The sequence below is a fragment of the Ciconia boyciana genome, chromosome 1 (assembly GCF_034638445.1).
Source record: "Ciconia boyciana chromosome 1, ASM3463844v1, whole genome shotgun sequence".
In the NCBI taxonomy this organism is placed as follows: domain Eukaryota; kingdom Metazoa; phylum Chordata; class Aves; order Ciconiiformes; family Ciconiidae; genus Ciconia; species Ciconia boyciana.
Window position 1 is genome coordinate 133,436,210 of NC_132934.1, and position 144,179 is coordinate 133,580,388.

General features: G+C 40.1%; 2 protein-coding genes and 2 long non-coding RNA genes across 5 annotated transcripts; 3 read left to right on the forward strand and 1 right to left on the reverse strand.

The window, feature by feature from the left end:
* The first annotated feature begins 4,225 nt into the window (after nt 1-4,225).
* Nucleotides 4,226-6,447, forward strand: LOC140647698 (uncharacterized). The gene is made up of 3 exons (XR_012040921.1): nt 4,226-5,194; nt 5,768-5,936; nt 6,116-6,447. It is a non-coding gene; the product is annotated as an uncharacterized lncRNA (long non-coding RNA).
* Nucleotides 6,448-13,281: 6,834 nt separating this feature from the next.
* MAP7D2 (MAP7 domain containing 2) lies at nt 13,282-98,617 on the forward strand. The gene is made up of 17 exons (XM_072849033.1): nt 13,282-13,554; nt 61,964-62,041; nt 64,674-64,837; nt 72,769-72,883; nt 75,851-75,961; nt 77,272-77,394; nt 80,296-80,444; nt 81,557-81,684; nt 89,492-89,724; nt 90,111-90,237; nt 91,498-91,702; nt 91,846-91,950; nt 93,226-93,279; nt 93,934-94,012; nt 94,709-94,895; nt 96,549-96,828; nt 97,432-98,617. Exons 1-16 carry the CDS (start codon nt 13,512-13,514, stop codon nt 96,796-96,798), a joined length of 2,151 nt encoding a protein of 716 aa, XP_072705134.1. The 5' UTR covers nt 13,282-13,511; the 3' UTR covers nt 96,799-96,828; nt 97,432-98,617.
* Nucleotides 82,937-90,397, reverse strand: LOC140645567 (uncharacterized). The gene is made up of 3 exons (XR_012040027.1): nt 90,013-90,397; nt 89,511-89,592; nt 82,937-83,163 (listed from the first exon to the last, which is right to left on the reverse strand). It is a non-coding gene; the product is annotated as an uncharacterized lncRNA (long non-coding RNA).
* Nucleotides 98,618-107,788: 9,171 nt separating the features above from the next.
* Nucleotides 107,789-143,789, forward strand: BCLAF3 (BCLAF1 and THRAP3 family member 3). Of its 2 annotated transcripts, XR_012040028.1 has the most exons (13): nt 107,789-107,980; nt 116,321-116,394; nt 118,429-119,007; nt 119,351-120,016; nt 122,304-122,482; nt 123,157-123,271; nt 123,472-123,535; nt 124,371-124,489; nt 126,351-126,465; nt 132,181-132,276; nt 136,810-136,965; nt 138,711-139,599; nt 140,783-143,785. XR_012040028.1 is itself a non-coding variant. In XM_072849045.1 (12 exons), exons 2-12 carry the CDS (start codon nt 116,354-116,356, stop codon nt 138,738-138,740), a joined length of 2,160 nt encoding a protein of 719 aa, XP_072705146.1. In that variant the 5' UTR covers nt 107,789-107,980; nt 116,321-116,353; the 3' UTR covers nt 138,741-143,789. The 2 variants fall into 2 exon arrangements, 1 of the variants encoding a protein (XP_072705146.1); XM_072849045.1 differs by having other exon boundaries at nt 138,711-143,789.
* The last annotated feature ends 390 nt before the right edge of the window (nt 143,790-144,179 follow it).

The following is a 144,179-nucleotide window of genomic DNA, read 5'->3' on the forward strand; positions in this document are numbered from 1 at the left end:
CTGTGGTGGGCACCTGTTCTAGTGCCCAGCTACCCTCTTGTTGATTTTATTTTCTGATGCCCAGTCTGAACCTCCCAAGCTGTAAACTGTGGCAATTGTTCTTTGTTAGACCAGCTGGCAGTAGCAAGAAGAGTTTGGCTCTGTCACTTTTGTAATAATGCTTCAAACAGTTGTAGGCTGATGTTATGTCTCTTCTTAGCTTCCTTTTTACCAGGCTAAGTAAGTCCAGCTCCTTCAGCCTCTCCTCAATAGCCTTCATAGTAGCCCTCCCCTGAACTCTTTCCAATTTCGCCATGTCCCTCTTGATCAGAGGTTTCCAAACCTAAACACTATTTCAAGTATGGCCTCACCAGTACCAAGTAGAGATTATCTGCAAATTTCCCTTTACATTCTGGCCACACTTCTAATGTACCCCAGTATGTAGCTTCTTTCAGAAGAGCACATCACAGGTTCACATTCCACCCAGTGTGCACTGTAACCCACAGGACTATGACCTAGCCAGCCACTTCCCAGCCTGTACCTGTACATGGGGTTATTCCAGCTGCCCCAGGTGCAGAACTTCATACTTCTTATAAGGATCACGAGGTCTCTGTCCAATCCTTAAGTTTCTCATGGTCCTTCTTGGTTGAACCACCAGCCACTTCCCCTAACTTAGTGTTATCTGCAGATCTGCTGAGAATGAGCTCTGTGTTGCAGCCAGGTTGTTAATGAAGGCATTTGATATGGGTGCCAGTATTGACCCCAGGGTGCTTTGCTGATTACGAGCCAAATACTGAGTTATTGACTGCTACCCTTACAGCCAGTTTTCATTTCATCTAAACAGTCTGTTTGTCCAGTCCATGCTCCTGCGGTTTCCAGAGGGGAAGGCTGGGGAAGGTGGTGTCAAAAGCCATATTCAAATGAAGGTAAATTACACTCACAGTCTGCCCTTGCCCACAGAACCAGTCATTTTATCACAGCAGGCAATCAGGCAGGTCAAACATGGTTTGCCTTCCTGGGCTGACTACTGCTGATTATGTGTTCCTTGATCTTTCCATTGACTGAGGTGAAGATGACTGGCATATAGTTTCCCAAGTCCTCCTCCTTGCCTTTTTCAAAGATGAAGATTGATAGTGGCCTCATACTCAGGCCCACCAGGTCTTCCAGTACCTTGAGGTGATTCCCATCCAGCCCAATGGATCTGAATACATCCAGTTTCTCTGACCTGTTGCTCCTCCACTGGGGGCTGCCCCCTTCCTTCCCCAACTGTGCCCGTACAGGCAGAGGTCTGGGAGTTCGCTTTGGCTGTGAAGACAGAGGCAGAAAAAAGGCACTGAGTTCATCAGCTTTTTTATTGACACCTGTTGTCACTAGGGGCCTTGTCATGCTTTAACCCCAGCAGGCAACTAAGCCCCACACAGCCGCTTGCTCACTCGCCTCTGGTGGGATGAGGGAGAGAATTGGAAGAGTAAAAGTGAGAAAACTCATGGGTTGAGATAAAGACAGTTTAATAGCTAAAGCAAAAGCCACGCACGCAAGCAAAGCAAACCAAGGAATTCATTCACTACTTCCCGTGGGCAGGCAGGTGTTCAGCCATCTCCAGGAAAGCAGGGCTCCATCACGCGTAATGGTTACTTGGGAAGAGAAAATGCCATAACTCCTAATGTCCCCCCCTTCCTTCTTCTTCCCCCAGCTGTATGTGCTGAGCATGACGCCATATGGTATGGGATATCCCTTTGGGCAGTTGGGGTCAGCTGTCCCTGCCGTGTCCCCTCCCAGCTCCTTGTGCACCCCCAGCCTGCTCGCTGGTGGGGTGGGGGGAGCAGCAGAAAAGGCCTCGACTCTGTGTCAGCGCTTCTCAGCAGTAACAAAAACATCCCTGTGTTATCAACACTGTTTTCAGCACAAATACAAAACATAGCCCCATACTAGCTACTATGAAGAAAATTAACTCTCTCCCAGCCAAAACCAGCACATTCTCCGCCCCTTATTCCATACCATTTACATCATGCTCAGGTGCCATACGATCCAATAAAACCTCATTACCCACCCCCTTCCCATCCTTTGATATAATACACAGATATCCTTCCCTTAGTCTATGGATCACTCCTGTGAAATGTCTTTAAAATGTCCACAAATGTCCACTGAGTTAATTTAGTCCATGCCTTTGGGCTCCGTCTATTATGGGGGTCACTCAGGACAGGAGAAGTGGTGTGTTGCGTGGAGTTACTGGGCACCAAAGCCAGCTCAGGTCCGGTCACTGCTGAACTTGCACTGCTTCTTGTAAGGCTTGTTCTCCATTGGTTCAGGTGGTTCCAGCTATAGTAATTCCTGTAACATGCAACTCAAATCCTGGGTTACAAAAATTTAAAGGTATGTCCATTACAATCTCCACCCCTGGTCCCTTTGGACTGGACCATCGGGTTTAACACTGCAGTGAACTCCTCCCCTTGCCCCTGCTCCGGCTTGGACATATCAACAGACTGCAGTCCCTTAGGGGAGTACCTGCTCCAAGTGGAGCCTTATCTATGAGCCACAGTCTCTCCAGGGGTATACCTGCCGCAGCATAGGCTTATCCACAGCCACAGTCACTTTGAGGTGCACCTGTTCCAGTGTGGCCTTCTCCATGGGCCACCATGCCTTCAGAGGTATCCCTGCTCCAGCATGGCCTTACCCATGGCTGCAATGCCTCCAGGGGTGTACCTGCTCTGTCGTGGGCTTATCCATGGCCACATGCCTTGAGGTGCTCCAGCATGACCTCATGCACAGCCACTGATGCTTCAAGCTGTATCTGCTGCAGCATGGACTTATCCACAACCACAGATGCTTCGAGGTGTACCTTCTCCAGTGTGGACTTATCCTTGGGCCACAATTCCTTCAGAGGTATACCTGCTGCAGCACAGACATAACCATGGCCACACATGCTTCGAGATGTGCCTGCTCTGACATGGGCTTATCCACAGCCACAGATGCTTCGGGGTGTTCTGCTCCCACGTGGACTCATCCACAGGTCACAGTCCCTTTGACTCGAGTTCACACTGGAGTTCCAGCCTGTCCAGTACAGCAGCACAGAAACAGCAGCAATGCCATGGCTGTCTGCCAGCCCAGGCACATCACCATCACTGTTATCAAAATGTCCCCAGGCACAGCAGAGTAAGATGATAAGCAGTACACCAGGCAGCGAAAGCAAAAAGCAGCCACTAATGAGCACTAGACGCTAATATACAGTAAGGCAAGCAAGCACAGGAGCCTGCCAATTAATAGCTAAACAGCAATAACAGCTATAAATTTGATCTGGCACATTCCAATCAAATCTGTCATTATCTTGAACCCTTTGAGCCCCACATTGGGTGCCAAAAAGGACTGTCGTGGTTTAACTCCAGCCAGCAACTAAGCCCCACACAGCCACTCGCTCACTCCCCCACGGTGGGATGGGGGAGAGAATTGGAAGAGTAAAAGTGAGAAAACTCATGGGTTGAGATAAAGACAGTTTAATAGCTAAAGCAAAAGCCACGCACATAAGCAAAGCAAAACAAGGAATTCCTTCACTCCTTCCCATGGGCAGGCAGGTGTTCAGCCATCTCCAGGAAAGCAGGGCTCCATCACGCGTAATGGTTACTTGGGAAGACAAACACCATCACTCCAAACGTCCCCCCCTCCCTTCCTCTTCCCCCAGCTGTATATGCTGAGCATGACGCCATATGGTATGGGATATCCCTTTGGTCAGTTGGGGTCAGCTGTCCCTGCTGTGTCCCCTCCCAGCTCCTTGTGCACCCCCAGCCTGCTCGCTGGTGGGGTGGGGGGAGCAGCAGAAAAGGCCTCGACTCTGTGTCAGCACTGCTCAGCAGTAACGAAAACATCCCTGTATTATCAACACTGTTTTCAGTACAAATCCAAAACATAGCCCCATACTAGCTACTATGAAGAAAATTAACTATCCATCCCAGCCAAAATCAGCACAGGCCTCCATCAGCAGAAGCCCATTTTCCTTGAACTTGCTTTTCCAATGAGCATTCTCACAGCATCTGCCTTGTTCCAACCAGTGCCCCTCAGCAGTCTCAGCTCCAGCTGGGCTTTGGCCTTCCTGATTTTGACACTAAATACCTAACACAGCTTTTTTTTGGTGTTCATCAAGTCGTAGTGGTTTACTTAAGACATTAGAATAATTTTATTTAGTTTGGATAATCTAAACCACATAGGAAATGGTCCTTCTGACTCTTGCACACTTTTGCTCCAGCAGGTTAAAACTCATGAATGAACATGGAAAAATTTCTCCATCTGCAGAAGCAATTGTCTGCTAGTAGGAAGACATGGAAAAGATGTCTGAAATTACAACCCAGTTAAATGTGGTTAATACAAATATCAATAAAAATGGAATGGAATTCTTCTGGTCTTTAAAGATTTAGAGGAAAGATGCAACTAGACACTGAAGACCAACAGATCACCCTATAGAAGGTTTAGGGTTGGTCTGCCACTGGGAAACATTCTTGGAAGAGGATCATACACTGAATAGTTTGAGTTCTGGACTGGGATCAAGGCTAATTTGATTGATACGAGCTTAAATTTAAAAGTAGGGAACAAAGCTGGGAAAGGCTCACTTAATCTGCATGATGATAATGTAGTGAGAAAGAAATATCAGAGGGTCAGAAGAATGAAAGTGCCACTACTGATAAGAGCGCATGCTGGCTAATACAGAGGGGGAAGTACTGGCTAAAAATTAGCCTCTTGTGGTGGCCAGTATGAAGGTATTCCGTTGGTACAACAAAACAGAGGATCCAGAACAACTGAGTCAGAATGTGAAACCAGCTAGTACAGAGACCTGTGGAGGATTAGCAGTTGTGGCTGGAATATCAGGATGGAAGTATATGCATTATTCAGTAAAGATAGAAGAGAAACACAAAGATGGTGAAATAGCATTATGCATCAATGACTTCAGAGAAAGAAAAGGGACGGTATATATAAGATGGATCATGTTTGAGTTAAAATTGTTTAGAGAAGGGTAGAAAACATACTGTACTGAAGTATCAGAGAACCTGAAGTATCCAAGAGAGCCTGGGGGTTGGATATAGAAAGGGATGTAGATCTCTGTCATGTAATTTGGAAAAGAAAAGAAGTACCCTTACTAACTCTATAAATATGGAAAAGTTGAAGTCCTCAGATTGGAAGACCTACCTCTTCCTAGATGTGCTAACAGACCACTGCACTGCATAACAAGGTATGCAAGAGTGCTATGAAGACTTTCCATCATATGGCTAGGAAGAAATCTGAAGAATCCTTAAACATTTTTTAACTACAAATAAGTAATTTCCATTATTTTTAACTGATTTGGAATGAAAAGAAATTCTGAAATGGCAGAATTCTCATTGAATAGAAATGCTGGGTTTAGCCATCTTAATTTTTTCCAACTAGCTGGGTTAGTTGCATCAGGTTGTATCTTCAAATTGAGCTTGAAGGCAGAGTAAATAACTTCTCTCATAATGATCACAAATTAATTTAAAAACAAACTTTGAACACTCTGATATGCAGTAGAAATTGAAAAAAAAGGAAATTACAAGATACATACTAGACGTAATTAGACCTGATTTTCAAGGGGCGGGGGGGGGAAGGCTAAATTGTCAAAGAGCTAGAATTCAGAAAATACACTAAATGACTGCAAAAACAACATTATGCATTTGGTACCATCCTTTACATTATTTCCACAGAATCTGTCATGCCTATTTTTATTAACCCACTAGCAATTACCAGATCTTTTTATTTTATATTTTGTTCTCTCTTATATTGGCTACAGAGGTTCGCAAATATTTACAAACTGCAATCACTATGTTTGCTTAGTTACAACTCCTATAAAATTAAAATCTAGAGGAAGCGGCATGTTCCATGAATTACTGGATTGGCAGGGAGGCAGAAAATTGATCTTTAATTGTATGCGGGAGTGATCTTTAACCTGTGAAATTAAGGTAAGTTAATGTTTGATTAACATCTGATGTTTACTCAAGTTTTGAAATGTGTGACAACTAAGTACATCTCTGTGAGACTTCTGTATTGCTGTTATTTTATCTTTTTAGCATATATATTTAACATTTCTTTGTTGAATATTTATACATTATAAACTGAAATAACTGATTTTTCTGTTCAGAGGCAGATTGTGTAATTTGCTGCGTTGAAGTCAGTGGAGCTCAGCCTGAGGATCCATTTCATTCTTGATGAACAAGTTTTGTCAACAGACCCTCCCCTTTTGCGTTAAAATGTTCAGTATACTATTTTATACCCATTGCTTTGAGGCTCAGCTCAACCATTTTCAGACACTGCTTGCTTCAAAATTATTGATCTCATTTTAATAACCAGGAGGCCTTTAGACTGTAAGCATCTGCAGGCATAGCCTGATTTATCTTGCTTCGAAGCAACCACAGAATCACTGTGACCAGCGTTGCATTCTCTATGTTTGAGTGTGCCAAGTCACACACGTGAATAAATGTCACGGTCTGTGGAAGTTGAGGAAGAATGAAAATTGATTATGAAAGTAAATAAAATCCTCATCTTTTACAATGTTCTTTCTCTCTCTTTAAATAAAAGCAATCAGAATTCAACTTCTGTTTTCCTACGCTGGGCAGGCACTAAATACATTCTTAAGTCGCATCTGAGTCTGAGTTCCATTAAATACATTCTTAAGTCACATCTGAGTTCCTAGTAGGTAGTTATGAAAGCGGACCTAAACCACGCTGACTTCTCTCCTCCAGTTATTCTGTCTCTCCCGGAGTTATCTTATGGATAGCGCTCAGAAAGGCTGAGGCACTGGGCTTACCAGTCACGTGTGAAGGGGCGAGCACGGAGCATGCAAGTGGTCTCACTGCGCGTGTGAGGCAGAGCCCTCTGCACTCACAGATGTATGTCGTCTCAAGACCGCCTGGCTTCTTGGACCTACCTGGTCTATAAGTTCCAGAGGTTTTGTATCCCCATGGTAGCCATGACTTCCCTTCCCTTCAAGGTGACTTACTTAATTTCTTACACACAGGATGCTAGTTTAACCAAAAAAGTGAAAAACTAATTCTCTACTGACTGTCTGCCATTTGATGCAGTATAATTATTATTCAATGATAACTAAACTTAATTAGTTTAATGCTATTTTAGGCATTCAATCAGAGTAGAAATATCTTAGGATTTGATATTCCATAACCTTGAGAACAGCTCATTATCAATCTGATGTAGATATGTTCCTGTCCATGCTTCTATCATATGTGAATATAACATGATCTTCCCCTATATGAATAGATGTACCGCTGGGGAAGGAACATGCCTCTTCCTGGCAAAGTACGCTGCTGCAGTTAAACAAAAATACTACAAATAATTGCAAATCCTTCAGGCAAATATCAATCACTTCAGCAGGTGGTGAAGAGAAACGGAGAAGCGTTTCTATGGCTGCAGGGCAGACATTCTTTCCTTCCTAAGCAAGACTTATCTTCTCCTGCCTCTCCCAGCAAATGCTAAGACTGTGTCACATCCTGTTAAAGCATGAAAAGCTAACAGAGTTTTTGCCTTTTCTTTGCCTGATACTGCAGTAAAGAACCTTTAGCTTAATCCCAGAATCAAAAGCAATCCAAAACTCATCAAAATCTAACTTGTTCATATCCCCCAATAATACCTGGCCACAAATCTGCAAAGCAATTAATAACACAGCTCTTAAGATTCACGGTTCACAAGGTTTTGAATCTGAAAGAGAAAAGCAGGTATTTGGTGGTAAATAAGGAAGGCCTTATTTACAGGAGAACTGGAGAAATAATATATATCATCCTTTCAATGAAACATTGATGAAAAAAGGTTCAGTTTAAATCAGGTGTGAAATAGGTTTGTGCTGCATTCCACTACTTTTTATCCCATTACTGTGCTCAGTAAAGCAGGGTGTGTAGGCAGGGCTATGTTTGTACATGACTTTAAATGCCCGTGCAGTCAATAAATAATGAAGGACAAGGTGATGAGAGAGTTCCTCTCTTTCTCTGTTTTCCCTTATTTTTGTGAAGATTGACCTCATTAGTGTCAACCTGTTCCAAGTCAAATAGCTCCAGCTGAACTTCAAAAGATAACATAAATGTGTGAGGCAAGTGAGAATATGCCCCTAGTTCAAGGCATTCAGGGAGTATAAAAAATTATATATGGCATAGGATATTGGGGTAGAAGATGTGTGATTTAACAATGTAGGGTTTTTTAAATATATTTTTTGCACGTGGAAGAGAACTAATATGCTTTTCGCATGCCAAATGACAAATACAAAAGCAATCCATTATGATTCATCCTAAAAATTATTTTAACGTTAAGCTGATATTATTCATTGAATGACACTTCTTAGCTATGTAAGTACACAAAAATAAAGCAGACAGATGTAGTTCAAGCTTTGCCAGACTGAGCTGCACATTGGTCCTGGTCTTCAGTCACGGGAACTTAAAAAGATAGTTTAATTCCTGTGGATATTCTGCCCATGGCTTCTTAGACAATGAGAGACAAACAAATTGAAGCCATGTCACTAGGGCAAATTCAGCTATATTTTATAAAAACATTCATGACTAAAAGGTAGAAGTCCTTTAGAAATACAACATGACTTTTGATTTCAGAATTGTGGTTTTGAAACAGAGCACCATTTTGCTGTTATCTAGCTTCAAGATTGACACCACCAACACATTTTATAGAAAGGTTTCAAGCGACTGGGGAAAAATAATTTTCTCCGTTATCATACTGTGTCTCAGTTTATTGACTCAGTGCCCATGAATTTTTTTGTGTAAGACTGATCCCTCATGAGGAAGATTTCTTATCAGTCAACTAGTCCATGAGCAAACCTTCTGTCATTTGCAAACCTAATTTCTTGATAACTCTCTAAGTACAATCATGATTTATAATGTTTCAGGGGAACGCTTAAGGTGGTGAGTTAATACTTCAACAATAAGGAAGAACTATAATTAGTTATACCCACCACCTTTCTTCAGCTTCTGACATATGTTTTAAAACACCCTTTTTAACTTCTGAGTCATGTTCTGTTTTTCTCGGAGGACATGAACTTACCTGATGAAGAGGAGTACTTCTCTTCAGATGAATTTGTATTGTCCGTAAAAATACTCTGGCGCAAGCACTCCATTTCATTCAGAAGTCATGAGGCACTGGACTTCCAGGAGTTTCAGAAAAGGACGGATGATTTTGAAGTTAAAGCAGACAAATACTGCCTGGGAGGACTGGATTTCCCATCTTTGACACGCAGCGTTTGCGTGACGCTGGGCCAATTGCTCTAACTGAAATACCACGGGCAGCCATTCTGTTTGCAGCACTTTTTTGGGTTCTTGACTTGTCGGCTATTGATTCAAAACAGCGAAATAGAGCAGGAACTGTGGACCATCGTACATTTGGCCAGTTGGCTCAGGGCTCACCATTCTGTTTCCCCTCGGAAGCATTCCTACGGATAGATGGCTTTGGTCACATAGATACAACCACAAGATATAAAAAACACTGAAAAAAGAAGCCAAGCTTTTCAAAGTTAGTTTACACTTTTGACAATTTTTATTGTAATGTCTGTTAAGGTGGCAAAATTAGCAGTCCCTCCAGCTTCTTTCTGCCTGCATCCTGAACTTTACCTCTCTGCAGATTTACCTCTGAGATTTTCCCAGGCTTAGGTTGACCAACACCTACTGTAGCTCTTGTATGAGTATTTGCACACACCTGTTTAAATACAGCACCTGCTGAAAATGTGTGGTAAGAGGGCAAAAATGTTTTCCACAGAAGAAACCCAAAGTGGCGTTGACTTTAACAGAGCACAACACACCATAAAAGAAAGAAAAATGCTTTAAACTACAACAATCTGGAACAAGTATTACCAGAGTTTCATTCACAGAAGGACAAACTGGGCATCAGATAAAGAAAGCAGAATAACCAAAGTGTCTGCAATAAAACACCTTCCCAGTCAGAGGGCTCAATGCGACGTGCCTCACAGAGGTGAAGCTGTGCTTGGGAGAATTTCTGCATTGCCTTGTAATTCACGCCAGAGAGATGATGATAAGAGGCTGGCCACAGCCCAGCACACACACAGCTTCTCCCTGCCCATCTCCCTGCCCTCACTGGTAGCGCTGTGGTAACTCACGCCCCTGGTCCTGGGGGCGAGGAGAAAATTCCCGGTCCCTTCCCTCAGCTCCCAAGGCTGTAGGGCTGTCAGGTTATGTATTCCTTCCCCTGTTACTCAGAAGTGGAGCCTCACATTGCTCCTGGTGACGTGCTGCCTTTAGGATGGCTTCCTTTAGTGTGATATGAAGGGACAGTAGAGCAAGGCGGGGGGTGGAGAGTTAGAGAGGGACATGGTGACATCTCCAACTCTGAGCATGCAGGCACTGGCCGTAGTCCTATCACAGCTGGAAAAGCCCCTTTAGCTGCTACGGTCAGGAAAATCATCTTGTTCTGTGAAGTATGGGCAAAATTAAAGAGTCCACAACTTCCTTCTTAAAAGTTGAAGATTAAAAAATTCCCCAGAGTTCCTCTATCTGTCATAAAGAAGGATACGCAGATATGTCTGAAACTAGCTCCTGACTCCCTGCTGTAAGTGCATACCAAAGCTTTGTAGATTGTAAGTAACCCACTACATCTGGTGCTTAAAGATCCATAAAGTATTCAAAGTCAAACCTGAGCAAGAACGGTTCTGGTCTTGTTTCTTAGGTGCTGGTAGATGCACACTGTATTAAACCCACTATTCCCTGCTTTAAAACAACCTACCAACCTCTACAACATAAAAGAATTAACAACCAACTACAGACAACTCTAGATACATTACCTTCTGTTAGTCCTTCCCTGTGTGTAAAATATGATAATAGTACTACTTCAACTTAGAAGGCTGTTAAAAGTTAAATTTATTAATGCTTGAAGGAGTTATGAGAGTACCACAGGAAAGCCATCATGGAAATTAATTAACCTGCCTTCAAGGCAAGGTTTGAAAAATGTACAGTGAATATGACATTAAAGATTCCACTTTACATGATGAAAATGAAGAGAAACATTGAAGAACTATACATTAATTAAACACATCCTTTGCATTGAAGGCAGGAGTCTTGCGGAAAAAACACTTTGCAAAGGTAATTTAAAAACTGACTCATATCACATACTACATACAATACTATAGGGGCGGGTTTTGTCTTTGGAGCTTTAATGTTTTCCATATAGTTTCCTTAAGTTTTCTTTAAAATCTTCTTTTCACTGCATGACTCCCCGTCGGAATATTGGTGAGGCCGTGAGCCAGCCATCAGACGAAATTACAGTCGTAGGAGACTACTTATTTCTCCATGTGACATGCTATGCTTACAGGCTTCACGACCGCTTGGGAGCCAGCACTAGTAGGCTCACATTGCCCAGGGCAGATTCTCCTGTGGTCCTATCCATCCCTCTGCACCCAACCACCGGCTCTTGACCAAATACCATCCCTGCAAATACCCTCATACCCCCTTCTCCAGCTTCTGGCTATGCTCCTCTATCTTCTCCTGTCCCTTCATATCCCCCCCATCCATTCCCTGCTTTCCTAATTCCCAGTCCTGGAAACTCATCCTCTCGGTTTCCTTTCCCTCAGCACTAGCCCATGTAACTTGCACTGAGACCAGCTTTCTTTCCTGTGTGTTCATCAGGCACCAATAGGCTAAAAATTAATTAAGATTACAGGAGAGTCTTCCTTCTTTTGGTTTTGTTGCCAAAGGAGCCCCTGGAAATCAGGAGGCACACCTACAGTAAGACAGGTAGGATTTTTCTTCTGTAACATGAGCAAAACAGTACAATTACATCTTTAGACAGGTAAAATAATTTTAAGTGGAGCCCCTTGACAGAAGTTTACCCTGAGAAACAGCTGGCATGAAAACGTCAATCGACACTTTTTAAATTTGGCAGTTATAAACAACGAAAATGAAGTCTTTCACTGATAAGGCAACATTAGGAATAAGTGCTACTATACGCACCAACAAAACCTGTCTAGTTAAGCTTTTTTATTGAGATGTGTGAACCCAAACACGAGGACACGACTTGAATGTATAGATGGAAGAAAATTCTTGACCAGCACCCCAACAGAATAATTTGCACTTAATAAAAAACAGTGACTTACTGGGAGACACATCAGGAATACCAAAGCAAATGCTTTAAAAAAAAAAAAGAACAGAAAATACTTTCTTCCTCCACCCCCTTATATTGACTATGGTCTGTATTTTCAGCTAGAGAAGAATATAAGAGGAACATAATTGCTAGGCAAAAAGAACAGAACAAAAGGACTAAGAAAGGAAAGTGTGAGGATTAAATGTGTCTTAAATTTCAATTTTGGTAAACTGGCATTGAAGATGAGGCAGTAACATTTTTTGGTGGCTAGTACCAGTTCTGGCAACGTTTCGAGGCAGTGGAGCAGGAGCCTCCCCAAGGCCTCGCGTGGAGCCGTGTCTGTTCCTGTAGCGCTGCAGAGCGTCCCCACGTTGTCAAGAATCAGCAAAAACGGGAAGGTGGGAGCAAAACAAATACGCAAGCTGTGTGTTAAACTTCTGGGGGTTTTTTCGACCACTAGAACGACCACATAAACGACCACTAGAATGACCACATAAATTTCGACCACATAACCGTTTAGGAGAAAAAAAGATGACATTTCTTTATTTCCCCTCTTCTAAAACTGAGTACAAAATGGTACCGCTGCCGCAGGGCCAGCCCAGCCTGAAGGGCCATCCGCAGGCCTGGAAGTGGGAACCACCTTGGGGGGAAAACCGCGAGCAGCAGCTGGACGAGGAGGACATGCTTGTGCCTTCCTCCAGCGCCATCGACTCAACCCAGGCGGCGCATGGCTGCAAACGGCGCACGCAATCTCCTGGATGGAAAAATCTGGAAAAAAATGGCAGGACCTCCCGGAAGGCCGGAGGGCACGTTGTTTGACTCTCCGAGACAAACCGATTCAACGTGCCCACTCACCAATGCACAGGCTCGGCCGCGCTGCCTCGCCGGACCGAGCGCAGACCCACGGCGCAAGGTGACAGGCGGGCGGTGCGGCGAGCCGGGTGGGCCGCACGCAGGGCGCTGGGCCGGGCCTCCCCTACCGGCGGGACCCCGCTGCCCTGCGGCCAGGCCCGGCCCTCCCCGTCCCGCCGGCCGAGGTGCCGCGCTCCCCGGCGCAGCTGCTGGGGGAGCGGCGGGGGTGCAGCGGGGGCCAGGGTGGGGCGAGGCTCTACCGAGTGACTACCGGCGGGACCCCCCACGCCCTCAGCGCTGCGGGGCGGGGCAGCGGCAGCGGCAGCACCTGGCGACGCGGGAGCCGCCCCCGCCCGGCGCAGGCGGCACCGGGCGAGGAGCCGCCGCCGAGCGGCACCAGGCTGCCGTCGGCTGCTGTGCCCGGCCCCGCTCTCGCTCCCGGCCCCGCTCCCGCTCCTCCCCGCCCGCCGCGCGGTGTCAGGTGCCGCGGGGCGGGCAGTGCGCCTGTGCGGCGGCCGCTGGGCGCCGCGGAGCGGAGCGGAGCCCCGGCGGCGGCAGCAGGACGCGGCGGTGGCCACCGGCCGAGGAAGATGGCGGAGCCGGGGGCTGCGCGGAGCTACCCGCGGGCGACAGGTAGGGGATGAGTCTGCGGCCCCGCAAGGTGCCGGAGGACGGCGGCTCGCCCGCCCGCCTCCCTCAGCTGCCCCTGGTGCTGTCCCGTGCCTTCCCGCCCCGGGCCGGGGCTGCCGGAGCCCCACAGGGCGGCAGGCGAGGGTCGCTCCCCCGCCTGCCCGGCAGGTGCTGGCCGGCGCGGCGCTGAGGGGGCGGCGGCGGGAGGGTCCGGCCGCCATCTCGGGCCGGGCCCGGGGCCGCCGTGGGGCGCGGAGGGGGGGCGGCCCCGGCCCCGCGGAGGGATGAGGCGGGTTATGCTCGGCGGGGCTGCGGGAGTGCCGGCGCCGGAGGGAGCCGGCGGTTGGCGGCTCCTGGGGGGACGCAGAGTGGGTCTCGACCGAGGCCCCCGGCGTGCCCCTTCCCCCGGCGCCCGGTGCCGCCTTTGTGGTGCGGGAGGTGTTTGCCATGAGGTGGCTTTTGTGCGGCGGGTCGGGCTCGCCAGGCAGCCGCGTGTGCCGCCGCGATTTCCCCGACCGCCGGCGGTGCTGTCGGGGAGGGCGGCAGCTTGGTTTTGCCCCGAAGTGGAGAGCGGGGAGGGAGCGATTTATGAACCTTATTTTCAGCGGTGCCTGGGCCTGCCTGTGCCGGTTGGCCAACCCGGGCAGCAAACTGGTTGAGCTGGTATCGAGCGTGAACGCCTCACTCCGAGCCCTTGCATAGGCACGGCTCCTATTAAGGTCCCTCCTCGTTGCTTGGTGAACATAACTTTTAATTTCTGAGGGCAAAGAGGGTGTGTGTGAGATGTGGTGGAGGCTGCTGCGCCATATGGAGTTGCATGTGGCATGGGATCAAGTCCCCCAGCACCAGGAGATGTTAGGGCCAAGGCTCGTTGTTGTGACCTTAGCTCTTGGCCTCACGGGTAGGTGTCAGGGCGTGTCTGGCTGCTCTTTCTTCACATGACCTCTCCCCGGTTCGATGTATGAGATGAGTGGTGATTAAGGTATTAGGCAGCTGCTCATTATACTTTTACCTTAATTATCTGATATGGGGCCTTTGCTTTGTGGATGGCAAACCATCTAAACCTGGGGCGTAAGAGGGAATTAATTTTCCTTTTGTCCTAAGCCACTGTAGTTTCTAAAAGTAGCTTTACAATTGCTTTGGGAGATAAGGAAGTAGTATTATCCCAAATTTATGGAGTGGGAAGATGAATCCAAGTCTTTGACTTCTCTGAGGTAACGCTGGGTGAGGAGCCAAGGAGGGAGCCAGGACTGCCTGTTTGCTGTTCCTCGCCCTCCTTCTGTGCTCAGCAGTCATGGCTCCTTCTGTAAGCTGTTGCAGTTGAGCAGTCAAGCGCTTCTAGGTCTTGGGTCTCCATTTTTTCATGTTTGACATGGAAGAGAAGGGGTAAAAGCAATTAATGCTCAGAATTTATATTTGTGACTTTTTTTTTTTTCCCCCTCCTCTCTGAAGTGTAAGGAAGTCTGCCCAATATTCAGTCACATTCTTCCCAGGCTTTTTTTCTTCTTATGTTTTCCTACTTTATACTTTCTAACTTCAGAGGCATATGTTGCAAAAAAGCTTTGCTTATTATGTAGACCAGGACATCATTTATTTTTCACCCTGTATGAGATTGGGAGTCCACAGAAAAGGCAGCATGTGGTGTAATTAAAGATGGTATCAAATGGGTCATGTGTTGTAGAGCATGGACAAGCACAGACAGATGTAATCACTTGTGGTCAAGCATCAACATTTGAACACTAATGCCCAAGCATGGCAGTATAGAGTGGGCTCGGCCAAATCTGTTATTTTATTTGATTTGGCTGCTAGAAGAGAATATACAATGTGGTGTAAAAGATTGTCTGTACATTTGTGGTGTGTTTTCAAGACAGCAGTGTGGATAGGATTTGGATCTGTTGCAGCAGAGAATGAGGCTTTTTTTTCTGGGACCCAACTTACTAATTTTGCAGCAATTGCAACAGCTACCAACACAAATCATTAACAGGGGTGTGGAACTGATGCTCTCTTAATTCAGGTGTTTGTATGTACATCTTGGTCCTGGAGCCCTCATCTTGTTCATAGCGATAGGAAGAATCTTACCTCTGTGTCCCAAAGTAAAGTGCTCCTTCCCACTGTGTTGCCCCAGGAAGGGGTGCTGCCCCAGCGGGCTGCTGCCACTGTCCGCCTTCCCAAATGTAGTAGTCCTCTGGCAGCATCCGAGTTTTGATCTCTAGGGTCCTCCAATGCTGAGGGTATTGCTAGGATGGCAGTGAAAGTGAGGCACCAGATTTAGCATGCCCATCACTTTGGACTGTCTGCCCAGATCAAGCTGTAACAAATGAGCCTGCAATAAGGGAAGGTATTTGCATCTCCTGACTACTAGGGAAGAGACTATCGCTCAATGGTTTATAAGTCTGCAAAAAGGAGCAAAATTCTGTGGCACAAGCAAATAATATTTGCAGAGCTCAAGTGTTTCCCTTTGCCAAAAATCAAAGGCATGTGGCAATATTGTGAGATGCTACAGCCTGAGAAGACATCGCAGGAATCTTTTTGTCAGGGAGAGCATTAGGTGACCAAAATGTAGGTGTTCTTGCTGCTGCCATATGTAGTAACAGTAATGACTAAAAGCATTTGAAGGACAAGCTGCTCAGTATTGAATCTCTCATCTTCCCTTTTGCTGCCCGGTGAAATTTGCTTAACATATGTTCTGAGAGATTGAAATACTGAACACTTTGGTTTTCAGAGCAAAATATGTTTTTTTTCTTTTTCTAGAAAAGTTGGTCAGCCCTAAAAGGATTTAAGAAAAAATTGTGTTGTGCCAACTTAGACTGTATATCACAAAAACAGTTTGTGTGAAAGGAATTCATGTGTGTATTTCTTTAAAAATACTGTGTGGGTTTTTCTTCTTGATAGCAGTGCTTTTCCAACTGATCTGTTACCAGCCAAAATGATTTAAAGAAAGTATACTTATACGGTTTTTGTACTATATTGTTTTCTCTCATATATGGACATTCAAGGTTGTTTATCCCCAAGGTTAATTAATGTGCTGCCTTTCATGTGATGTTAACATTTGCAAGTATTGGTTTTAGTTCAGCGCAGTTTAATACACTGCACCCTCTCAAGGTTATTTTTTTACTATTTAAAATATTGTAACACTGACAGACTTTGCCTCTGTCCTTTCAAAAAAAAAAAGTCAGATCCCTTTCCAACTAAGTTTCATTAAATTGCAGTGCAGGAAAATATCTTGCCTTTGAATTCCAAGACTGCAGAAATAAAAGGAAAGTATATTGCTTGAAATGCTCATGTTAGGGAAATGAAGCATCTGAAAACTTCAGTGTTTGTAAGACATTGTTGTGTAGTGTCACATACCTCCATTTGCTTTGGTGGCTGGCATATCCATAGCAGTTGGAAAGGCATCAAGGATGCTTTTCTTTTTTCTATATTAAGTAATTATTTCTAGACATGCTAATTGAAGGAGCATGTACATATTTAATGTAAATGAAACTATATATCCTGCATGTTGGTATGGTATGAAGATTTATGTAGTAAGGCTTTTTTAATCTCATGAATAAATAAAATACAATTATAACTTTCTTAGTTGTCATTCTTTTAATGTGTGCAGAGCAAAACCGACAGGGGAAATGCTTTTAAAATCTTATTCATATCTGTCACTTACAAATGCATTTTAAGACTATAGAAAAGTAAGAGCAAGGCTTTTAATTCTGTTTAATTCTGTTTAATTCTGGACTGTTCATGTGATTACAAAAAAAAAAATCTTATTTCCTTCTTGTGTGTTGTTTCACCTCTGCCAGAAGGTCCCAGTGTCCATATTGCTGAGTAGCTTGTTTGCCTTTTCTCTGTTACACTTATCTTGACCACTCCTCTTGAAATCTGGTTTTTGCCCCAACTCTCTGACAAGGCATTGCAGTTTTCAGCCCCTCATTTACAACTGGCTCAAGTTGTTGAGCGGATCCTAGAAGCAGTTAATTCTCAGTTTAAGTTCTGTATCCACTTCTGTGCTGTTTGTTTTTTAAAGTGGTGTTTGTATAGAATTTTTATAAATAACTGGACTGTTCAAGTTGGGGGGAAATAGAGCTGATCAGGAAACTAATGCAAATTATGGGAACGCTAACTGCATTGAGTAACAACCAACTCAAGTTGTCTCCTCCCTGTTTCCATCTTCCTCTTTTAATTGGCTCTCACAGATGTTCTCAGCCTGACAACTTCGGGTTTTGTGAGGTCTGTGTATCTTCTAGGTCCTGTTTGATATAGTTACCTTTCAGGTGAGGTATGTGTGACAGGTTATATACTCAGCTCTTGGTGCACTGTGGTACAGTGACTCGGGTCAGTAAGTATGTTAAATACACTTGCGTTACACACCCAAATTTGACTTTCCTGGGAATCTTTCCTACTGGCTGAGATGGAAAACCTGGATAATATGCCTAAATAATGGAAGGAGTAGTAATGCTGTAACTTAGCCAAGGTAATTGCAGTAATCAAAAGCAAAGTTCTTTCAGTACTGCAACAGGGTTTTTTTGAGCTGCATGGTTTGTGACATTTAGATAATTTCAGAATTCTTTTGTTGTGATTGCCTTGTGTTTGGTATTTCCATCACAACTTGGTGTATTTCTGTGGTTGGAAGTAGTGCATGTAAGAACGTGGTATGTGTTAGTTTTCCCATTATACTTGTTTTCAAGCAGCTCGCCCAGTGAACTAGTGCCACTTAAGTCATATAGTGGTCTGCCTATCAAATGGACAAAAAAAGTGACTTGAAATCTTGGCTAATCACAGAGGTATTTTACAACATAGTATTACCCTGGACTGACTTTAGGTAGGATATTTAGAAATACCTTTCACTGTGTTTTATCTCCACAATGATGATGTGTGGGTGTGTAAAGATAAGAGGTAAGTGGGTTTCACACAGTGGAAATATATCTAACCGTTAAAATGAAAAAAAAAAAAAAAATTGAAAGAAACTCAAGATTATTGTTACGTTGTTTAAAATACTGTAACACATCTGCCAGACTTTGTGTCTGTCATTCAAATAATTCACTTTTTTTTTTCCACTTTTCCTCACTCCTATCATGAAACTGTCAAGATCCTAAAACCCTACCACCCAGCACGCTCTCCGCAGGTCTGAATGTTGTAAGGATCTTAGTAAAGTACTTTTTGTTGCAGTTAAATAGTAATCAAAAAGTTTCATATAGAATTACTTTTGCTTTTGAATTGTCTTGTGTGTCATGTGTATATATGTGTATATAATGCATATACATTTCAGGCTTTCTGCAAATGTAATTAATATATTAAAATGTCTGTTGGTCACATCTTAGTTTTCTTCTTCATTTTCTTTCTGTTAACTCTTAAGTGAATTATCCACAGTAGTTAAACTCTTCCTTAGCTATTTAATATCTATCTCCTCTGCGATACGAAGTTTTGTAAAGTATGTGCTTGTCTTCATTTACTGTATTATTTGTCTATATCATTTCTGCCTACTGAATGCCAGATCAAACTGTGGAAATGTTTTGCCCTAAATTCTGGGACATCAGTGTCTCTCTTGCACTTGAATGTCTGGAGGTTTTTGCTACTGCTTTCATGTGTTTGTGTCTGTTTTCCTTTGATCAAGAGGAAGCTGATCATTCTTGTGGTATTAAGATGCTGCAGACAAACATCTACTTTGCCGAGATTTCTGTGATCTTGGCATAAACTTCAGTTATGTAGCAGGTAGGCACCTCTTAGCTTTTTAGCCACGTTTCAGTGAGAATGCCCAAAGCAGTGATGACTAGAAGTATTCCTCATGTTGTGCAGGGTTTGCACAGTTGCATTGTGGTAGCTGTTTGCTTAGAAGTTACTTTGCTTTAAACTGTGTGTTTCTCAGTGTGCCAAAGTTTGTTCTTTCACTGTGGTTTCATGTTATTTTTCTTGGCATAAATAAAGGTGCCAGTAGCAAACTTCTCTTATTAATGTTTCACTTTTGTTAAGTTAATTCCTTTACAATATGGAAAGTGCAACTTTTTGTGTTCCAGCGTTATGCATATGTGCTTTTATTGATTGGGATAATTTGAGAAACATAGTGTTGAGCTGAATTTCTTGTAGCAATTTAACAGAAGAGATTGTTTCCTGTGCATCTTATAATATTTAACTTTTTTGAACTTTCTGTTTTCCATTACAAGAGTAAATGCATGTTTGGTGCAGTCTTGGGCATTCATGTCCTTTTTCTGGTGTGCAAAAAATCTGGAAACTCTCCTTTTACTGTACTTTGATTACAGAAATAGATTAAATTGTTCAAGCTTTTGAAGTCAACCCCTTCACTAATAATTATATCTGATGTTCTGTAAAGTCATTCCTGTGTGCTTGCATTTTCCTTCCAAGAGGACCAGTCCACTGAATATGTTTTAACTTGGGTGGATATGGTGGGCATTTTAGTCTGGGATGCCTTCTGAGCTGGTCCTTCATGCCAGAGCTGGCTGCCTTTTGGTCCCATGTGCACATTGATGCATCTGCTTGCACAAAAAGAGAAATGGATTTTATGCCCTATAACGTTAAACAACCATTTTAGAAGAAGAAAGTATATAAAGCTTCGTAAGTCTACTTTCCTTTGTTAAGTAATTTCTTTTAGATACTCGTTTTTCCTAGTAGTGATTTTAATAAATAACATGAGGCTCTGGAATTTATCACTTCTACCCAAGGCTTTGGTAGGATGGAAAAGGATAAAAATACATGATACCATGTATCAGTTTGTGGATGCCACTGTAAAAGCGTCTCAAAAAATCTTCAAGAAAATAGTAGTAACACTAGTATATCTGATTGTTTTGTCTGTTTTAGCACCAGATGCTGGAGGACATATTGTGGTTTTGTTTCAATTAGGTAGGATCTGGAAGTATGCCTTACTTGGTTTAATCCATATGAATTACCAAATTACTTGTCTCATGCCAAGCAGAAGCTAGCAGAGCTCTTCTTTATTTCAGCAAAACATGCATGCAAATACTGCTAGTTTGCAATTAATTTTGGTTGTAGGCGTGGTGGAATACTGAAATTCTTAATGTGGCTTTCATAAAAAAAGAAAGATCCAAATTTTCCTAAGGCGGTGCGGCATGCCTGGGTTTGTTAACTACAGGAACAGTGCTGAAGGGGTCTTACCCTGCTCAGCGAGGGAGAGCACCGCTGCTTTTTCACCTAAGTAGTAAATCAGTGACAGTTTGAAGAATACCCCAGTCTGAATAAACTAGCCTTGATTATTTAGTTAGAATAAACTTCAAATATGTAATTATACTGTAAGTAAAATAAACCTCACTTTGAAAAAACTCCAGTCATATGAAACAAAAATATTTTCTCATGCTGCTAAGGTGGCCATGTGGCAAATTGCACAAGAAAGGCCTTTCCTTTTGTCCCAGAAGGGAAAATAAGACAATACTGCAGTGTTTACCCACACATTGTTACTGTGATTTTACATATTTTAAGTAAGGGTTTCTAATTTCCCTTCCCTCAGGAGGGTGGTATCAACTAATCTGGTTCAGCTGGACAGACAAGAGACTTGCTGGGGTGAGGTGGGAGGAGATCCTCATGATGGGATAGCCTGATAGAGTGTGCTTGTTGCCAGCTGATGAGAAACTTTTGCCATTGACATTGGATCTGCTTTGGGAAGTGCTTTCATTCTCCTGTCACTGGCAACTCACCTGCTCTCGCCAGTAGTTTTCATTCCCTCATTTGTGTTGAACGTGGCATCTGTGTGTGTGTTTGTATAGACCTACTCTGCATCAGGGGAAAGAGAGCATCAGGGGAGAGGACTGGAAACATGCTGTTGAGGCTCTTAAAATGCTGATAAAAAATAAGTCAATTATGGCTTCCAAAATAAATGATGGATGGACTGGTGGTTCTTTCCCTGTCCTAAAGGGAAGAAGGAGTAGGACTTCTATCCTTAGTTTCTTGACTTTTAGTACTGTGCTTCAGCCACAGGGCATCTTTTCCCCATACGCTTAATGGTCTATTAATAGATGTAAGTATTTCCATTATGTTTCCTGTGTTTAGTAGTGCTAAGTGCTGTGGTTGTAAGTAAACATGGCAATTTTAAACAGTCAAAGGAAGTGGTTTAATGGTGCAGTGAAATAAATGGGTGACCTTCCTTTGGCATAAATGGGTTTTTGATGAGGTTCTGGATGAGGATACTGGATTGCAGGGTTGTGGTCCAGGATGTGTTTCATGGCTCTTTGAGGCTGGGTGATGGCACTGAATGAAAATGTTTGAGTGATGCATAGGGGAGAGATTGTTTAGAGAAAGTGTTCTGCAGAAAGGTTGGATTTTTGTAGCATTATCAAGTTATGGAACTGAAAGAAAACCTGAAACAGAAATAACTGCACAGATTATTTGAGACATTTACAGATAACAGGAAGAGTTTGGGTTTTGAGGCATTGACAGATAACAGGAAGAGTTTGTTTTTCTTATAATCTTATAATACTTCTTATAATCTAAGGGTAGTTTTGCGCATTCCCCCCCTTGCTGTATGTTTTTCCTGGTTTGGGTTGGGTTTTTTTCCCCTCTGAAGTTTTGTAATCTCAGTTCTTATACCTTAGTCACTACCTGTATCCAGTCTTCCTTTAAGTCTCATATTGCCAAAGGGTGTCTTAAAAAGAAGAGGTAGCCTGTCCTTGAATCTTAATATATTTAATCTGTGATGAAGTTGCTGAAATGATGCGTGAACGGAACTGAAAGTCATGTTACACAGTACAAGCACATCCACTTTCAAATCCAGTTTTTGTCATGTCTGGTCTGTTTGTAATGCTGAAGACAAACTGAAGACTGTAAAGGAAGTCTTCATGCAACCAAGGTTCCTGGTGATGAATGCTCTCTAAAGCACAGTGACAAGCTTACAGGCCATGTAGCAACTCAAAAGGTGTTTAAAATAGCACAGTAATGCTCCTGGAAGACCACTGAATTCTCTGTTGATGTAAAACCCCTGCAATACATAGATCTTCTGTTGCCTGCTTGCTGATAATGGTGCTATCGATAAACCGACATCCTTTGTCATAACTAGGTTAACGCTTGAATTTTTATAAGATGGCTTTTTATTTTTCTCTCTAATGGTGTTTTCTTCCTTCTCTATTATCTACTCACCCCTGCCAACGAGGCCTTAAGGATGACCACTTTAGTCAGAGCAACAGTATCTCCTTCACTGCTCTGTCTTCCCTGGTGGCTAGAAGAAGGCATTGAGGGTAGGGTGTAAGATCACAGCAAGCATACAGTATGCTTCCTAGTGTCCCACAAATTACAGTTCCAGGAGCTAGAGACGTATCCAGAAGACTTGGATACATCTTCCATCATACATATACATATTGCCATGCTCTGGCCTGCTCCTCGCTCCAGCTTTGTAATTGCACTCAGTGCAGTAATTAATTCTTGTGCTCCAGCAGAGCTCACCCCATTCCATCCAGCCTTGGGAGCAGAGGGAGAGAAAAGCATGATGCCAAGGAGGAGGCTGGGCCCATCAAATGGGCTCTGGCAGGAATCTGGCAGGAATCTCACCAGCCCACCTGCCTTCTGCAGTGGGAGCCCAGAGGGCTAAAGTAGCTTTTAAATTTTTCTTGTGTTAGCTGCAGGGGAGGCAAGGAGACCGGGAAGAGGAAAAAGGTGGAAAGGAAAAGAAAATGCATTCCATGCTATTTAACCTCTGCTTCAGGCATTACTGTTCAGAAATGGAGAATCACCATATCAAAGAGCTCTTTGAAAATCAAAGGTAACAAAAAAAACAAATAGGCTGAGGAGTGTTTTCCTAGTCTTCACAGCAGCTATCTGTTAACACGTGTTGCAGTATGATATACTTCCTTAAGTTATAGACTTGGAGAAGTAGAGGGGCAGAAGTCCTCAAGATGGTTTTCTAATGGGTATTTTACACTGAAAAGAATCCAGATATCTCCTGGTGATGCATGCATCTTGAGAAACTCTTATCAAAACTTCTATGGTATAAGGCAGCACTTGGAAGATGTTATTTTTGTATTCTGACTTTCAGTCCCGATGGCCGAGAACTGCTGGAGCTGATTCTGAGAAGCAGCATTTCAGGCTGATTATTTTGTACAGTCCTTCATAAAATTGGACAGCTGAAAAGTCCCAAGAAAGAAAACTGTTAAAAGAATATGGAATAACTGTTCAGCAGCTAAAAGCTAGCTTTAAATCCAACTAGATTTGAATGCATTCAGCCCCCCCTTTTTGTTTCCAACTATATAACCTAGTCCATTACTTCATGCCTTGCCAGAATAAAGCCAATTTGTTCTTCTTAAGTGTCATTTGGTAAAAAGGTGGTTTCAGCGTTGTCTGGCAGATGCTATGTACTCTCTTTAGGGAACAGTGAAATAAAAAGATATATTTATTTGTAGGTAGAGCTTGAGTGACAACCATTGAGTATACAGTTTGGGGTCTTTGGGAATTGAATTTTATGTAGTTTACACAAACTTGTAAGGGATGATGGTATCAGGTTTGTAGAGAGAAAACCTCTTCCAGTGTGCATCAGCTAGCACTGCTTTGATAAGGTGGTGCGGGATTTGGCTCCTAGTTCTGGATTTACCCAAGCACATTATACAGAAGTAATTTGCCCCTGAGTTTTCAAATGTTTCATCAAGCACAAGAATCTCTTCAGCTTCTGGTGGTAGCTGACTTTCTCCTTTTGGTTCAGAAATGTTCAGTGCATCAGTAAAAAGGTACTAAAAGCAAAGACAAATATTTCTCTCTTACAGTTAGGTATTCCTTGCCTATGGACAGAAACAATACCAAAATGTTTGCTTGCTTGTTTGGGAGAGCTTCATTTCAAATACCATTTGTGTTCTCATGTAAGAAGTTTGGATGCTGAATTTTCTACTGTTTTTTGGGGGTTTTTTTTGGTAGCATTAATCCTTCTCAGTGAGGTAGAGAAGGTGGGTATAGATGGCTGTTTGTGTCAGTGTACCTGTAATTTTCTTTGTCCCACTGCCTGCTACCCCAGGTGAATCCATTCCCCTTGCTGCTGTCAGTTCAGGCATAGAGGAAGGCCACCCTTCTTGTGTGTGCATAGACCTGCTCTTCCTTTTTCCAAGCTTTCCTCTTACATGCACAGGAGGGGATATGACTTTTGCTGCAACTCTGACTCTTCCTCTTCCCTTCCAAAATATTTACTGGCTTCTGTTACTTAAGCCAACTCAAGCTACTCATCCCTCTCCTCTTTTCACTTGCTGTGGGTAGGCAGGTTTTTCAAGCCCTGACTATCTTTTGATTTGTGTCTACGTGTGAAACAATTCTGGAAGAGTGCGGGATTCCTGTGCAAGTGCTGACTTTCAGCCTGGATGCATGGTGATATGGGGTTCTGCATACAGCAGAACTACTTTCTGTTGCCTATCAAACAAAAGCCTTTTCTTGTACAGGTGTGTCCTGAACTTTGATCTGACCACAGTTAGTCTGTGTCTAATCAGTCCTGGCAAAAGGAGCTCCATAGTCAGCTGCCTTCTGCTAAGAACGCTACATCTGATGAGCATATCTTTCCAGTGAGGCAAGGTTTGTGGACAGATAACCTCTTTTTATTAGACCAACCAATTATAGTCCAAACAAGCAATCTTGCTTGCCAGTCAATCTGGAGAAGGAGCAACTGCATCCTGGTTCATGACACATGGAAGTGGAGAGGAGAAAAGAACAGGAGAAGTGGATGCAGGAGCCTTAAGGCTCCCTTGGCAGCAGTGAATTCCTGCTCTTACAGAGGCATGGGATGTTGTGACCCAGCCTTTTATATTGGGACACAGCACCTGTGATCTTCTACTTTGCTATAGGTGTGCTGCAGTATGGCAGCTGCCGCTCAGAGTGGTTCTGTTCAACTTGGTGCAGGTTCTAGATAAGTGCTAGTCAAGAGGGAGGGAATAAAAGTTCAGATGTCTAATTTAGTTTGAAAAAAATTCCAGCATGGTTTCTGGATTTGCATGGTGAATGTTGCTATTACATTTCAAGAAGTATTGACTAGATGAGGTTAGACAAATCTCTTGGGATATAGAACAAAGTGTGGAATAAAAAACTGCTGCTGTTCTAGTATTACCGTTGATGGATTTTGTTTTTTTGTGCTTATGTCCGAAACTACTGCAGTTCTTGTTCACTCTTCCCTAATGTAGCAACCCTGATTAGTAGGTTTATTAACTAAAGTTGTGATGGTGGAATTCCAGATTAGCAAAGGAAAGTAAAACTGGTATAAAAAAAAATAAAAAAAACTTTTTGACATATCTTTCTTGTCAGTATGTTTTGGTCCAGTATACATACTTCCATGATTTTTAAAAGTAACTAAACCAAGAGAGAATCACTGACAAGTAGCATCCTTGTATGCAGTTTTCAGATTTCTTGTTGTAAATGCTGCAGCTAGCATATTTTTGAATGCACTCTCTCCAAATAATTGCTAAATATTTATCAATTTCTACATCCAGTAAGTACATTTAAGTAGGCAAGACTCTTGTTTTATATACTGCAATTGATTTGTTACCTAGGTTTTTCACCTGTTTGCACTGTATAGTGAATGAAGAGATAAATGACACTACTAGTTAGCATCCATGAAAAATGTGATAAGGTCTCCACTTTCCTTGCTTTGAGAGCTTCCTTTGTTAAGGAAAAATGTCAGATGCAAGCTTGCTGACTTCCTGGAAAAAGTAAAAATGTCAGCCATAACGCTGTTAGCGAGTGTTGGATTTTCATTCTGAATGTGGTGGGATTGATGGCACCAGACTGCAGGCACATCTGGAGCTAAACTGCAGCAGCCAAGCATGTTGCTGTGGCTCTTTTTGCATGGACTCTGCTGGTATAGTCATCTACCATTTCTGTAGTAGAAAGGAATTTAACAGTGTCGAGTGTATTGTATCACTAAAGCAGTAGCAGCTTTGCTGTTTTTCTGTAAGATTTTTATGGAGGATTTTAGGGTTAGGAGAGCATAGAAGAGAGATCCTGCTGCCACCTACAGCATCACCAAATATCGGATCTATTCCTAGCACATACATGTTGTCCTTCAGTGTTTCAGGATTTAAGTTACTAAGATCGTTAGGAATATGTAATAGTTATCTGAAAAAACACCTTTTCTCTTAGCTGAGCTGAGCTGTGCTTCTTGTTGGGACCCATAACTGGAACCCACTGTCAGAGCCTTATATGCCAGAGGGCAAATTTTTTCAGCACATTTGAAGGGAAGGGAATATATGAGGCCCTGTGCAACTGTTTAGTTCAGATAGAGCTTTCAGAATAATTATAAAACTGTTCTTGATATTTAGCCTTGTTTTATTCCGCTTGATGAAAAGTTCAGGGCAGTGTAAATAAAGGGGGGAAAATTAAGGTCCTGTTTTGAGTGTTGTATAAAATATCCTTGAAGTTTTTTGCCTTTGAAAATAGTATATATTTTCATCTCCTATACAGATTGCCTGCTAAGTATAGAGAAGTAGCAGCTCTTTTAACACTTTGCTTGTAGCGTGAGGGCACGTGCTTTATTAAAATGGTTGGCAGAACAGCAAATTGCAGACAGGAGTGAGGTTTTTTGTGTACAGCACAGACACGTGTAGGAGATGGAAAGTTAACCCGAGCAGATACAGTAAGCTATTGAGAGAGGTGGAGATTTTCCTTACTACTTTCATGTCTCATCTTTTAAAATATAGCTAGCTGAAAGGTGTGTAGTAGTTTCAGTAGACTGACAGGGTGAGAGTAGTAGACAAATGCGTGTGGGGAGGGGAGGTCTGCAAAAGCATTTTAAATTGTGTCCTCGTACATGTGTGGAGGCAGGGGGTAGACTACAGAGAGGTATATGTTGGCAGGGATAGTGCAAACAGTCCACTTTATTTTAGAAGAGTTGGAAGTAATGGGTATGAAACTGTACCTTTTTTTTTTTGAGAAGCTCTAGAAGGAACATAAAGCTGAAGGTGATTGCCTCCCTCGGGGTCCTGATTGCTTAGGGAAGGTGATAAGGGAAGAAACTTTAACCACAGCAAAGGCGCATCTTGGGCTTGATTTCAGGGAGGTGAGGAGGTGGGGTGTCTACAGTTAAAAGCTGGGATACTGAGCATTCACGTCTTGCGGGTGGGCCTTATGTTGGGGAGACAGTATAAACAGCTGTGAGGCAGCATGGGGTTAACCTCAACTTGTTGCAATCATGGAAAGCTTTCAGTTTCAAAAAATATTAGTGTTCTTTTTATGCCTGTGTTAACACTACTCTACCTTAAGTCTTAAATGATGACCAACGCAAACCACTGTTGAGGTAGCGCGCACAGCGTTGGCAGCTTTGATGTCAGTAGTGAGGAAGGAATCCATTCACTCTTCATTTTTCTGTAGGAGCTTTTAGGTTCTTCTGAAAACAGACAAACACGATCTCTGCTTCAGATATACATGGGCAAGTTCTGGCAAATTGTTCAGTGATTTTTCTGTGCAGCTGCCTGTTCTCTGAAGAACAGTGTCAGTGAGGGGAAAATGGAGGGAAGCTCACCCTGATATTTTGTTGTGGGGGAACTACAGAAATGGGAATGCTTATTTACAGGTAGCATGTTCTTTTGTGTAGCTGATGCTACCAAGACATGACTGTAGTTACATATATGTAACCAATAATGAGCAATTGGTATTGTCTTCCCTAAGCCTTCTCATGATGCATTGATTTTTTTTCTCCCAGCTTGAGTACTCTACTGTAAAAAATTGTTATTAGTTGAAGTCACTAACTTGTGACATTTGCTCTGATATTTCCCTTTCTACTTAGCTTAGTGAGGTTTGAGTTTTGCAAGGAAGATACATTTGCTAATCAGTGACTGTGACTTGATCCCCTAGAAGGATATACAGCTTTTCAAATAGCTTGAATTAAAAAAAAAAAAAGGCAGGGGGGGAGGAGAGGAGAAGACATTGGAAAGCAGGTGGGTGTGTTGTGTTGTTTTGTTTTTAGAGATGTTGACTTAAAAGCAAGAATGGAGTTAATCATTTTAGTGTCAAAGCTCTGAAAAATCATGGAGGAATAAACAAGCAGTGAATCTGTTAACATTTTGTAGTGCATTATCTAGCATGCTTCTTGCAACAAGATTAAGAATATATGTGTGCATGTGTAATTACTTTTTTAAGATAATGTGATACCAGGGGTGAAGCATGGAACTATAACCTGAATTACTCAAATCTTAATCTCACCTCTGTGCCATTTCTCCATCTATCCTCTCTCCTTTCCCCAACTGTTGCAAAAACAGCTTTTGCTGTTGTTATTAACATTTTTATAATGCCTTTAAAAGGCTGATACAATGTATTGACTAAGACAGGTATAGGTTGTTCATTTGGACAGATTAATACAATTTTTTCTTGCCTCAGAAGTTTGTCTCTGGTCAGGAGGATGGAATTTCTTTTATGAACAGCTATAGTTTGCATGGGAGAAATCTTGAGGAAGCTATTTTTGAGCAATACATCTTAATCTACTTATGTCAAGTGTAAAATGAAGGCCAAAGAGAAGATGGTGAGAAGAGGGCATTCCTGTTCCCTGTTTTTAACATCTGTGAGTGACAAAAGACTCGGTGTAACATCCACTCTCAACTACAGTTTTTGCAAATTCTTTCATTTTTAACAGATCTTGCATCTTACTGTTTAGTTTAATATGAAGACAGTGTGCATGTGTCTAGAGTAGAGAAAATAATCCTAGAACCACCTGGGCATGGACATATTTAACTCTGAATAGTGCAGAATGTGGGAATTCTCTTCCTCTAATGAAATAGCTTTTTTCTCCAGCTGTTTCTGCCATTCCTAATTACTTACTCATCAAAAGGTATCACTGCTGATATTTCTCTTACAGAAGGGGATTTTGCATCCCAGGCACTTGGCTAAAATTGAGCAAACCCATGCTTAATAAAGAATGACATACATTAATTAAAGAATAAACAGGGTCCATATATATTCTTATTCTGTGAAGAAACGTCATTATATTAGAGACCAACTCATTGATTTTCCTTATGGTCCTGTTACATATTTATTTATAAATGTGGAAACATAAGGGGTTTGCGTATTGATTTTTATCTTTACTCAGATCTCTGCTTTTATGAAAGAATTTTTTAAAAGGAGCATCCTGCTCCTGTTAAGATGATCCTGGAAAAAAAATCAATGTATGAGGTTGCATACTGGAATGTCTACTAGATGTGTGGACTTAAAAATCTTTCATCCTGCATGTAAACAGAAAGAAAAATGCAGTTCAGTAAGGTTATTTCTTTATTCTCACTGTTCGTTATTCTTCATCCTCTGGTAACAGATTCAATTTTTGCAGGTTTTGTGCATATATATATCTAAAAGAGTTATTTGGAAGTGTCCTGTATTTACTTATACTTCTACATAGAATTCGTTTACACCTAGTCACAGGAAGAAAATAGCATGCATCCCTTTGGTTCAGTGGGATTTATTGTTGTGATGGGAAAAAGAATAATGGGATTAAGATTAAATTAAGGTTGAGCATTTTGTTAGCATTACTGCACTGCTCTTGTTTCCTAGTGACCTTTTTCAAGCATCGCTCTTGCTGTGCTTTCATTAAACTATGAAAACTCCAAGCTCTCCTCGGGTTTATTTCTTATCTTTGAGGTTAACAGAGCGCAAGTGCTGTCTATTTCACGCTGCTCTGAGCATTCAGCTTTAGCAAGTGCTGAACCTGAAAGTATATATTGGAAAGCTGGTACTATTACTGTGTTAATTTGCTGAAAATGGACTCTTTCCTGGGAAATGGTACCTGCTAATGAGCGTTTACACAGGTTTGTCACAGGCAAAGAAAATGTCGTCAAGTGCAGATTTGTCAGTGTTGTATCAAGAGCTACGTTCTCTTAATCTATTTTAGGCATTCTGCTTCTTAAACGTTTCAGTTTTGATGAAATAGGTTTTGAGGCTATGTTTCATCTCTTTAGCAGTCCAAGAAGGTAATTATGAAAATAAGTGCCTAATGTTTTGTCTCCTTTGCTAAGATACTTTAGCTGGTGTTTTTTCCATTCTTCTCAAAGCCTTGCTATTCTGTCGTCTCTTTCCCTCGAGGCCTGTTCCTTTGACAGTGAAGGAGTGCTGCCTTCGTTCAGGAACCCAAAGGCTGATGATGCAGGATATAGTTATATATAATGGAACTGAAACATATGATAGTCTAATCTGTTAGAAACCCTGATTTCAGTGTGTTCTTTTAGAAGCCTTTGATCCTTAGCTGGAAATTCATCATTAAATGTCCCTTCCCCGAAGGGATCTATGTTCTGCTGCCTAATGTTCTTCCTTTGTCATCAATAAAAATGTAGAGTTTTGAGATAATTTTTTCCCCAAGTGTTTAAATAAAAACTGCCTGCATTGCCATTACATCTGCAATGTCATTTTCCAGCTGTTAGTAAGCAAATGAAGACAGGTGGTATTTTGAAAATACCTGTAGAAAATCCTCCCATCCCCTGTACACAGCGTAGTGCCTCTGTGGCAGGAGAGTTCACAAATCGCATTACTGTGCACAATTAGGTGCTCTGCAGGAATTCGTCTGACATCTGTCTGTGCTATTGTCTTAGGCTCCTTGTAAGTAGAGTGCAATAGGCACTTCTAAATTCCTCCCTCAGGAGGAGGTGACAGGTCCTAGAAGTACCCCCTGCTTGCCAGAAAGTGAGTGAGAGGGAAGCTGAGAGCTACTACTTCAGAGGTGAGTGGGTGTCTGTTTACTTGGGCAACTGAAGTTAGGATGAATCTCACCCTCGCTGGTACCTTGGAGATGCTGTAGCTGTCCTAGTGGAGTGCTCTATCTGAGAAAACAATTTGTGAGCCACCATCCACTCTTCATGAGATGCTGACAGCTGTGGCAGTCACTTTAATCCTTGCTGGTCAGGCTTTCAGGCGTGTTGGAGAGGTGCCGGAGGGCTGGTTACGGCCCCTCCCATACACTGGGTTGAACCTGCTGCCAGTGTGCCTGTGGGCAAGAAGCCAGGTGCTGTTTACAAAATGGGTTTGTCAGCCATGTTGCAAAGGTTAAGTGCCAGTCTGCTCTGACGTTTTCCCGTCTGCAGGACTGTGTTGCTACTAGCTAGCAATTCATGGAGCCTCTGCTCAGCCATGGCCTTTCTCAGAAACCTTTCACTAACTTACAAAGATGTAGTCAACAAGACTTTTCCAGTGGCAGCAGTTTGCATCAAGCTGCTGTCTTCCTCAGTACGCCCATGGCTTTCCCTGGTGTTTGACTTGAGATGCCCTATGTAGGCAAGGGAAAGCTGCTCGTGATCTGTGTGACTTGTGTGACAGGCAGCATACGGCCAGGAGGCTGCTGGTTCAGCACCAGTGAGGTGATTGCTGGCAATCACTTCATTTAAATCACTTCTTCATTTAAGAAGGCAGGCAAATTTCATAGGACAGTTTTAATAGATGCATTGATATGTCCTGAAAAAATTTACGGCATGCAGTTGCTTCTCTGGTTCTGAAATAGAAGCTTGTTTTAATCATAAATAGTATTACTGCTCCATATATACTGTACGTCACTATAACCTTTGACCACTGTGGTTACAACACGTGCTACTTGAGCAAATAGTGTTTGTGGTGGTTTAGCTTTTGGCAATATAGTAATTGGAAATGTGGGATGGACGTTATCATTAGAGTTGCCTGTCCCTGTTTTAGAAAGGTCTGTGTAAGGTAAACATATGTATGCATTCCTCTGAAGCCTGTCATTCAGCAAAGCATTTGGGATGAGGTTTGGGGGGAAAAAAAAAATATAAACTTCTAAAAATCATTACGCTTCAGGGTTTTGATTTGAGTTTTGTTTTGATTATACAACTTGTTGATCCATGTAGGGTAATTTTATTGCTAAACTGCAGGTAGTCATGGGAAGAGTTTGGAGAAAAGAATAATAAATTGCTGGATTAGTAGATGGTATAGGTATATTTAATGAGGACTAAAACTTAACCTACTATATTCTACTTATTGGACTTGGATATCAGGTACATGTTTCCATTGCTTATTATGTGTTTACTGGTGACTGTAAGCTTATTTTCCAGTTATAACTGGAGGGCCACGTACTTAGCAGGCTGTGGAGCCCCCTGCTTTGGTGATGAAGCCATAACTGAATAAGTAGAGAGTGGATTTCTCATTTTGCAAAAGAATTAAGATGAAGGAGGACACTGGGTAGGGTCCCAGATTGGAAGGAGCAGTGGGTAAAGGCTTTCAGATAACTAATTATTTTTTTGGAGTTGACATCAGGTCTGTAAAACCAGACCCCTTCAGTGCTGTGCAGGAAGCTCTCTGCCTGTAAGCATTCTTTAGCCGTACAGACACTGCTTTGGCTTCTGTCAGGAATAACCATTCCTGCCTCTCATAAGACAGAGGTTTCAGCTTCAGGAAGCCTTGGCATAAGAAGAACAGTGCAGATAGTGGTTTAGATCTCATTGTACCCCTTCTCCTGCATCCTGCTTTTGTGAGGAGCTGTAGAGTTTGCCCTACTGACGCTCCAAAAGTCTGCTTGGATAAATGAAACCTCTTTTTCTGCATCATTTGCCAAATACAGGTAGTATTTAATCTTTGACCAGTTTTTCTGCTGTGGCTGCCTTCTGTCATTTTTAATGCCTTATTACTAGTATAACCATAATCACTGTGGGACAGGAACTACCTTTTCATGCTTCTGATGCACAGTGCAACTCTGAGCCCAATAGTAGAGACTTTGTGCAGTTTTTTTCTACAATAGAAAAGAACATACTTTTTTCCTTTGGGAGGAGAGAAAAAAAAAATCTATCAAAATAGTACTTTCTTTGAACCCTTAAAACATGGTTAAACAGCAGAGTAAAGGAGGATATTAGAAATAAAAGAACAAGGGGGAAATAGATCCAAATGAGAACATGGAAGAGAGTATAATCTCTGGAAAGTTAAATATTAAATAATAACAGTACAAGACAAATATTTTTGAGGAGAGAGTGATAAAGCCATAAAAAAACAGTGAACACCCCACCGCTTCATACAGACCCTGCCAGACTTTGTGGCAGGTTGCTAAACGGTTTATGTGTGAAAGGAACAGTCAAGAAACATAAGGCTGTATCATTGAAGCTTAATTACTTGCATCAGTATTCTGTATGGAGGAGCTTAAGGGGTGTTTCTTGTCCAAGTCTTTCTTACAATGGAATATAGTTTAACCTATTGCTTAAATTATATTTGATGCCAGAGGAAATTAGCCTCAGTACAAAGGCTTAAAAGACCTAGAGAACTGAAGAGTGACAAGTCAAAGTTTTCAAGCATAAAACTGAGTAGGCAAAATATGATATACTGGGAAGAGCCATATTGCTTTTTGTAAGGAAATGTATCTTGTAAACCAATTGGACTTCTTGCAAGAGGTCAGCAAATATGCAGGGTGGAGTGATCCAGAGGGAGTATGCTTGGGTTTTCTAAAAGGTATTTTTAGGAACCCTCATCAAAGACCCTAAACATCATGAAAGCTCTTTACTGTCTGGTGAACTCATAATCGATGTGGGGAAATGTGTGAATACTGAGATGGGGTTTTCTGTTGATAAAGTGTTAAGAATAGTCATGTGAAGAGTATTCACTTACTAAAGTTTATTAGAAAAATTAGTACCAAGTGACTGAGTAGTATATGGCAGATAAAATTCAGCATCCATCGGTACAAAGGTATGTAGGGAGTAATGTCTGTGTGAGACAAGTGTAAACAATGAGGTGTTTTGAATTCTCTGGTAACACTGGGGAAGGCGGTCTTGGAGGAGGGCCAGTTTGGACCTGTATGGTGTATCAAATGTGGGGGCAACAGCCTTCCCGTGCAGAAAGTCCCTAAGCTGCTTGTCAGGGTGGGCTTCGCCAGGACCCCCTGCACATGCTTCATCCCTGTGTCTTCACAGAGTTATTGCTGTTGCCTGTAGATGTGAACAGTCTTTTGTTCTGAGTGGTATTAATGATTGTTCACAGGCTGGTTATCTGTGGAGGTGTTCTATGCAATATGTGCAAGTGAGCAAAACCTTTCTTAAAGTCAATATTTAAGGGTTTGTGATAGAGTTTCTCTCTTAAAAATAAATTATATGTAATATTTAGGAAATAATTCTATTGGTTGTATTAGAATTATTGATGATAATTTAAAATAATTAAAAAAAACTTCAACTCGATCCAGAATTTGGCAGATGTGAAAAGATTTAACCGTTTATAAATGCCTTTAGCCATTATTTGCACTGTGAAGTCCCAAATCTATTTGAAAAGTAACTTTCTGCAGAATATATGCAGCAAGGAAAACTGTCAAGCCTACTGTCTCTTGTAAGATCTACAGGTCTACTGTGTATTCTTGTGCTTTTTTCCTAGTACAGATTAATCATCCCATTTCATAAACATATAACCATAGTGTAGACTTGCAGAGTTTTTCAATTCTCTGTTAAAACTAGGAATAATTTTGAGAATGAAAATTTAATTATATAGAGACCGTTCTCATTTTCCTTATTCAGTATTTTCTATTTTAATCAGATATAAATGTAATCCTCCGTAGCAAAATCATTTCTTTCTTACTGGTTTATGTTCAAAGGGACTTCTTAAGTTGTCCTTTAAAATCCTAGAGTGGTTTAATCAAGATAAGAATATAAACGACTTTCTTTTTTTCCAGGAGCTAGGAAATTGTTTGATTTTGAAGATGTTGTTGTTCTTATTAATAGTCTATCTCAAAACATCTACAGTAGTGCTGTTTGTAGAACCTATGTTGTCTGATGCTCTTGAGCAGAGAAGCATGTAATTATCAGTTAGCCTTGTTGTATATAGTCATGTAGTGGCATGGACACAACAAAACTCTGCTCCCAAAGACAAGTCAGAGTTCTTGGCACCTGTTTTTGCTTTACAAGGCTATTTATTCTTACCGCGTTGGCTTTATAAATCAAATAAGGCAAATGGTGTTTCTGATGGGATTCAAATATCATGGTTTTTACTGTAAATGGGCCAGTTCTTATGCAGTTCCAAGGTAAGTGGAGCTGGTGTATTGAAGACTTAACACCATCAAATATTTTTATTTTCCATTCCTGATTTTTTTTTCCTCCCACATCTGTTTCCTGCATGTAAATTTGCATATATGGCCTAACATGCTTTTTCTATCTCTGTCTCTAAGTTCAAGTTACCACCTTCAGGAATGCAATCACAGTATTGTATTGCTTGTTTTTCATCTTCTTCAAAATATCCACATCTTTATCTCCTCTCTATGCCATCGTAGTATGTCCTAATTGTCCAGAACTGGTCTCTACAAAGGAGAGGCCACACCTCAAATACTGTGTTCGGTTTTGGGCCCCTCATTACAAGAGACATATGGAGGTGCTGGAGCGCGTCCAAAGAAGGGCAATGAAGCTGGTGAAGGGTCTGGAGCACAAGTCTTCTGAGGAGCGGCTGAGGGAACTGGGGTTGTTTAGCCTGGAGAAAAGGAGGCTGAGGGGAGACCTTATCGCTCTCTACAGCTACCTGAAAGGAGGTTGTAGCCAGGTGGGGGTCGGTCTCTTCTCCCAAGTAACAAGCCACAGGACGAGAGGAGATGGCCTGAAGTTGCGCCAGGGGAGGTTTAGCTTGGATATTAGGAAAAACGTCTTCACCAAGAGGGTTATCAAGCATTGGAACAGGTTGGAGTGGTGGAGTCACTATCCCTGGAGGTATTTAAAAGAGGTGTAGATGTGGTGCTTAGGGAAATGGTTTAGTGGTGGAGTTGGCAGTGCTAGCTTAATGGTTGGACTTGATCTTAAAGGTCTTTTCCAACCTAAATGAATCTAAGATTCTCTTCTATGAAAGCAATCCATGCATGTCGTTTCCATGCTTGGCTCTATTGATTTCAAGTTCACATCAAGAGCGTGCTGTGCTGTAAATCTTTTTGCTCTCTTTAAATTGTGAACTGTGTTGTTTGAAGCAATTTCTTTGTGAAAACTCATTCTTACATGTCTATTAGATGGACATGTTTTTCCTTCAAATATTCCTGTGGTGTACGGAAGTTAGTTTCTAATTTTTCTGTCAGACAGGATTGGAAAACATAGTCTAAAATGCTGTCATCCCTAATTGCGTTTCTTGCTTGTTTTGTGAATGATTGTTCAGGCAAGACAGGGAGAAGGGGAGATCCCTTCCCTGCTTTGCCACATCCTGGACAATAGCACTTTGCACCCTCCTTGTGGTGTATCCCATTTGTCTCATTTCTTGCAGCCCTGAGAAAGCCTTCTGCCTAGCCCTGGTTTCTTGAGCTTGACTATTACGCCTGTTTTGACCAACCTTAGTCTAGAGCTGTACAGTTTGCTCTGTCTGTTACGTCCGGCTTATTTCATGATGCTGTAGACTATTTCTTGAGCTTTTCTTTTTTGATCTACCAAAGAATTGCTGTTAACAACACACTTAAAAGTACAGCAATATCAAAGAACTGAAATTTTGACCCTTAAGAAGGTGCACAGCACTCTGAACCCCTCTAGGGCTCTGGGATGTGCACATTAAGGGAATTTTCATTGTAATCACTAGAAGATTGACTGGCTTTGTAAAGTGTTCTGAACTAGGGCTTGAGCGATTGCAGAGAATAAAAACTAAAATTTTAAGAGCATGTAGTTAAACCTTCATAATGCCTTAACTTTGTCTTCCCACACACACTATTTGCTTCTGTTTTTCTATTTAAAAGCTTTTTTTGCCTCTGGAAACTATCAAAGTGATGCTCTTTCTACTCTAGGTTCCATATGCCAAAATATTTAGCTTGGTCTGGTTTTTTTGTGTGCAAATGACGGAGCATGCTGCTGTATGCTTTATTACTGTGGTCCTCAGTGTTCTCAAACATCACTAGCATTATCTTTACAAATAAGATAAACATGTAAAATAAAATGGATCTCAGTTGCCCCAGATAAAAGCCCTTCCTCCTTGCCTTGTAGAGCCATCTGAGCCCTTCATTTTGATTTACCCAATAATGTTCTTAAGCAAGGGTATACATTTAGATTGGTGAAATTGAAATACCACAACAGATGTTAATAGTTTGAGAGAAGTTAGTTGTCATGCTCAGGCATAGTATTGTATTTACAACATATTAAACAAAATCCTAAGTCATGCCTGTCAGGTTGTGTGGCTTAGGTGTGAAATTCCCTAATTTAGGCAGGTCAACACCTGCCTCAGCTTTAGAGAGCTATGCTGTCGCCTCCCTCCCATGTGTCAGACATAGCTGCCTGCTTCAGCTGCCATCTGCCAAACCCCGATATTGGATTTGCCGGTCGTGGCATGGGAGAGGCGATGGTGCAGAAGCGCTGTGGGGCTGGGTGTGCTGCTTGGGGTGTCCTGCCTTCAAGTGTTCCTTCGCTTTCCTTCCACTCCCACTGCATGGGGTGGCCCTCCTGCTCCTCTCTGCCGTGCCAAGCCAGTGTACAGTCACCTTTGCAGGTTAGACAGAAGATGAGTGATCCGCTGTGCCTGTGTGCAAATGTAAAATAGAAATCCCCAAATAGGATCTGCTGCTTGTAGGTTTGAGCTGTTTTGGTTAGGCGTACTCTGGAGTTCCTGGATTGCATGTACCTACGCACATGCACAATTTAGTAATTCTTTTCCCGAGGCCAAATATTTCTGCTTCAAGCTATTTTGGTACAGTGAGTAGGATGAACATTTTCTTGATAAAGCCTTACAAAGTAATTAGAAAAAAACGTAGTATTTTCAAATACCATGCTTGAGTGTGTGACAGACTTGCTGGGTGAGTAATCTACATCAGATATCTATAGAACACTCATCACCTTGGTATCAAAATGCTAAATCGTAGGGGGTTTAGATTCATGGACTTCGTCTGTAGGGACTATGATGTCTCGTTCTGTTCTTTACTTCTGGGGTGCCAAGCAGTCTTGCGGTGTAGATGCATGCTGTTGATACACTATATTGAATAGGTAGATTCTTCTAAATATATTTCCCAGGGGCAATCTTAATATAAGCATTGCTGCAGCAATGTAGAGGTATTTCTAGCTGTCACAGGCAGCAAGCCAGTCCTCATTGTGACACAGCCTGGTAGGTGGCCATTAATGGATTTCTGCACCTGCACAGACCCTTCCTGATCGCGGTAGGTGGAATCTAGCTGTATGTATCCATTGCAGGATCAAAGCATATAGCTATGTGATATATAGACCCCCTCACTCCCAGAAGCAAATCTGATAGTCTACAATGTAATGATTAATAAGCCTTTTTTGCTATAGAAGTGTAAAAGCACAGCTGTGATACTTCAGGTTGCAACTACATATAAAATCCCATAATTATGTCTTGGTATAATAATGTCTTAATTTCTTTTAAATAAATTGACTCCCCAGGAAAAGCTGTTATATTGAGAAGGAGCTTTGTTTGTCATTTACAAATAAGTGAATTTCATAACAGCTTGAATGCCTTATGTTGAGCTGCCTATTTCTGATTTAATGAATAATGGAAGAATTGGAGGACACTTCATGGTGTTTTTGTTGTTTTTTTTTTTTAAATTGCATAATTTGATGAACCTTGTAATAGATTTTAATAATTATGAAGTCTGAGGCAAGGTCCTGTTGCTCAAATCAGTATCCCACACCTTCTGAGACAAATAGGCGTGATCTGCACTTCCTCAAGCCTGTTGGCTGAGGCGTATATAGAGAACTATGAAGATCCCTTCCATTTGCAAAAAATTGGGTATTTTTGTACGGAAATTAGATTCCGAGCACCAGAAGGCAGTTATCAAAAATACCATCTTGCCTAGCTGCTGTAAGCTGGCCCGCTTCCTCTCCCCCGGCTTGGATCCTCATGAAATGAAAGCAATACAGTTACTTCTCGCCCCGGTATGGTTCTAACCAGATATGTAGCTATGCTGATTATCACTACTTAAACGTGCATGGTTTTGATTGCCTTGTCGCCATAGGGAAATAATGCCCTGAGTATGTTAGACAGTTATTTTTGTAACTGAATTCGGAGCTGCTGTAGTGTAGAAGCAGTAGCATCCAAATGATCTCTTCTGCTATGATTGTGCATAATAGATGAGAGCCTAGTACTACTCACTGCGAAAGGGAATTTCTTCAGAAATTGGCTACATAGTGCTATGAGAACATTCCTTAGCAAAGAGGTGATTTTTCTTTTTAAAGGACTGTGTACAGACTTACCCAAAATTAGCAACATTAAGGTAATCACAATATTCACCAAGTAAAAACTGTATGTTTTGCATACAGATGCTCAGGGGTGTCCTTTTGTGTCGGCATGATGGCTACAGGACTAGTAACTGTATGGACTCTCTTGTGCTTTTTTTGTTTGTTTTTCCCCCTCTTAGTTTTGGTCTGGTCTTATTTATAAAGAGGGAGCAGATCTACAAAGTTGACTGTGCTCCTTCCTATTGCTTTCAGTGAGGTGGTGCGATAATGTGAAGCTTTTAATTGGCTTGTAACTTGCGGCTCTGCTCTGTGTGTGTTAACTCCTTTTGCTCGCTGAACTGGTAATAAGCTTCCTAAATTGTTCTGCTCGCTCAGTTCTCACAGCTGACAAGAAGAGAGTGCAGCGCCCGCAGCCTGCCCGTGAGGACCCTGAGCCTTTCCCCTCTCCCGCTCCCATTTATCAGTGGGAAGGTTTTTTACATCTTTACAAAGCTTTTGTACTCAAGCAAGCCTGTCACCCTCAGTTTCTGAGCGTTGCATTGAAGTGGCTGCGGTACCCAAAGACTTACTTTGAAAAGTGGTGTATCAAACCGAAATTGTGGTTGTTTTGTCTGTGTAGCATGACAAGATGTTGTTGTTTAAAAGGTGGCAAATAAGTCTTTAAAGCTTTAAAGCAAGGAGATTTGTCTGAGGACTCGGAAATGGTAGCTTTACAGAATTAAATGTCTTTGCAGACAAGTATGTGTGGGGTGAAAAAGGGAAGAAATGTTCCTCTAAAGGGGGTTCAGAGACTGCCAAGCCAAAAAAGCTTTAGCCAAGCATGAGAAGGTGAGTTGATTTTCCAGTATTTCTTTGTTATAAACCTCCTGGTTTGTTATTGTTCAAGTATTTCTGAATGATGTCATATTTTAAAGGTCTTAAAGGTCTTTTCCAAGCTAAATTCTGTGATTTTTCCATTTATACTACAAATTGTTATCAGTGATTTTTCTATTACAAGGAATACACTGAACACTTAAAAAAAATACATATTGGAATTGCTGATTGTATAAGTAGAAACAAGCTGAGAATTCTTCTGTCAGGGGAGGCAATGAGCAAACTTGGGAGGATCCAATTGAAGATGAGGTTATAGTTCTTGCACTTCAAATAAATCTGACATCTGCACCTTTCTACCTCTCATGGAAAACAAAACCAGATGGAGTTATAACGCTGGGCAGTGGCACAAGTTAAGCCAACTTTAGTCATAACAAAAAGGATGCCCAGTACATCATCTGTGTATATCAGACATACCACTATGGAAGGACTTAATCGTGTGCTTGGATCCTTGAATCCTTTCAGATAAAAATGTACTAACATTGTTACAGTTTGGGTCAGGTCATTGCAAGGATATTTACATATGCCAAATACTTATTCAGATAACTTCTATTTCATGTTAGGGGGTGTGTGTGTTAAGTTTAAGAACTAATCAGAAGTACTTTATAAAAACTAACATTCAGACTTTGCTTTAAGGCGGTTTTGGTGTACTGACATTGCTTTCAATTTTTTAAACTTCACTTTTACACATTTCTTGAACCTTAAGCAGTGAAATATCAATGCTTATATACATCTGAAGTGTAAGGCAAGGCTTGCAGGAAACACTTCAACTTAAATTTCACTTGTTCTTCTGATTGCCACGTTTCCTTTTGCCAAACTATGTCAATTGATCTTGCAGAGATGGTATTAATATTCTCCTGTAATAGCTTTAGCTATTCTAGCTACAAGAGAACTATTTATTGAAGAGTAATCAACTTGCCATACCAACTTAATGTTGTTTCAAGTATCCTCCTATATGCATTTTTATTAAGATAGAAGATGAAAGTTTAAAAATGGAAGCATACATGTATTTTAGAATCAAACAGAACTTGATTTTATGGAAGTGTGGTATTGAAATATTGCTGTATACTTTTTGTATAGGAAATCATGTTGCCTAGAATTTTGGGGCATAAAATTCACCAGATGGTTTCTAAAAGCTCTATATGATTTAAGATCAGTTTGGGTTTTAATTTTGTAGCTCAATAATAATCACTCAGTGAAGTTTGAATGATGGGGAAGAACATGGGGTGGTAACATAGAGAAGACAAATAATGATGCGGGAGAGATGCGTAGTTTAAAAAAATCAGAGGAAAGCAAGGGGAAAGCTGGAGTAATTTTTAAACTTATGGTGAGAAGAATGGGTTGTCACTAGAGGATTTATATCCCATCTCTAAATTTAGGCTATTTTTATTGAATATTTTATTATTAAAATAGTACTGAAAGCTGTGTGTTGACATCTTGATACTGATTAAGAACTGGCGTATAATTTTTTCATTAAATATTTCTCGACTAACTTGGTTCAAAAAGAAAAATAGACCTGTTTTCCCAGTGAATTGAGTACTAAACATATTGCTGATTCTTGTCAGAGAGCACCTAGATAAAGTTCTATACAATGTAAGCTTTGAAATATTTATATTTTAATAATATAAAATTCATTTGTTTGCATTGAGTCTCTCTTTTTTTCTTTTTCTTCTATTGGAAATTGGAGGAACTCTTACTGTAACGTATCTTGGAGGAAATGATGCTTTATAACCTTGCAACTCTCTCTTAAATAAAATTGACAAAAGTACTAGTCTAGTCAGCTACTGTAAGGAAACAAGTGCTCTTTTCTACTGTGATTTTAAGTCTGTCCTGCCTTAATAGGGATTTAAAAAAGATTGAACAGTGTGTTTTTTCCATTGCATTACAACCATGCCAAAATATGAGACTTGGACTTCTTATAATTTGCAGGATTGCCTCAAATTATGTCAATGCGCTTGGCTAGGCTGCTCTCTCATGCTTAGAATACTCCAGGACCCAGCTGCAGGTCTGTGCCTGTAGCTTCAGGAGAACAGCATCCACCTCTCGTTTGTGCCTCTTCCATCCATGCTGCAGCCTGGCCCTTTGCTCGCCTCTTTCCTCTGCCCCACCGGGAAGAACCAGCCTTTTGGGTCATACAGCGGCAGCACAAGACACTGGGTTTTATTTTCCTGTTCTTTTGGAGACCAGGCATTTAACCTGGAGAAGAGAAGGCCCAGGCGGGACCTCATCACTGTATTCCAGTACTTAGAGGGTAGCTACAAAGAGGATGGAAGCTCTGTCTTCATAAGGAGCCATATGGAGAAGGCAAGGGGCAACGGGTATGAGCTGTACTGGGAGAGGTTTCATCTTGATAAAGAATTTTTTTACAGTGAGAACAATAATCACTAGAACAACCTCCCGAGGGACATGGTGGAGTCTCCATCACTAGAGTTTTTCAAGATGTGATTGGACAGGCTGCTAGATAATTTCATGTGGGTTCCCTTTCCCATGAAAGGTTGGACCAGATGATCTTTCGAGGTCCTTTCCAGCCTGGGCTGTGCTGTGGTTCTATGAACGTGCAACCCTGCCCTCATCTTCAGAGGACAAACTTCAGAAAGCAACAAGCAAATTACATATTTGCGGTACCAAAACTGAAGTTTTGGAGTAAGACCTAACGTGTGATTTTTGTAGGGCAAGCCCATATATAGTTTCTCTGTGTGGCCTAGAGCTGCTCTGGGCCAGGAGCATCTGCTTGTGTGGCTGGCAGGCTGGGGTGGGGGGTTGCTGTGGCTGGCAAAGCCCGTGGAAGTGTCCAAACCACCTTCCCCTGTGAATGGGGTGGCTGGGTGCCACGGAGAGACTTCACTTCATGGTCGTGAGGAAAGATGCCTGTTTTCTGGCTGAGGGCTTTTCAAGCTCCCCAAAACAGTGAGCGTGCGTGGGGCACGTGGGTTTGCTTGCAGGTAGTGCGCTGGAGCATGCCAGTTGCCTCTGACAGCAGGAGAGGGGCTGGTGGCACTTGCCCTGCCGAGGAAGTCAGGTGAGCCCCCGCGGTGCCTTGGGGCCTTCCTGGGGCAGTTTGCAAACCAGGGGAGAAGGTGCAGTGGTGGGATGCAGGGCAGTTGTGCTGGAAAGCCGCAGGAGCAAAGGGCATCGGACATGGCAGGAGGCTTTTTGTTTGAGGTGTAAGGTTTTGAGGGGAGGGAAGACCTCGTACAGGTTTATGCTGAGAAGTAGGAAGGTATGGGGCATGCCAGAGAAGGGGCATACGTGCACAGGCAGGGCCTGAAGGCAGGGCGCTGTTTTTGGTGAAACTTCAATTATTTCAAAAGGGGCAGGGAGAAGACTCCTTTATCCATTTCTTGTTCTCTTTTTAATAAAAAGAGTGAGGAAAACTGCATAAAATGAGGAGAAACAGCAGAGCTCAGGATACTGGTACTCTCTACAGCTAAATTCCACTAAGGTAGAAACAGGTAATGATCTTAATCACACAGAAGCGTTGTCTCAGCAGGATTGTGTATATATACCCGTATTTCTCAGGTGTATATAAATACAACTTGTTTTCTTTGCTAAATAAAATCTAAAAAAACCCACTGGCTAACACTCACCACCACTGAAGCTTAACGTATGTATTGTTCTTTACACCACAAAATTTTTAATGTGGCTAGAACACGCTCGGTGCTGCCCGTTGGGGCAAATCCCAGTCCTGTGGGGAGAGCTGCTGGGGCACTGCTGTGGTGGGGAAGGGTGTTTGGGGGTGGGCATTCCTGGTTTGCCTTGCATGTGGAGGTTGTGGCAATGGTTTTTCTGTTGTTCTTTCAGATAACCTTGTAAATTGGTGAGCATCCTGGCTTCAAAATAGTGTTAAGGGCAGGAAGGTTAAATAAGCCTGCCATGTGACCGCCAGTGAATAAACAAACACAAGAGGTGATTTAAAACATAAATGTTCACATAGTGCTGCTATTTATCACTCTGCTTGTGAAAACTGGAACATGTTTCTGTTTTGTTTTTCAATTTCTGTCCTCCCACTTCTACCATGTATATGTATGTGGAGGGAATATAGATCTATCTACACATGCATAAATAAAATCTTTTTCTAAATCTTACTCTTTACTCTTAATTCCATAAATCAATCTAAAATGTCTGAGACAAAAAAATAAATGTAAGAGCTAATCCAGTCTTTGGCTGTTCACGTAATAGACGACACTTCCAACTGAACTCTTTGCCAGCAAGAAAAGTAATCTTGAAATAATGATGTGTTCACTGTGTAGAGTATATATATTTTTGCCTAGAAAGACAATATTTACAGACCACTACTCACTGATTCTTCTGTAGAAGTTAGGGTTGTACAAATAATGGTAATCGACCTATTAATTTTTTCATAGGGTTAGAAGATGGAAAGTGCTTAGAAAAAGCCTGTGTCCACTTCCAGTGAGAGGAAGGAAGCTCAGCTGCTGATACCACTAGCTGGAGGTGTCTTTGCCAAAAGTAATTTTGAGAGTGGAACTGAATGGACTGTATACATACACTTTTTATATTCCTGAGAGGACGGAAACAGATATGATCTCTTCAAATAGTGTTTAGGAATGTTGTCTTTGAGATGATCATGATGTCTACTTAAGTAATTGTCAAAAACATACTTGAGAGCTCCCCTTCAACATGAAGGGAATCATTGTGGCTTCAGTTTGCTGCAGTGGTTGGTATGAGCAAGACTTCTTAGGAAGCTGTACTTTACTTTTTATTTAAAAAAAAAAAAAGAGAACCCTGCAGAATGTTTTCTGAAAATAACTTTTAGCACTGGCTATGGTATTACAGTTGAAAAGGAGAATGATTTTATTTCCCTGCTGTTGTTTTTCTTAGCTGCACTATGCAGGATATTGTCTCCCATCTGGCTAGATCTACATGGTATTAATAATTAGAGTTGTTTGCAAAGCAGGCTGATTTCATATTGAATACTTCCTATTTTCAAACTGAAACTTTGGAAATTTTCTCCTGGGTCTACCTTTATCAATTTCAGAACTTCCTGTAGTTGTGTTGCGTGTACGTATGGGGTTGTCTTGTTTTGGTTAGGTTTTTTTTTTAACATATGTGGACCTTCTTTAACTTTGATAGTCACATCACCCTGGATTTTTTGAGCTGCAGGTTTTAATAGGCAAGTAGCCCTGATCTTTTAGCTGAACTGCCCTGATGGATTACATAGGGTAGGAGTCTGCTCTTCAGCAAGTGTGTGTTTGAGACACCCTTCCTCCTAAGGCTTGCTTTTTAAGGTGGCAAAATAAAAATACTTCTGTTTTAGCACTCAAAACCTGGTGACTCTTGTTGACGCTCCAGACTTTAGTCTGGGGAAATGTTCATGAGCAGTACGTCCTAAAACTTGGGAAGAAGAAGAGAGGTTAATACAAGGCAGGGGGACACCCCAAAACGTTGCTGTGTAGGTATCTAATGTTTTCTTTCTGCTGAAGTTGTCTTTATCTGATCACTCCTCACTTGTTATGCAGGAGCAGCTGCTGGTTTCTTGAGGTGTGCATTATAGAGCAGAACAGCTTTTCCTTCCCTTCTGTTAGCAGCTGGTGGCCCCTGTGCAGTGAGCAAATGGATGGTTTCTTGGCTTCTGGTTACTTGTGCCCTAGCAGCCATTTCTGTGTGTTAACCAAATTGTTTATTTATGAACATCTTTTATGTATAAAGTATTTGGCCCAGCATGATCATAGGCTTGGGTAGTGGACATGTGTGGCTTATTAAGGTAGAAAAAGAGGAACGTAATAATACCAGTTTTGAACACTTTTTGACAAAGTACTTTACACTTTATAACCCTCTCTTTAAAAAAACCAAACAAACAAAAAACAAACAAAAAACACCAACCCAAAAAGTAAATGTCACTACAAAGCATGTTTCATTGTAATCTGATTCACATAAAAGTTGGGCTTGAGGAGACATCTGTGTTTAAAAATGTCTGAAACCTGGTATGCTATTTGCTATTGACATAGCTATTAGTTTATTCAGTTGTCATCTAGTGGACGGACTAGTAGGATAACACCCTATTACTAGTTGTTGTTGTTGTTTTATGTGGTGAAAAATCGTCTTGTTTGATTACAGTTAGTGATTCCTGGAAGCCAGAAGTGGGAAAGAGCATGCAGGTTTTCATCGCAGTAAAAGGGATGAGAAATCAAAAGGAGCCTGGGAGAAAGACTGCGCTTACTGGTCCTCTGTCTTTACAGGGCTGGTCAGCTATAGTGTGCAGCCTGTGCCCTCCATATACAATGGAGGGAAGTAGCTCCTGGGCTGCAGGTGACAGAGGTGTGGGGTTCAGCACTTTGATGGTTCTCCCACGTGAAACAAAGGAGTAATTCAGAGTTTTGTGTGTTGGAAATAGTGCCGTCTGTTGCTGTGCCCTCTCCCCCCAGCGCCATCCTGCAGGGCTCGGGCAGTGTGGGCACAGCAGGGTGCTGGTGGCAGGGTCCATTGATGGTCCCATGCTGGCAGGGTGATCAGCAGGGTGATCAGCGTAGGAGTTGGGCTGGAGGTGGGGCTACCTCAGATGTAGCCCAGAGTCCAGCCCAGAGGTCGGCTGCAGCCAGCCTGCAACCTCAGTTGGGATCCATTCGTATGACATCGGTCCCTTCTCTGTGCCAGAGGTGTCCTCAAGGGGGCAATGTCCTGCACAAAACCTCTAGATAAATGAGCTGACTGGTGAAGCGGAAAGGACCAGACGGGTGCAAGGTAGTTTTGGTGTTTACCCGAAACTCTTGTGCTGTCCAGTAGACCTGTTACTATGTGGGTGATCAGTGTGCTTGGAGCTTGGCTTCTGTGGGGACTACTGAGGTCTTCAAGTAGTGTGTTTTGGTTTTTGTTTTGCTTGCAATTTCCTTTGGATTAGCCCTTTCTGTTGTCCTGTGTCTGTGCAGTTTGTAAACAGGATAAATTCTTAATTAAGGGTTTTCCAAGTAATGTTTAATACCTTTAGCAATTACTTATGGCTTGTAATTTAGTTCATATTGCATAATTCATCAGAGATTATTTCAATCAGTGATATGAAACTCATCTTCTGCTACAGCCCAGTCACGTTTGAGGTAGAACATATCTTTGTCTCTGTTTCCAGTCACAGCAATAGGACATGTTTATATGTATGGTAGAACCTAAGTAACTATATTGCAAACCAAAAGAAAAGTGATGAAAAGATAGCCTAACTTGAATCTACCATTTTTTTAAAATTTTATTAAATTGGTAGATTGCTGGAAGAAAAAAAAATTAATCCATTGATAGTTGTATGGTATTTCTATAAGTGTTGTGCAATTGTGTCAAGTTTACTGAGAAGATTTTTTTTTTAAACAAAAAAACTTTAGTTTTGTAGGATCCAGAATAGAAATTATTATAAATAATTGAAGATCTTCTTGCAATGAGGAAAGTTTTGTGTCTGTCTCTATTCTGTAGCTGTAATGTAAGTTCTGGCAGCCTGTGCGAGGTGGACAGTCTGGTTGTCTCAGTAGACACCCTAGTGAGATATTAAGGGCAAAGATAAGGAATGAATTGTAAATAGATACTCAGCAATGGAATGCCTGTACAGCAAGTTTTATTGGTACAAATGTCATAATAACTGAAGTACTATATAAAACTAGATCTTTCTCTCTTACTGGTTTTGTGGCATGAAAAGAAAAATAAGTAGGAAAGAACATAGTTTGGGATTTAGTGTTGACATTGGGGTGGGGAAGGATGATGACACACAAGTTGTTATAAGAATTAAAACAGGATTATTTTGCTATCTTTTTTGGTGCAAATAGATGCTAAGTTATAAGGTTTTGTCTGTAAACACCTACATTCTGGTGCCAAATAAAGCTACATTTGTTTTATTTGCAGGATCAGTCAGGTTAAATTTCCTGCCAATAAATTGTTTTATTAAAACCACAATTGCAACACATCAGAAAAGGGGGAGAGGGAGCAACAATGAACAAGAGAAAATGAAAAAGTAAATTTTAAATAGAAAATACCACCTAACCCATGTACGGGCTAATTGTAGACTTACAAGGTCTAAACACACATTAGAAGAAATTAAGCTAACTGGCCTTCATATTCCAAAATGTACAATTACGTTGTATTATAAGTAGATCATTAATTGCAAAATCATCATTCAAGTGTTTTCAAAATCAATTAGAACAAAGTATTGCCTGCCAAGCATATGTGACCTTCAATTTCGCACGTTCACCATGCATTTATCTTTGTTGAGCTTTCTTTTTATCCCAACATACACATCCGCACCACGTGTTACTAGACTGTGCATAGCATTAAATAAATCTGCCAAAAAAAGTCTGGCTGAGTGATTAGATTTGGTGTATTCAGTGTGGCATCTCCCACAGGAGAAGATTGTGAGTGTGAATTCAGTAATCATTGTCAAACTTGGTACATTTATGCTACTGTTCACTTTGCAAATAATTATCTTTGTTTCCTTTTAGAGCTTGTTATGTTCCATGCAAATAATTTCTTCAAGCTCAACTGTTATCATCCGCTTTTTAGCTGAACAGTGCTGTTTTGATTAACTGCAAGCACTCACAGTTTCTCATTCTGTTTTTTATAAATAACCCAAAAGAAATTACCACTGAAAATTTTGGTTGGTCAGTTTATCTTGGCAGTTTAATGTCATGACACTGGATTAAGCTTCTCTTAAAGTGCTCGTTTTACATGTTGTCTCTGCCTTTCTGTAAGCCTGTCAGTTTAAATGTCAGGCAATTAATTAGATGCTCTGAAAATCAGTGCAGCGTAACATCATATGGTTGTTTCCTAAAACATTTAAACTGTGTGTTTAAATGTGTGGTTTTTGGCTAATCTGTGTCCTCTCATTTTTTAGTTGCCTTTATTCTATATGAGTTATTCAGAAAATAATGTGCAAAAGAGGTATTGATTTTTCACTGAACTATTAGGTTATTAAAAAAAAGCATGCAGCTTTCTGTATTTGTTTTTAGCAACTTCCATAATTTTTGATAGATTTTTCTTACGTTGTTGTGAGTTTTCTTTTTTCCCCCAGGTCACCCTGTTGTGAGGGGCCTTTAAGATAGAAAACCCTTAATGATGTAGGGTCATCATACACTGAATATGCTCTATTTCTCAAGGCATGTGAACGAATAAGGACTTCGATGTGGGTTTTAAGTGTCTGGCTACAATTTCAAAAATTCAGTTGTCTGTACATCTTCAAAAAGAAATGAAGCATAGAGGATCACACCTATCTGTTCATCCTTCTTTCTTCTCACCAGTAATTAGCTGTTGAAGCCATCGGTCAACTTCAACCAAATTTGACAGAAGTTACAGTCTAAAGGGTGCTGTATTCCTGCAAAGATGGTAAAAACAGGTGATACCACAGAATGCAGTAAAAGCTCACCCCATATTATATGCCATAAAATTCACCGCTCTCAGGAGGGAGTTGATTCTGAATGCCCTGATGTCCAAGAATGCTTCAATAGAAACTTGCATCTTGACACCAGATTCTCTTGTGTCTATCTAGGCATAGCCCCATAGGAGATGAGGCTTTTTAGTGCCCTGTAGAGTTTTTTTTCCAAGTCACTTGTTTGAAGAATTTGAGTTACCAGAAAAACAAGATTCTATGGGCTGGATTTCCAGCTCTGCCCTTACATACGAATGAGAACAGAAACTTGCTGTGCAAAGTGCTACAAATTCAGGTGCAAGAGCTAGCAGCATTCGTGTTGCATTCCCAGGGTTGTATACAGAAGCATAAGGTCTAAAATAATAAACAAATTTTGCCTTTGAACCAAACAAATAGTTTTTCTTGAACTGTGATGGAAGACCTGTACAAGCCTTTTAATAGCAGTCTGTAATTTTGGACAACTATAAACCATATTTTTTGTTAAAACATTTTGAATTAACTCCTGCTGGGTTTGTATAGTGTTTTAAGAGTCTGGACACTGATGTTGAACCACTAACTAGCACTTACTTACGTGCCAGTGTTGGACTTTGTTCTGAATCAAGTCAGTCTTCTCCTCCAAATGATTGAAGGATCAACAGAAATACTCCAAGAAATTTCATAATTTAAGTATTTGTATTTTTTTAAAAAATGTTTTGGACCAGTGTCTCTGGTCTCTGAAATGAATTCAGGTAACAGTCAAAAGAAAACACCAAGCCTGTAGAGTGCAGGTATGTGTGTAAGTGCCTTTGTGTGTGTCTGAAGACTATAAAACGATTGTGCCAAGGGAAATACCAGCCGAGCCCCCATAGTCCTCCCCTGGCACCTGCAGTGCCTGCTGCACGTGTTCCTGTGTAGGACTTCCCCTGAGCTAGGGCAGAGGCAGTCTTGTCACGGTGGTGAAAATTGCATGTTACTGACTTAAATACATCTCTTGGCTCCTTTCTCTTTGGGCCATGAAGGTCACAAAAAGAAGGTGGGAGATTACCTGTGCGAACTGGAGTCTCCCTTCATCCTGTGTAGCTTTGCTACACATCACTGCTGAAGTTTAGATAACCTTTGTCAGAAAATACTGAATACAGGACCTGATCTCTGTGCCAAGCAATGCTTACTGCAAAGCTTAGTGACCCACTATGTTTTAATTGGCTTTTTTCTATTGGCATAAGTGTGCCGTGAATCCTGGATTCAGTGTATGTGTTCATCTTTGCATATCACTTAAGCACTTTGCATACAGCTTAGTCACTTTGTACAGGTAGCTTTCACTTCTGTTTTATCCTTTAGTTTTACAGATTTTTGTAAATGCTTGTAAAAGCTCCAAATTCTTACCCTGAAAAAAAAAATTCCTCGTCTTGAGACTTGAAAAATCAGCGGATGCACAATCCACTCATCTCTCTCATCTAGAAAAGTGTTGGTTTGGTAAAATATCTTATTCTGCAGGTTAAGAGTTCCACATGTAATGTGATTTGTGTTCTGAATTTGCATAAACAAATAAGACAATTTATAGTGGGAACTCAGTGACTAGTTCTCTGAGAAATTACAGATTAAACAAAGATTTAGCTTTTGCAGTGGTAAAAAGGCAGACTTAATCTTTTTAACACTTTAAGTACTGAAAATCCACCGAAATACTACTTAAGAGCATAGGTTCACATAACTCTTTCAAGGGATGCAGAAATGATCAGCCTTATTTGTGTATCAGTCCATCTGCATACTGTCCCTTGCCCTTGAAAAATACTTTTCCAAGTAGTAACTTAATAGATCTAATGCCTTCTGTCTGTTTCTACAAAATGCAAACGTTGTCTTTCCATCAGAAGGGAGCAGGATTTAGGCAAGGTGGGCAAGACCCGATGTATCTCCATGTTATAGCTGTAACTATGTCTCATTGTCCCTTCGCAGTCCTGGACTCCAGCAGGCTGCACCAGCCCCATGCATAAACTAGGTTGCCTGTGTCAGTGTTAAGACAATCTCCACTTTGGGATATTTCTTAGGCATCTAGAAGCTCTAAGTAATTCAGACCCTTTAACATAGTTCAACGGTAAGAGTTGAATGAGGTCCTTGCTTTTGGAGCCTTGTCCTTTGGGAGGGTTTGTTTGGTTTTTGACAGAGACAAGTAACATTTTCTATGCACAGTAGTTAATGTTAAATAGTTGGATCAAGAAAAATCATTATAAATGATCTTACAAAGATGCATTCATTACGTACAAAAGGACGTATGCAGATACGATATTTTTGTTCTCTTGGTAGGGGCAGTGAGGTTGCCAGCGCTTGGTCAGATGGAATTGCATGCACTGAAAGCTCCATGCTTGGTGTTCCTTGAGAGTCAGAAGCTCACAGCTAAAGGACAAGTAGAAAACTAGGCAGAAGTTGCAACAAGGACATGTTAGGCTCTTGAGGGAAGACCTAGAAGGATTAGATTGTCAGACGAGATCAAATGACTGCATAAGCACCAGAGGGAAAAGTTCATGTTCTGGATTTAAATGGGCAAATATTTGGATGCCACCACTAAATGATATGATTTGTTAAGAATTATATCTAGAGGCCAAGACTGGGGCATCCAAAAGCAGGAGCTGTATGGAATGCACTTTGATAAACTGATCAGAAACACAGATAAAACTGTAAGTCTATACATACCGCTATTAATATGAAGTGTATTGGGGTAGTACACCTACTAAAATGCAAGAGAAACGGTTAAAGACAGACATCTAATTGTAAAAGCTTTTCCTCCCTATGAGGATTTACTGTGCATGGTTTTAAATTACAGCATCGGAAGTTGCTGCGAAGGTTTGAGTATATGTTCATCGTTGTCAGCAGAGAAAAAAATCACAGTAAAATGAGAGCACTGGTGCACCTCAGCTGCAGGTCATCTCCTTGCCCACGTGGGGGCTGTGCAAGACTGCAGTGGCTGTAAAGACTTCCACAAAAGCTCTTGCTACCTGGATTTGGAAACGCAGTTCTATGCTTTCCCTTCGCTTTTGCTGTCTTCATGCACTTCAGCTACCATTTGAGAGTGCAACACAGCAGTGAAAATTGTAAAACCGTCAAAGCGTAAGATCACTATTGAGTGCCATACACCAGCAAAGCCAATTAACTTGAATAGGAAGTGGGTTTTAATGTGCATCTGGGGATTACAAGCTAGCTGGAGGTGAGAGAAATGGATACTTACAGTTTCCATCTCATTTGCTGATGCTAAAAATATCAGAATCTCTCAGTGAAATGCTAGTTTTCACTGAGCTCTGGTTATCTAATACCTAATAATAAATATATAACATCAGCAGATGTTGATACATAAATGTGTATTGCAAGTCCAGAAACACTTTTAATGAGGAATTGAAGTGTGCTAGACTATGCTATGGACGCAAAGCTTTTGTTTCTAGTTTATTTTGGTGACAAAAGTTGTTGGAGAGAAATGTAATTTCTTTCATTTTGATGTGTATGTTCCTAAAATGAGGTGGTTCAGGCTGAATTCACTGAGATGGGGAAATAAACTTATATGATCCTGAAACATTTCCCTTAGCTAATATGGGCAAAATAACTATGACTCGAGGCTTACTGTCTTACTGTGAGGCTTTTTCTTGCAAAGGTCATAAGGTGAAGTGAACTAGGCAAGCAGTATTTACAGTATTTGTAGATACTCTCCTTCCAACAAATGGGGTTTCCATTTATTATGATAGTACATGAGTGATAGGATGTCTTTTCAGTCTTGGGTAGGGCATGCAAGGGCTTCCTGATCCGAACAAGGTATTCCCATCTTTTCTGTTTTAACAAAGTAGTTCTGCTGAAGTCAGTGAAACTAGTCTTGCAAGTTAGTAAATGCATAGGTCCTAAATACATGTTGGGACAATTGCTAATTCAGGAGATATGCAGTGGGCGAATGAAAGAAGAAAAAGTTTCTGTAGTGGAAAAAAAAAAATGTTTCATTTGTAATGTTTATAGCTTTGGGGTTTAGAGGTTTGCTTGTTGTTTCAGTGTATAATTTCCAGATAGTACCAGCAATTATTTCTCGGTGAACCCTACTTGCATTTAGTTTCAAAGTGTGGATTGTGATTTAGAAGCAGTATTTGTTCTTGTTTGTTCTTTTTCTTTTTATCCATTCCAGAATGCATAGTCTTTCCTTCCAGAAAGTTGCTGATTTGACACCACACACGCACACACACACCCCCCATTCATCAGGTATGCTGAAAGTAGCTTGTGATTGTGCACAGAATTTTTATTTACTTGCTCAGGAATCAGGTTTGAAAAGGATGGCTTTCCTTGGATATTGTGTGTAGGATGAATCCATTATCAAGATAGTGTCATGAATGCGTGAATTCCTTTTGGATTATGCCCTTCTCTTGTTCCACACCTCATTATAAACCTTGTGTAGTTTATCTGAAGGGGGAAAGGGCTATGTTACTATTTTTGGTTAATATGCTTGAGGGCTTTTTCTGATAATATAATTAAAGTTGTGACCGGATCAATTTTTAAAACAATAATTTTCCTACATCTTAATAAGTGCATCTTCAAATTTGATTATCTGTCTTTCACAGTGAGAATTTCTACGTTTACTAGAAAATTTTTTTTTTAAAGCAAGTTGTGGAAAAACAAAAACAAAAACCCAAAATAAAAAACCCCAGCCATCCCAAAACCCTCTCAACCCCTGCAAAAAAAATCCTCAAAGCCCCCCAAAAAGCCCTGCTTAGACTATTTTAAAGGATAAGTCTTAAAAATCATTCATAGTTGTGATTCTGATGTTGTACAGCGCCCTTTTTTTAATAGAACAGCTCTGGAAATTGTCTGTAAACTTAGATCATACTGCAAATGTGTAACTCAAATCAGTTGCAATTAGGAAAATGACTAGACATTTTGGTAACAACAACAATAAATAAATGAGAATCTTCAGGCCTCTTTTATTGCTACTTTTCTTCTTTCATCTAATGTTGCAAATTTCAGAACTTGTAGTAAACTCTCAACTTTTTTGTATGAGGGCAGGAGTGGCATGAATGTCTGGTTGGGTCCCCACCTGCCAGCTTGCTTTGGAGCCAGCGGTAGAGCTGTGCCTACTTTGATCGATGGCTGCTAGAGCAGTAGCTACTTTGAAGCTAGCGTTAGAGCACTCACAAACTGTTAGCTAAAGCTCTGGATGTAATGTTTACATGTATGAACATTTTATTTTGTATTAAAATTTCATATGAGGCTATTAACAATAGTTGCCCGTTTGTCTTTTGGCAGAGGAATAATCCCATTGGTAACTAATTGCTGGATGAAAGATGTATAGTAAGCAAAGGGAAACCCCCTTCTTTTTTGTATCCTTTCTCCCTCCCCCTTGTGAATCAAGAGTCCTGGAACGTGTTATTAGCGTAGAGAAAGGGAATATAGTATACTCCCTTGGAGCAGGATGGAGAGGCAGGTCTGTCCTTTATCCCTGTAAGTATATCTGTAAGTGTCTTTGCACAGGCTTTATTCTGCAGCATACAATATCTGACGTACATGTCCATCATTTAATGGTTAACTTGACATGTGCGTGTTTGCATGTACACTACAAAGATGAACTTTTCAGATAAGTGACACTACTTCTGAAAGTGCTTGAGAATAGCTTTTCATTTAAGCTTCATGTGAAGTTACTGAAGGGTTTTCAAGTTAGCTGCAGTCATACAATAAATACAAAAATAGTTATGAAGTGGAATTTGCGTGTCCAAGTATATCAGTATCTGCTATTAAAATTACCATTTATGAATAGTAATGTTGTGTTCTGTAATATTTTAAAATTTTTATATCTACTTGAATAAAAATTCTCTTCATGGATAATATGCATTCACATATATACAGACTTTTTGAAGACAAAATTTTTCATTTGTAGTAAGGTTGAAAGGATTAATTGGGATCTGTATTGACAAAGGTAGGAATACAGAGTTTTTAAAGAAACTGCTGAACTTAGAAATTATATATTTAAATTTCTGTCTTCATAAACATGAGTGATGCAGGGTTTATTCTGAAGAAACTGAAGTCAAAAAAACCCACCATGGTTAAGTTATGGCTGAATCTCCACTAGTCAACTCCGGTTTTCTGCAATTTTTGTAATTACCTGCAGTGAGAAGCTGGAGGGACAGGCTAGAAGGGGAGGAAGATCTTACCTATAGGTTCCAAATGGGTCTGGGGTCTGATGTAGTTTGAAAAATACAGTTATAAATGTTCATATGTGTTAACTCTGGGAGAAAGACACTGGCAAGCTCTGGTTAAGCCTCCGGACTCCTTTCCACCTGACAGATTACAGGAGCACATGAATAAAACAGCAATGTAGAACACACACTGACATAGTGCTGCTGCTTTATGTGTGTTTACCGTGTGGTGGGCTGTCTAGGAGGGACTTGTTCAGTAAACTAAATTATTAATCTAGTGTTATTAGTTATCTAGTGTTTTCATAAGTAAAAACATTCTGCTAATGTATCTTACCAGTTCCCCCAGTGATCTTGAGATGCATCTGCTGTGTCTGCCTGATACTGGAGTCTGCATGGGGCCCTGTTAGGGCTGCGCACACTGTTTATACATAAAGCACACAATCCCATGGAGCTGATTAGGTGTCGTGGGCTCATGCAGAACTGAAAAGATCTGCCTTTTATATTTGAGCAAGTTTTCCTACCCATGCAGTGATTAAGATATTTTTATTACTATACGTGATCACCAAATGGCCTATATATACTTTATGTATCATTTTAAAGTTATTTGGCTGGCATTTTGGTGTGATTTCACCTTAAACTTAAATAAACATACCAGTATGATATATTTTGCTACTGTAATCTTTGTGTGAGTATGGTGTACAGCTGAAGTTCTTGATTCAAACAAATAATTTGAAGATTAAGGGTGGGGATCAGGAACATAAGGTAGGTACCTGGTGACACTTTGTCCTAGCTGTTTAACCAGAGCATGCAGGTCCCTGACAGCTGCTGTGTCCTATCTGCCAGGCCACCTCTCAGACAATTAGCCTGGGGTGTCTGAAATGTCACTGTGTTTGGCAACTGAGTTTGCCTTTAATGACTTAATCTAGTTAACATCTTTATAACAAGAGATACCCATCCTGATATTTTAATTGGACATAATGGAAAATGTCCCTTTTTTTCTTTTCTGGTTATATTTGAAGCCCAGCCTGGCAAACATAAAATTAAGTAGATGAAGCTGGAAAAATTCTGATTCTTGTGTATTTAGATTTTTGAATGCAATACAACAAACAGCTTTTTTAATTAAAGAAAACTTTTAAAAAGACAGTTATTAAAAAGAGGACGATCCACTAAATCTTACTGAACATACTTGCAAAGCCCTTGTGGTGTTTGTGTGTTGACTACTTGAAAGCCTCTTGGCAGTATACTATAATTAAAATTTAGAAAAAGTGCCTTTTGCCAATAGAAGCTGTCATCCAGGTCAAATCATGTGCACTTTTATATCTCTTCCCCTCAGAGTATAGTCAGTCACTAAAAACTTGAAGAATATAACATTTCTTCATTCGGTAGTCCCCAGAGGGAAGCGGTGGCAGGTGGAAAAGTCTGTTCTTTATTGTCTCAAAGAACAGTCTCAGGGGAGAGAAGGCAGGTTTTTAGGGAGCAAAACCTTGATTTTATAGATTGAGATTGTATTATTTGAAACAACAGAGTTTGCTAGCAGGATGGTGGGTGTATGTGCAGTGATATCTCTGGCTGGTCTGCTCTATAGACCACCTCACCACATCCCTCACAAGGCCACCCATTGGCAGAACTGCATCGAAACTGGGAATTTCACCAATGCAGCAATGTCAGAGTAGGTGACATATACTGTGGCAAAGGTCTAAATATGTTGGACAGTGTCATGTGGAGTGCGCAAAGGTCTAAATGTATTGAACGTGGTCATGTAGGACAGCCAAAGGTCTAGGTATGTTGAGCACTCGTACGCAGAGCTGGGCTCAGATCCACAGCTGACTTTCCTTCTGTGTTGGTATGCCTACTTATCAAGGGCTTCAATATCTGCTATATATAAATACATTGTGAAACCAAATACTGTGGGATATTATAGAGGACAGAGGTGTATGTGGGTTCAACAACAAAGTAGAGAGGAAAAAAAAAAACCAAAATGAATGGAGGCCCTACCCGCTGGCAGTTACTCAGGTGCAAATTTCAGGAGAGGTGTCCAAGCAGCTAGTTGGTCCTTCTGAGGCGTACTCTCAGCTTCCAATAACCTGATTGTCCTGCTCGAGTACTTGTTTCTCAACCAGAAACAGGATACAGATGTCAAAAGACAGAGCTCACCTTGTGTCTCATTGGGACACGACAACCTTCCTCTCTGTCCCGAGTGACCACCAAGAGGCTTAGGCGAGCAGAGTGTGTGTGGACATGTTCTGGCACTGTTTCATCAGTCTGAATAGGTTTACGTTACATATCAAAATGGGTTGAAGCAGCAATTAACATGTCAGTTTTTACTTCTCTGAATATTTATTTCAAAGAAACATTAAAGTATTGAAAAAGTCCTGCAGCATTAGCTGGTATATTACTGCTGCAGGACTACTGCTGACATTTTAACTGGTTTTAAGTTGTTGTCTTTTTCTTTAGAAATGCATGTTGTAACAAAGTCCCAGAGGAGCAGCTGGCCCTCTTCATTTGAAAAATGAGGCACAATCCCAAGGAATTAGCCCAGCAGTTAGATGCATGCCTTTGAGAGCAGGGACTTTGGAAAAGGGGCTTTTGGGAAGGGCTGGGAGATGGAGTAGAAGTAGCAGCAGTTTGTGTGTGTGTGCATGCTTCCTTACAGTAAAATTTTTGGTGTTGTTACTTGGGCAGTTTCCTTATTCTTCTGCAAGTCTGAGAATAAAGGGTTATTAGAGAATTTTCCGCCAGCGTCTCTTTGTATTCATTACTCTGGGTGGCAGAAGGTACAACCAGCCTGCATTTATGTCCTGACTTAAATGTGTCGTTTGCTGCTATACGCCTTTCTAACTGAGGGATCAGAGGCTTAGCTGTAAATATGAGGAAGGCTCAGGATAAAGCTGAGTATACAGAATATTAACCTGAGGTCACTTATCACAGTGAAAGCTTTTTTGCTGTGGGGTTTTCTTTTTCATTCAAACCTTCTTCTGCCCTCTACTGGCAGTTCGTGTTATGAAACAGAGATGGCATTACGTGATTTTCATGGTAGAGTTACCTGTGCTAGCTTGCTGTTTGCAGTCTGCTTTACCAAACAGAATTTGAATTTCTGTCATTAATCAAATTTCTTGCCACAGGTAACTGCTGTGCCCATTACGTTTATAGTGTATATTATATGAAGATGTGTAGTAAATATGCTAATTTTGGCCTTAAAAAGTCATCCCAAGGTACAAGTTATTACCCAGGGAATAGTTACTCTGTCCTTCAAAGCTATATTTACTTTCTGAAGGCAAGCAAATTTCTAGTTTTTGGCAGGCATGCCGATTTGTGAAGTCAAATACTTGAGTTAAGAAATGCTACTACTGAGGACGCCTGTGCTATTTTAATGCTATCCTTGCTGCATACATATGCACTTGATGCCTGTACTTATTAGATGGCATACTATTTTCCTCCACTCGGTTTTTTGCACGTTGGTGTGTTGCACATGTAATGAGCAGCAATTCCATGTATTTGTTGTCTCACCTGTGACATAGCCAAGTCTGGAGTGCTCTTCTCCAAGACAGACTTCAGATTATAGTTCTGTCTACTTTCCCGTTTCAGAAGGAAATGAAGCAGGAAGCACTAATCACTTTGAACTTGGTTCACCTCTTGAGGAGGTTTATCCTAGGCACTGAATAAGCAAAGGGACCTAAAAGGAAAAAATACATAATATATGTGTAAAAGGAGGCAAAATAAGGATTGTGCAGACTGCTTAAATTCTGATACATTCTCATTTCTTAAGTATCTGGCATTACAGCCTTGATGATCTTCTAATATTACCTGTGTGCGGTTGAGACATCCAACCTCTTGAGAAAGCCAACCTCAAAAATTGTGCATCAACTTTGGATAGCCATGGCAGTTGTGAGCAAGGCTGGAGCTTTTAGATCCACTTCTGCCAGTTGTGTTCATGAAGCAATCAAAGTAGACATAAGTTTGCTGTAGTTTTATTGACAAGCATAATGGGACATATTTTTGCCAATGTGTTTCATAGTTGCTCAAAGCAGGAGAGTGATGAGAGGCAGTGCAAGATTTTGTGAACGTAATCCATTGGCATGGGCTGTCTTGCTGTTCCTTTCCCCATCCCTCCAGCTTATCCCCATCCTGGTTTCCATACTTAGGTTCCACCTCTCCATCTGAGTTACATCCCTTGCCACAGAAAGACCTTAGCTCCTGCCTCTGCTTGCCTCTTTCCCTTTCTCCAGCCTCCACTTGCTCCCAAGCTCCGTCTTCCCTCTCTGGGCTCTTGATCCAGTCTTGATTTCACCTCCTCTGCTGCTTCTAGCCTAAATTGTAGGTTTCAAGCTGGTTTGACTTTCAGATCGCTGAAAAACTTTCCATCGGAGCTGTAATTTAACTATGCTGACAACAAGATTCCCCTTCTTGGCTACTTATTGCAGGCCCCTTCAAAGTAGTTGCAAACCCTCGCCATGGTTCCTTTACTGAGTCGCCTCCTAGTCTCTCCTCCTTGCTTGTCAAATCTGACAATAAATGGCAGCCAAGCAAACAGATAAGTGGACTAGTATGGAAGTACGATGAGTCTTCATTAATAAATAGATATTTATTTGACCCACAGTTTCTAGTTATGATTAACCAGCTGGAAGCTATAATCGCAATTTTCCAGAGGCCTGACTGCCTTCAGGTAGTCACTGTCTGTGTGTGCAGAGGAGGATTAGAGATGGTGTTTGAAGATGCTGCTTGGGGAAAAAGCAAGCTGTTATTCTAATGGGGGACAGCTGAGACCTGTGTTTTTCACCAGTCATAAGGGACCACCGAGGCTAGTTTTCAGCCTTCCTACAGAATCGTGCATTTTGCAGAAAGGCACTTGCTATGGAAAATCTTTGCTCCCACAGACAGGATGCCCTCGGAGGGGAGCCTGCAAGTGTGACTTTTCAGGAAAGAGAGTCAGGGTTACAGTCTGAGTAACTTTTCCATTCGTATTTATCTGATAAAATTAATAACTGCAGTTCTTAGAGCAAAAGGGAAGGGGACTTAATTATAATTCAGTAACTCAGTAGGGAGCCCAAATAATGATTGCAAAGGATGTTAACTGTGCTGTGAGACACCATGCCTGTTTGCACTGCAGTCCTGCTAAGACCCCAGGAGATCCTGAAAACAGAAAGGGGGACATTGGAGGCCTGTCAGCTGTTTTAAAAGGATACCATCCTCTAGCTGGTCTGTCAAGTCACTAGCTGGTGAGCTTACCCATGGTATTGCAGAAGGTCCATCTGAGGTCTGTCTGGCTGCTCGTTCCAGGGCACGCAGGCAGGTGACCTCGAGGCACCTCGTGTGTCATGCTCTGCCTGCCTGCCAGCCTTCTTAAATTGGGCTTTTTGGTGGCTCATGCTGTACAAAGAACTGGGGTGTCTGGATCCAGGTACAAAACATCCTTAGGCAATCTCCTCCCAAACAAGTAACCTGCTTTTAGATACCAACTCGAGGAGGAAACAAGTGTTTCCTACCTGGAAAAGAGGGCAGGAGGGCTGCTGCCTCTGTAGCCTCATCCAGTGCTAATTGCTGGTTGTTGGAATGAGCTGGTGCTAGTGGTTTCCTGTGGGCAAGGAAGCTGTGGGGCTGTGTTAAGCCATAAATATGAAGGCTGGGACTCCACATAGCATTAGACTATAAGAGAGCAGCATACCGCTTTTACTGCTTTCCTGAACTACATTTTTCTTTTTTAGCCAAAAACTTTAAAATGAGGTTATTAACAAAGATGAATACATGTTAACTGCATCCTTACGGTTTTTCCCAAGAAAGCTTTAAGTTTTAAAACAAGCACTAACAGCATGCTTGTTTGCTCTGAGAAGAGAAGTCAGGCATTTACACTGAGGAACTGTGCTTGGAGTTCGGCAGTAGGTAGGAGGCTGTGCTAAAGATGTATCCAAATCCCAGCTTGTTAACCTGCCTGCATACAAGTGCAAAATCGTTTTTGTTGTTGGAGTTGTTAGATGCAGTAGATATGGTTTATTTTTGGTGGATTTTTTAGTTTGTTTGGATGCTTCTTTAGTTTTACTAACACTTTTTAAACACTTTTTTTTCCTCTCTCTCTCTGACTTTAGCCATTGATGGATTTCTAAAAACCGATGAAAGACAAAGACTGGCAAAGGAGAGAAGAGAAGAAAGGGAGAAATACCTTGGTAAGATGGCAGGAGGTGTATGTATTATTTATGTATATGTGTTAATAGGCTGAAGCTACTAAGATGACATTTTTCCTGTTCTGAATTTTAAAAGTTGTGGTTCAGTCTGTTCCTAGTCTTTATTGCTTATATTACTACTTTTAAATTTAATTACAAAAAATAAATTAATCTGTCATCTTTGATTTCCATTTGAGTATTTAATATTCTGTAGTTACAAGCTGACTTTCTTCTTTATGTACTTTTGAATATAGGTTTATGTGCGAGATATTGACTGTTAGGATTCTGATTTGTAAAAATACCAAATAAGCCTTGAATAATACTCAGGATAATGGGTAGGATGATTTGGTGAAACAGCCTCAATTTTAGGCTATTAAGTTTTAGCCATATTAAAAGATATCATGGAGTTAAGTATGGCATAAAGCAGATACTTTTCCATAAGTTTTAAAATGGTTAATCTTTCAAGAGAATGAGAAAAATTATTAATTTACTTCCTGAATAACATAAGCATTGATTTTAGAGTTTTTATAGTAGTCAGTTGTTTTTAATCTACTAATGCCTCCAGGGAAATATTGAGGAAATTGCAAAATTGTTAATGTATATGGGGGGGGTGTGTATACACAGTTAATTTCATATATATATGAATATATATGAAATATATATCATATTCTATATAATAGTAATATATATCCCATATATTCATATATATATGAATATATCATATATATATGTATACATATATGAATGAAATTAACTGTTCCACATTGGTTTGGACTGACGTGTGTATGCATATATATAGATATATAACATGTTGAACAGTTAACTTCACTTTTCCTCATTGTAATAACAAGAAAGGCCAGTAGCACTGTTCCTTAAGGTTACCTGACAATACCTATCAGAAGGAATTGTCAGTGTTTTATGACTTCGTAAAATTTAAGCTAGGCGTATATTTTTGAGGAAATATCACCTAAAACAGTATGGATACCTGTGAAAAGAATCATAGGAAAGTGTTTCACCTACTTACTCAGAAGGTAATCTTAGCACAGTCTCTGGACACCTCACTTTATTTTTGGTTTTTATCAACTCCAGCATGGTGTTTCCACCTGCTCAACCTGATGTGGCTAGTAGTCGTTAACAATTAACAACTGGCCACTTGTCTTCCGCTGTCTCTGAGGTAACTCTTCATCTGTTGACAAGTCTGATTCTTCATGCTTTCAAGTCCAGGCTCGCCTGCAGCACTGACGCCCCTCTCATACTGCCCTGTCCTGGGGGTGGGGGGGACGAATAGTGAATTCTCATAAGGCGAAAGGGGAAGACGACATCAACTGTATTTCTAACAAGAATGATGTAGAAGGTGTTCTGTAAAGCAGGCTGGATGTGAGGAAGAAGTGTTTTAGGAGGATCCAGTATTCAAGGGAAAGAAATGCAACTGTTGGAAAAGGATCTGGTGTTGGAGGGACTCTGGCTTTAAACCAAGGGCTTGAGGGTGGAGTGGGGCTAAGAGGGACTGCAGGTCATGGCTGTGGTTAAAGAGCCTGTGGGCAGGAGCTGAGGGGAAAAAGGCTGATCCGAGAAGGTTGCTGGGCAAGAGTCTAGGACTGATGGGAAGATACTGAGAGAGAGTTAGAAGGGCGAAAATTTGCTGTACAAGGAAACAAGAACTGAAAAAGCAGACTGAGGCTGAACAGGTGAGCAGGATGAAGAACTAGCTCTTGTATAAACAGTGTTAATTCTGGCTTTCCCTAACTTTCAAGTTCTTAGCCTGGCAACTGTGAGAATATTCCTTGTTTGATATCAGCTGTCTGTGTGTTGGTATGTGACATTACAGGCTTGTGTGTATATAGGCATGCTTACTGAACTCCTCTTTCCTGCCTTTTTATGGAATATGCTTGCATGAGAAGTGGATTTTTCCTCATGATTTGTCATGTCAACTTCTACTGCTTGTTCTCCTACGTAAACCTGAAGCAACAGTCCTGTATGTAATGTTGCAGTCTGAATTTCTGTAACAACAAGCTAATGTCTCAAGAAGATGATTATGACTCCAGTTGGAATAAACAACTGGGCAAACCCTCAATAACAGAAGTGACTTTTTTTCATGCAAAGAGGCAGAAGAAGATAACAATGTAGCACCAAATTATGAACAGAATGGTGTCTTTCAAAGCTTCATAGGAAATTTAGTGTATGTTGTTTTCAGGTATTTATTTTGAAGGCAGCCCCATAATGGGAAGCACAGTTTTAAAGAAATTCCAAGGGCTTTTGCTTCAACGTATATTACTGATTCACTTTAAAACCTACTGGGAACACTTGTTATGCCTGAAAAAAGAATTTGGCTTTAAGCTACAGAGGTATTTGAAACAGACAAAAAAGGATTAACTATTCTGTACAGTGTTTTTACATAAGTAAGGGGCACAAACTGTCACCTTGTGTACAAAGGGCTTCCCTGTTTGTTTATTGAGCAAATCACTTAGATTTACTAATCATTCCAGCACTTCTGTGCACTGTATTTTTTATCTTAGTGGACTAAAACCCTATGTACTTGTATTTGTTGTTTTACACTATTGTGTCATGTTATCAAATAATTTTAAAGCGGAAGAAAATTTGCATAAAGTGAAATGCACCTTTTTCTCTGCCTAAGCTGCTAGGGAACAGCAGATACTGGAGAAGGAGAGAAGAGCAAAACTTCAATATGAAAAGCAAATGGAGGAGCGATGGAGAAGACTGGAGGAACAGAGGCAGAGAGAGGAGCAGAAGAGAGCAGCTGTTGAAGAAAAACGGAGACAAAAGCTTAAAGAGGAGGAGGTAAGGTCCACTGGGAGATGTACGGCAGAGCAACTCTGTATGGTGGCGTTAAATGTAGCTGAATATTGATGTGAGTTAAACATTGATCTCTTCCCCCTCCCCCCTTTTTTTTCTTTTCTTGGCCCAGAGGCATGTGAGCATTACTTTGGGAACTGCCATCACCACAGCTATAAGTACTCTACTACTGCTTGTACATCAAAAACACTTTCCACAGCTTTTTTTGTCTCTTGATTTTTGTCTAATCTTGCAGAATAGTCACCTACTTAGGCTAACGTATCTGGGACTCTGTCAGACGATAAAGCACCAGCTTTCCAGAAGATAGTTTTTAAAGATGGGTGTTTTCCTAAAAGCAAAGATTTTTCTTACTGTTTTGTTTACTGTCCATGAAACTGAAATAACATTTATGAAAATGTGTTGTTTTGTTTTTCCTCAGTGACATAAAATCAGAAATTCTTCACTGCTTTGAGTAAGGATCTAGCTGGTTTAAAATTCTAGCACAGAACACAATTAAACATATATCTTTTGAAGCATCTTCATACCCTTCCTCTCTTCTACTCTCCCTGCTGAGATTGCTTAAGGTTCTTTTTTGCTCTAGCGAGTCCAATTTCTGATGCAGATCTCTGAATGCGGGGTGTGTGTGTGTCTCTCCACATGACATTCTGTAGAAAACGCTAGCACTGCTACTGCAACTGATAAAGAATTAATGATTTTTGGAAAAGGGGGCAGTGGTTTAAAAAAAAAAAAAGCCCAAAAGAAGATATTTCCCTAGTTCCTAGATAAAAAGGCTCTAGAAATCCACACTTATTAACCTTCCTTCCCTCCCGCCCCCCGTCTTTTGATCAAAATCTTTTTGCAAAAGAGGTAAAACACTTCTGCATGGGATCAGAATAACATACTACTGTCCATTGAAATTTTTTTGTTGTTTGATTTTTCACTTTAACCCAAAGAGAAGATTGTAGCCTGCCATTCCTCTTTCAGCTGTAACATACTGATTGTGGCTTCTGCATAATAGCTGAGAACTTACTTTAAAATATTTTGTCATGTGGTTTGTTTCAAATTTTGGTAATAAAAATGGCAAAAACCAGAAACACAGTGTAGGAGGTCTCTCTCTGTCTGTGGTAACATCATTGACCCTGACATGCTCCTTCCCCAGTATTTCCTGCTGTAATAATCTTTTGCAGCTAAGCAAAATTGATCTCCTTTATGGGGATTGTAAGGGAAAGTGGCAAGCACAAAAACTTCCAAAACCCTGTCCTCAAAATTTGCTCTGGAGGAGGGCGGGGAGGGGAAGAGGTGTAGGAAGAGTGAGCAACTGTCTGCTTTCCCTGCCTGCATGGTTTGTCTGTGCTGGAGAAATTACAGCAGGGTTGTCGGAAATAAGAGAGGCTGTGCCAGGTCAGACCTAAAGGATCTGTTCAGTGGGGACCCCATCTCCTGTAGTGGCCTCCTGCACTTGCCCAGAGATAGTCGTTAAGAGGCTGAGCACACAGTGATGTTTCTGCCAAGCATCAGCAAGCCTGTTACAGCTGCACAACACCCCGTACGTGTGATGGGAGACTTCAATGGCGGGAGAAAGGCTGCCTCTGCGTGCTTGGTCATAATATAAATGCCACTCCTAGCTCTTCTCACTGAGCTGGTCCTTCAAGCTTGAACTGTCCAAAGCCTTCTGGGAGCCAAGGCAGGCCCCGGCCTGGCTCATTTCCTTTCCCTTCCCTTTCCTTTCCTCCCTCCCCCTTCCCCCAGGGTGAGGAACCTGAGAGAAGGCTATGTGGGCAGGAGGACAGGAGAGGATGCTTGTTTGGGGATGGATTAGACCTGGTGGGAGGAGACATCTGGGAGCCTTTGAAGGAGAGGAGGGTACATAGGGGAATAATCTGTAGAACAGGGGAGGATGAGGGAAGAAGGAAACTGGGAAAAGGAGACACCACCACCTCTTGGCTTCCCTTCATGCTTATTTGTCATTCCCTCATTTCTTGAATTCCACTTGAATTCTACTAAAGGATCTGCCAAATCCCTCTGCCCCCCCCCAGCTCTTCTGATGAGCCCCTCAAACCCCTATGCGTAGTAACAGTGGAGGTCTGAGTAAGGATGGTGATGAAGTTGTAGCTCCCTGGGAATTGCAAGTTACTCACTGCTTGTGAGTCATTCTGGACATTTGAGGCCACCTTTACTGGAAGAGCTTTGAACCTGTATTTCCCACACCTGGGGGCCAGGGGCGGTGTACCCTGGCCAGCGAGCCACTATACTGCAGTGTGTCCTTGGTGTTTCTCCTTTTAACATTGGTTTACACTGGGTGGGGACTGGAGCACCCATTTTACCTGCTCATCAGCTGTCTGAAGTGCCAAGTAGAGAGATTGTCTTCCTTGCTCTCTGCCTTATAGGTTGTCCTTTATATCTTCCTTAAGTCTTTTTTCCTTGCTTTTTTAACACAGCAGAAGGCAGTGCATATTTGTGATAAGAACAGGTTATATAAATCTCTCTCTAGAAAATATTGTTGTTGCATCTGTAAGAGTTTTAGAGATGAATGGCTTTTAAACTGTGGGGACTTGGCTTCCTACATCAGAGCATCCTCTGCTTGGCTCTTTTGCTTGCAAAGGACTCCTCAAAGAGAAGGTGGCTAAAGTTCAATTTATTTTACTTGCTTTTTCCCCTCTGCAGTGCCAGATAAGAGATGGTGGTTTTGAAGTCTATGTTGATGGGAATTGAGGTGTTCTGGCAGAGTCCTCCTCTGGGGCAGCTGGAGCTTGTTGCAGAGCACAGTGGAAGTGTGTCCAATTCCTCGGACAGGAACCAAATAAATGTGTCTGAAAATTGTCCTGTCTACATTAACTGGACCTTTTTTATCTGTAGAGGTCTTCAGTAGCACTGCCCTTCCCTCCATATTACTTTTAAAGCTGCCCACTTCCTTTAGGAAAAGCAGTCCCTGAGCCTTGAGGAAAGAAGCATGTTGTTCAACAGAAGCTATTAGAGTTGCTTTTAACAGTAAGTAGCCAGTGGCTTTAGGACTGGATAAAAGCAAAGCTAGTCCTTGTTTAGTTAAAATAATTTTCTCCCTTTCCCTATCTTGAACTTCCATGTGACTTGGAAATACCTTGCAAATAAATGTCTAGCTGTACACAGGGTATTGGGAAGTATCTGTAGAAGCTGTGGTGGTGTTCTGCTGCTGTATTCCATAAGACAATATGAACATCACTTGTACGGGCCATATCAAGGATGCTAGTGCAGATAAGAGCAATAACATCCATCTAGTCAAAGATCAATTTTTAATAAAACCATCAGATTTTGTTAAAAAGGAAATTGATAAAATTAGTACTGATCCTACCAATATACTAATGTTTAAATGAACCGCTCCTGGTAGACGGCATCCAATCTAATCTAGCACTCGGACTGGAAAGATTGATTTAACAACTGCTAAATGGAAAAGAATATCCTGCAGCTCTGGAGAGATTGTTTTGGTGCACATGTACTATTAGGTACATTTGTAAAAAGTATGCACTTGAACACAAGGGAGTGAAAAACTCTCAAGATGTTATAGCGTTAATTACTTACTATATTATAATTCAAAGTTAATTACTTTTTGAATTATAATGTATGGAAATAATAACCACTTTCCAAACATCTTTTGGCAATTTACATACTGAGTGGAATTCAGTTGCACAAATAATACAAAAGTTTTGCTGCAAACTGTTTCAGATTGCTGTGCAAGCAGTCTCTCAATTTGCTGTGCGGTGGACATGAGGAGAAGAGTTTAGTCCTCATTACGACACCAACCATCCTCTACTCCCCCCTTGCCATTACTTGCTTCTGCAGCTTCCAATGTACCTTAATGCAGAGCCTTCATTTGTCCCATGTTGGTCTTTGATGCACACACCCTTAATAAATTTTCCCTTTCTACACACCCGTAATTGTAATTGGTTGAGAGTAGAAATTAATTCTATTCAGAAGGGTAGTTAAATTTAAAAATACTGTATTGCTTTTTAATGCATTCTTTAAATAGAAAATAACAGAGCTCTTTTGTTGCTATGTGGAAGAGCCACTCAAAAGATGAAGCCAACCGATAATATCAGGAAACAGTGAGCTACTTACATACAGGGCTGATGAATATATAAAGTGAGGAGGAAGAGGGGTTTGGGGCTCTTAGATGTTTGTATTGTAGGTATAAGGCAGATTGTTTTAGAATTGTTTGCACAAATTACTTGAAGTCATAATATTTGTAAAATGAATTTTTTCCTTGTTTTGACATCTCTGTCATTTTACATAGAGAAAAGGAAAGTGCTTCAGTCAAATTACTTGTATGCTCACTATTGGTTTTTTGAGTTTGTTCGGTTTTGGTTTTGTTGGGGGTTTTTTGGTTTTGGTTGGTTGTTTTTTTTAATTCAGACAGTGCAAATGTTTGTTCTTTTGCTTAGTCTGAGGAAAACCTGGATGAATAACTATGCATTTTGGAAAGTAACATGTATATTTTAGATACTAGCAGTAGATGGCTCTCTTTTTATGGTTTTACTCATTCTTAATTTAACCTATATGCAAAGCTTGTATGTCATCGTTTTTTGTGGAAGCTCACTATATCTTTAGGGCAGAGATTATTTCCTCTATCTAGAGTTCCCAAATGAGGGTCACATGGATAGCTTGGTATGTTTTTAAGAAGGTACTTCATCTATAACATCGGCAGGAAGGGTTTTGCACATTGTTCGCGGATGGAATGCTTTGTCTTGTTCAGTTTTCGTCACAGACCAAATTATTAATGTACGAGTTGTTTATGCCATGCTTCCATGTGTCTTATTGTTTTCTTTGGCTTTTTAGTTTTGTGCTAACTTAAAATGTTTTTTAAATAACTATCCTTTCTTTGTGAAAAAAGGCCTTCATACTGTTCTTTATCCAAGCTATATCTGCAGGGTTTCATGATGTTTAATAATAATGTTTTATAGTGCTTTAATGAAAGGCTCTTTGCAAATGAAAATGAATGATCCTCTCCACATCACGTAGTGGAAGATTTCAACCTCGGATTGTAGGAGCATGGGCTTTCAAATATGTATGAAAATAATTTAATTTCTTTAATCTATTTCATCATGCATTTTATTCTTAAAACAGCACTTTCATAGTAGGTGGTATAAGTGTATTCTGTGGTTTGCAAACTACAGAATATTGCTGGTCCTTGCTCCAAGCAGCTTTAAAAAATAACCAAACATAAATCACCCAGATAATTGAAACTTGACTGCTTTCATCTTATCTTTTTTGATTAATGTATAACAATATTAATTAGATATGGAAAGAAAGAAAGATTCTGTATAAGTGTATGCTTTAATGAGAAAGAAATGGGAGGGTCATTTTCCTTTGTAAAGAGTGTGGGTAGAAAGGTATATTGGGGCAAGACGCATAGTAGAAGAATGTCATGAAAAGAAGCAGCCTGCAGAGAAGAACGGGTGATGAAATAGGAGGTGAGGTTTGGCAAGAGTAAGTACAGAAAAGGGACTCAGAATTAAATTGATGTTGGGAGGTGGGAAGTTAAAAAGGCAAAAAGTGTGAACTTGAAATGCAAAGCTAGCACACACAGGTTTTAAATGTGAAAATTGCATCATCGAGTAGTAAGAGAAGAAAGACTGTAGCAAACTATATCTGAGGGGAGTGACTTTGGGTTCCACAGCCTGAAAGATTGCTTTCTTTTCATGCCCAAAATATGGACATAGAAGTGATAGGGTATTCAAAACTGGGGGGGGGGGGGGTCTGTGCAGTTGCAGAAGAGGCTGTGCTTGAGCTTTGTGACGCTTCGTGCGTTTGCTCTGTAGGGAGAAAAAGGAGGAGGAAAAGAGGCAGAGCGCACATTTGCGTGCCTGCATGGACACTGATGGCACTGACTAGACAGAATGGCGGAGAAAAGGGGGAGGGAGGGCAGGGAAGCAGCTGCCTGCTTTCAGTGGTCTTTGAATGGTGTTACCTGATAGACCGTGAGATAAGGACATAGAAGGGAGACAAAACTGAAGTAAGAGCTCAAACACATGACTGAAAGATCGTCTTCCTGGAGATGGCAGCACAAATTGTAACAGCAGGGTGGGTCACCTGGCTGAAATGTAACAGGGTCGCTCTTTTTCACTCTTTGTATGGAGGGTAGTATAATGGAATTCTTTATGGTACAAGTAATTTGTAATAAAATTAAGAGAAGAAAGCTTAAAGACAAAAGGTAGTGGCTTGCTGTTGAAATTGATGGATAATTGGCAGCAGGGTTGGATGAGGTGGAAAAAATGAGGTCAGAAATAAATTACTGGAAGTCATGGTAGTAGGAGAGATTTTTCAAAGACGTGGAAGAGACCAAAAGTATATTGCATATAACCAGATCGTGAGGGGGCATCTGGCATTGTAGAAAGCCAGTGCCCATGGACAGAGCCCCAGGAAGGTAACACGAAGTTTACAGGTATGTGCATAAAAGTTCTAGGTGTGGTAGTTACTGGAGGTGCCTGATGTTAGGGTCTGATCTGCTGAAAGAGCTCCATCAGAGACAACAGGCTGAACATCAGTGCAGAGACTGAAGGAGACACGCTTGAAGAAAGACTGAAATTATGTAGTAAAAGATCTTGGGGAAGGGGAATAGGAAACCTAGACCAAAGTCACAGATGAGTGAGAGAAAGTAATCGGTCCAAGAGATGCAGGAGAGGTTTTCCATGGAGTTGATCTGAGCTACCAAAAGATATTGGAGACAGAGCAGGGGATTGCTAGAAATCGAAGGGGATATGATGTAATCACAGAAGCCTGCAACATCAAGAGTTTGAAGTGGATAGAGTAGGAGTTTTATACTAGACCAGAAGGACATAGCAAAGGTAGTAAGCAATAGGACCAAAAATACTAATAGGGTCAAAGGGCTAAAAACCATTGGGGCAGGAGTTGGAGGCAGCAAGAGTAGACTTGTCTTTCACAGTAGGGGTTGGGTGAGGGTGAAGAAGTTGCCAGATGTGAATGAGGGTACTGGGGGGAGGAAAGGAAGAGGGTGGTAGGTGATGGAACGATGGGTGGAGAAGAACCAGGTTTTATCTGCTTGAAAGCAGGAAAAGAAAAGGTGCAAAGATCATTGCCACTACAATAAACCACTGAGAAACTAGCAGAGGGAGGAGGTGGGAACAAAACTAAGTGGGGGTCTTTGAGTGAGAGTTAGGAGGTGGCAGAGAGGGAATAAGGCGACCATATATAGCTGTGAGTTAAAGGTAGAGCAGGATTTGGGGAGGGAAAGAATCTCCTTCTTTTTCTTCCCCATCTGAAAATCCTAAGTCATCAAGCTATGGAGAAGAACATGGGGGTGGAGGGGAAAAAAATAAATCTCAGAACAGCACAATCTGGGCATGCACTAAAAAAATACACAGGGGGAAAAAATCAGAATCTCTTAAATGCCTAGACTGTAAAGAACATAGTGGAAGAAAGGAGGGAGTTTTTGTAAAAATAAATAAATAAATTGGGCATCCTGCAAAGTAACCTACTTTGGGTTTGAAGTGATCATTTATCTGCGTGGCTAGGAGGAGCCACTGGCATTGCAGCAATTTAGCTGTGCTCAGAAAGGGATGGAAAAAAATCCTGAGGTCTGCATAGACAAGAAGGAGTTAATGCTTGTCGAGCATTATTCTTATACAAATTAAGTCCAGAGCACAGCAGCAGCCTCACCAGCAGGAGCAGATGCTAGGCAGTGATGCAACCTGTGTTATTTACTTAGGCCTCTGTAGTGACCTCAGTGGCTTGCAGACAAAGGATACACATATCTGGAGGTAGGTAGCATGCTGATACCTTCTTTATTCAGTCCTTTTTCTTTTATTGCAAACAAGCTCCTGTAATCATCTTGTGTGGAGCAACAGGGGAACTGTGTATTTTTTAGCATGGTTTCACAAGGAGGAAAAAAAGCACCCAAAGAACTGATTCAGATTTGGTTTCTGGTTTTGTACCAATATAACCAGGAACGTTTAGAAGCCATGATGCGTCGGTCCCTTGAACGCAGCCAGCAGCTGGAACAGAAGCAGAAGCGATGGTCCTGGGGAGGAGCACTGGCTGCAGGCTCAGGAGGGAGAGATGGTAAGTGAAACAGGCTGCCTGCATTGCAGATCTTGAAGTGCAAAATGCATGAGGTTGTGGAGATAGTAAGGATGATGCATTTTATAGTTAGGGTGGTACTGTAGGGACTACTGCCTTGGGGCGTGAATAAATGCTTTGTAATTGCTTGCCAGGCTTCCTCTCTCTAATACCTTCTGGGGAGAAAGGTCACTCCTAACTTTAGGAATGCAGATAATTTTACTAGAGTAACCAGAATCTGTTTGGAGGATGCTCAATGCTAAAATGAAAATTTATGCTCTCTCTCCCTTATTCTCTTCCCCCGCATTGTCTTCCCACGCACACAGTTAGCAAATTTAATATTCACCAAAGGACTGAGTGCTGTCTAAGCCTTGCAGAAGATGATCTGGTTTTGTTTGGTACTTCTAAAAACTCGACGGGAATTTCTAGATGACTATGCAGCATGTGCAGTTTAAAATAGTTTGGTTTTTTTCCCCACATACTTTTTGTTGCTGTTCTTTTTGATTTGGCTTCAGAACAAATTCTTTTTATTACATAATCAGTCATGTACTGCTTTTATATTTCAAAAAGATGCATGTTTTCTGTTTTAAATCATAATTTATTTAAATTTGTCAGGTTTGAATAAACTGTTGTATGGGGAAAAATATCATGTTTGGGTGATGATGAAATATGACAGTTACTTTTTTTAAAAGTGTGTAAATATACTTAACTCTGAAAAGGCAAACTCTGTTTCACATCATAGTTTTAATGGTATGCCATCAAAAAAGCAAGGAAATTAAATATATATGATGATAATAAAAGGAGTCTTTGAGAAAGAAACCAGTTTCCTTGTGATGCAGTTTATGCTTAATTCCACCTCCCCCAACTTACTCAGTAATTTCTTTCACCTCTTTTTGCTCTGATTTCTCTGCTGTGTAGGTGAATCAGAAAATACCCCACCCCCTGTTCTAGGTTTAGCTGCCAACACCCTTCCTCCAGACCCTGTGACCTCTACTGCTCCTGCTGATTCCTTCAATGGTATTTCAGAGAATCACAGTACCATCCTGTCTCGTTTATAACTGTTCTAATCACTGTAATCCATCCACTGATCTTGTCCTTCCTAACCACTGTTTTCTTATTATTTCAGTCTGGTACTCTACAGCATTACCCTTAGCGATGTGGACCAAATGTCTTTTTGATTTCCTTTTAATTTTGCCATGGTGGAGCAGTGCATGCCTCGCATTCCACAGTAGAGGCATTTCATGGTTTTCTCACTAACTGTAGACTTCTACCGCTCAGATTCTCATCTCTGTTAATTCTGTGGGTGCTCTGTGTTTGTGTGTGTGAATATAATTACGCGTATATCTGACAGTTCTGATGGACATGCACAGGTACAGGTGGTGTTTAAAAAAAAAAAAAATTCAGTTGCACAATAAGAGAAAATGTGTTATGGAGATGGTGTTTCATCAAAACAGTCCTCTTTTTCCATCTCAAAAGCCTTTTTCTGCAATATTTTAAGAACAAGCAAATTTGGTATAAACAGCCATGCTATGTTTTCAGCCTCCTGAAGTGGATTTTGGCCTAGCTAGTATTTGTAATAAACTCAAGTAGTTGACTTTGTTTAGGCAATTGTGGTTTGTTTTCTTTTATATTGTTTAGTTATCTTCTTTCTTAAAATTATTATTCCCATAGAAGGACTGTACTATTCCCATAAAAGGACTGTGAAGTAGATGAGTCCTCCAAAATTAAGAATGGATTGCATATAGGATTTCTAATTTTGATTGCAAACGTACTTGGCATTTTGAAAATGTAATACAGCCTGTGCTTTTAAGAACTAGATTCCTTCTCTCCCCTCAAAGGCGGAGCTAGGCTTGGATATTACTCCTGCAGAATGCACAGTAAATGTTGTTCTGCCCACAATCTCACAGAACTGTTATTTCTGTGCAAACAGATTCAAATTTTTGTACTAGTTGCTCATGTACAAAGAGATTTGGATGTGCAACTGATGTTTTGCAGCATATCAGCATTATACGTGATTTTTTAAAAAAGCAAACATAGAGAATTGTATTGTTTACGGTAGTAGATGGAGGCAAATCTTGCAGACCCCACCGAGGCAATGTTTCGATGGATGTAATAGGGAATGCAGTAACTTAGGGACTGCAGAATTAGGGCCACATATATGTCTCTAGCTGAAAATATTTTTGGTTTTGAAAGAAATAAAATTCAAATTTAAGGGACAAAGCATCTATGCTTTTAGCTTCTGAGCATCATGCAGTGATCATCATATACTAGTAAGCTGTAGTAATACTTGAATAACATTTTTCTGTCATTCAGTTGAATAAATGGCAAGGTAGGAAATAGGTATTGTGCTCAAACAGACTTTGTCAAACAGTATTTCAGAAGAAAAATGAAAACTTGGGTTAGTACCAAAAAGCTGCTTTCTTTTTTCTTTTTTTTTTAATATTCTCAAGCACAAAAAGATAAAGCCAAATGGCTGGTGCCAGATCAGTTATTAAAACAGTGAGTTCTCATCATGTGAACACACAAATGTTGGTTATTTCATTTTTGTATTAGAATAATACCTGAGGTCTACCCCAGCTCTTCCAGACTGAAAGCAGAGAGGAGGGGGAATGGAGATGAGTTCAGAGTTGTCATGTGTACAGTTCGTTTTCTTTAGGTAACTTTCTGCTTGTGCTGGTATTGAATATCTTGTATCGAAATGGCTTCACTCATTCAGACCTGATATACAATTATTTGCCTGTGGCAGTATAAAAGATAGGCTGTCGTAAAACTGGAATGTTGAATTCACAAGCAGAAATGTCGCATGTCTTATAAAATACTGGTCCTCCAGCAGTCAGAAGGAGCTTATCTCATGCCTTATTCAGTGATATGATCAGTGGCAAGGGCCAGGAGTACAAATGCAAGGTTAATTTTGGGAGTTTATCAACACTGTGATGTGAATACAAATATCTTCAATGCGTCTCTCTGCAGCATGTGACAAACTTTCAGCTTCTACAATGAATCTGCCAAAGCAAATGGAATCGCCAATCAGTAAGCGCCTCTCCTCCTCCACAGCGGCAATAACACATTCCCCCGACAGAGGCAAGTGAATGTGCTGGTCTCCTACCAGCATAAACTCTCCTTCTGCTTAAAGCACTTCTTCTTGTCCATATAGCTATGTAACTGACTTATGTCTATTATTCAAAAGAACTCAAACATTTGGGGGGGTTGTAAGTTCATAAAATAAAATAGTTCTGCAGCCTGTCCCAAGTGCTGCCATGCTGGAGATCCTAGGCCAGTGACAAATGCTGTGGGGTTTTTTTAGTGATTCTTTTTCAATTTTTGATACTCCAGCAAATGGGGTTGTAAGTACATGTGACGACTGCAGCAATTTCCTATAACTGTACAGCTTGTGATCTTCCAGCCAAATAATGAAAAACAAGCAAACCAAACATGTGGCTCAACAATAGACACGGGTTGTACCGTGGGCAGAAGTCAGTCCAGTGAGCCACCGGGGAGACTTCAATCTGGTGACGAGAGTTGTAGAGCCCTTTAATTTGATTTCAAACCGTGATCCATCAGAGGCTCAGCAAAAGATGATCGTCTTGTGGGATTAGTGGTTACTAAACACTACAGAGAGGACTGAAGGGTTTACCCCACTGTGAACTCTTTTGAATTTTTCTTTGGGTTTTTTTGTGTGTCTTTTTTCCTTCCCCCCCCCCCCCCTTTAAACTCTAATGAGAAAAAAATTAACTGAAATAAGTGACAATGAAGGCCTATCTCTAGAATGAAAAGAGAAGGTAAATCTACTTTAATTTCTGACTTACTTAATGAAAACTCATCAATAGCTTTGAGGTTATTATGATAGATGGCTATATATATATGCATGTAATAGGAACATCTATAAATATCTTTCTTACATAGTTGACACTTATATTTATGGAGTAGGAAGGAATACAGGCATATTGTATAAATAAGACTTATATAATGCAGTGAGACTGCAAATTTTAAATGCAGTCCCAGTATGGTTGGCACACTAGTGAGTAGCTGCGCTGTTATACCAAATGTTTCACCTTTTCTGCTGGGGAAAAAGGCAAACCTTTTTCATGCTGAGTCATGAAAGCAACCATTTTGCAGAATAGAACATGCTTCTGTGTAAGAACAAAATGCAACATGGTCTTAACCGTACTATATTTATTGTACAGGTGGGAAAATAATTTAAAATGATGGAGAAACTAGAAACCTTTTTTCAGAGGGAATGAAAATTATCTTTAAATATTTTAAAACTCAAACACTTCAGGATTTTTTTCATTTCATTTAATCATTTCATCATTTTGTTTCAGTTATTTTAATGTAACATGGTTTTATTTCTTTGCATTTTAAATTTTATTTTATTTGCTCCCATCCTTCAGCTCACCGCATGCATCTTAGTCCAATGGAAAACTTTATTGTTTCTCGACTGCTGACTCCCACACAGTCATCTTTAGCCAGAAGCAGAAGTACACTAATGCTTTCTGAGCAGTACAATAATGCAGGTAAAAATGTGAATTACTCACTTTGAAACCGTTAAGGTATGTTTTTGGTTGCATTTGAGCAGTTGCTGAAAGAAATGGAGTACTATGAAACAAATGACAATTTACATGATAGTACAAACTCAGTGATGAACTAAGTTGTTTATGATAGCAGAGTGTATTTAAAAGCTTGAAAAAACACATTATCTTGTCTGTCTTGTTCTAAATGTCTTTTTAAAAAGAACATAGTTTAAAACAAACAAACAAAAAATTGAATTAACAAAATCACTAAAACCTAAGCCCATGGAAAACTGAATATATTCATTTAAGAAACAGTTTTTTAGACCAGTGCATGACACCTCTCAGAGGTTTTATTTGATATATTGTCATCCCCTTTCATATCCAAATAGTATGTAGAACAAAAATCCCAGTGCACCACTTGAGCCTTAATTATTTTTACTAAGGTTGCAGTTCTTTGCTGTTAATTACTTTTTGCCTTTAACTGTGTGACCATGTGTGTATACACGTATAAAATGATACTCACTTAGAGGAAAAACCAGACACACTGATAGGAAGGTGTCAGTTCCAGAAATTACTGATCTTTAAGAAACTAAAAATTAGGGATAATAGTTACTATTCCTATCTGTAAATGGCAGTCTAATAAAACCCTTATTTTGCAAACATCTGCAAAACTAATGTTTCCAGTCCTGCTAATACTTAGGCAAGTGCCTGACTTCCAGAGTAGTTCCTACTTGTAAAGCTACACCTAGTCATAGTGTTTGCTGAAACAAGGACAAAAGTTTAACACTTTTTCACTTTTATTAAAAACAACAAAAAAACCCCCTACCCCCAAATGCCTGTCTGCAAAAGGAAGCATTTTTTTCAAGGTAAAACTGGTTAGACAGTGTAAGTCTGAACGTCTTTATGATCAGTATTTTCATATGGCATCATTGAAATAGGCTCAGGTCCTGCATCTGTGCTTTTAATACAAAGCTATATAAAAATTAATTACAAAGTAAGCCTACTTTCCTTTGTGCATTACTTCTTTGTTGCAGTGCATAGGGACATTGGTATTGAATGACTCCAAAATTACTTCCCTTGTTTCTACATTAAAAGCAGCATCTGTTGGAAGCAGAAATGCTGTCATACAGTACTTGGCCAAAGAGAAAATTCCCGGCTTGCTTACTGCTCAGGGATCAACTACTGCTAAGACTGAACAAAAGCCAACTTGAAATTAGATCAGTATATTCTGCTTAAAATTTTGAGGGGAATTGCTGGGGCCACCTACAGAAGTTGTTTTTTGTGTTGTATTTGATATTGAAGAAATCAATAGGGATTTTCTTTGTCTCTCTCTTCATCACAGGATCTTTAAAGTAGCACTTTGGCGTGTCTGACAAGGATACAATTTGGTCTGCAGATTGCTTTTTCCCCCCCAGCTGAACCAGGAGTGCTGATTCTGGGAACAGCTCTCTGAACCAGCATCCTCTTGTCATTTTCTCGCAAGGCAATCAGGCTGTAGCACAGGTTGCAAACAGCATCAATATTCAGAGTGGCCATTGATGGTTTTGCCAGTAATTGCCAGCAAAAGGGTTGAGGGAGATCTCCCATTTGTGGTATACTTCTCTCCGTGGAAGTAGTTTCCTGAACTGGGAAGAGGATTCTTCCTTTTCAAGAGCTCATACTGTGCATCGTGTCATTGTGTTGGGGTCAAAATTGCTCTGCTCCTGCATTTTCTGTAAGCTTAGAAATGAGGAGTCTCAATTTAAGACTCTTTCTCTAGGGCAATGCATTATTAATGCCACTCTGACAAACAGTTGTTTAGGCAAACAGTTGTTATTGGACAGATATAATCAATTTTTTTTTACAGTTGAAGTAAAAATACTTATCTTAAGCAGCATTTAAGTTTCTGAACATTTTTCTTAATATTCAGTGAACTTTTGCCAGCTTGCTGGAAAGTCAGTCAAAGAATACACAGGTCCAGTTAAACTTAAAAGCATACAAAAAGGCTTCATAAAAGATTTTACAGGACTGCCCCCAATTAAAAAAAAAAATTGGAAGTGTGAATTCCTTTACATTTGAGCGTAATTACTGCTTTTCCAAAGTCAATATCCTTTTTGACTTCAGTTGAATAAGATTGGAAACACACTGTCACATGGTTGCGATTAATATCTGTCTCTTATTAATAAAGTATATACTGTGTTGATAGTTCTATATGTACGTGAAAGTTTCATCTTAGAAGGCAATATGAACAAAAACAGGAGTAAAGTACCCCATTTTAAAAACTCCTGTTCATATGGCAAATAAAAAAATACCCACAAAGAGTTGCCCTGAAAGCTGTAATGCATGTGTCACATTCAAACTGATGTCTACCACAGATAATAACTGAAATACCTACAGCAGCATTTAGTTTAGGTTTGGGTTTGTTTGGGTTTTTTAAAATGAAGTATTAATTTGAAAAGCAATTAGGGTATTTAGGAACCTTTGCCATGTTTAGGCTTTAAAAAAAAAAAAAAAAATCCCTACTCTTCTGTCACCTATCCTGTTTTGCAGTATTTGTTCAAAAGTCACCCAACTAGAATTGTTTGATTACTCTTTTTATCATATGCAAAGGAAGCTGGACTTTTTAGAAGATAAAAGAATCGCAGTCATAGTCAGGTGATTCAAAAGGTATATGGGTAAGAGAGATATTTCAGAGATACTTTAAAAAAAATTTTAAATCCTATAAAATGTTACTTTCAGTTGAGGTGTTTTTAGTAAACATGGGACCATGTTGAATGTGTTATATAATGTCATCTTTTGAAACGCTTTTAAAAAAACCTTGAAAACTACCTTTGAACATTATAACATAAAAGTATGCTGTTTTCTCCTCTCCTTTACTTCCTCTGTGCTCCCTTTTGCTCTTGCTATTGTACTATAACTCTTTAGTATTCCATATCTGTCCTCGTGTAGCACCAGCTAGTCCTCTTAAATCTCCCTACAAGCCTTCCCCCACCCGAAGCACAGACAGAAAGAAGGCAACTTCACCCTCCACTTCTGATGCCATGAAAGGGGCGGCTGCAGCTGAAGTTACTCAGGTGGGTTTGCAATGGTTTTGATTTCACTCCTGGGTAAACTGATGCGGCTTCTGGTTGTTATCTTTCCCTTTACATTCATAAAAATAAAGTGCTACCCCTGTTGTAAGAAACAGCAGTAAGAAAGTAAGCCTTCTGTGCATCTGCATGCTTTCGTGCTCCTGTTTAGCAGCATTTTAATATCTTCCTCCTCCTGTGAATCAGTGTCGAGCACTGGTATTTGGAACAGCAACACCTTTATTTTCAGGGAACTGAGATTTCTGGCACTGGTGTGTGTTTCTGGACTTGCCTGTAACTTCTGAGAATGGGGATGACAAATAGGATCTCTCTACTGAATATGACTATCCAGTCTTGCTGGTTAATTAGCAAGCTTCACATATTTCGGAAACTTGCCAAGTGTATTGACAATGCCTCTGTTTCATACCAATTGCTTAACTCTTTCTGTGGACATTTTTAATGCTGTTTGCATAAAAGATGCATTATTGATCCACTGTAGTTTCCAGAAAAACAGGCAAGTCATTCACCTTCACTGAGTCTACACGATGTGAGGCGTGTTTTAAAAAAATTATGCTAGGGCTGTAAAATTCACATAAGGTCCTTTGTCGTGTAATAGTTAATAGTGGGGGATTCATGCCATCTAAATTAGATGCAAGTGAGAGTGGGCTCTAAATTAGATGCAAGACCAAAGTGGGAGCTAAAGATTTGTGTAGTATCTTTTTTAGGTGTGATTCACAACATTACATCCAGCAGCATTGCTGCAAGATGCCTGGGTGCACTACCTACCACGTCTTGAGGTGTTGCAGGAGCATATAGATGATTTTGAAAACTCCACCCAGTGCCACTGCACCTCCCAAGAACTCTTGGAGAGGCTCTGATGTGGTGTTATTTATCTGCAATTTGTATACTGTGTCAATGCAAGACATGGTTGGGTTTTTTTATGTCTATGTAAGATAAAAAAACTATGCATCTCAGTTGTGAGCTGGTGTCTAAAACGCTTTTATCTTAAACAGATTTGTGTAACATACATTTATATACCATCTTGTTCATAACGCTATTAAATATATTTTTGATGTCTTGGTCCTAGTTATGGAAACTAAAATGAACTGTGTTTCTAGACTGAGAAGATAAAGAAAGAGAAGCGACCCGCAACACCTGGTTCATCATCTGGTATGGGATCTCCTTTAAGAAGATCTGATTCTCCTGCTGCCATGTCCAGAAGATCTGCATCACCTGCGACGCCTAAGTATGCCTTTCTTATTAGTGGTCTAATATGCTGTGACCTTCTTGTTACCTATAAAGGAGACATAGATTCTTGAGGAACTTCCTTTGAAGTGTTGTGTAAAATCTAGTTAGAGTTATACGTCCTCCCATATGTGTATGTGTGTGGGGGAGAGAGAGAGATGTAGATGAACAGATATAATATATGTAAAATTGTGTTAGTGGTCACTAGAGACACTTCTCTGCCTTTTCTCAGTCTTTTGAAACTATCGCGGTACATTTCACAATTCATGTGAAATTTTATTTAACATTTCTTTTTAAACATGCTTTTGTTTTATTTGGTTTTGAAGAAACTGCCTAATGTGAAGAAATGCACAGAACATGAATACTAACTAGAAATTACAGCATTTAAAATATGCATTTCCTGTTGCTGGCATGACTATCTGGTTCCATAAATATACTTAACTATGTGTCATCTAAACCATTGGTTTTAATTTTTGCTTATTTGCAGACCTCTGTGGGTTTGTTGCTTTTTGTTGTGGGTTTTTTTTTCATGCAGAGTTGTGGACCTATAGCATATCTGAGCTTACTAGCAATTGAGTTGCTTTTTTAAGTTGTCTTTTGCAGACACTCAAAACTGTAGCCCATGTACCACAGCTTGCAATTCACAAGTCTAAGCAAAAGTATCTTCAGCTTTCTTAGAACAGGGTATTAAGTCTGGCTCAAATGCCAAAGTATGCTAAAGTAGTCATGGTCTACAGTAGTTGTCTGATTTTGTTTTGGTTTTTTTCCCTAGACTCTGTTCATAGGTCCTGCTTCTGTCTTGAAAACTATCTCCTTTTGCCTGAATTTCTTTTTTTTTTTTTTAATCTGAACCTGGCCATATTCTGAACCAGTCTTGATGATGCCCTTTCTGATAAATGTCTTCTTCAAAAACTAGCTGGTGTTCCTTTTCTGTTTCAGCTCTGAGTGCATAGCCCTTTAATGGAGGATGATTTCGTGTGTGAATCTAGCATTAGACAAAATACAGGAAACAATCTGACTCTGGGCATTCTTTCTGTTTTAGAAGAATGCAACTTGCATGCAACTGGGAAATTGGAATTCTTGGTTCATGTTATAGGGCTACAAATTCTCAGACTTTCAATATTATATATATATATAATGTCGTCAGATGCTGAACTACGTAAATTTTGTGAAGAAAGGAATGATATGAAATGTTAATGACAATCAGCTTTTTTATTACAATTTTGAGCAGATCATTGTCTAGTGGCACTACAAAATATACAGAGGAAAGTTTGAGCTATAAAAATGTATATTATTCTGTAAGTACTGATATTCCCCCTTCAGAATGCATCTTTCAGTTCACTCAGCCAGTATGAAAGACATCATATCAGGAGACACATTTAGTTAAGCAAAATGATTGGTGGGAAATGGATTGCTGAGAGTGAAGCAATTCTTGATGGGCAGGCATTGAAAAGGTTGGTGTAGCTTATCATAGACACATCTGGGGAAAAAAGAAAAAGATTTTGTGAAACAAACAGATGTTTAGTGTTTCATGAAAAAAGTATGCCCTGTCGTAATTTGTAGCACTAATTTCCATAAAAGGTTAGGCAAAGATGGAGACTTTTTTCCCAGAGGTGCAAATTACAAGAACCTTTTTATAGTAAAAAGTTTTCGTGCCTATAAGGAATATAAACTACTGTTTTTAGAGGAAGAAGCAGATGTCGTAGGGAGGAATTAAGAAGCCTACTGGTGGGTTTCTGAGCCACAGTAGTTATTCTTTTTTTTTTTTCCTTTTTTTCCTCCCTCTCTTCCTCAAGAGAATCTGATTCTGACCACTGCTAGAAATGTATTACTTGAGCGTTTAATCTTAACATGGCCCAATTAGAACACCCTCCTTGACCTTATGAGAGATACAGTAAATAGAGTTTAAATCCATGTTTATTGCTGATTGCAGAAGACAGTTCTGCTTCAGCACTCTCGAAACTTCCCCTCAGAAATTTAAAATAAAATAAAAGAAGGTGTCCTGATCACCATATTATATTATTATATAAAGATATGCATTTCTTCATACAACTCAAATGCCAGATAATGATATGGCTGGTCAGTGGATTTAAATACAGGCAGTCAGGCTTTTGCAGCCTTCCTTTAGATTGTATAATCTTACCTTTTAATTTAAAATTAACTGTGGAACTTAAGTATAATTTTAATATGACTAAATATGTATACAAATATTCATTCTCCTTGCAGACCTGACAATCTTTTACAAGTTTAATCTTTCTCCTTCCAGCACACCATATGGCCAAAAAAATACTCTGGAAGAAATAAGAATATGTATTGTACAGCATTAGTAGTTAGTGATCCTGCATAGCACCTTAATGTCAAAAGCTGTTGAGGAAAGAATCAAGTATGGCCAGTGATTTAGATTATAATTAGCTGTATGCATTTTTCTTCTTAAAAGTATGTGACTTGACATTCAAGTTTTCTTGGTATTGTTCTAGTTGGTAGTTCTTCACAGTCTTCATTTTGTTTTGTGAGTGGTAGTTGCTTGTCTTCTTTATATGTTATTTCATTATTTATTAATTAAAACGCTCTTTTTATCATGGTAAAGTAACTGAAACAGGCTCAAAAAAGACAATAAAACTTCAACCTAAAGAGAGACAGTGATTGATGGCAGAATAGATTCGGAGTAATTACGTAAATAAAATACAAATGTTTGAAGATGCAAATTTTTACTGAGAAAGCAAAAAAAATCAGCCCAAAACATAATGTCCAAGGCAAAATGAGTGAACAAATGTGGACCTAAAAAGGAGAAAAGAGGGGAAAAAAATAAAAATATGTTGAGCAATAATTAAAAGCAAGGAAGGAATTCAAAGCTTGAAGATATTTGAAGAAGTAAATATATCAAGAAATGTCTCACAAAAAAGAAACCCAAAACTATTGCTTTGAATCCAGTGTGGATCAGTTGACAAAAATGAAAGTTAATGGATTAGAGAGCTGGGATAATTGAGAAATTATATTTTATTTTTACAATTGTTATTGGATACTGATTGTGTAAAGTGTTCGTGTTCTTCAGATCTTTCACAAGATCAATAATACCAGGTTTTTTGGTAAAATTTTTTGATACTTTGTCTTCCAAGATCTATACAGTAATCGGTTTATTTTTGCAGTATCCCTCAGAGAATAGTTAAGTGTCCAATCTTATAGATTGGCAAAGCAATAAAGCCTGTGTCCTTCACATGTCTTTGGGTAAATAGTCCCTTTGAAATCAATGGGACCTGACTGAATCAAGAAAGTAGGATATAGTTTTAAGTGTCTTCAGATAAGCCATAGTATAAGCCAGTGAATAAAAATGGAAAGCTCTGACAAGCCTCTATGTTACATTATTTTGCCAAAGCATTACCTTGTGTGAGAAGGAGAGAGGGGCAGGGGGGAAGGGAAAAGGGAATGCAGCACTGCTGGTGGGCAGTGATTCTTGGTTCATTTCCAGTTCCCAGTCTGCGTCGCTGTCCTTTGCTCACAGTTTCACTAACTGAACCCGTAACTTGGTGGTTCTTTTGGGCGACATCCCACTGCAGCCATTGGGACACACTTTGACATCAGAAATGCACGTGCTCAATCAAATTACAGAATACCAATGAAATATGAACCTAGAGTAGTACAAAAAAGCCCAAACTTTTAAAAGTTTTTAAAACGACCTATTAGAAAGGTGTCTGCATGTGATGAATTCCTCACAGAAGTAGCTTCTATGTACTGCAGTGACCTAGTTTTAGATTTCATTTGATATGCGCTACATTTACAACTCTTGATCTTTGGTTTGCCTTGGAAAGATAAAAACAATGGGTAGAATGTTGGATCAAGACTATTTTGAGAGTTGTTTTTTCAGCAGCTAGCTAGAGAATGGGCCAACTCAAGATTTTTGAAAACATCTGTAATAATGCAGCTATCATAATAACTATTCTATAGGCCTATGCTGAGTTTGTGCCCTTTTAAGAAATGTAAAAGAGAAATGAATCTGTCTCTGGCTAGAAAAGATCAAAACTAAGAGTGAAAGAAAACTGCTTTGGAAAAATATCACAGGTAGTGGAGCAAAAATGTCAGAACCCAAGAATAGCTTGTGATCAGAGAGCGCAGAAAAGCAGAACGCAGGCTTGAGAACATGCAAGTCCTTGGTGTGGTTTCAGCAGAGCTTTTGTTGAATTAATAGGGAGATGGTGGGGGGGAAATGCAGCTCTGGCATTGCGGCAGATTTCTGATTTAGTCAGCCTTCTGCACTGCTGTAACCAATGACCTGTCACGTACCTGGCTTTTCAAGAAAGCACGCTCTTCTCTCCCTTGCTCTTTATGGACAAAATTGGATGTGACCTCTGACTCGTGTGCTACATGTACTTTATTTTCTATGCTTAGCAAAAGTAAGCTCAGAACCCTTCTTGTGCTCTTCCTGAGACATTCTTCTGCAGTATAGGCTATCCCTCTTTTAATTAAATAAGAGCCATTATAATTTAAGAAGCAGTGGATCCTCAGACCTGATAGAGGTTCTTGCAGTGCATGTAGGGGTCATGATGAGAATGGCTTCTTACAAGCTGCTGCACCCATGTCAACACAGGGTGGTTAGGTCAGAAAACTAAGACCTTCTGGAGTGAGGAAGATGCTTCCTGTACTTCTGTATTCCCCTGTAAAATCTAGTGACCGAGATGAGTGAACTTTCAGACAACTAACATGCTACCACTTCTTGGATTCTGGGGAGTTGTCATCTTAATTCTCTGATCCTCATCAGGCACACGTCTGTGTTCCCGCACTCTTACCAGGGTTTCATTACATCCCTTTCCTTTTCTCCCAAGGCAAAAATAAAACATTTTTTAAACCTAAGCGGACCCCTATGCAAGCGTTTATACATTTTCCCTTAATAATCCTATTTTTCTGTCTTCACAGTCAAGTTTGGCCCTTTCTGGTAAAAAGTAGCATAATTTAAATACTGTTAGAGTGGGGTTTTTTCTAGTAACAATTCTGCCTGTGTCTAGGAATGTTAAAGATGCTAAGTTGACAATATGTTTTAAATACAAGGGAGAAAACAGTGTTTATTTAATACTTTCTACTGGCATCCAATAAATTATTTAAAATTTCTGAAAAAATATTCTTATTCCTCATGGTCTTTCTCAGCTTTTCACTCCTTGCACTACACTGTTGTCCTTGCAGTAATTGGTCTTTTATATGCTTCTCCCTTTTAGTTGCTTTAAAACAAGCAAAGCCATACTTCTTTGTTCTTCTGGCCAAAGAGTTGTAAGAAAAAAAATCTGTAGGTCTAAAAGCTCAAAGATGCATTACTTGAGTAATAGATTCAGCACATGTTTCTAGTCCAACAGGTAAGTTGTGCAGCAAGTCTGCTCTAATTCCTATGCAGTGCAAGATACATAGCTCTCATGACTAGACTCCTTCCTCCCAACCTCTTTAATTTGATTGTCATGTCTTTATTAGAGAACAATTACTTCTGTGCTAATGCTGCAAATGACTCAGCCTTAGTTATGTGACTGTTTTGCTCCTCCTGTCACAACAAGTTAAATAAAAAGCATTGCAAGGAAGGTGTGGTAAAGTTGGAAATGTAAACCAAAGACAGTGAGAAGGGACTATGCTTTGAAGAAGTGTCTCATTAGCAAGAAGCATCCTCTGTGCTGTAGAGAAGCATAAGAAATGTTGTTTGCTTTTTATTTACACATTATATTTTTATGAGATGCAGTTGGAAACGACTGTAATGGTGAGGCTCATACGAGATGTACATATGTAGATGGGGCCTTGAAATCTCTGCCTTTGTCTTTAGGAGGACCTGGGAATCCATCTACATCCTAAAGAGAAAACTAAAGACAATGCTAAAACCAGATTTAGTCAACACCAGCCAATCTCATTGGCTTCTCCCATTGCTGTTTTTTTTTACAAGAGCTGGAAACAGGCTTGCCTGTCCACATCTTCCAAAGCCTGTTTCTGTCAGGGAGCAGCAGGAGCAGGCTGCCCTGCAAGGCAGGGTGAACCAGGAGCTGTGGGTGGCAGCAGGGCAGACAAGGACAGGGACCTCACCCACAGGTCCCCATCCCACAGCAGACAAAAGAAGTGACCAGGGCAGGTCTGGTGATGGTGACAAGGGTCAGCCAAGAGTCCAGTGATAGCCAGCAAAGGCCTTAATGAGGTAGGTCCAAGGACAAGCCAGGATGTCAGGTCAGGATCAGCAGGTTAGAAGGCTAGGTACCGGTGTACCTACAGCTTAGCTCAGGCAAGGACTAAGGGCGAGGACCTGAGCTGACAGGGAGCTCCTGGGCCTGCGGGCAGAGGGTACCTGAGCTGAACTTCAAATTTAGTTGGGTGCTACTGTTCCACCAGCCCAAGGGCTTTTTGGAGTCTGTGATGGCTCTTCAGTGGCAATAAGAGAGTACGGGTGGTGCAATACTCTGCAGTCTTTTCCTCCCCACAAACTGGGCAGCTCTGAATAAACTCCCTGTATTCTGGTGTCTCAACCTCTTTCACGTGCAGCATAATATGTTAGAAAAGAACCCTTTCTTCTCCTGAATTCTTGAATTTGGGGGGGGAAGTTGAAAGACATTTAATTTTTGTCTGCTCTGTAATGCAAATGCTGTTCTGGTTATAATAGTCTCTGGCCACACAATACTGTAGCTACATCTATACAAATCTTTCCACTCTAGTTCATTAATTTTCAGCCATTGTCCATGTTTTTCATGCTTGTGGTCTGCCAGAATGAGTGTATAGTCCAGAAAACTTGTTGTAGTATATGAAAATCTATATTGTGTAGATGAAAAAAGTGATAAGGGATAATACATTTATATCATAATTGCATATCCATGAGGAAGGTTGAAACTACATGTATAATGTTCACTTTAATGTAGGATTATTTCTTCAAATGGAACTCTCATAAATCATTATTTTAAGATTGTAATCTCTTTACTTTTATACCACTTAGTCACACAGCCCAGCCTTTCTTGATGTTACAAGTATTTATTGCTAGTTACTGGTGTTACATAAATAGTGAATGGTGTTTGTAGTTTTATATTTCCTTGTAATCTGTTCTCTTTAATGCACACATTTTCAGTGAATATCAAGTATCTTTTCCTTTCTGCTTTCCCAGAGATGACTTCAAGGTTATCATTTCACCAAAAGTATGTAACAGTCAAATGAGCCGTCGGCTGCATTGCTGCTGTGCATTGCCATCACAAGTGCAGCCGTGTAAAAGGTTGCAGGAGCTGAGTTTCGAGCCTTGAGTCTGTTGTGTTGGTGCTGATTAAAGCACTAACTGAAACAGTGGAGCTGACTGTACAATGCTTTGGTCAGTTCTGTCTCTTTTTGTGGTGCCCAGCTTTACCTTGGTATATAGTAATATTTGGTGCTGTTTTGGAAAATCAGATACTGTTACAAAAAGACCATGTTTGAGAAGGCTGTATTCAGATGAAAGCAGCACATTGCAACTCATAATTGCTGCAGAGAGCAAGCAGCCATAGCTTTGCTTTAAATGTTGAGGTGGACTACTGAATACAGGAATGTTGACAAAATTGTTATGAAATGGCCATTATGAAAGTTATTTGGTTTAGGAAGTACACTGTCATACATGTTTTCTACAACTTGGATGGTGTTATTGGTCTTTTTAAATGAGAATTTTCTGTAGTCATTTGCACTTGCATGGCAATTCCATGCATTTCAGCAGGGATAACTGCTGAAAACAACTGATATTACTATGTAGCCAGAGACAAGAAAGAATGATATACATAAAGACAGAACTCAATTTCAAGTTGCATAATAAATGGCCTGTTTTGATTTTTGTTTTCCCTCATCAGGACAGTTGCAAAGACTTACCCTCAGTCTCCTAAAAACGCCAAACAATATCCAGCTTCTCCTGTGAAGCATCGTGCTACTTCTAATCTCAACCAGGAAACACCTAAGAAGAAAGCAGACAAGGAGAAAGAAAATGTCAGTCGTCAAAAATCCCCAGGAGCACGCACTGATGAGGCAGGCCAGGTGGCTTCTGAGAAGCATGTGCCTTCTGCAGGAAAGACTGAAAATAGTGAAGGTGAGTCTTACTGCAAGAATAAATGGAAAGGTATTGGGGGTCCGTGAAGCTTTTAAACAGTGATGAACTGTTCTTTTTATGAAGCTGCTCAGTCATGGGTCTATGAGAATGTGTAAATGTACATACTAGAACCAGTAAATGTATAGTTTTCACCAGGGTTACCCATGTATGTAAAACACTTGTTAATGAGGATGTGAAAATGTTGAAATCCAGGGATGCCCTTACCTGTCCCATATTCTATCTGCTGAAAATGCTGATGTATGCTTTTGAAAAGTAAAGGTGTCATACCAGCATGAACCAGGCCCATTTTAGCCTCTCCAAGTGTGGAAGTGCTGGGCACTCTCAGTTCACTGCGTAACTTTCCATCCTTGGTCGTCTTCTCCCAGGGAAGATCACGGCAGGAACAACTGACGCAGAAGAAGCTGCAAAAATTCTAGCTGAAAAAAGACGACAGGCCCGCCTGCAAAAAGAACAAGAAGAAAGGGAGAGACAGGAAAGGGAAGAACGGGAGAGGTATCTCTGTTGATTTGTGAAAACTATTACCTAATATTTTAACCCGTATCATTGAAGACGCTTGAAACTGTGGTGGTTTTAGAATCAAGGTGGGAGCTTACATATAAGTGTTCATTTCTTTCAATTTGGACCCATAATTCATAGTGTCTTTTGCAGTCTTTATGACTAGTGAAGTTAGAAAATAATAATTTGGCCTCTTTAAGAAGCCTGAAGAAACTATTACTCATCCAAATACTTCAGGTATGTCCATACTGCAGTGTGGACATACCTGAAGTATATTATTTTGTAAAAAAAAAAAAAAAAAATTTGAGGCAATTTTAAATGGGCTAGTCATATTAGAAGAAACAGTCTTGCAGTAGTAGTATATGCCTTAAATGGCAAGGCTTGTATCCTTCAACAAATTAACCTGAAGCTTATCTCCCTGCCCAACTCTGTTGTAGGCAGTTGAGGGCTTTAAAAGTGTGGGCACAATGAAGGTTGCTGTGTCTAAGCAGTGAAATTCTGGCTCTGTTCTGAGAGCAAGCTTTTAGGTTGCTCTCCACATTGGATGCTGGTTTCAAGTGTCAACAAATCATGCCCTTCAAGCCCCTAATATTAAATCACTAACTCTGCATGTCTAAATTTAACTTTGTTCTTATTGAAAACATGGGCGAGAGGGGAAATTTGGAAGTATTTCCTGAATCCCTGCTATGCAAGGATAAGAATGACCAGTTGTCAAAGCAGCTCTTGAATGTGTTGGCAAAGGAGCATGATGTCCCTGAGTGGACCAAGGAACAATACAGGTGGAATTTAGACCCACTCTTTCTAGTGTACCACTGTGTTTTGTGGACTTAGTTTGCTGCTACTTATCCAATCTGTTTATCTTTGGCTGAAACGAAGGCAAAAAGTACTTGCTTGTTTGTTGATAACCAGCATTCTGGGTATGAAGTACAGGGGAAGAGGGATGGTTTTATTATTGAAGGCTCTAATTGAAATTAGAATGGAAATGTTTTCTTTTCTTTGGCACCTTTTTTTTCAAGGGAAACTGTAATTTATAGGAAATATTTTAGGCAATGAAAATAAGATTGGAATAAAAGTTTCATAGCAGCCTGAATTCTGGGCATGTGCTCAACCTCTTTTCTGTATCTTGGCATTTTTCATGAAAATGGGTGCTGATGCATATATTATCAGTTACTGCTGATTGCATGCCATACATACAATAGGATTCATGCTAAACAAGATGAAACCTTTTAAACATACTGTTATTGGGTTTTTTTGCAGGCTTGAAAGAGAAGAACAGAAAAGAAAGGCAGAAGAAGAAAGACTTCGTCTAGAGGAAGAGGCTCGTAAGAAGGAGGAGGAAAGAAAACGTGAAGAAGCAGCAGCTAGAAAAAAGGCAGAAGAGGAAGCCAGGAGAAGAGCTGAGGAAGAACAAATGCTAAAAGAAAAGCAAGAAAAAGAGCTCCAAGCCAAACTCGAGAAACAGGTATCATCTCAAACACAAATGTGAAACTTTATATACATATATATGTATACATATATTTATATATACATATAAATAAATACTTTATAGTATCTGGTAATCTGCCTGAAATAATGGCCCTGTCATATTTTACACATTTTGATTAGAGGGAAGAAGCAGAAATCAAAGCCCGTGAGGCAGCTGAACAGCTTCGTCTTGAAAGGGAACAAATCATGCAGCAAATTGAGCAAGAAAGACTGGAGCGGAAGAAGGTAGATATTTGCGTCTCATTTAAGATAATTATTTCATTTCTTGTTTAAATACATAATCCAGGAAGTACCCAATAGTATCTAGAAATAATAATCTGGAGGGATTACAGATTGATATTTATGCCTAACTTAGTATTTGCTACGTGCACGCGAGGGGAAAGTGGACATCAAAATTTGTAACGAAGTGGAATTGCCTAAGGCAAATTACTTTCTACTAGGCACTGAACAAACACAGAATTAGCCTCTACCCACAAAGTTAAATGCCTGAGACAAACAAGGCATTGCATGCCAAGGCAAATATGGATTGCTGCCCAACCCAGGACATCACAGACTATTGAGGAACATGAGTGACTTTGTTTTAAAACTTACTCAACAAAAGCTCTGTGTCATTAATTGAGAAAGTTAATGTGATTAACAAACAGGTTTTCTCCCACCTGGCTTGTTTCTGGTTGCATTATGCAGAGGCAGCAGGGCTGTCTGGCCACTACTGCACAAGGAAATGGCTGGAGCCGCATAACTTAGCTTTATCTGCAGCTCTGTGGCAGGAAAGAGAGAACAACTGCAGAGCTGCAGAACCTCTGTCTGGTTATAAAAGGTCATCTTTCCATATATGTTGTTCCAGTATGTTATTTTTAACTGTTTACCACTGAGCTGGAGGCATGTTGCAGTTGCAGATTAGAATACCAAACCAAAGTGTCTTTAAATCTGAAATAGTTTCCTTTCACACAGTAGCGCAAAGAGACAGGGTTTGCTGGGAAGGGGTTTTCTAATGAACAAAGAAGGGAAAAAAAAGTATTTTAGGGTAATGCCTTACACATTTCCAGCAAGAATAACTTGGTATTTTATTAGATATAGAATAACAAGAATAACAAGGTATTTTGTTTTACCTTCCATTCCAAAAAGCCTAACTATTTTTAAAGGAACTATTTGGAAATAGTTTGAAAAGCTGAAAATAATAGCTGTTGGTTTTAAATAAATGTCTTGTTCCAGAGCTGAGCACAACTCATAACTGCAAACACCTGATGTTAAAACATTTGTATCTAAATTGCATCTACTGAGAAAGCCATGTTCTGTGAGACTGATATGTGAAAGCCAGCTCCCCGGTGTTTTGTATCATTTGTTTTCTTTATTTTTCTTACTTATCCTCCCTTTTTCAAGACAGGCAGGGTCATGACAGTAGAGAAAAGTTTTTCTTTTTGTCTTTTTTTCTCCTTTATCAGTCTCTTGTGTTAAATATTTTGTCTGCCTTCTCATCCTCTGATTTATTTTGATTTCTAGAGAATAGATGAAATAATGAAGAGAACAAGGAGGAGTGAAACACCAGAAATAAAGGTATGAAACAGTGTGTGGTTGCAGGGGTTTTTTGTTTTGTTTTGTAACCCATACGTGAAAATTAAATTCTAGAGTAGTTCCATGTTAGTAGGTGTACTTAGGTACACTCTACACCCAAATTTTAGTTGCATTTCGAACTGAGAATGACTGTTGCTGTGTCACAGTTGTTGTGCCACTTCTACAGAGACACAGTTTTATGCAACTGTTGCAGACTTACCTCCCTCACCTCACTTACCACTCTCCCTTACCTCACTATCTGCAAGATCTGGCAAGAGTCTGTTCCTGGATGCTGGAGCTGTAATGTTTGCTGCTGTGATGTATCTTTTCTTGCTTTGTGCCTGCCAGGAATGTAGGATTGAGAACAAGGTAATTGTGTCTGGCGAGGAGGTGACAGAGTCAAGTTTTCACTTCTAAGTTTTCTACTAAGGAAACTCTTTCTTCAGTTACTTGCAGAGTATGTTTTCTTTTTGAAGTAAAAAAAAAAAAACCCAAACCTAAGCCTAATTAAAAAGGAAAAAAAAAAAAATTATCTTGCTGTCGATGACCTTTGACCACCCTGTGGCCCTGGGCAGTCTCACAAGTTTTGAGTCCAGTCAGTTCCATGAAGGTTACAGTCCTTTTGTCTAATACAATTAACTCATTACTTGATTACAGAAGGAAGAGCCAAAACTGGAGGTACCATCAACTTTGAATGTGGAAAAGCAACCAAAGGCCCTTGTTCTCAACCAGCCAGGTAAAAATCACCGTATTTTTCTGACCTGTTTTCACAGTTAGTTCTTTTCAGAGTTTTGTAACCTCAGACAGAGCACTGTGTATTATCACAGGTTCTTTGCTTTCATCTCTACAGCTACATTTGTGTCAGTGACAAATGTTAGAAACTGGGGACTCAGCTTTGTTTTGCCACAGAAGCAGAAGAAAGTTTCTTCTCCATTTTAGTACCTGACATAGCATTTCTGTAAATGAGAAGTTCCAGTCTGCCAATAGGTTTGGTTGCTGCTATCTACCTTCAAATTTTGTAGGAAGAAAATTTTTGCACATAACCAAGCTTGCAAGCTTTTTATAGCATTGCTCTAATTTGACTTGACGAAAAAGGCATATGTATTTAAAGAATTATTAAAGAAAATATAGATAAATGCCAGATATGTATATTTTGTTTACTTCCCCAGGCTAAGGCTTTTAGTACATGACATAAAAGATAATACATTCTCTTCCTGTTTCCTCAAATTTAAAAGATGTAGCATAAAGAGCAATTTTAGCGTGGAAGAGAGGATTGACAGTATAGTATGATGAGTCATAGATGAGACTGAGTCGTACTGCATTGTCAGTCTTCCTTTCTACTTGACCTACAACTTAAAAGCATTTGTGATTTTTTTTAAACTATTTAAATAAAGAAGTTGCTACTGTCATAATTTCTAATATTCTTTTATAGAGATCAATGGATTGGCAAGCTGCCTGAAAAATAAAAGCTTAGAAAGTGCTGCCTCTGTAATCCCTTCCCAAGATGTAGTTGCTAATGGACTAAAGTCAGTTCCAGGACTTATTCAGCTGGAAGCTGTTGATGGGAAATCTAACAGCATGGAAGATTCAACAGATGAGGTTCAGTCCATGGATGTGAGGTACAGACCGTATCTACCAATAGAAATTGTGGAATTCATATTAGACACACAAGAAGTTTTCTGTTTCATTTGTTAATACTTCACTACTTTACTTCTCACCTACCCCACAATGTAGCAGTCAGGTGTCTACTGTGTCCACTCTGTCAAGATGCAAATTGGTTGTTTCAGACAAGAGTCAACAGAACCTCATCTCACTCTCATGTATTTGGTGGGGAGGGAGGGCTCTGAAATCCTTCTACAGTCCTTACTTATGGATTCCATACAAGTTTGCCCAAACCTTTCAGATTGTTCTGTGAAAGTAGCTACTGTAGATATTGCCAGGTGTCACCATTTTTTTTATTTGTGTCAAGACTGCATAGCTATGATGCATGAGCTTTTCTCCCTCCATACAAACAGAATACAGAAAATAATTAATTTAGTATTTTAAGTACTTAACTGGAACAAATGTATGGAAATCAGTAAATAACTTCGTTCGTGTTAGTGTTAGATTGTGATGGAAGGACTTGCAGGAAAGAAGGAAGTTGATAATTTAAGGCTGCTATGAGAAAGCTAGCTCTGAATTTTAAACATGAAATTTTTATATGGTGCTTCCTTAATCAGCAAGCCAACTTAACCTCTCCTACTGTTTCAGTATTTCCAGTAAATCTGCATAAATACATAAGAAATACCCTACTGGGACAGACCAGAATTCCATCTAGCCCATGATTTGGTCTTAGAGTATCAATAAGGCAAACTAGTTAGGGAGAGCAACTGAGCCCACCACTTTCTGCAATCCAAGACCACACAGAAGTGTTACATTAGGGATGTTAGAGGGTACAATTCTGCCTTGCCCTTTGAAATATCCACTGATGGACCTGTTGCCCATGAGTTTATCCAACTCCTTTTTCAACCTGCTGATAATGGTTGCATCCAGGACCTCATCTGGCAGCAAGTTCTGCAGTACAGTCTCACTAGGTAAATTATATTCTTTGATGTGTGTTAAACCCAGCCTCTTACTAGTGTCGTTGGGCACCCCCTAGGTTTTGTGTTGCAGGATTTGATGCACAATAGTTTTGCCCTCAACTTATCCACCACTCCTTCATGGTTTTAGAAATCTTTGCGAAATCCTTCCTGTGCCTTCTCTTCTCCAAACTGAAATGCACTAGCTGTGCTAGTCTTGGCAAAGCATCAGCTGGTAGCAGCACTTCATAAATTAAATTCTAGGATTTTTAATGTCTGAAGTATTTCATAAGGTCATAAGAAATAACTTTTTATTTAAGTTGTGAAGTGCAAGTGCTTTAGGTAAATGTTTGCAGGGTCAGGACAATAATTTGCAAGATGCAATAAACATTTAAGTAAGGGAATGGTGCAGGGACTGAAGTAATGAGTTAGCAGTAAACTACCAGAAGCATGTTTTTAGGAGATGAGCATTCACATCACACAGCTACCACAAACCTTAATCTTTAAGGAATATAGATTAAGTATGACCTTCCATCCTGAACAGAGTTACCTCTTTTTGTTTGGATTGGGACATATTCTAGGTAAAGGCTTGCTGCAGCTGGCCTTAAGATAAGTGGTAGGTTTTGGGCAGACAGAAGATTAATTTGGTTGTTGCTTAATGAAAAGTTACATCTCTCTTATTCTGCATCTTCCTTTTGTTTATCTTTTGTATAGCCCAGTTTCAAAAGAAGAACTTATCTCTATCCCGGAATATTCACCCATGAATGAACTCATGCCTGGTGTTTCTTTGGACCAAAATGGGACAAGTAATGCCAAGGCTCTTGAAGATCTCTTGGATTTCACAGGCCAAGCTACGTACTCCAAAATGTCCAGTGATACTATTAGCCTAGATGACTGTAACAAGAACTTGATTGAGGGATTTAACAGTCCAGGCCAGGAAAATACACTTAATTCTATCTGTTGACAACCTCGCTTTTCAGCAGAACAGATAAAGGTACAGTATTGTGATAAACAGATATGATAAATTGCTGTGATTACTTATGAGCTTCCGAGAAAAATATAGCAGTTGTAAACAGCATATGTGGAGAGAGGAATAAAGCTGGTCTCCTAGATATTTAAATTCAGCATAATCTTTCATATTTGCAGCTCTCTGTAAATTGGCATCGTATGCAAACTGAGTGTATCCTAGCAACCAAAAGTACCTGGTAAATGGAAACATTTCCTTTATCCATTCAGAATATAGTGAGAAGAGTTGCTTTTTTTTTTTCTTCATTACTATAATACCTTTCCTATAAGTCTTTAGAGCCTATTTGCATGAAGAAAACAGTTAAAAGTGGGGCCAGCCTAGAGAATGATAGTTATTGTTGCTGCTTACTCTTTGCTGCTGCTGTAAATACTTGCAGCACGGTGTAGAATCACTTATCCCGGAAAGCCTGCAAACAATTCGAAAAAAGCATAGTAGGCTTCAGTGACAGTTTCAAAGTACAATGCCACAGTCAACTTTTTTTTGAAAGGGTGTACTCTAAATTACCAAACTGAGGTCATCTAACTTGCATAGCTGACGTGATATTCTTCTCTCTCTTTTTTTAATTGACAGAGGTAGCAATTTGTGGAGGATATATATCCCTGTGATGCTACTGGCAGTAAAATATGAGCTTGTCACTTGAAAAAAAGCTTCTGCAGTCCTTGAACACTGGATTTCAAATAATCAGAGCTGAATATAACTTTGTCTTCCCAGGGAATATGTTGGATAACTGGCTGCTTTTGGTAGAAACCAATGATCTAGAGCCTTGATGGTTTCGGGGAAGACTGAGTGTGCATTAGAATTTGAGCTTTAGCTGCTAATAAAGCACTTATTTCTTCTTTTAATTTAAAATTCATCTCAACACTTCACTGTGATTTTTACTTGTGCATTTTATTTTGAAATAATTCTTCCTTAAGCTTTATCATACATCTTTTTAGACATCTTTTTCTTGTAAATAATGATGAGGTTTGCCCACAGTGCATTGAAATTAATATACTGTAGTTTTGTGCCTATCTTTTTTTGTCTTTAATAAGGAGTTATTGGCAACTTTTATGCAGGTGTATAATTCAAAACTATAGCTGAAGAGGCTTGAAAAATATACAACTGCTGGAATCAAAAGAGCCGCCTTACTGACTGTGGAGTGCAGGAGCTATCCCGTTACGGTTATGTTGACACGTTTAGTCACTAGTGGCACTTACTGGTTAATATTAATTAGTCTGGGAACGACTATCAACTATGTGTTTAAAAACATACTTGTGTAACACCTGTAAACAAAGTAGGCAAAATATGCCTAGTGTAATCCCTTAATATATATATAGTATAGCTGTAGTAGATCCAAGTGAGCAGTCGGGGGGTGAGATAACATGTTAATCTTTGAAGATGCAGACACTTGATTAATACCAGCAGGCTTTCTATCATGTGGAGAAGTATTTTGCCTTCCTATAGGCTCAACAAAACAAGATTTAGTCAGCAGCAAAACAATATGCAAATGTTGCAGCAGAAATACAAAGGCTGAGACACACATGGGGAACACTGCTAGCCCCCTTAAGGTTCTGTAAGCATCTGTATGGAAAAATTCACATCACAATGTATAAAGTCTAGACATTATGTGCCATACAGTGTTAACTTTATTTCTGTTGGTGAACTGTGATAACTTTATGCTAGATCATGTGCTGCTTTGAGGACACTTTTGTCCAGTTCCTTATAAGAATAAATTATAAATACAGCTCTCTCTGGACACTAACACAAAAGAAGAGAAAACTTGGGGGGGAGGGAGGGGTGTCTTTTTGCTTTTTTGTTTGTTTTTTTTCACATGTTAAGGGAGTTCACAGCATAGCTTGAGCTCAGTTGTAGCCCCGTTCTTGTGCTCTTTAAAGCCAGCAATGGGAAAGTAACCAATGACATTGTGTGATGTATAAAGAAATCATACCTACAACAATCCAGCTCTATTTATGTTAGTGTACTTCAGAGACATACTTTCTTTTGACTGTGCAGTAAGCTGTAGCATGGTACTGTGTCTTCCAAATTAGTCCTTCATCTATTTCCTAAATAATAAACAAAACCAGTTTGTTTTGCTGTGATACATTGTGTTTGACAAATGTCACATTATATTTTATTATGGTGTCATTGTATAACCTGTAGATTTCTGTATTTGCATGACCTGTATAGCATGTATAAAGGTGAAATACATTTTCATTTATGAATCTAACTTGTTTCTTAGCTTTTTTTTTACTCCCACCAAAAAGATGACTAATTTAAAAATACATGTATGTTAATTTGTTCTGAGGAGTTTTCTGAAGGAGGGTGTAATATTGAATGAAGGAGTGGTTGTCAGAGCGTCAAAATATTTCACCATTGTTTCCGTTGCCATATACTAATTTGCTTTCTGAGGTCTTAACAATACATGGTGAAAATGCAGACAGGTGGCAGAAGAGCCTTAAGGTGAGGGCTTCCAAACTGTGGCATCCAGGGTGCTAGTGACAGTATACAAGCCAGTTTGCAGCCCCAGCTTCTGCTCTCTGGGGTTTTACTTGGCAAAGAAAACAAGGAAAAGACAACTTGGGAGCCATGGCCAGTAGACACTGTTCTGTTGAGTGTGCAGGAGCTGTTCTGTAAGGGTACCCATAACATAAATGCTGAACTTCGCTTCAAGCTACATGCACATACTGCTGCTTAGAAAGAGGCCAGCCTGGAGCTGCTATTAGTTTTCTAGTGAAACACTGGGGGGAAACATGCTACAATTTTTTTTTTTTTTTAGTTGTAGCTTCAGTCAAAATTAAAAATTAGAGAATCTACTTTTATTATGAAGTACATTAACACTTTTCCACGGTGACAGTTCATCTCACTCTTATTAACTCCTGAATTGTTCATGTGATTTGTCCACTCAATTATTTACAAAGATTCAAGAAAGCATGATAAGTGAGTATTCATGAAGAAAGATATTGCATATTTTCCTTATATTTGCTTTCAAATGTAACATTACAAATTTGGCTGAATATCTGGAGCAAGTACTGTTAGCTGAGGGGTTAAATCGCTTCTACTTTTTGCTTTTGATGATGTAACTTCATACCAATACCATACCAGTGCTTGTTGCTGTGATTCAAGTCTGCGCAATGAGCTTTACTTTTAATTTGTCCATGGTCTTGAAACTGTGGTGAAGGATCACTAGTGATTCACACAAGTCCTTGGTAGAGCTTTTCTGCTGTAAAGCACTTGAGAATCAAGCTATGAGAAGCAAGAAAAGAAGAGTAGAGCAGTGATCCTTGAATGGATTTTTATAAATGGATTGGTAAATGGATGAAGGGATTTTTTTTTTCAGATTACTTTTATAAAGTGATCTGCAAAACATGATTGTACATGCCAAGAAGAATCGGGCACTGTTGCTGTCCTTTCCTAGATTTATTTTCAATAACTAGTATAACTATTAATAAGTTTCTAATACATAATGAAATAATACCTGTGAGGTAATTGGGCATCACAGTAGCTCTCTGATTAGGTTCAGCACTTTCTGTGGTGTTGCCCTGGGGAATGACACCCAAAGCTTGTCTCAGGCCTCAGTGAAGGCCCTGAGCAGAGGCCTCCTGGCTCCCCAGCGAGTTCATTTCCAAACAAAATGGCATCAGTGAAGGGTGGATCTGGACCTCCAGGCTGCATTTTCATCTGGTGAAGAAGGGCGGGGGGGGGGGGGGCAAAAATCATCCTCTCTCCTGTAATTGTAGAAATTATATGTGCGGAGGAAGCAACAGAAATAGCACGGACTGCTACTCTGGCTGGTGAGGTAGGGATCTTCCCTCTGCCACCTCTCACAAACAGAGCAGCTCCTCTCCCTGCTTCCCACCCTGCCACCGCCCCAGCCTCGCCAGTGCATACAGCTCGCGTGCCCCTGCCACTACCCCGCTTGTATTTCAGGCATCGGCAGCGTGGCACTGCAGCTCTTTTACTGCTCCGCAACCCCACGTGCCCGAGGGCACGCGGTGGCCTTCTCCAGCATCGGTCACAGCTGGTCAGAGGAGCTCGGGGTCCCAGGACACCTCTGGGGCTTCAGTGCCTGGAAACCCTAGCAGAAGACATCCTTCCCATAAAGGTTTAAACTGTGGTCCCTTCCCCATATTAAAATGTGAACAGTTTAATATTCAAGAGCTGAAGACCATTTACTTTGTGAGGTCTGTTTCTTGTTTGCTTTAAGCCATGGCCCATATCGCACAAGAGGGAGACTGTCCTGTAAGCGGCACACAACGAATCGGTGGGGATCTGCTGCTACTTCTGCTTTAGTGACCTGCGGGACTTATTCCTTGCTCCTCCCCTCTCCCTCCCTATGCAAGAATCACGTAGAGACCGAAAAACTCTGTTTGCTCTCATTTTAGAACAATGTTGTTCAAGCTGTTGGTTGCCTCCAAAAAGAACATGGAGAGTGGCGGTTCACCTATGCTGCCTCTGTGTGTCTGTGTGCAAGTATATATGAATGGCAGTTACCTGACATTTGGGGATGTTGGTTTTAGTATCAATATTAAATTCTGAAAAATTTATTACTGCTGGGCCACTATGCTAAAATCTGGAAAATATACTGTATATTATGACTGAATGCAATTTTCTCTTGATTTTCTTTTTAATCTTAAGAAAAACAGGTTTTAAATTCACTCAATCTCTCCAGAATACATACACTTAAAAATAATAGAAACCTTAAGGTATTCGGATGCATTTTTGTTATTGCTGTTAGTGGCAATAACGCCAGTCCAGAACACCACGAGCCACAGTGTTCATCTCTCCCTCACTTTTTTATCCCATCATTTATCTTATCCTTACGATCTCCTACAGCTGAAGAGTAGGTGATGCTGTTCACTCAGTTGGCCAATTTAACTTGTCTGTTGAAGCAACACATTAAGTGTAAAAGCCCTTAAAATTGCAGGCAGAAACACCAAGAGAAAGGATGTTTAAGCTTTTAAAATGATTACATGAAGTATTAGAGAATGGTTTCTTGACCACCAGAATAATTTTTGACACTTGTTTTCTTCTCTGTTGCCTTGCTTGTTCTCCAGCTTGTAGTAGTGAAGTAAAATAATATGTTTTATAGTATTTCTAATGATTCAAGACTGAGGTAGTAATGTTTTTAAAGTAGTGGGTTCGATGATTACCTGAAGCCTGCAATTTTCAGGATCAAAATAAACACTCTGGAAACAACTGTGTGATGTTCACTTGGGAGCTTTACAAAAATAGATGTGTATCCCTGCTGAAATCAAGCCTTAATGATTTCCAGAGGAAAAAAAACTATGATGCAGGAGAGATTCAATGAACAGAAGGCAATGGTAAGCAATGTGCTGCGTGATCTACAAAGTCCTTGCTCTAAGAATAAGTTTTAAAAATAATTGCATGAATAGCTCAAACCAGAAGCTACGCATTATCACCCGTATCTTACTGCTATGTCTAAAAGGAATAACTTGAAGTCAGTGGCAACTGTAGGTGATTGACGTTGTACAGGAATGGACCCAAGAACCTAAAATTACATAGCTGGAGAAAAAAAATAATGGGTGTGAGAGATGTTCACAATCAGGGAAATTACTCTGACAGTATTTCATTTTCTTCTAGAAATAACAGCCACTCTCACCAAATTCAATACATAAGCAGCACAGTAAGTAGGATCAGGGCAATATCTGTAACGCCATATTAACATTATGTTCACACATCCCTTTTCAGAATAACTTCTTTTTTAAAATACATCTGAAATCATTGTCTGAAATATTATTAGCACCTTAAATATGCAGAGCTATGGAGGTTTATACCAATAAATTCTATGGAGTTACTCCTAATTTTCTTGGTGTGAGATCTCAAGAACAGTTTTCACTCTTTCCTTTTTCTTTTTTTTTCTTTTCTTAAACCTCTTATCAGTTCAAATACACAAATCCAAGAGAATACAAATTCTGGTGGTTGCCTGCTGGAATTAGTTCATTCTCTCAGTTCCTGGACAAAGACTGTCCGCACCACAGCTGGCAGAGAAACAAAAAGTCCGAGGCATCTTTTGGAGACTGAATATCTGCAGTAGTGCATCGGGGACAGCAATGAGACACTGCTAGCATAGGCAGTACTACGGTCCTGGTCAGAAACAGCTAAAACTTCCCCAGTTGAAGACCGGGTCAGAATTTCTTTCCTTTTGGCAAGAAACATTTGCATTTCTAACATACATTTTTACAAGGTTAACTTATGCTGATGTTCTTGGGTCAGTGCCAGTTTTTAGGGCAAAAAGTGTCCTGTAGCAAATGAAACTGCTGGTGGATTTAGCAAATAAATGAGGTGATGGAATGAGGGAGGGGAAGCAGGATGGGTGAAGGTAACAGTCGCTGAAGAATGCTAAGATACTTTGCACATATTTACTACCAAAAAATTACTATTACAATTCCTAAGACAAATTAGTATCAGTCGTGCCCACAACGTCCTGTCAAGCTGGACATTTTGAAATTTGATCTCTCCTTGCTTTTTCGTCCTGCTGTTTCATTGCAATTTCTCCTTCTGTCACCCTTCCAAGATCTGGCTCTTGCACAAGCAAAGAAATGCAGCCTCTGTGCCTCTGCCTTCCTCCTCAAATTCATCTGCTGTGGCCTCTTGGGTGATAAGCCTGGTTCAAAGCCTTTGCTTTTAAAATCTTGTTACTGTATTTATGTCACACATTGGTGTTAATTCATACACTGAGATTGTTTTCATTGGTATATTGCCAAAATCCTACTGAGTTTACATGGGCCGTACGCCTAGCGGCAACGGCACAGTTTTCACATGTTGTTACAGGAAAGTCATTATAACCTCATAAATAAAACATACGGGCATCATTACGTCATGAGAGCCCAGCCTCGCTAAAGGCTCTCTTCAAAGAGTAATTTGGTGATACTATCGGAGCCAAGTCATGCAGTCAGTCATCTTCTCACGTTCCTTCAGGTTTTAATTAAATGATTACTTTACAGCTTTCCTTAAATTTCAAAGCTAAATAATGTAGGGCTTACTTCCTCAATTAAGAAGGGAATCGTTATCTGTTGCTCTGAGCCTAGACTGAAAAAAATATCACAGTCCCACAGAAAGCTGTTGAAGAAGGTTCTTATAACTGAACTAGTTTGGGTTTTTTGCCTTGTTCTGGACCAAATTCTTTCCTTGTCTGGATGAGGTGTTACAGATTTGAAGTTATTTTGACAAGTAACCTCAGGAGTTGACCTAAGCACCAGTATCTCAGTTTCTATAAAGTAAGAGAAACAGCTGGCGCTCCTTTGCTGGGGGCTTAGAGGTTTAGCTAATTTTGTTCCACTGAATGATAGAAATATATTTTTTATATATTAGAAGAAGTAAATGAGTAGCGTGCCTGCAAACAATTAGGCAGCTCGCTCTTGTTTCAAGACAGGAGACATGCTTTGCGGTTTGGCGAAAGTACTTTGATATAACTCAAAGAAAAAAAATGCCTGGATGTGCTAAGGGATAGGGGTGGGTGAGAAGTGGAAGAAGAAAGCATAAATGTGAAACTCCTCCAAAAGCAGAGATCAAAGTTAATGAAGCCATGCAAGTCTTATCAGGAGGCATAACAAGATAGTGAAGTACAAATAAAACATTTCCCTTTAGATATTATGAGAAGTTGGCTGGTAAAACCATGATTACCCTTGGGCAGCAGTTCTTGATGGTGGATCATGCCTTTGCAGATGTTGACTCCACCAGACCCTCTCTCAGTGCTCCGACATGCTTTTCCCCCTTTAAGCATTACTATCTACGGGCTCCGTCTGCAGACACCAAAATGAATTGTGTATGACAATCAAGCTTACCCGCTCCCTACAAAGAGCTTTTAATTTCATTTATCTGGTCCACCTCCGTGGAGAACAGGCATTCAGCAGCGGCTGCTGCAGTGGTGAGCCTGGCAGTGCAGGAAAGCCCAGGCAACACTCCCCAGCACGGCTCAGGCTCCCTTGCTCTGTCTGCTTCTGTGCCTGACGTTGCCAGGGATCTAGGAAAGTTTTATTTCCACTTTAAAAAAAAAAAACCTAACATAATATGGTTAAGCAAAGTTCAGCTCCGATAGCAATGTTTTATGTGGAAAACGAAATGCCTCCGTGAAAGAACAGATATGCAGGATCTGTCTGCTGTCGAGGGCTAGTTTCTGCGTTTGAATTCTAGGTGACTTCCGTTCATCATTTCCAAGTATTTAGCATGCAAACCGCAGCCATCCTCTTTCCAAAGGGAATGTTTACTAAATTAAACATTAAAGGAATATGAAAGCTATTCTCTATTCTAATGATACTTAATTAGAAAAAAACCATGGAAATAGATTAAAAGAATTAGTCTTAATAAGCAGTAATTGCCCAGTCTTGTGCAATAGAATAGCCTTCATAATTTAGAGATGGAGAATAATGGTTCTGTGGAACTACTAATGGATGCTGCTTTGAATATTAATCTAATTTGTAAAGTGTGTTTAAGCTCTTGTTTTGTTAGACTATATGGTCCCAACCATTGAGACCCTTGTACACTTACTTAATGCTATTCATCAGGATAAATGTATATTGGATCAAGACCATCTGAGGAGAATTCAAATAAAGAGGTTAATAATGAAGCTTAATAATTTAGTTTATGCAATGTAGAAGTTTACCATATGCACGTAGGGGTGGGCTGTCCGTAGTTATTTCTTTGGACCAGTTTCTGCTTCAAGTGAGGTGTCTGACCACTACACCAGATGAAGTAGGGAATAAACCCAAATATTTTCCTTCTGTTAGTTCGACTTTCCTAGTCTTGCGAATGAAGCCATAGCTGCCTATACAGTGATTACCCCGTGTATTGTAAGAGATATGCCAAACTTGTACTGCGCATTATCTGGTTGAGCCCCCCAGGCTGGCCTCGGTTTCGTTGGGAAAGTGCAGATTACCGGCATCTGCCCGCTTCCGTCTCGCTTGCTTAATCTAAAGCTCACCCTGCCCAGTTCTCACTCCAAGCTCCTATTAACAAAAATATCAACAAGGCGAGGAGGAAGCAAGCATTGTTCAGTGCAGCTTGCCACTGTATTTTGATGCCATATAGTTCAGTATATCTTTTGCAGTCCCTCTGAATTGGGAAAACACTACTACTAAATTTAAAAGTAATCTTACACTTCTACATGCTTCTCTTATGAAAATGTCCAAGTATTTTGGTGAAGACACAGGAAATTTTTTTGTATGGCAATCATGCGGGGTTCCTCGTGTTTGAGCTAGTCTAAAAAGGGCTCAGGGACCAAGCAGGATGCTGCAGACATTCAAAGACAGGAACCAGATTTACAGCTGTGAAGAGCGATCCCTCAGTCCCACCTACAGCCACTCTGCCAAAGTTGAGAAGGTGGAGAACGGAAGTTAATGCTCTGCTAAAAGATCAGTCCTATAAAAGGAGGGCAAGAAGATGTCAGCAACTAAAAGTCTGAAGGATGGCCAAAGTCGGCAGCCCATGCTGGTCTTGGGAACGTAAGGAAACTGAGACCACCTCTTTGAAGTACATCCAATTAAGGGGCCAACAGTAGGTAACCCTTCCTCTCCACTCTTTATCCAGTGAATATAAACATCTAACTTCACCTTGTTAGGCCATGGTTTGATGACAGAGTAAGCACAGCACTGTGGCTCTGAGATGGGTCAGAAATGTAGTCAAGACTACATAACACAGAATGCTGACTCCAGCTCTTTTTTGGGCTTAAATAAATTTGTTTAAAAAACATGTTGACAGGCTAACTTGGTTTTGGCAAGCTTTACACCAGATCAGATATCGTCTGCCTGTGCCGCTGTAATGATGCCGTATCAGCTATCGCCCATCCTCCTGCAGCTACTGTAAAAATACAAAACCAATGTCAATTCTGTGCTTGGGTTAAAACAAAAGCGTGTGCCTGCATCTGATCTGAATCAAATGTATATTAATGAGTTGATCTGACAACGCACCAAAGTAGCATTCACAATCCTTGACCAACAGCCTCGGATGCCTAATGTAATCTAGATAGCATCAGTGTCTCCTTTTACATGTGGTTTTGCATGATCTTTAAATCTATTTCTCGGTGTTTTTCTACCATAAAAAGATACTCTGTTTCGAAAGGGATTCAGTATGTGTCCTGTGCGCTCCTGCTGTTTACAGCTCCTGAAGAAAAAACTCACTCAGTCAAACGCCAAACCTGTTAGGCCTGCTGGGTATCATGACTGACAACCAAGGCAGTGCATTCCAGCGGCCTAGAAAGGAGAGCATTCGAACGGCTGGGATGGAGCCCATTTCCCAGGGAAGGGGAGAGCAGCAGTACACACTCAGACGGGCACTCCAGGAACCTGAAAAGGGCCTCGGAAAAAACCACCGCGGCCTTCCAAGAGGCGCCTCGAGCCTCCAGCAGCACCCCGCGGCAAGGAAGCCATGGCCGCGTTACGTGCGGGCCGGCAGGCCGCATCCAGGGCGAGTCTGCCCGGGCGGTGCGCGGCCTCACCACAGCACCGCAGGGGCTTTAACTGCAGGGTCTGACCCGTAAGGCCGCGGGGAGCCTTTGGGCCCAGCCTTTCCCGCCCGACCCACCACGTCGCAGCCGAGACCGGCGAAAGGGCTGGGGACCGCGGCGTCTCCTCGGCAAAGCCCGGCGCTTCGGGCCTGCCCCGCTCCGGCCGCCGTTGGTCCCGCGCAGGAGCCGGCATCCGCTCCCCGGGGCTGGGAGCTCTTCACAGGGCTTCTCAGCTGAGGGGCTCCTCAGAGCCCCGAGTACCCGCCAGGAAGGGCCGGGGCACCCCGTCCTCTCTGCGCTGCCCGGGCCGGGAACGAGTGGCCGGCACGGAGCTGCCCGGCGCCTCCCCCCGACAGCGCCCAGCCCAGGCGGCCGCATGGCGGCTGCGAGGGACGCGGCACCGGGGCGAGATGCCCGGGAGCGGCCATGAGGGAAGGGGGAGGCGCCGCCGCCGCCCGTCCGGCCCCGCCCGCCCCTCCTCTTCCGGGGCGCCCGCCCTCCGCCCGCCCTTTCTCTCCGCCGCGCCCGTGGGGAGCAGCTGCAGCCGGCGCGGCTCGCCGGGACCCGCCCCGCCTCCTCGCCGGGCACCTGCTCGGGGCGGAGCGGCGGCGGTGGCGGCCGGAGGAGCAGTGGTAGGCGGTGGCTCCGGAAGCGGCCCCGCAAGCGGCCCCGCTGGCGGTGAGTGCGGTGGCTAGCGGCGGCCCCACGGCCTCGGTGGGGCCTGGGCAGGCCCGGCGCGGGGGCACGGCGGGGCGGGGGCCTGGCCCGTGCCGCGGGCAGGGTGAGGTGGTGCCGGAGCCGGGTGCTCGGGGCCCGGGGGCGGCGGCGGGCATTGTCCCTGTCAGCGCCGCCTGCGCGCCCGGAGCCGGACGGGCCCATCCCCCGCCCCGGCGGCCGGGAAGGAGCGGGCCGGGCCGGGGTGCACGAAGCTCCAGCGCTGCGCCCGTGGGAGGGCCTGCCGGCCTGCCCGGCCCGGAGGCGACGGGGAGGCGGGTGGGAGGTGCCGCTTTCGTTCCCCGCGCTGAGCCGGGAGGTGTTGGCCGGCGGCGGCGGGTTTGACCGGCGGCAGCGGGTGCTGCGGGGACAGGAGGTCAGCGGGGATTCTGCTGAACCCATCTTGGATCTGCTGATGCCTGGGCAGCCTGGAGCAGCGGCATCGGTAACCCGCCTCTCCCCGCGTGTGTGTGTCTGTATGCGTACGCACATCAGTATGTGTGTATGCTGTGGTACGATGCATGTAGCTCAAGCATTCAGCGAGGTTTGGGGGGGCCAGGAACAAAGCAGGGGGCAGGGGCGACAAGAGGTGCCGTGGGCTGTCAGCGCCGTGCCTCCGTGTCTTGATGGTTCCAGAAAACCTGTGTTGCTGTGAACCCGCTGGGCGAGCGGCAGAGCAGAGCTGAGGTCGCTGCTCGCTGTTACTGTAAAGGACAGCGTTTTCCTCAGAGGTGAGCAAGGCATAAATACCAGCAGTCCCTGTTCTTAGTGATTTATATGTTGCCACACACAGATTTGCAGCAGTTAATGTGTTTATAATAACTTAAAGCAGTACAGGTTTTGTATAGCAGTCATATCTTAGTTCCAGTGTGTCTTTGGTTTAGCTTAATATATTTTCAGGAATGAGTCAAACCAAAGCAAGATGAATTGGTGCTGATTTCACCTAATCTGTGTTTTATGATACTTCGTCGGTTGGTTTAGTTGATTATGCACAATTATTCATACACATCTGAGGGGGCAGGAATGTCTCAGGAGGAATCAGTGATAGCAGTGTCCTCACTTGGCTCAACTCCATCCAGAACAGCAACACCTAATTTTTATTGCAATTCTTAAATGCCCCAAGTCACCTGTAAATATAGTTTAGGTTCCTGAATTACAAGGGTTTAAAACAAAAGCTACTCAAGTTGCTGGGAGATTTTAATTACCTGCTTACCTTGTGTGTTTATGGGCCTCAAGGAAAAGTGAATCTTTCGTGAAAGTTTTGCTGGGTGTGGATGGCTGGAGGAAGAGCGTGGAAGAGGATGCCAGGAAGGGAGGAGAAGAAATATGCAAAAGGCATGCAAGGAGTTCTGGTGATGGAAGCCACGTTGTGGCAGGCTGTGAGACACAGGGCTGGGCAGAGAGGGGCAGAGAACATGGATGACTAAATCTTTCCGTTTGTTTTCATCTTTTCACTCTGAAGGACTAATCAGAAGCTATGAGGATTTTTCTGTGGTTTTTTTTTTTAATATTGGTGTTGATGAGGTGAACTGAAATTAATTAACTTCCTTTAGAGGCACACCCTGTTATCCTGATAAACAGCTGTCTGTCTTAATGTGTGTCCATGCTCTCCTCCACATCTGCCTTCAGCAAAATAACTGGTATTTCTGCCACCGCTTTTGTAAGAGTGATCAAACCAACTCTCCTTCCGCCTGCGCTGTGATGAGATGGGCTTGATTTTGGTGCAGTCTTGCCTTGTGGGTGTTCACCTGTCAGGAGGTAACGTAGGCTGGGTTGGTGTCACAGCAAGCTGGTGAGCAGTGTGGTCGCACACAGTTAGGTTTGCTTTTCCTCTCAGGTGGCAGCAGGCACTCACTGTCTGCGGGGAAGGGAGGAAATGTGCTAGGAGTCTTCCAGCAAGGGCTTATTTCTCCGGTGTGGCTGGGGAAGGCAGCCCAGGCTGCCCAGCCTCCTGGCAGTGCTCCTGTGTGGCGTTGCCCACTGAATAAATGAGGAGTTTCTTATGACTTAAGGTGAAAAAGCATCATGGTTCATACGTGTTGGAGAGCTTTCAGTAGGCAGGAAGTTGTTGTGGTTTGTCTCTGGGACTATGACAGGAGCGGATTTAACACACTTCTGGTGTCCCTTTAGAAACTGGTAGGCAGAAGCAGCTGGGGGACGGTGCTGTGACATTTAAGGCTCTGTAATAGATGTGTGTTAAAGGCCTCTAATTCAATGCATTATAGAAATGGCTTGCCACTATGTTTATCATTTGTGCTTTCTTTGTGTAAAAAAAAAAAAGTGTTTATTTGAGAGTGAAATACCTACAGTATGATGTGATACAGATTTATCCTGCTCAGTCTTTCCAAGTTGGCATTGTAATCTGTTTTTCTGCAAAGGTGAGGCATTGCCTGCTAATTAGTGTCATTAAATGGGTTAGTTTTAAATGAGAGCACACTAAGCTTAAGTTATATGCTCAGTAGATCTCCTCAGTTATTTTTATTCTTTTGCTCAAATACGCAGGGGCAGGGGAATACTTTCTATGTATCCCAAGGAGTTGCTTAAAATTTGTTTAGTGGTCCATTAAGAAGTACTGTATGCTTCAGCTAGGCCTGTACTTTCTGTAATAGGTCTTCATTCTACTGGGATTGTAAGGAGGCACAATCATTTTTATTTGAGAGAGAGAGAGAGAGAGATTCATAAAGATAGATAGAGATTCTGTATAGCAAACAGAGGGGAGTGATGCCCATGTGCAGCCCCTGCATGGGACGGTTACTTCGCTAGCATGAGGCCTGGTTGTCTGTTAACAATCCTCAGTTTTGGGATACAACCTGTGTAAAGCCTGCCTTCCCCAGCTTGTACCAAAGAAAAAGGATAAAGCTGACAAGGAGGACAAAAAGTTCTCTAAAGCCACAGTGGCTGCGGTTTCGGGAGGCCAAAGGGGTGTTCCTGATGCCAGGGAGACCCTATTTCTCAGTATGCAAACTGGAGCATTGGAGCTCACCTTGCTCAGATCGTGGCACATTCGGCAGGAGTGCGGGCTTGTGGTGCTGCCTCCCACCATCGCTGCCCACCGTTACCGGTCGCTCTGCCACAGCTGCTTGGGGAGATGCTGTGGACCAGATCAGGAAACTTGTTAAACATAGCATGGGATAAAAAGAGAGAGAAAGAAAGGAAAGAGGAAGGGGGAGGGGGAATAGCCCTGTCATCTCCCTGGTGGTGTCATCTCCAGGCTGTGTTGCCAGTGCAGCTGGAGCTGCAGTGATGTGAGGGTGCCACCAGACCTGCTACAAAATACTTTGGAGATTCAAAGCATAACCTTGGAGATGCGGAAGGTGCTCTGAGAGTGACAAAAGCCCAGGAGAAGGGATCTGTAATAAAAAAGAGCACTCATTGAATATCAGAGAGCTGTGAGGAAACTGGGGATGGAAATTTGGATCTCGGTCATTTGCATTGATCTGTTACCTGCTGTGGTGTCTAAAAGAGGGGATGGTTTAGAAATCCCTCAGCTGAGTTTCATTTGCCTCAGCTGGGGTGTGTTTGTCCTTGAGCTAAACAGCTGTTCTAGCTCATAGTTTTCAAACCTGTCACATACGTCCTGTCATGAGGTGATGTGCCTTGAGTTGGGAGTCACCTCCATGGGCTGGCAGAGCTGTAACTCAGCTCTGGGCAGCTCTCTGGTGCTGGGGCAGCAGTGCTGGAGCATGGGGCAGGGTTGCACTCCACACTTCATGACATCCTTCCTCCAGCCCCCGTAGGGTTGTGGATGGTGGATGAAGGTGCCAATTGGGAGCTGTGGTTTTGAGGCTGAAGGTTTTTACTAGAAAAATCAGGGAGAAATGGGTGTATGCATGGCCTAGTGCAGCACTGGGAGCCTCTGCCTGTGGTGATGGTACCCAAGCCAGTCTGGGAAGCATTGGCTAAAAGAGATGTGAAGTCCTGTTGCAGGTTCAGAAATGTTCAGGCTGGTTTGCTGGGAGGTGTTTCTCTGTTCTTATGCTCTTTCCTGGGCATTTGCTGATGGAGGTGACAAGATTTGCCTGGAAGCTGAATGGGCAAGAACATGCCAGGCTTGTGTCCTGCTTGGACAATGGCTGGGGTGGGAGCCATGTGGGACAGCCTTTGATTCAGCTATTATAACTTACCTACTACAAAAGTTGCCAGTTCTATGCCTTTCATTTAAGGATACAGTAAATGGCTTTCTGTATTGCAGGCTTAAAGATCTTTTTTCTTTTTTTAGTCTGGATTGCAGCTGAGCTTTTAATTTGATTGTATTTCTGTCAAATACTTGACTGTCTTGGTGTCAAGACTCTCAATTCCTGGTTTCTCTTTCTTGACAGACACTGCAGCAATACATGCTTTGGCATGTCCCTTGCAGCTTTCAGTTGATCCCTGCCTAGAAGACAGTCAAATGAAAAGCTTGCAGCTGCTCCCTATCTTTTTGGGCAGAGTGAGAGAATAGTGAGCTGGTTAGGTTTTGCAGAGAGAGTCAGTGTCTGTCATCGTGTCTGCTGTGTGACCCAGCTTATGAAAGACTTGCTTATCCTTTCCTCCTCTAAAAGATTTGGGAGGCAGTGGCAATGGCAGTCGGGCAATCCCTTACAAAGGGGTGAGGAGTGACATCTCGCTTCGCTACAGGTGAAATGGCAATTGAAGAGCAGCTCCTTGATGGTGAGCGCTACTACTGTTGACCTGCCTTTTGTGTGTCCTGCATAGGGTTTCTTCCATCATCTGTTGTGGAAGGCACCCAAAAGACAAGAAAAGCAGTCCACGTATTTAAGGTCTTTTTACAGGAGAGTTAACTACTTCTACTCAGCCTGTGCTCTATCTGCGAGGTTTTAGCTGTTTGGGGCTTGCTGGTGTGGGGCTCTTTGCATTAGGAAGAGCTCCAATTCCCCCCCATTCAGCTAGATGACTGCAGTAATTTGTGATTTCTTGTGTTTCATGCTGGAGAAAATCAAGGAGATTGAAGATTATTCTGTTCAGGAGAGCAAACTGTTAAAAAATTTATAGCCTTTCTGAAAGAACATGTGTTTAGGTTGGCCCATCCCATACAATTTCTGGTCATTTTCAAGCTACTTCTCTCCAGATACTCCTTTCAAGTTTGTAGTAGATAGATACCACAAGAATTTCATACTTGTCAAAGCACTGATCTCTCAAGGGTGGAATCAAAGGAGAGCTAGCAGCAGGCTTGAGGCCATTTCTCCTAAGAGGGAAGTTCTCTGATTTCAATTCCAAAAGTCAAGGAAAAGAAAATAAAAGATGGGGTTCCCATTAATATTTAAAAACTATCTAAGCACAGTTACTGATAACTCCTCCAATGAGTCACTTATTGTTGTAACACAACAAACACAAACAGCACTATGAACTTAATAATATTCCTTCCTAGTTAAAAAAAAAAGCTCTTCATGTTTTCATAGTGACAGCATCCCATAAAGTACAGCAGGGTGACTTGGTGAAATTCAGAACCCACAGCATAGCAGGTCCTGGCACCTCTGCTCCAGCATGACTTGGCCTTTCAGAAGCACCTGGATGGCTGACTCGGGAACCATAGGGCCTTCACTTGATTCAACTAATTCTGCTATAGAGAGGCTTGCTACTCAGGACCATCCTACGAAAAGCTTCCTTTTGGTATGGAACCATATTGCTGGTCTAGGTGAGATGATTTAAACCTGAATTTAGCAACGTGCTTACAAATTCTGTATAGATTAATTTGTCATTCTAGTGTTACACTGGGAGTCTTGATTGGGGTCAAGTGTCTGCTGCTTTTGTACGGTGCGTATTTCATCTTGAATCTCGTGAGGAAATCATATTGCGTGGGTCACTTTTTAGGAGGTGCATTGAAACAAATGAACACTTTCTTTCCACAAAACAAAAGGAGTGTCTTCATTGGAAATTATAGTAGTCCTCTTTATCCTAAGGCAAGATCTAGGACATGCTGTCACAGTCCTTCTCACACTTTTAGTATGGTTGTTTAGCCAGTCTTGAAAGAATAAGGAATCTCTCGTTACGTATGTTCAGTTTCCAGCTTGATCAGTCTGTGATGAGAGATCCTGGCAGATCAGGTTCTGTACGATGGTTGGGTAGGGTTTAATGGTACTTCTGTCTTTTGGTGTTTACGTACTCCCTTGAAAATGAAGGCTAAAGTTCAGAACTGAAGGGAAGATAGAAAGAATTTGAATGGCATATAAAACACTGTCACTTTTTAAAGTTTACAAGAAGAGAGGGTAGTAGTGAACCTGAAGCTTGCAGGACATGCACCTCTTTTTGAAATGTGTTAGCCATGAACTGAAATACTGTTCAGTTTGGTAAGGTGTGTTTTTACGGGTGAGAAATAGGAAAGTATTTTGGTCAAATAGTATTTTTCAAAGAAAAATAATATTTAATATGAGTACTGGCATTGGAGCATCATATTTAACTTTGGCTAGTATGATCTTCGAGTAAGCAAAGGGCCTGAAGTTAATTCATGCTATGCAGTCCTCAGATATACGTCTTTAGGATGAAGTTAGCATTGCCTCTTAGATATTTGAAAATTCAGGGAACAAATATTATATGTTGTCTTTGGGGTACCTTGGGGTTGGGTTGTTTTTGCTTCACTATCCCTTGCAACACTTCTTACAACTTCATGCCTTGTCACGTGGAAAGATCCATTGCAGAGCAAATACTCTCATGGTAAACAGGAGACTTTAGAGATTTTAAAAAATAAATTCAAGAGGGTTTTCTCCAGAACTAAGCTATTGCTATGTCTTGCAAATAATTTCCCGGTTAGCTTATGGTGCAACTTAATGAGCAGGAAGTGAACATTTCCAGAATCACTCTGAAATGTAGTAGATGGCTTGTCTAGCATCCACCTGTGGAGGTAGGCATCAGAAGTATGCTGTATGTTCTCCTCTAAGAAACTGCTGTTTTAGCCATGAGCTAATTGTACAAAAAGTCAGACATAGCAAGGGGTAATATTTTATTTGACCAATTAGTGTGATTGGGGCGGGGGACGACAAGGCACTGGGTCAGGCATGTGGGTGCACACCTACTTCTTCAGGTTTCTTATGTGCCTTAAAGCTTGCTGGTTTTTTCCCCCATTTCAATTTTAGTTGGTCAGGTAAAAGATTTAGATAAGGAAATTATTTCAGCACTGGGAGTGTCAAAAAAGGCCATATTTGGCTAGTCCAGACTAGTTTTCTGTCTCCATGAGTGTCTGTGAGCCAATACTTAGAGAAAATACCAGAGCATGTATAGAGTGACATGGACCTGGACATATTCTTCCAGTTTCAAGTGACTGGTTGCTCATTAATTTGAGAGCTGTTGATGGATCTGGTTTTGTATCTATTTATATTTCTGGCCTTTACAGCATCTTGTGGTAATTAGGAGCTATAAGCATAGGTATGTGGTCCAAATTCCAACTTTCAACCAGTTACCTGATAATTTCACTCTGCTTTAATCCTTGTGTTTGCTAAGTAATGAATAATCATTCCGTTCCTATTCACCAGTTGCGTTACTGGTGAGTTTGTATATCCTTTCATCACTTGTTTTCCAAGTTTCTAGGATCTTTTTGCAAAGAAGAGCAAGAAGGGTAGATTCCACTGATATTTTTCTCATTCTTCCATAGCTTTTATGAGAAGGGATGCTGACAGCTACTTCCAGGATTCAAGAGCAGTGCTTTCTGTCATAGTACATCCATTGTATATTTAAAGGTGTGTCTAGGTAGTAGGTTATTGACAAGTTAAGTATAAAAATGAATAGTGATCTCTTGTACATGGTTTTATTTGGATGAAGTGTGTAATGATACAGCAGTTAAGACTTGATGGAGCAGTTAAGGCTTACAGGAGGTCTATAACCATGTAAAAATATCAGTGTATATTACAAATTTGAAGTTCAGTATATATGAAGTTCAGAATATAACTTGATGCAAAAACATTTTTCTTTGTAAACTTGATTTTAAAGCTGGCTGTCTCTCCCCTCTCATCTATAGCATTCAATACATACTAAAAATTACAGCATTTTTTTCAATTGCAGCAGCTTGCTTGTGAGATTATTAACATTTAAAGACCTAGTGAATAGACAGCATTACAAAATGGAGAGAAAAAGGGAGCAATGGTCAAATATTTAAATCTTTATAAAGAAAATAAGCTGAGTTCTAAGATCAGCAATTGGGAAAAAAGTTACTTGCCTTAAAATGTGAATTAGAGGTAAAAGTAAAACATCCTAAAAATATGCCTTACCCCAACCTTGAAGCATCTAATACTATACTTGTTGAACACAACTGTCCCTGTTGCAATTTGTAGTGTGATTCTGTTATCAGACTAGTAAATTGTATCATTTTTACAGCTTCAAGAAACTCATATAAACACGTGAGAGAAGATGACAAGATCTAGATCAAGATCACCACGATGGAAACCAAGGTAAGTATTTATCTGTAACTTGTGTTCTGAAACGTAGCTGTATATAAGGATTTATAGTTGGTACTTAAAACTTGCGTAAAAGAAAGAAAATTGCATCCAGAATTGCAATTTGTAAAGTGTATTTTATAAATTATAAATTGCTTTCCAAACTGAACACTTTCTGCAATTTTTTGCCAACTCACAATTTTATTATGATTTTTTTTTTAAGCACGAAGTGTTAAAGCTTTGCTGTCTGCCAAGTACCTTGTTCAACTTGCATGTTTTGGGACTTGGAACTACCTTAAGCACAAAATCTGAGCACCAAACTAGTTAAGGTTATTTTTACTCAAGCACCACCTGGTGCACTTAATGTCTGTAACTCACTCCTGTTTTGCCTCTTGGTCTACAGGGAGGGCCAGATTGGCTGTTTAAAAAAAACCAAAAAAACAAACAAACAACTTCTTAGTTTAAACACCTCAGGCTTTGAGCCTTTGGGGCTGATCTGCAAATTATTTTCAGCACAGTTAGATGTGCCTTGCAGCGTAAAGCGAACTGAAAACATGGGAATCAGTGCCCTTCTTTTTGGACACTAGCCTAATACCATGTGTCGTTGATGTATGTCACCAGAATAATATCCAGGTTACTTCATGCCATTAGTTACCTGCCTAATTTTTAGGATTTGCAATGCCAATTTGAGGTGTTAAAACTAGGAGACTGGAATACAATTTTAAGCTTTCTAAAGCTATTAGTGTGTAATACAAAAATACTACTTTTTGCTGGTTTTGGGTTGCTTTTCTAAACAGACTAAGTTGTGATGACCAAGATCCAAGGGAGTTTGTTAGATAACACAGAAAAATGGGGCAGGGGGTGTTTGCTTGTTTTTAAAAAGAGAAATCCTATCTACTTCCATACTAGATTGATAGTTGTGGATATGTCCTTCGGGTGAAGGGCAGGGAGGAATATCCCAGCTCTCATTAAAATGCAAGCCTTAACCGGAACAACGTGGGGCGGCAGCAACAGTATGGGTGCTATTCTAAGTTAGCCATCATAGGTTTATGAAGATCTGTCATTCTGAGTTTGAACTCATTTGCAGAAATGGAGCAAATAGTTATGCTGAATTGTACATTTGCAATATGTGTACAAAGGAATTGACTTCCTTGAATTTTTTCAACTTATATTTTTCCAACGTTTTTATTAAAGAGTGTATTGAGAGCGTACAGTGAATACTTGAACACAGCAGAACTTTTACGTCTAGGATTACTTTCTGGTTTTTGCTAGTGGCATGTGCTGTTCCTTCTTTATTTAAGGAGATTTTGGCTAAAAACTCTTAACAGGTTGCTTTCATTTTTGTAACTGTAGGTGAAAATGCAAAGCCGAGTGCAATTGAGTGGATCTTAGCAATTGAATCTTTAATAGCAAAAGCTGCAATAGGTGTGGAAGTGTACATATGTATACATGTATGTACATGTACACACAATTATACAAAAAGAGCAAAACACCTTTCTCAGACTCAGTCTTTTCGGCAGGAAAAAGCCGACCTGTGTGACACTTTGAATTGGATATTTTATAATGTTTTCAGTCAGTTTTGAGGGTTGTTTTGGCATGCAAATAAAACCTGAAAAGGTCTTTTTTTTTTTTTCCCCCCTCATTTCTCTATTTGCCTTTTTTCCTTCCCATTTTTTCTCTTGGCACTGAAAAAGATAGGGAATGCTTGAGAAGTGTGAAAATGTGTATAACAGTTGTTTTCAATGTAGTGGAAACTTCATATATATGAAACTATTTTTAGTTTTAAATGAAAAAATGCAAAGAGAGAAAAATGATTGACTTACTACTATTTTGAGTGGGTATTTTTACTGTGAAAACTTTCAACAGAGTAAAAGTAACCTTGGTACTCTGGCCAGGCAAATGACACTTTGAATATCTTGTTTTTAATATTTTTACCAGTTGATTAAAATTGTGTACTAAACTATGCTTCCTTAGGGAATAGATGCACTCATTAAGTGGTCAATTCAATTTTATGGGACTATTCAAAAGTGGATTTTATTTTTGCCTTAGGTCCTTATCTCCAGCATTTAGGAGTCCAGAGCACTATAGGCAAAGGCATGCTCATATTAACTATGACTGTGAATATAAAAGCTTTCGTAAGGACGCAAAGAAGCCTATGCCTTGGAGACCAGAAGATGAAAAATACGGACAAAGCAATTCTAAGTTTGCACCTCATGCAAATAACCACCAGAGAATATATGAACGTAGATCACCTTCACCAAACCTGAAAAGAATTCCCATGGAAGATACTTATAGTCATAAGCCCTACAGAACACATTCATCTGAAAGAACTGAAAGCAATAGGAGATGCCAGTTACCACCAAAATACTTGGAAATACCATATAAAGAGCATGATCGTCCATTTTACCAACACAAAATGGAAGACAGATACATGTTTGAGCACTACAAAGTCACTGGAAATGAAAAAGGAATGAAACCTTTCCATAGACCGTTAGGGGCTTCATGTAAACTTGAAAGAAAATGGCATGAAGATGACTTGAGGCACCAGAGGTTACATGAAGAGAAGTATGGTCAGTCACCCAGAAGAGTTTCTGATGAATTTACGGCAAGGAGCTCTTTACAGAAGAGGTATAGGAATAAAATAATTAAAACCTGGGTATTGTGGTATAAAGCCTCAACTGAAAGTCTGTTTTCATTATAGTTGAAGATACCCACCTTGAAACACGTTGGCCACTTTGTAGTTTAATTATGGGCGACTGGTAGTAGTGAAGTATTTGTCTTTTAAGTAAATCGTATTGATGGCTAGAGTATGAAAAGATAATATTTCCCTCTTAAGAGCCCCTGCACATCTGTACCTTGGCGTGAGGGATTATGGGTTAACTTGCCACGCATTCTGCTGTCCAACATTCTGCACATATAAGTTCTCGCTTTCTTCTCTAGTGCAAGTGTAAATTGCTTTATGTCAACACAGGTATCCTGAAGATCACGATTACAGAGAATATGGGCACACGTCTAAAAGGGTTAAAGAAATGGAGAGGTATGACGGTGGAGAAGTAGCAAGAAATTCCAAGTGGAAGCAAGAACGTTCTTTTCCACCCTACCAAGAAAAGGAGGAGCAAAGAAATCTGGGTGCCCAGTCCCACCGATCGGCTGAAAGGGAGTACTTGGAGGATTCTGTCACAAAGATAGCATATGAGTACAGTCACAAACGGCGCAGGCATCCGGATGGGGAAAAGCCTTTTTCAGATGATAGAGCTCAGAAGTATGTGAAGCAGGAAGACCAGAAATACGGTTCTTCTAAGGGTGCCCGGAATAACAAGGAGTTAGATTACTTTAGCGGTGGAAGAGTGAGACGGACTGAAGAAGGGCACGTCGAAGTACCTGTTAAATATAGTTCAAAGAAGGGCTGCAATGCTTGTGTTAACTCTTCCAAAATGGATGTTGATCTGAGATCTTTTAAAAACAAACCGAAGGAAAGAGTAAGGAAAGAAGGGGAATTCAGGAAAAAAGTAGATTCCTCTGATAGCCAGCATGATTCAAGTCATACTGTTTCAGATGTGAATATCTCAGATGTCAACTGTAGGAGGGAACGTCTCACGATCAAAGTGGATATGAAGAAAATGGTGACCAAGTACAGGTATTGGTTTCCCCTCACCTCTTCTTTCTTCCTGACTCTTTACAGTTTATGAATGTTGGAGGAAAGCACGGTTTCTTTAAGAGGTAACCAGGACAAACTAAGGTTGTACCTTTTAAATTTTAATTTGTTTATAACGTTAACTTGCACAGACTGGAAATTTACAGCCTACCTCTATTAAAAAACAAACCAAAAAACCCCCTAGTTCATTTCATGGAGATGTAGTAGGAAGTGGAAAGAGCAGGTATGCCTGATACAAACCTGTAGTTAAAAGTTGCTTATGATAAGTAAATGTGTTGATTTTAAATAAAAAAACAAAGAAACAAAAGCAGAAAAGCCTAGTCCTGTGCTTCCTTCTGGAATATGATGGCATTTTTTTGACTGTGTCATGCCTCATTTCTTCTAAAAACCACATAACCTTTAAATTACATAAATCTCAGGCACACATTCAGATGTTCAAGATCTCAAGTTCAATAAAGCTGTCAAAAAAATTAGAGATCCCTGGATTGTTACTTATTGTTGTAACAAATGAAGTGGCAATCTGTTGAGGCATCAGAACTGAAAAGCAGTAGAGTCTGCTTCTGTCTATCTTCTATGTGATACTTGTGGTTGCCTTTAGCATTCCCAATGCCGGCTGAATTGGGAAAAAAAAAGTGGTAATATTATGAAAATCTAGATGATGGATATATGGTAGAGAGTAAGCAGCTTGGTTTGTGTAGATTTTTGCAGGCTTTTCTGGGCTGTTGCCTGGCTGTTGCAGGCAAGAATGTCATGTAATGACAGTAATCCCTTTTGGAAGGGATTATCTTCCCTTCCAAAATGATCAGCCTTCAATTTAAAGGTATTTTGCCTCTTTCTCCCAAATAAAACATCTATATATTTTTTTCCCTTTCCAATATTTCAGAAACACGTAATACAATGGAGAGTTACAAAGACAAGTTACTGTCTGCACATAAGGGGCTAATATTACAGACTGAGGAAAGGGAAGTGGAGTAATGCCTCTCCCCCCTCCCCCTGACTAGGACAAGCATTTAACTTCCTGAATGATAACGTAAGAAAAATAATTATTGTTGAGTTTTGTTGCAAGCCCACAGGATGATTCCTGTATCTAGTAGCCTCTTGCTGCTGTTTTTGAAAGTCATGCACAATGGACATGGTAATTATTTGCAGACTGAAGAAACTACTACATTGATTACAGCTAATTTCATGTGTGAAAGGTTTGCTTCCGCAGCCAAAAGTGCTAAATATTTTATTTTTTTGAAGATGAAAACACTAATTTTGCAGAAGCTCATGACTGGGAATATTCATGCTGCCTACTTTAGGCATTTAACAAACACCTGACTTGAAATGACTCAGCTGAGAAGAATACTTTCATTATAAACTTGGAGAGCAGGTAGATAATTCAAATCATCTACAGTTGAGATTGTTTGGATTCCCTCTTGCATGCATTTATTTCTAGTTTACTGGGGGCAAATAGATGACTTCTGGCACCTGCTAGAGGCTATTTTTGATACAATTTTTGTATGGAATTCTAGTCTTGTATGCTTCAAATACAGGATGGGCAGGCACATAATCACTTTGCACAGTAAACAGTCTTTATCCTAAAAGCTCTTACATGGGCTGTTTGAGTCCTCAGTTTATCTTTCCAACTGACAAGCATTTTCCTTGCAACAAGAACAGCAGGATTTTTAAAGTGTTAGCTTCCTTGTCAAAATAATTCTTAAGCAGCAATGCAACCATTTGGGGCTTAAACTTATTTAGAATGAGTAAAATTTGACAAAAAGATGCTAAACGTGTTCTTAAGTTCACACACTGCCACTGGAAAGCTGTTTCACTGGGCTCAAGTGATGATTCAGTTCCCAAAGATGCCATGAGATTTTTACATCTCTGAACTGTTCTTGAAAATTGTCTGGTAGCTCCTTATAAACAGACACACAAGTAATTGCTTTGCAGAATTATACTGAAGAAGTATATCAGGATCTTCATTTGCATTTATTTGATAATCTAGATCAATTAAGTTTAAAATTCACGAATCTTTGTATTATATACTTCACTGAAACAAGGATTCCTGAGAGTGTAGTCATATCTCTTTGTATTTTATTATAGCTTTTCTTCCTTACGGCCTTACGAGTTTTTTTAATTAAAAAAAGGAACAAAACAAGATTTCAATTTCATTGCATTTATTCCTAAAATGAACTTCTTAATTTATTGTTCTGTTCTACTTGTCTATTTGAAGTTTTCAGATATAGTGAATTCTTTTAAAGTGAATATCTGCAACTTTTTATTCTAGGACTGCTTCTAGTCATACTACAGAGAGACAGATGTCACATGATCTGGTTGCTGTTGGCAGGAAAACTGAAAATTTTCATCCAGTGTTTGAGCACATGGAATCTGTAACACAAAATGTTGAAAATGACCCATCAAGAGAATTTACTCAGGAAATAATCACTATTATCCATCAAGTTAAAGGTGGCTGTAATATTTGGGGTATATGTATGTGTTTATGTATTCATAATTATTAAAAACAAATGTAATGAATTAGATATGCTGTCCTTGTAAGTCTCAGGTGTTTGCCTTTGGCTTCATTTGTATTTTGGCTTCATTCGATATTGTTTAAGGAAAATGCAGGTTGAGGATTTAAAGTAGTTGGGTGGAGAATGATTGTAAGAAGGTCTCAGTCCATAATAGAGGCATTATTGGGAAGTGTCAGAAGGATTTTATGCTAGTACTTAAGACTAACCTGCTTGTTTAGGAAATTAGAAGAAAAAAGGAGCTTTGCTACAGCCATAACTTCCTAGTTATATATAGTTCCTTTAATTTTTTAGATTAGTGTTTAGACTGCTGCATCATGTTCAGTGTTGAACTTTATTTATAGATTCTAGTCATTTGAGTACTACCGTAATAGAGCTGACAAATAGTTAACTTTCTATTGAGCTTAATCTTATTAAATAAGAAGGATGTCTAAGTTGGACAGGACTCATCTTTCATTTGTGAATGTTAAACTGCAAGTGGAAAGAGTTTGAAATTTAATCTCAGAAGTTGTCTTGGTGTCCTTAAGAGTTAATCTTTTAAAAGATACAACTTCCCACTGTGCATTTGAAATACTACAAATAAACATTCTTGTATTTAATATCTCTTCACAGCAAATTATTTTACATCCTCTGACATAACTCTACATGAACGGTTCTCAAAAATTCAGGATAAACCAATTGCAAATATGAATGAAGTTAAAATACGTTCGGATCCAGAAATTCACAGGTAATTGATGTGCTTTTTGCCTTAATTTATTTGCATTTTAAGGTAGTTAATCTTCAGTAGACTGTACACAATGTAAAGTGTTTTTTCACTGACTCTAAACTACCTGCCCATAGTCTCTAAAGAATTCTGTAGTTGGTCAATAATGCTTTTGCTATTTATAGTGATGGCATTTGTTTTTATGTAATATTTTTGTGTTCCAGGAGGATTGACATGTCTCTAGCAGAACTTCAGAACAAACGAACTGTGCCATCTGAATCTCCCCAGGTATCTTGATTACTTAATATTTTTGGCAAACAGTAAGTTAAAACGATATAGATGTAAACACTTTCCCCGTGCTATTGGTACGTCATTTTACATGTTTTGAAGACCATCAGTAATTCTGACTATTTTGAAAGAAATGCACACTTGAGCATATTTACAGATACCACAATGGTGCAAGTATACTGTGTTCACTGATGAGTAAAATGCAGGTGTGTTCTCCAGAGTAGCTGGAGTGTGGTTATTCCTCCTGCTTGAGCCCCTGTCTGTTTTTAAATAGTGTAAGTAGGTGACTGACATGTGGCTCTTACTTTCCCTCTGAGATTAGAAAAAGCCTTAATGTTTCTTCTACCCTAATGTTAGAATGGCCTGACATCCACATAATTCCTCAGAATGCTATTTTATCCCGTGCTTTCATCCAGGGACATAAGAGTTTCTGTCTTCCCCTTTCAAGCTATACTTACTGGGATTTAGTTATTATTTTTTTTTTCTATAGTACAGATATGTGGAGATTCAACTTAAGAATAGTAGAACTTCTTAAGATTTACTGGAATTAATGTGAATATTCTTGCCTTGGCAACTCCATGCAGAATTCCAGTGCTTTGTTCACTGTTTGGAAACTTGTATAAAGGAAGATGGTGCAAGAAAGGGTAATTGTTTGGGACTACTTTTTGTTATTATTTTGGACTTTGGATCCTTGGGTTGATGTGCATCTGTCCTATGTGCAGATAGTTGAACTACCTTAACAAGGTTATATACCGGATGCAACCCCTGAAGGACAGAATCACGTCAGTGTTTGTTTATTACCTTCTAACTCGACTTTAACCCTTCCTCTTAATAGAACATTGTGAGAGTGTTAGAAGATCCAAATGATCTACGGCATGATATAGAAAGGAGGAGAAAACAGAGACTGAAGAATGAAGATGAGCAAGTGTTTCATGTAGATGGTGTAACTCCAAGGTAATTAGCAAATAACAATCTTTTTGGCCCAAGCCTGTAGTTCTCTTATGTGTTCATTTTTTGACTCTTCCACAGTAACATCTTTTTCATAGTTTGTCCTTGCAACTTTGACTCGGACTGAAATTCAGCTGACATACATTGCTAACTACTCTCTAATGGACTGTTACCTTGAAAGAGGTTAAGCTGCAGTGGGGAAAAAATGAAAAGCAAGCTCAAACTCTAACACTGAATGGGAAGAGAGGACGAAATTAATTTAAAGATGCTGAACTATTTTTAAACTCTTTGATGTGCCATATAACACTTTCTTGGTATTCTGTAGTTTCATAAAAGCATTCTAGGATGAATACATTGTTGTGTTGCCCTGGTTGTTTTGTAATGTCATGTGGAATATCAACAAATAATTGGAATTTTTCTGATTCTTGGAGAATTTTATGAAGAAAAGCTAGATTTTCGGAATAGCTTTTTACTGCTATGAATTCCTCCAACAGGTTTGTTAAAGGTGTTTGCTAACCTCAGTCGTCCTGTTTCACTTTTGATGTTGTGAGGTTGGTTGATTACAAAGAGATGATGACTTATTTGTGTTAGAAGCAATGTCGATTAAAGAATTGCCAGTGTGTAATGAAATGTATCTACACTGTAGTCATGATTTGCAGATTGCTCTTAATGTGCTGCTGTCTGTTAATTTTAAATGCAGTCTATTATGGCAAATAGTGGCAATGCACACATATGGGAAAACTGACTTGTGAAGCTGCAGAAAAAAATTTCTTGTATTTGAGATTCTTTAAATAAAAAAAGTACAAGTTACCAAGGTGGGGGGGGATGATATTGGACTGTAGCTGGGGCTATGTCTTTAGTGCATGTTTTACCTGATTATCTGCGAAGGCTGCTTTTGCTACTTCCACAGTTACTGTCTTGCTTACCTTTGTGTATGCCGCTCAAAGCAGGAAGCTCAAGTTTCTCTAGTAAGTGTGGCTGTCCTGGAGTTCGATGAGATAAGGGGTTACGCTGTCAGAGTAACGTGGACAATGTAATGTGGGCTGAGGGCAGTAATGGTTTGAACGATGGGTAGAATTTTCCTGAGATCGGGGGTTTTTAATAGTTCACATATAAGATACTGGCAATGCCTGTGAGCTAGTCCAGTGTGGCTGTATTTTTGCCTTAGTAATTTATTTTGAAGCTATGAAAACTGTTTCTGTATGTTTCATGAACTATGAATTTTGACTTCTGGTGGTTACTTTTCATGGTATATGTTTTATTCAGAGGTTTATGGACACGTCTGTATTAGCAATGTGGTCAGTAAAAAAAAAAAAAAAAAAAAACACCAACCACAAAAAAACCCAAAAACCACACAAGCAAGTAAAAGCCCAAAGCCAGAATACCCTGCTTGCTGAGGATGAAACTGGAGCATCTAGCTATTTATCTGAGCTTCTGTCAGATTTGGGATTTCATGAAATGGAAAGTTCTGTACAACTTTAAAGATAGTACAGTATAAAACAACTGCTGAAATGCGGAAAGCATTTCAGCCAGCGGAGGGCAGCAATGACCAGCCATGCAGGCCTAGCGGGGTGAGCCAGGGAAACCTGATTTGCATAGTGAGGATTTCAAGAAGGCAGAGTATCTCTGTTAATTTGTCATTGCATAAGAGAATACAGCTTACTATATAATTCTGTGCAACTTGAGCTTGAGTTTAGTCAGAGGAATAGTAATTTGTTGAATGTCCTAGAAAAAATTTATTTTAAAACCGTCATTTTGCACTTCTAAGGGATACAGGTGCTAGACTAAGGTCACTTAAAATACAGGGTTTTGATACACTCTGGCTTTAGATTTTAATTGTTCTCTCTCTCTCTCTCATAAACATCAGGAACCAGCAAAGCTGCAGTCTCTCAAAATTACAAAACTCTCAACTGGATGGCTTCCAAAAGCCTATGAGGTTCATTAAGCCACCTTTCAGGAAATTTATTGGGAAACCTCACCTGGTAAGCCTAAATATAGAATTAGTAGCTTCTGCATTTGTTGTTCCTACACTTATAACTCATTTTTTGATGCATTGTCTGTGCTGATATAAATTTAACAATGTGTGGTATCTTGCCCTTTTAAATTTCAAGTGAGGCTTTATTATCTTCAGACTTTGCTCAACAATAAAACTGCTTATAATTTCACAGTTCTCGTGCTGTACTTCCTCAGATATGTGTTGAAGCACAGATTAATACAAGTGAGCTAAAACCACTTCTATGGCCAAATGCTGATACAACAAAAATAATTCTTGTGCTTTTGCACGCCTGTGCAGTAGTCCATAAGAACTTTGCTACTGTTTTTTATAACCTAGCAGCAAGTTGGCCAGGGATTTGTTGTTTCAGAAAGCTAGTTTAGATCGGTATGTTGGGTGAAATCAAAACACTTCTTTCAGCTAGTCTGGAAATAAGGTGGTCAACTTCAGATCTCTTATTGAGTAGCAGGAACAGGTCAAATTAAACTTTTGAATGAAATTTTATGTTTGAAGTGGCTTACTGAAATTAATTGATTTAAGGGGCTTTATGAAATAAAAACTCATATTGCTTGTAGCTTTGTAAAATAAATTTGTATGTAACACTGCATTTCTTCCACTTTATGATGTACCACCTAAACTATAAATTAGAAGGCCTTGTTATTGAGCAGAAACCTGAGGTAATGTGGAACAGAGAAAAAGAATACTCTCCTGTATTCTAGTTGTCAGCAGTTGGAAGGGAAGGTCTGAATCTTGTTTTGTGTAGGTGGCATTGTTACTAAAACTGTGTTTCTCCTCATTATGATAAAAGTTCTGGGAAGCTCTTATTTTATGAACAAATAAAAATGAGGAACAAATCACAGAAATAATTAGAAATGTCTGAAATAATGTTCCTTATCTGTGTCGATATTGCGTTTATCAAACCTAGTTTGGGCACTTATTCTCTTTTAGGCTATCTTTCTGTGATGTACTTATAACTGTCTTCCCCATTTCAGTATTTATTAGGTTCAGTAGAATTAAATTTGTTTATTTTGGAAAATTCCTTCTAAATAAGTGTAGTCTTTTTTCCCAAGTGTTTGTGCTTCTTTAACTTGGGGAACTGGTGAGACCAGAAAAGCTTTATTAATGTGGGTGGTATAATTCTAAAACATCTTTTTTTTTTTTTGGTCCTTCTCTGGTGGGTGCCAAATAAGGAGGAGACTAACGTAAATTGTTATTCTTTATACGTTGTAATTAATACCCTACAGAAAGGGTTCCAAAAGACCATGAAACTTTTGAGGTCCATCAAAAGTAGCTTTTATTTAGTCAAAGTTCTGACCATCACTGAAATGTAACAGTGCATCTTTCAGTGTAAAAGAACACAAGTCTTTAAGAGTAAAAAATATTACATACTCAAGACTAAGATTGAAGTCCCCCAAAACAAGAAGTAATTGCTTGTTAAGTAATACAGTAATTGTAAACAAAAAGAGAGTTAGTTTGAAATAGAAACTGAGTTATTGTTAGGTGTACTGAAGATTCAGGAAGATTGCATCTTGATATCCAATAGTGAACTGCAAACATGCAGTTTTTAGACAGCCCTGCACTGCAGTGAGCAGTTACCCATTCAGAACAACAGTAGCTATGGAAGCATGGGTATTACAAATGCAAAGCATCCTAAAGAAGGAATGACTCTTCATGAAGTCAGCCATGCAGAAGCTGGTTTGCAGATGAGTGGGAAGATAAAATACTTTAGTTTGCCATCAACATTTGTCAGTAAAAACAGAACTAATCAGTGCTGAGCAACTGGCTTGGATGGCTTACAGACATTTTGCAAATGTGTCCACAATACATTAATTGGCACTTTTTAATTGCATCTTCTCTTCTGGTTTTGTGTTTCTGTTCTTGCCTTTTGATTCTTATTCTGCTCCCCTTGCCTGTTTTCCTGTTTATCTAGTATGTCTAATGCTCAGTATGTAAAGTAATGCAGAAAGAGGGTAATTTTTTCCTGGGCAGAGCAGATCACTAATACAGCTAACTCCTATCTGAGGCAGTACAAAAAATTCAGCTGAATAAGCTAGCTCCAGTAGTGTGGCACTGCCTGTGACACGTAGACATGTTATGTGAGAATGTATGGTGCTCAAAATGGCTTTCCTTGAAGAGGCTCTTTAGGACTGGGTGCGATTGGAGAAGAGCTTATCCTGGTGGGCAGTAGCTCAAGCTCGATCTCCATACGTGTAAGCTGCTAGCACTTGCTTTAGTATGGGAGTTTTTTGTTGTGGGAGTTAAGTGGAGTGGCATCCAAGCAGCCAACTGTAATTTCAGCCACATGTATCATTTCTGTGTTGAGTAGGTTTTCTGTAATAAATTCACAGCTGTGAGACTCTATTCACTACTACTTTGGAAGTGTAGTATTGGTAGAGTTGAAAGCAGCCTTAGAAAAACAAAAATGAATGAAGGTAAAGGCCATTTGTAGCTGCTTTCTGCAAGAGGACAAAGGTTTGGAATTTGCCATTCAGAGTGTCTTGTATCAGAATAGTACGGTTTAGGTGTGCACACTGCTGGGTACCCTGAAAAGCGTAAGGACCACAACTAAAAGGCAGCATTCAGAGAACAATGCATTGGATTTAAGAAGTGGTTTGATGGGTCACCACAACATTGATGCTGGGTTGACCACATCTTTTTAAATGGGAAACATCCTAAAATTAAGGATATGTTACTTGCGCACAGCAGTGCATGGAAAAACTGAGGAAGAGTTTGAAACATAAGCAAGAGCTAAGATAATAGTTGTTGAATAAGAAAGTAATTTTTTGTGGTTTTGCTCAGTCTTTCAGATTCTTGGGTAGATATTGGTTCGGTTGGCTTCACAGTCCAAGCAGAGCTCTCTAGTCCTTGGGGGAAGCTGTTTTATGCTGCAGAAGAGACGTAGCAATAGCACATTGTATCTGCAAAATTGTAAAAGTGTGGGAAAACACATGAAAAAGTATGCAATAGACATCTCTTACTGCTTTTGTTGAGGAGAGTTCCATCTGTAATCTTAAAAGCAAACCCTTGGAAATCCAAAACAAAAACTGTGACCTTCAACATTCCTCTCAGGTTTGTTTGCTCTTTTTTACAGGTAAATACTGAGAGAAAAGTAAATCAGAGAGCCAGGTTTCAAATGAAAAGCATAACAGTGCCAAGGCTCAGAAAAGATGGCAAAAATAACTTTAAAAAACAGTATTTGACAGGACAACCACTGCAGCATCTTAAATCATAACACAGGATTTTAAAAATTTAATGTATTGGATAAATATTTGCACATTTTCATCTTTGTTAGTAAAATTTCATTGTGGTTTTTATCACTGTTGCTTGAGGAGCTGTGTGTATCAGCATTGGTAAAAGGTGGATGCTTGAAAACTGAAAGCCTGATCAGTAGATCATATCTGATGCTAGGATGTTGCCGAATGTGAAAACAGATCATGTGTTGGTCATACTAAAATGTCCTTACAGTGCACTATCAAAATGTAATATTAACACCTCTTTTTGCTCTCCTTGCTAAATGGATGATATTAGTCATTTGGGTTAAAATTAAACATGGAAATGGTATTGACTTGGCCTACTTTTGGTATCCCATGCTTAATGAATATGAACTTTTCAGTGCAAGGTATGAGCAGGCCAGTGAAGTGGAGAGTTTCTTTTGTTAATATTCAGTAATTGGGGGTTGAGCTTAAACTTGAGAAGAACTTGTGCCTTGAAGGTGCAAATGTCTGTCTAGCCTTGATTGTAGAAATGTCCATCTAGCCTTGTACCCTATTGACAAGAAGAAGAGTAGAAGATCAGAACAAGTATCTATTTGTACTTCCCTCCCCCCCCCTTTTTTTTTTTCATTTAAAACCTATGGTTTAGGAAATTCCTGAAGAGTAGATTGCTGTATCTTCGCATTAAGTAGTTCTAATGTTTTTGTTTCCATGAATGTACTTGAATCTTGAGGGAGGTGGGGATGGCAAGGGGTGTATCCACAGTTAATTGAGACAAGCTTTCTTTTAATTCCCAAAGGCTTATTTTGAACTATAACAGGAAATTTTCTTGAATTTTTTTCATCTTGTTGAATTCTCAGCTTTAAGGAGGAGTGTACTTCAACAGGGAGCTTCCTGATTTAATTATGTGTTGCATGGAGAAAGTTAATTTGATTTCATGGAGTATCTTCATATTCTTAGAATAAGAAGGGAGCTGGGAAGTTCCTGACTTTTTCCTGTGGGTATTTAATTCTCCATACTTTTTTTCTTGGAAAAGCCATTTTGACTACTTTGATCTCATTTCATAAAGTCTTTCTTCCTCTCTTTGTTCTCTGCTGAATCCTCTCTTGTCAAGATATTTTAAGAAGCTAAATAGTTGACTTGTAGGCAATAATATGTTCTCAAAGAAAAAAAAAGCTAGCTTAAATCCCAGTTAGAAGTTGGATTCTAACACCATTCTGTTGTGTTTATAGCATCCATCCCCCCCCCCCCCCCCCCGGAATAACAGTAACAGTGTTAGAAAATATATCCTAAAGTGTTTCTGCCACTGGAAAGGTTTGGTACTTTGTTAGAGAACAGAAATTCTGTAAAGAGCAAAACATGCATTTGCATTTCTTTAGTAAATATGAAAGTATACTAAATAATATGCATTTATTTAGTATATATGAATATGTTAGTATATACGAAATATTTAATAATGGTTCTCTTTTTAGGCTCTTTTTAAAATGTATTTGAAGCTGTTAAAATTTCCTTGGAAAAAACAGGGTTCAACAGCTTTGGAACACTTTTGTGATTTTTTTTTTTTACAGTCCATTCTTGAATAATCATTGCTAAGAGTTCATTAGCAAATCTGTTCTGTCTGCATTAGATGACTTTAACATAGTATATGCCAGTATGTAATGCTTCTGTAAATATTTATAATCGTATGCAATCATGGAAGAGAATTGTATTTCAGCTGTGTGCATTCTCTTGAGGTAGCTGTCAAGGGAAAAATTGGAAAAGGGCCAAAATACACAGGTAGGACAGTGGCTGGAGGGAGTGCTCTATTTTAGGCAGCCATGCCTGTTTGACTGCAGCTGTTCAGTGTGGTGACACACAACAATTTCAATACTGCTTGTCTGTGGGACTTGCTTTAGAAATCAGGTGTGTATCTGCGGCAGGCAAGTAATCTTCAAAATGGTCTCCTGTAATACAGAGTTAAAAGTAGACTCTTCTAAGGACCAATGTAACATTTGTTGTCTGGTTGCTGCAGTGCTGTGTATAGTAAAAGTGCATGTGTCTGCTCTAAAATATGCCAACCTATGATGACCATATGCTAACCAGGGATGTCCAGAGTACTAATCTTGTTGCCCTTATTGCTGACTCACGGGATGACTGCTATAGCAGCCTCTCTGCTTCACTTGCTGCATGGGAATTGAGGCATCTGTTCTGGGGGGGCAGGGGTGGAGAACCCTAATTGGATTGTTACCTGCTTAGATATCTCCTAGAGGATGATATTCCAGTAGGATGGTCTGTATCATCTTTGGCTTCTGTGGGCTCTACCATCACTTCAGCCAGCCTGGACTCCAGGCCCTATGCTCCTGTTACTCTGGTTCCTTCAGTCAGTGTCATTGTGTCAAATGCTACAAGATTGAAAGAGTTGCAATATTTGTTAGTATAATCTGGAAACTTTGTATGTTTTCTTGAGTAATTTAGTAACATTAAGCTAATAACTCTGTCTGTTTTCCTACTAGAATTCTTACTATTCTTCAAAACCAAGTGATACTTACCCTCACAGACACATTAGAGGACACCTTGAAAATGCAGGACCCGTCAGAAGACACTTTAAGGTACAGATCAGCTTTTATCAGATATGTTACATAAAATGGTTAATCAATCCTGTTGAGTGTGGTAACAGGAGACAGGTGGTTTTTTTTAAGGTATTAAATGCCATGAAAAACAGTGTCATCATAGCCTAATTGTTTCCATTGAAATAATGAGAGGCTTAGCTTTTAGTAGGTAAGAGGGCTGGCAGTAGATTGAGCAGGGTTGTCCTGTATTGTACCGATGCAGTTGAAATAAGTTAACTACAAAGTTGAGAATGAGAATTGCAGAAACTAGACAGTGACTGGAAAGCTCATCTATCCAAAAAACAAGCTGGTCAGCTTTCTTTCCTTCACCTGATGCATATGGAAGCCTGAACTATTTCCCAAGACTGGGAGACATGAATTGTGTTCCTTTCAAAATTGTACTACTGTTATTTTATTAGCTCTTTCATATAGGGATTTCTGGGGAACTAATCTCTTGTGTATACCCTGCATACTGCTATCTATGCATTTAAAAAAAAAAAAAAAAAATTGTGAAGCTCTATTCTCAGGGCCTCAAGATGGTAAAGGGGCAGGCAACTGTGCTTCTTCCTGGGGTAGTGCAGTGGCTTTCTAATGCCTTTTGATTGTTAAATGTATCATTGGTTCAGCAGAAAACAAAAACCACTTTCTTCCTTTCCTGCTGCCAGTGCCATGCTATGCATGGATCCAGTTAGAGCTCTTTATATTAGAAAAGTATGAATCAAATCTAGAACAACTTACGCTGATTTTCTACCTTAAAATTACCCCTACTTGTCTAACAGGTGTGTTCTCAAGAGAAAAATAACACACAGAATAGGTAGTCATCTTTCCTGTTTTGTAGGTAGTGAAGTTCAAGTAAAGTTTTGATGGCTAAGTAGCTGGCATTTTGGATGAAATTTTGGAAGGGGGGGCAGTGTAGGTGTGGGGTTTTTTGCTTGCTGTTTTTTTTGTTTTTCTCTCCCCTCAGACTAAACATAAGAGAACTGTTGGATAAAAAGGCTTTCAGGCTCTCCCATTTAGGTGTGCTTTGCCAGTCACTCTTAGGCAGATAGCTAAGCTAAGACTAGGAAAAAATGCTAACTTTATTCTGCTGAAAAAAAAAAGTCTTTTTCCAAGCTGAAGTTAACAAGTGTAAAGAGTCAGCCTGATACAACTATTTTAACATGTAAGGACATCATAGCCTCTTAATCAGTATCCCGTCTGTATTGTCAGCCTATAGGGGATGGAGAGATCTTTAGCACTAGCTGCCATATCATTGAGGCAGTGTTGGTAGTTGATGTAATATAAAGAAAATGGAAGGCTGCCTTCATATACATCAGCTGGAGATTATGCAAGCATGAAAGTGTCCACTTAAGTTGTCATCACATGTATATATTAATATTACCTGAATATTGCTGAATCCAATGATCTGTCCCATGGTGCTTTAATATTTGTAGGGAAGATAGCATATGCACTCGTATTGCAGTTTGCATATGTGTACAGCACATTTATCATTGCCATGGAAACAGCAGTGCTGATTTGACTTAATTTCATCAACTTTTTTTTTTACGTTTAATTTCCTCCTGTGTAACATAGAGGGTTTTTCCTTCCGATGCTGTTGCTGAAACCTACTTAGGAAGGTGATTTGACTATTTTCTACGCTCAGGAGACTTTCTTGGCTGATTATTTTTAAAAAAACAGACATACAAACAACCCCCCTGCAATCCCATTCCCTGCCACCCCACCCCACCCCAAGCAACAAACCCCACCACATTTCTTCGTGGTATATAAAATGGGGACATTTTAACTTAATATGCAAAAAAGGGGGGTTACTTAGAGTATTTAAAAAAAAACCCACGTGGTCTTGCAGTATATTAAACTTTTTGGGGAAAAAGATTTTGGAACAGCAGTTTTACAAAGGGTCTGGAGAAATCTTATAAAATTTGAAAGGCCTTTTTTGTAATGACACTTTGCAATGAATCACTAAGCCAACCTTTAAGTGGATACCTGTATGGTAATCTTTAGAACTAAAATTCATTCACTATTTAACACAGTTTAGTGTCTTAATGGCTGTGGTGGGTTCACCCCAGCCAGCAGCTAAGCACCACAGAGCTGCTTGCCCAGTCTCCCCTCAGCTCTGCTGAGGATGGGAGAGAGAATATGCAGGATGGGAGAGAGAATATGGAGAGCAAAAGTGAGAAAACTCATGGGTTGAGATGAAGACTGTTTAAGAAGTGAAGGAAAGAGGAAGAAAAAAGTGATGCAAAGGCAGTCAGTTACCACCTCCCACAAGCTGACTGATGCCCAGCCAGTCCCCAGGCAATGGCTACCTGCTCCAAAACACCCTCTCTTCAGTTTCTGTTGCTGAGCAGGAGGTTATATGGCACGGAATATCCCTTTGCTCAGCTTGGGTCAGCTGTCCTGCCTGTGTCCTCTGCCAGCTTCTTGCCCACCCCTGGCCTACTTGCTGCGGGGCAGAGTAGGGGAAGAAGAGAAAGCCTTGGCGCTGTGCCGGTACTGCTCAGCAATAGCCAAAACACTGGTGTGTTACCAGTGCTGTTTTAGTCACAAATCCAAAACGTGGCACCATATGGGCTGCTGTGAAGAAAATTAACTCCATCCCAGCCAGACCCAGTGCAATGACATATATTTGCTCATATAGACTTATTTCAGAGCCTGAGGCCATTGGTTCATAGGCATTGTCATTAGCATTATTTATAAAATAGTCTTAATGTAAAACTAGATGTCAATTTAGCAGATTTTCTCCTGCTTTAGGCCAGAAGTTAATGATGATTTCCACACACCTTACATTACCTCATTTTGCTGTAAGCTATGTGTGACTGCAGTGCCTACATACCAAATGTGTATATATAATCTGTTAACTTTGTCTACAGCTGATTCTGTTCTACATTAATAATACTGCTATTCCCCTCCCTCCCCACTTGTGGAACATGTAAGATACTTGAGTTGAAACTTTTAAGATGTGTGTAATCTCATTTTCAGTATCTTGTACCTTTTTTCCCCTCTGTTATTTGATCTGCTCCTTTGCTTGTTTTCATACAAATGCAGTGGCAGACCACTAAGGCCTCCTTTCTAGCCACCTATGTCAAAGCAGAGAACCACAGCAGCTGTGGGGGAAATGGGAACTTCTAAGCCCCTGAACACAGTTAAGATTAATCCAGCATTAAAAATGTCCTTCAGTTTTCCCTGTGGTAGGCATATACCTACTTAAAGACTTTACTTGCACTTAGTTGTATTGTGCCTGGACTGTGATACTTTTCAGGAAAGGGGTTAGCATTTAACAGCCTTCTGCAAGTGTCCTCTGCCTACAAGCACCCTAAGAGTAACAGTGGGGGACTGATGGGGCCAGCTTCTCAGTTATCTCCTACATAGTAGGTGGGTGAAATGATTTGGGAAATAACAAAACCTCTGCATCTGCATAAAGGAACCTCTGTTCTGTACAGTCCTTTCTTAGCTTTCACCAGCCACACAGGCAAAAAAACTGGTACCAAACTTATTGCAACCTCAGAGCATGTGATTTTTCTTGAAGTGATCCTTACTCAAAAGGAAACTGATTTCACCAAAATAATTGGGTCATGCTCAAGGAGGTCTATTTCTGTAATATGTTTTGTTCCTTCCTACCCTTTAAAGGCACTTGTAAAAGATGACAAGAATTTTATATGGTCAGGCTGTTTCCTCTTTTTAGCTGGAAAGCCATTGTTTAAATCTGGGGGAGGGAAGACCTTTAAATTTAAAGGATGAATGTATACAGGAATGCTTTCTGTTGGGACCATGTTGTAAAACTTAAAACGGCAGTACTGGAAAACTATGAGAAACTACGGTAAACAGGGTTTTTCTTACTCTAAAGATTTTTACTGCCTATTTTGTTGGAGATCTGAGTGCTTAGGATTGAAAACCTTTTTATAACTTTAACTGCTGTGGCCAGTGTTGATCTTGCTATACTTTCTGTGTATTTAGAATGCCATTCACCTGTAAGCCTTTTGTTATCTCTGTGGCCTCTGCTCCTGGTCCCACACTAGGTTAGTTTACAGTATTCCAGTCTGGAGGTTACAAAGGCATAGAGCAATGAATGTATGTTGAGACCATAAGATCTTAAAACTACAGGAAAAATATATATGTAGACTCCTGTTTAGTATGACTTTTTTTAGACTCGCCATGTGTGCACACTGCAGGCCTATCACTGAATTTGTTAGCAACAGTGAGGTGTTGTCGTAAACCTTTTTGTTGATGCTGGTTTACTTTCATTAAAGTTTGAAAAAATGTGAAAATGTTGTACAATACATTTACTTTTTTCTATGAGGAAGATAATTCAGATGTTTTAAACAGTAAGTACAATACAGCAGTTCTGAGCCACATGGTAGCTAGTGGTCTGAGGAATGTTAAATGGGAAATGAAGGAAGAGGCTCTGCATTTGCAAGTGCATACTTCTGTTGTTCAGTACTGTAAATTTTACATATGTATAACTAAACATAAACTGTTGAGTTTTGGTGCCCTCATTTTGCACATTTTTTTCCCTCCCTTCCCCCACCCTTACAGAGCAACTTTGCAGATGGCCGTTTGCAATCCCATTATAAATCGGGCTTAGTACAGAAGGGTTTATATATTCAGGCTAAGTACCAGCGGTTACGTTCTGTTGGTGTAAGGGGATTTACCACTAATAAATTCAGAGATGGATTTTTGAGGAAAGAAAAGGTAAGTTGGCTTGCTTTATTTTTTACTAAGCCATTTATAAAATATGAATATTCATATGATCCATTCCAATTTTTAAATCCCCATGGAATAACTTGGATGGGATTTTCTGGAATATTGGCTCTTTGTACTTTACAGGCAAACTTAATTCTGCACTCCTGTTTCTTCCATGTTTATTCCATGGAAACTTGCTAAAACTTGCTTTGGGTAGTTGCAAATCAGAGGTGGCCTCTGAGATTCTGCAGTTGCCTCTGTTTTGGTATTCTCTCCTTGAGCTCAGTTGATCTCTCCTCCTATTGATAGGAGGAGAAAGTGACCCTCTAAAAATATTATGTCCTCTTAGGCTATGGTTTTAAATCAATCTGAAGGGTATTAATAATTTTTTTTACTACATCTGTGTGCTTCTCCTCTTTGTTATGTTACCTTAAATTAATTATGTGCTTTAAAGTACACACTGGAGTGCTGTTCTGAATAAATCATCCTGTACTGTATGTCTGTGTAAAATGGTTTGATAAGCTCAGGCTGAAATAATTAGGCATATCTGTTTTGTGATACCTTTTGATTTGCAGGGTGTATGGGACAACAATAATCCTGAACTGCAGAAGAACTTTTGAACCATATAAAATGCTACAGCTTTTGTGAGGATCAGTGGTTAAAACATTCTAAATCCTTTATTAGAATTGATCAAGTATGATCAAAGTAGTATGAGGTTACTTGTGATATCAGAGAATTGGATTAGACGACCTACACAGCCCCTTGCAGTTCTGTGTTCCCATGTGAATTCTTGTTTGTTTTGTAATTCTGTGTCCACCTAGCTACAAGTAAATACACTTGCGTAAGCATTTGTAGTTGGATTAGAGTTCAGTTCTTAGAGCACAGAAGCATAGGCCCTTAGAGCTGTTTTGAAAAAAACTCAAGTTTACAGCCCAGTGTGGGGAAAAAGCAAAACACACCCCCACCCCCCTACCCCACCCCAAAAAGACAAAAAAAATAGAAAGAAAACCAAACACTTTGGACAAGGTAAATGGGTCACTTGTTACTGAAGTATACTGGTGAATGCCTTTTACATTTGCATGGACTCTGAGAAGTATGATCTCTGAAGGCTAAATTGAATTGGAACTAGTGGAAAATAGATGGAGAAGGATTTTTTCCAAAAATTATGACCTTGTAAAATGGGCACAGAAGTGCCATAATCTTGTTGTAATGAGCTCCCCCCAATAATTTCCAATGTTCTTCTGTAATTGGATATTAAGGTTCTTGTCTGGAACCTATAAAGCATGTGTGTAACAATCTGGCTGCTGGAGATTATGATTTGAATTAGAGAAGCATAGTAATATCTGAATATTGATTTTTAGGCCTGATGAAGAACTTGAATATCTTTGAGTTAAAGTAAAATAAATCCTGAAGTATGACACAGTCATTTTCTTAACGGCATACCGATTGCTGGTTGGCTAGCTATTAAAAAACAAAACTGTTCCTCAGATTCTAGCATTAACCACATTTTGCCTATTGTAATGATTAAACTTGTCCTTGAGATTTGTTAAACTGGTCTGAACATCTTTATTTCACCCTTTTGAAATAATTATGTATATGCATCCTTTGAGGTACAGTCTTTACAGTTGTGCTGTTTCAATCCATAATTGAAAGAATCTTGTATGTTACATACTATAATAATATAGTACTTACAAAAGTTGGGAGGCTTTTTTCCACTGTTACAACTTGACAGTAACGATTTTTTCTCTTTGTAGGGAAATTTAAATATTGCAACAGAAACCTGAACTGAGCTGTGATCCTGAAGTTGAAACAGATAACACAGCAAAGGGAGCATCTGTTCATTTTTTGACAACTTTGTCAAGACTTAAAATAGGATAAAGGAACTAACCCTGTAACTTTCTTGATTAAAAATAACTTTATTTTTCAGTAGTGGAATGCTGCAGAACTTTTTTACAGTTTTAATAATTGCTTTTAAAGTACAGTATTCAATTGAAACATTGTAGTATGTACCTTTAGTTCCTTTTGCATATCAGTCTCAAGTAAAGTCATTGAAGGGAGTCTTATTTATTGAATACTTTTTCTCTAAGCATGATGTTACAGATGGAACTTGAGTTGTTATACCCAGAGGTTTATATGTTGAAAGTTTATTGCTTATGTAATAAAAAAAAAGGAAAAAAAAAAGTGCCTGAATTGTTTGGTAATAGCACATTAGCTCAGGATTTTCCAAGTAATGACCTTTTAGGTTGTGCAATAGATTTTACACCTCTGTTCAGTCATTTCCGTAAAACAGTATTTTGTATTACTTTAGTTTAATAATATACTTGGGTTTCTGATGTGTATATACATTTGTAAATTGTTAGAATGTTGGGACAACTTTCAGTATTTGATTAAAATAAATGGTAACAGGCAGGTATGTAATGTACTGTAGCAGTAGCTTATAACTGCACTGAAAGCATGCTTGGGTTTGTTAGAGGATTAGTTCGTCTTCTGTATTGAAAATTATTCTGTCTCATTATATTTTGGTGTATGACATTCTTGACCAAGCCACATGTTCTCTAATCTTTTTCGTCATAAATGATTTGGTGATTTCCTGGATTCTGAAATTGGGGCCTGAAGTATTTAATTACAAGAAAAACAAAAAACGTAAGTTTTTATAACCATGTCTTCTAACAAAGCTATTCATAATTGAAACTGCTTTAAATGCAGATAGCTTGTAATTTTGTTCAAAATCCCAGTAATTCTCTGAAGTTTACTATACTGCAGTATTGTTATGCTGTGTGCAAAATTCCAATAGCCAGACATGTTTTATAAGCAGCTATAAACAGTATTGTGCTTATTTCCTGTTTATAGCCTTTGCCTTAATACATAATATATTATAGGGCTGTGTGTATGTATTACAGGTTTGTTTGGACTTTTTATTGCCAGTAAATTAAAGATGCATAGCACATAGTTTTCAGAGATGCTCTTATTTAAGAAAAAAGTTGTTCACCATATCCACAATATATGCAGGCTAATGTATTTCCATCACTTCCAAGACAGTGTTAGCCATACAGAATGCAGGCTAGTCTCTGTTGTGGGTAGTAGATCAGAATTCTAATACTGGGTAGAGGTATGTTCAGAGAAAAGGAAATATGTTTTTTGGGTGGAAAGTCAGGATGTGATTTCTGCATCCTTTTTGTAATGTTTTTTCCATGATGCCTTCAGTAGAGACTAAGTGTAGGTATGGCTCAGAACAGCTAAAATAGTGTCACTTAAAATCTACAGTTCATGGGGTGTACTGCTTAGTGTTCATGGGGAATAAGCAGGCAGGAAGTGTGCCACATTCATTGATGTTATGGCCATTCAACAATAACACCGGCTGGTTTGTTTCTAAAACCCAAGTTTTCAGTTTAAATAACACTAATGATTCAACTAGCTTTTCAGTAGCTTTGACATGCATACACAAAATGGGAAGCTAGACGAAAGGAATCCCCTGGTCAAATAGAGGCAGGCAACTTTCTGCAGATAAGAAAATGTTTATTTACTTACGCTGTCAGTGATGAATCTGGCAAAATAATCTTGTGTAGATTTACTGAGAGATGAAAATAAGGAATTGAAAAAACAGGTTAAGTGAGTCAACCCAAAGCAAATGTGGAGTAGCTGCCGTTGAGCAGCCTGCTGGCAGGAGAGTGCTGCATATACCCTGCAGCTGAGAGCAGGTTTACCCTCAAGCTGACAAGCTGTTCACACAGCTCCTGAATGTGCTAAAGCACTGTAAAACACGTAAGAAGTGAAACCATATATGATATAGGACAAACTACTGAAGCTATATTGTCTTATTCAACAGGATACTACTGTTTCTGTAAGCTTCCTGCAGTGTTCTTATTAAAGCCTGGAAGAGAACTCGTTGTTGAGCAAATGGGAAAAGTGGATACATGAAGAAACTTCTGACATGGCAGTTTTGCTAACACTGTTTGGAAGTAATGCTGAAGTAGTCAGACTTCAGTCAGTTAATGCTGCTTTAACCAGGTTTAAGTGTGACTGGCTCCTCTGATTTTGTACTTTCTTATTTTACTTGTGCATGACTAGGTATCTCTAATTTGTTTTGTAGTTTAACAGTTTAGCTTTGTCTTTGATTTCTACAACTGTGAGCAACATATTACAAACAAGGGGGTTTTGGCATGTTTACTGACTTCGATTTTTTTCTTTTTTTTTTTCTTGCCCATCCTTGGTCCCAAGATGAATGTCATATGATGAACTGTAGTTACTGTTTCAGTTGCTTTAGCTTTTATTTAAGGTGATACCATTTGCTCAAATCACATTCTTTACTGATAACTTTACTTCACTAATTTAGGATTCTGTCATGATAAAACTTCTATATTTTACAAAATTTATAGAGAAATTGAATTCTGTGACTGGGTTAGGTGCTAGAGGCATCTACTCTGTGGTGTTATCTGGTGTGAGACATTACTGTGTATATTTATCTTTGTGAATTACAGAGACTTGTGTCTATATACTCATACACAAATCAGCTTATTTATTCTTTTAGCACAGAAAAGTTCTGTTGTACTGGAATATAATATTTTGTTGAGAACAATGTATTGAAGTTACTGATTGGGTTGTGAAGGCACAAGAAAAAGCGTTAAGCAGAAGGAAGGTCAATTTACTTGAATAACTTGGTGCCTTTCTGTATTGTGACTGCATTGTAGAAAACACCTGTACAAAGACTTAAGTAATATCCTGATTATTGCATTGTTTCTAATGGGAGCATGGATTGATAACAGTTGTTAAAATAACAACTTACTTTAAATATCTGTGTAAGCCTTGGCCTCAGAAGGAAAACAGCATCTCTTGTATTAGTACTGCATTTGCATTGGAAGGGCAAGTTAAAAATGTGATTGTGTAAGAGCTTCCTAGCTTTCTGTTTTATACTTTGAAAATATAAATGTGAATTGCCTTTCTTTTGGTTGACTTGAAATTACTGTTAAATGCTCATGTCATAGTCTCAATTGTTCACATGTGAAATTATCTTTTTAATTGCTATCCAAAATGCAATGGGTTTAATATGACTAGAGTCTCTGTTGTAAGTGTCTGAAATAATAAGTTGTTGTGATGTTAGCATTTATATTGCTGATCCATTTAATCTCTACATAGATTGGTTAGAATCCTCACTTTAAACTTTGTAATGATTGAGTTCACAAGGTTAACAAAATTCTGGGGCTAGTGAGAAGCAACACCTTGCAAGGCTTCTACAAGCCTGCCTTAACTCTAATTATTATTTACATGTTTAAAATCACCTTACCTGATGGATTTAGATGGTCTCGAGACCTGGACATAACTGTCTCAACTCAGGTAACTGATAGCAGAGGATGGGAGTAAATTCAGCTCATCACTAGTTGTGATAACAGTTCACCCGCTGCCTTCTGTCCCAGGGCCTCAGGGTGAAATGCTGAATTTTCTTTATATGAACTTAGTTGCTTTAAAAATAAAACAAAAACCAAGATTACACTTTTGTGGCATTAAAAAAGACAGGGTTCTCAAAACTTGCTTGTTATGCATTGGAAAGTCATTTTGTGCTGTGTCTTGAAAATGGGTAGTGAGAGTTGCTTGGAGAAGATGACGAAAGATTATAGCAAAGAGAGACTCGATTTCTCAGTATTCACCTTAGAAGACTGTATATAGAGGGAGATCTTTAACTTCCATGCTTTCTGAAGGGATCTTTTTCCCATGCTGTGTAGAAACATGCCTCTTGCCTTTCTTTAAGCATCTGAACAGCCATCTACAAAGTTCTCTATGGAAGAGCTTTCTAAAAGAAAGACTTCAGACCTGCATCCTAATGAATCTGAAAAAAAAGGATGTTTCTGCACATAACTCTGACCCTTGACAGACTTCATTCCATTGCTGCAGGATTTGAAGATAGGACGTTCTTCAGCCTCCTTACGAAGGAAAAAAATAAAAGCCATTTCAAGATCTTCGAAAGCCTACTTGTAACACTTGACTCCTTAATAGACCTTAAGGACAGTGATGAACATGCAAGTGTGTTCTGTTTCAAGCTTGGTGAGCATAAATTTTCAGTGTTAAGATCAGAGAAAACTATTGTCATAACACCTGCCCCTTCCTTCCGTGCCTGATGGTTTTTGTTGTTGGAGGGGTTTTTGAGTAGGTATGTAGCCATGTGGTTTAATAGCTCTATGCTACCTGCCACTTTCATAGTTTTCTTCTGTTCACTGTTCATTGCTCTGAATTTTGTCTAAGCAGTCTAAATCTCATGTTGTCTTTTTAATATTTCATTTTCTGTAAATAATGTAGTAGATGGCTTTTATTTTGTGACTGGCTTCTCTTATGTCTTTATTGTTGAGGGAAGAGACAGGGTGGAAACAGTTGTTCGAGTACACTCTTCATGGAATAAAAAAAGCCTCATTGTTTTGTTTTAAGAATAGCAGGACTTTTTTTTTTTTTGCCCCCCAATTGAATGAGGATGTGGACTAATGTCCGCTTCTAAGGAATATATTAATGTTGACCTCATTTATACTGTAGTTTCACAAGTACCACCTAATTTGTGTACGTGCATGTGTATGTACACATGCAAACCAACATTAGAAACCTTTTATCCACACTTAGAAGTAATTACATTAGAAATTACATTTTTAAAACTACTGAAGATGGAGTTAAATGCAAACGCATTTTAAGTCTGTAGTCTTTGGAGTTCACAATGGTGCTTTTGACAATGTTATCCCATATCTAAAAGCCTCATTCATAAGTATATATTAAGATGTAGGTATGTTTATATGTATGTTTAACATAGTTTATATAAAATCAATGTAAACTTGTTTCTACAGACAATAAATGTTTTAACAAAATGTTCACTTATAAATAATTCAGTTTTTTGATTCAGTAGTTATTAATATTTGGTGTCATTTTCAGAGTATTTTACTTGACCTGTGTAGCCATTGAAATTTTTTATATAACCGTTGCTTCTATAACTTCATTTATTGCTTCTTTTTGAGATAGTCTTGATCCACATTCTAGGCACACCTTTATGGCTAAAAGAAGCTCCCTTTCCCAAAACATAAAATATGAATCTCCCCTCATTACTAGCACAAAATAGATGTTTAAAAAAACTTTGAAAGCAGGTATGTCCATCTCCTCCATGGCATTCAAAATCCTTAGCATCTCTATCCATTTCTGATTCTTGCCCTGTAAAGGGGCAGAATGGGGGAAGGCACACACTTGCTTGGCTAATT

Excerpts from the sequence above, each read along its gene's own strand:
- MAP7D2 (XM_072849033.1), top strand. The coding sequence starts at position 13,512 with ATGGCGGAGCCGGGGGCTGCGCGGAGCTACCCGCGGGCGACAG. Across the intron at positions 64,838-72,768 it reads AAAAGCTTAAAGAGGAGGAG|GAACGTTTAGAAGCCATGAT; the intron begins GTAAGGTCCACT and ends CAATATAACCAG. Across the intron at positions 75,962-77,271 it reads AACACATTCCCCCGACAGAG|CTCACCGCATGCATCTTAGT; the intron begins GCAAGTGAATGT and ends CCCATCCTTCAG.
- BCLAF3 (XM_072849045.1), top strand. The coding sequence starts at position 116,354 with ATGACAAGATCTAGATCAAGATCACCACGATGGAAACCAAG. Across the intron at positions 119,008-119,350 it reads AGGAGCTCTTTACAGAAGAG|GTATCCTGAAGATCACGATT; the intron begins GTATAGGAATAA and ends ATGTCAACACAG. Across the intron at positions 132,277-136,809 it reads CCGTCAGAAGACACTTTAAG|AGCAACTTTGCAGATGGCCG; the intron begins GTACAGATCAGC and ends CCACCCTTACAG.